Source organism: Anopheles coluzzii, chromosome X (assembly GCF_943734685.1).
Source record: "Anopheles coluzzii chromosome X, AcolN3, whole genome shotgun sequence".
NCBI lineage: Eukaryota > Metazoa > Arthropoda > Insecta > Diptera > Culicidae > Anopheles > Anopheles coluzzii.
Window position 1 is genome coordinate 9,523,261 of NC_064669.1, and position 138,787 is coordinate 9,662,047.

The 138,787-nt window shown below is 48.7% G+C and overlaps 13 protein-coding genes across 20 annotated transcripts; 6 read left to right on the forward strand and 7 right to left on the reverse strand.

The window, feature by feature from the left end:
- Positions 1-1,194: 1,194 nt before the first annotated feature.
- Positions 1,195-8,946, reverse strand: LOC120951065 (uncharacterized). The gene is made up of 2 exons (XM_040369578.2): positions 5,042-8,946; positions 1,195-4,309 (listed from the first exon to the last, which is right to left on the reverse strand). Exons 1-2 carry the CDS (start codon positions 7,997-7,999, stop codon positions 3,215-3,217), a joined length of 4,053 nt encoding a protein of 1,350 aa, XP_040225512.2. The 5' UTR covers positions 8,000-8,946; the 3' UTR covers positions 1,195-3,214.
- A 2,544-nt stretch (positions 8,947-11,490) lies between these two features.
- LOC120950130 (glutathione synthetase-like) lies at positions 11,491-22,220 on the forward strand. 3 transcript variants are annotated; one of them, XM_049608612.1, is made up of 7 exons: positions 11,491-11,509; positions 12,070-12,375; positions 12,478-12,690; positions 16,044-16,216; positions 20,840-20,882; positions 20,954-21,732; positions 21,833-22,220. In XM_049608612.1, the coding sequence occupies exons 2-7, from the start codon at positions 12,223-12,225 to the stop codon at positions 21,957-21,959; spliced, it is 1,488 nt and encodes a 495-aa protein (XP_049464569.1). In that variant the 5' UTR covers positions 11,491-11,509; positions 12,070-12,222; the 3' UTR covers positions 21,960-22,220. The 3 variants fall into 3 exon arrangements, with proteins under 3 accessions (XP_049464569.1, XP_040223849.2, XP_040223858.2); XM_040367915.2 differs by lacking the exon at positions 11,491-11,509 and having other exon boundaries at positions 11,604-12,375; XM_040367924.2 differs by lacking the exons at positions 11,491-11,509; positions 16,044-16,216 and adding an exon at positions 18,286-18,413 and having other exon boundaries at positions 11,624-12,375.
- A 2,350-nt stretch (positions 22,221-24,570) lies between these two features.
- Positions 24,571-47,398, forward strand: LOC120961035 (nuclear factor of activated T-cells 5-like). 6 transcript variants are annotated; one of them, XM_049608594.1, is made up of 9 exons: positions 24,571-25,233; positions 29,008-29,115; positions 30,125-30,372; positions 30,465-30,927; positions 38,071-38,840; positions 38,924-39,147; positions 40,249-40,735; positions 41,926-44,127; positions 44,207-47,398. In XM_049608594.1, the coding sequence occupies exons 3-9, from the start codon at positions 30,162-30,164 to the stop codon at positions 44,209-44,211; spliced, it is 4,362 nt and encodes a 1,453-aa protein (XP_049464551.1). In that variant the 5' UTR covers positions 24,571-25,233; positions 29,008-29,115; positions 30,125-30,161; the 3' UTR covers positions 44,212-47,398. The 6 variants fall into 6 exon arrangements, with proteins under 6 accessions (XP_049464551.1, XP_049464555.1, XP_049464554.1 ...); XM_049608598.1 differs by having other exon boundaries at positions 41,929-44,127; XM_049608597.1 differs by having other exon boundaries at positions 30,129-30,372.
- Positions 47,399-48,596: 1,198 nt separating this feature from the next.
- LOC120961332 (nose resistant to fluoxetine protein 6-like) lies at positions 48,597-52,330 on the reverse strand. The gene is made up of 5 exons (XM_040385044.2): positions 52,007-52,330; positions 50,490-50,871; positions 50,135-50,426; positions 48,957-50,067; positions 48,597-48,883 (listed from the first exon to the last, which is right to left on the reverse strand). Exons 1-5 carry the CDS (start codon positions 52,218-52,220, stop codon positions 48,783-48,785), a joined length of 2,100 nt encoding a protein of 699 aa, XP_040240978.2. The 5' UTR covers positions 52,221-52,330; the 3' UTR covers positions 48,597-48,782.
- Positions 52,331-54,499: 2,169 nt separating this feature from the next.
- Positions 54,500-57,105, forward strand: LOC120961341 (GATA zinc finger domain-containing protein 1-like). Its single transcript, XM_040385053.2, has 3 exons — positions 54,500-54,795; positions 54,893-55,494; positions 55,579-57,105. Exons 2-3 carry the CDS (start codon positions 54,979-54,981, stop codon positions 55,972-55,974), a joined length of 912 nt encoding a protein of 303 aa, XP_040240987.2. The 5' UTR covers positions 54,500-54,795; positions 54,893-54,978; the 3' UTR covers positions 55,975-57,105.
- Positions 56,087-71,634, reverse strand: LOC120958285 (homeotic protein female sterile-like). Its single transcript, XM_049610962.1, has 8 exons — positions 69,159-71,634; positions 68,545-68,552; positions 67,795-68,159; positions 67,624-67,719; positions 59,976-60,147; positions 59,688-59,852; positions 59,266-59,620; positions 56,087-58,769 (listed from the first exon to the last, which is right to left on the reverse strand). Exons 1-8 carry the CDS (start codon positions 70,627-70,629, stop codon positions 58,579-58,581), a joined length of 2,823 nt encoding a protein of 940 aa, XP_049466919.1. The 5' UTR covers positions 70,630-71,634; the 3' UTR covers positions 56,087-58,578.
- A 2,639-nt stretch (positions 71,635-74,273) lies between these two features.
- On the reverse strand, positions 74,274-75,783 carry LOC120956748 (peptidoglycan recognition protein-like). Its single transcript, XM_040378468.2, has 3 exons — positions 75,149-75,783; positions 74,838-75,075; positions 74,274-74,766 (listed from the first exon to the last, which is right to left on the reverse strand). The coding sequence occupies exons 1-3, from the start codon at positions 75,213-75,215 to the stop codon at positions 74,469-74,471; spliced, it is 603 nt and encodes a 200-aa protein (XP_040234402.2). The 5' UTR covers positions 75,216-75,783; the 3' UTR covers positions 74,274-74,468.
- Positions 75,784-79,552: 3,769 nt separating this feature from the next.
- On the forward strand, positions 79,553-83,032 carry LOC120957340 (uncharacterized). The gene is made up of 4 exons (XM_040379495.2): positions 79,553-80,607; positions 81,010-81,260; positions 81,955-82,189; positions 82,282-83,032. The coding sequence occupies exons 1-4, from the start codon at positions 80,569-80,571 to the stop codon at positions 82,414-82,416; spliced, it is 660 nt and encodes a 219-aa protein (XP_040235429.1). The 5' UTR covers positions 79,553-80,568; the 3' UTR covers positions 82,417-83,032.
- A 451-nt stretch (positions 83,033-83,483) lies between these two features.
- LOC120957333 (uncharacterized) lies at positions 83,484-87,347 on the reverse strand. The gene is made up of 4 exons (XM_040379483.2): positions 87,008-87,347; positions 86,188-86,557; positions 85,598-86,083; positions 83,484-83,636 (listed from the first exon to the last, which is right to left on the reverse strand). The coding sequence occupies exons 1-4, from the start codon at positions 87,020-87,022 to the stop codon at positions 83,581-83,583; spliced, it is 927 nt and encodes a 308-aa protein (XP_040235417.1). The 5' UTR covers positions 87,023-87,347; the 3' UTR covers positions 83,484-83,580.
- A 9,636-nt stretch (positions 87,348-96,983) lies between these two features.
- On the reverse strand, positions 96,984-100,012 carry LOC120953299 (uncharacterized). The gene is made up of 3 exons (XM_040373106.2): positions 98,195-100,012; positions 97,764-98,096; positions 96,984-97,685 (listed from the first exon to the last, which is right to left on the reverse strand). The coding sequence occupies exons 1-3, from the start codon at positions 98,303-98,305 to the stop codon at positions 97,296-97,298; spliced, it is 834 nt and encodes a 277-aa protein (XP_040229040.2). The 5' UTR covers positions 98,306-100,012; the 3' UTR covers positions 96,984-97,295.
- Positions 100,013-100,998: 986 nt separating this feature from the next.
- On the reverse strand, positions 100,999-107,377 carry LOC120958156 (uncharacterized). The gene is made up of 2 exons (XM_040380747.2): positions 102,420-107,377; positions 100,999-102,322 (listed from the first exon to the last, which is right to left on the reverse strand). Exons 1-2 carry the CDS (start codon positions 105,653-105,655, stop codon positions 101,764-101,766), a joined length of 3,795 nt encoding a protein of 1,264 aa, XP_040236681.2. The 5' UTR covers positions 105,656-107,377; the 3' UTR covers positions 100,999-101,763.
- Positions 107,378-113,557: 6,180 nt separating this feature from the next.
- Positions 113,558-121,944, forward strand: LOC120955583 (proton-coupled amino acid transporter-like protein CG1139). The gene is made up of 4 exons (XM_040376599.2): positions 113,558-114,094; positions 118,281-119,479; positions 120,896-121,071; positions 121,168-121,944. The coding sequence occupies exons 2-4, from the start codon at positions 118,296-118,298 to the stop codon at positions 121,401-121,403; spliced, it is 1,596 nt and encodes a 531-aa protein (XP_040232533.1). The 5' UTR covers positions 113,558-114,094; positions 118,281-118,295; the 3' UTR covers positions 121,404-121,944.
- Positions 121,945-134,527: 12,583 nt separating this feature from the next.
- Positions 134,528-137,872, forward strand: LOC120954080 (40S ribosomal protein S15Aa). The gene is made up of 3 exons (XM_040374619.2): positions 134,528-134,653; positions 135,291-135,616; positions 137,456-137,872. The coding sequence occupies exons 2-3, from the start codon at positions 135,318-135,320 to the stop codon at positions 137,547-137,549; spliced, it is 393 nt and encodes a 130-aa protein (XP_040230553.1). The 5' UTR covers positions 134,528-134,653; positions 135,291-135,317; the 3' UTR covers positions 137,550-137,872.
- Positions 137,873-138,787: the final 915 nt, after the last annotated feature.

Consider the following 138,787-nt stretch of genomic DNA (forward strand, 5'->3'; position numbering starts at 1 on the left):
ATGTCATCTAGACAATTCTTGATGAGTTCATTGACTTTAAAGTAAGGCATCGAATATGTACGATGCAGTATAATGATTTTCTTTCTGTTTTAAATATTTCTTTCTTGCAGTAATGTTTTCCTCCTCCGCCAAATTAAAACATCACTTTTCCTTGTACTTCCCCGTATGCCTAAAACTGTTTTTGCACCGCCAACCGAAACTACTTCCCCAGGCTCGGCCAGACCCATCAGGACAGATCGGGACTCATCCGAACTGATCCAGACTGATCCAGACTGATCCGGATTGATTCGAAGTCGATGAGTCCGAAGTTTTCGAGCATCCTGGATAATGATCGTTGACCGGGCCATTGCACATCGATGTATCGTGAGCAAACCAACAGGAAAAAGAGAGAGAGAGAAGTGCTTACTTTTACAGATTTTTATTATATACGCATATTACAACAGTACAAAAAGCGAAAGTTTATACATTGATACAAAAATAAAATTTCTTCACACCGTTGTTTTGCTTACCATGTCTGTCGTTTCGGTTTGTTAGTTACATCTATTTGGGAGGGGTTGTTTTTTTTTCTTGTAATTTTTGTTTTGTTTTGTTTCCTTTCGCAGTTTGGATGAGAAAAAGGCTGCCCTCGCGCGCGTGGCTGCCCATACATCTAATACATTACACATTACTAAATTCAACCCCACGGCAACATCCTCGTCGAGACACTGCCCTTCTCACATCACATTTGGGTATGCTCTTTCACGACCCCCTTTTTGTTTTTGCTGTAGTAGCTGTGTTGCTGTTGCTATTATTTTAATTATTATTATGTTCAATTTTAAATCATTTTCTTCTTCTTCTTCAAGCTTTAAATGCAATTTGTGCAAAAATAGCGGGAACCTCTGTACCCGGGATTCGTTCCGGCGCAGTTTTGTGATGTGTGTGTGTTTCATTTGTTGAAATGACGGGGATAGGTGTGGGGTGGTGGGGGGGGGGGGGGGGAATAGTGACGAGCGATGCGCGCACTTTAACGTGCGACTTTGCTTTGCTCCAAAAATCAAATCACACACATTCGCATTAATCTAAACTGCGCTCGTACGGGTATAATACCATATAAATTAATTTTCGCACAGGTTTTTGTTCCTTTTTTGTTGTTGTTGTTGTTTTTTGCAGAACATTCTTTCGCTCGCTCTCTCTCTCTCTCTCTCTCTCTCTCTCTCTCTCTCTCTCTCTCTCTCTCTCTCTCTCTCTCTCTCTCTCTCTCTCTCTCTCTCTCTCTCTCTCTCTCTCTCTCGCTATCCTCAATTAAGTAATGTCCTCGGGTCAAACTTTAGCCGTTAAAAAAAGACTCCCTACAATTTACAATTACATCCCAAGTTATTGGCCCATCGGGCTTGGAATCGATTAATTTATGTTTGTGTTTATCGCTTTGCAACATTTTTGTTTTGTTTTTTTAATTATTCTACCAAACATTCCTTTGCTTGCATTTGTCGCTAGTGTTGTGTTTCTTTTTTTTTCCATTTTTTGTTTCACTCTCCTTCACAGCACGACCTATATCTACTACGAGGGGCAACGATGCTCGACTTCCAGCAAACAGCAACATTCGACAGAGTGTGTGTGTGTTTTTTTTTTTGAATACAAAAAAAAACAATATATTGGAATTGGTTAGTTAGGCTCGGTTAGCGCGCACAAACATTCAAAAGACAAATTGCCTTCGCTCTACAAACTAAACATTCACATGACAAAAAAAAAACAGGCCTACTACTACCTATGAGACAGTCAAGTGGGGTTTAGGCGGGTGTAACCGATGCCATCGCTTACTTCGCAACACTTTGAACAAACGCCGTAAATCAGCACAAAAGGAGAGCAATCGGGAAGTAAGGGGGGGGGGGGGGGGATAGGCGGAAGATTACTTCTGCTTCCTGTGGGTGGGATGGTTGTTGGATGGCAAACAAACAAAAAATTATAAAACACAAGAGGAGCATAAGCACGAATTGTTCAAGTACTTCCTAACGTCTAATGTCACAACGATGATACCACACGTACATAGAGACACACACACACACGTACAGAAACACGCACCGGTAGAGGATCGCTCTGGAAGGTATCCACTTAGCCCTCCCTTCCCGCTCCTCCATTGACTACATGCGCCAATAAGTGTTTTTTTCCAATAAGAACCAATAAGAGAGATTTCCATTTTGGGTAGCAAAAGGTTGGCGTTGGGGGAATATTTGCGACAGCTAAGACACACTCAGACTTCACTACATGCCCGTCATGGGAACAAGCCCCGTATCCCCTTCCCCTCCTTCTCCACAAGCATATGCATGCATTGCTTTAAAATAAAATAATAAAAAAAAAACGTTACCCAAACCAAATCACACGTGTTCGTGGGGCTCGTAGGGACAACTCCTCCATTCAACGCCAAACTTAATTCAATTTAGTGGCCGGACCAACACTCAGATCAATGTCCGTTTGTGTGCATGCGTGTGTGTGTGTTTTGGTAAATTTTGTCCTAATTTAAGTTACTTGTTTTTTTTTTTAAACATAATTTATGTATAATAAAACGAAAACAATAATTTACTTCTTTAGCGGCTAAGCAGTTACTGGGGGCACGAAAAATTAATCAAAAATAAAGGGACCGAAAAAAAGGACCGCTGTTGCTTCCCCCGCTGACTATGCACTTTTTGCTGGGGGGGGGGGGGGGGGGGGAGAAGCGTCGTTTCTGCTATTTCAAATACAAGATATAAGGTTGTATAAAAAATAAAAATAAAAATACACACATTCATTAAAAGCAACGCGAAAATCAAGCGTGAGTACAAATGTTTAACATTTCTACTAGGACTAGGTTTGTAAAGGTTTAACAGTTCAAGCAAAACCATTACAGGAAGCATAGGAAGCACAAAACGGGGGCGATCAAGATGCATCGTAAACGGACAAGCATCAAATCAAGAGAGAGAAGGAAAAAGAGAAAGAGTCTAACAGCCTACAAAAAAAGGTCCCTTTTCCCTAGGGAGAGGGGAGGTAGTGTGTACGAAAAAGATAAAAAAAACAGCCCTGAGCCGGGTTTGCAAAAATTCCCACCCCTACCGGTGTGGTTACGTGTGTGTAAAGCGACAATCGAAATGGTTCGAAATATAAAAAAAAAACAAAAGTCCATCCAAAAGCAAACACTTTTTGCGCCTGAAGCAGCGCGCCTCACCACCATCACCATCATCATCATCATCCACCGGTGTGGTGATCAGTCGATCGAGATGAGGTTGGCCGCGTTCAGGTCGAGATCGTCGCACAGGTCGATCACACCGACACCCTCCGGGTCGAGCATGTGGCCGATGGTGACGAAGCTGTTCATGTCGTACCCGGACAGGCTGGAGAGCTCGGGGGCAGTTGAGCTGCCGGTAGCGCTGCCGCCGCCGCCGACGCCACCGCCGCCACCGACCGGTGAGCTGGTGCCGGTGGAGGCGACGCTGCCCCCGCCGCCGAACAGATTGCTCGGCAGCGACGGCGACCAGACGCCGGTCGGCGTGGAGAAGGAGGCACCGCCGGCGGGCGGCATCGCGACCACCGGCATCATCGCGACCGAGCTCTGGCTGAGCAGGGCGTCCGGTTTGCCGCCCGCGTACGTACCGCCCCCGCCGAACGAGGTGGCGGGCGGCGGGTGGCCGCCGAGCGTGCCGGACGTGACGGTGCTGGTGCGGGACGGGCCCGGCTTGCTGAGGCGCACGGTCGCCGCCGAGCTTGGCAAATACTGCGACCCGTACGCGGACGAGGTGGTGGGGGCGGCACCGCCGGACGTGACGTTTGTGGGCAGGTAGCTGATGGTGGTGGTGGTGGTGCCACTGCCGCTAGCGAAGCTGCCGCCCCCACTGACGAACGGGCGGATCGTAATCGTGCTTCCTCCACCTCCACTGCTGCTGCTGCTGCTGCTGCTCGGTTGTACGGTGGGCGGGTTTTTGCTGGTGGGCAGGAGGCCGACCACCCCGACGCCCCCGCCATTGGTGCGAGTGCGGCCGCCGCCCGCACCAGTCTTCACGACGGAGGGGGCGGGCGGCGCCTTGGCCGTGGTTTGCAGTATCTGGTGGTGCTGGCCCGCACTGATCACCTTCACCTTGGTGGTGCCGGTCGCGACGGCCGTCGCCGAGCTGCCGGGGGTCGCCGCCGATGCCGCCTTGAGCGCGCTGATGCTGTACGTGACGGGCGTTATCGTCGGGCCGAGCGTGAGCGTGGAGGAGGCGGTAGTGCCAGCCGACAGCGTATCCACGGTGGCGGTCGCGGTCGCCGTTGTCGCGGGCGCATTGTACTGCTCAAACAGCAGCTCCGACAGCGATCGACGGATCTAGGGAGGGAAAGGGAGGGAGGAAAGTGATTAGTATTAGTGATGGGAGCTATCGGACCTATCCGAATCCGATTCCGTGTTCGGAATCGATTCCGATGTTGGTACCGATTTCGTTTTCGGAGCCGATTCCAATTCCGAATTCAATTCTGGAGTCGACTCCAGAGCCGATTCCAATGCCGATTTCGGAGCCGATTCCGATTCCGGAGTCGATTCCAGAGTCGATTCCGATGCCGATTTCAGAGCCAGTCCTGGAGCCGAATCCGATGCTGAAATAGGTTTCGATTCCGGAGCCAATTCTGGAATCGACTCCCAATCCGGAATCGATTCCAGCATCGCAATAGGCTCCAGAATCGGAATCAGAATTGACTCCAGAATTGGAATTAGCTCCGGAGTGAGAATCAGTTCTTGCTTTGAAAAAAGAAGTTTCAGAAGCGAAATCAGTCAGGGAAGCTCCATGAGAATGGATCGTTTACAGGAAAATTTGGATTCTTTGCAGCTAACAATACGTAGTATTTAGTGTTGAGTAAATCTGATTCAGATTCGTGAATCTGAGCGAATGTTTGAAATGATGCAGTGAATCTGAATCTCGGTTGGCAAAGATTCAAATATCTCAAAAGATTAAAGAAATCTCTGGGGATTCATGGATCTCAAGGACCTCAAATATCTCCAATGATTCATAGAGCTTGAGCTTCTTATTCTTCTTCTTCTTGGCTTAACAACCTTGCAAATTACCTTTAACCCGTCCGCTCGGTGCGGATTGCGGCAGCCACGGCACTTGCAGTCCACGCAGGACTTGGAGTCGACGTAGCACGGGCAGCGCTGGCCGCAGCAGGTCAGCTTGCCGGGCGTCGGGGTAGCATTGCCACACCGGCAGCCCTTTCGCTTCAGTGCTTGCTGCTGCTGCTGCTGCTGTGATCCCTGGCCCGATGATTGTGCCGACGGTTGTGTCTGTTGTGTCGCCGTTTGTTGTTGCTGCTGCTGCTGCTGCTGCTGCTGGATGATGAGCGAGCGGAAGTTTTGCTGTTGCTGCGGCGCCAACGAAACGACGGTTTGATTCTGCTGCAGCTGATACTGCTGCTGCTGCTGCACCATCTGCACTTGTAGCGGGGAGGAGGACGTTTGCTGCTTCGCCAACACCGTCCCGTGCTGCTGCTGCTGCTGCTGCTGGTTCTGTAGTGGCAGCTGTATCGTGCGGGCTTGCGATGGCCGGAACTGTAGCACGATCGGATTGTTCGGCGCGGCCGTCTGCTTCTGTGCCATTGCCATGCGCGGCTGCTCGAATTCGGTCGCCGCCGCCGCCTTGGCAGGAATGAGGGAGGAGCGTGCCGCACCACCCAGCGGACTCATCGTGGCAAGCTTCGTCGTTGTCGTCGTCTGCTGCTGCTGCTGCTGCGCACCACCGTGCACCGATTTGGCCGCCGTAGCCGCCGCCGACACCGTGTCCGGCTTGCGCTTGATCGTAAACTTGTTGCCACTTTCCGCGTACAGCACCGAGTACATGGTCGAGCCGCTCGACACGGTTTTGATGGTGGGCGCCGCCTCGAACTTGATCTCCTGCGGCGTGGTAATGTTCACGATGCGCGGCGTCGTCGGCACACAGCTGTTCTTCACCACGTGCTGCGGGACGAGCGGGCTGGCGCTGGTGGTGCCGGTCCGGCCCGCAAGCGATTCCGCGTGTATGATGGTGGGACCGATCCGCGCCGGCAGCACGTTGCGTATGATGCTGCTGGTGTTGAGCGGTTTGGCCGCGCTACCGCCGACCCCGGGCGGGAATACTGCCATCCGGGTTTGCTGCTGCTGCTGCTGGCCGACCAACTTGCCGGCTGCAACCGATGGCGACGGTGGCAGCCGCTGATGGGGCAGCAGCGCCTGCAGTCGCTGCCGCTCCTGCGCAATCTGCTGCTGGCGCTGCTGCGCAAGCTCCAGCTGCTTCTGGAAGCTGTCCTGCGCATGCTCGAGCAGCACCTGGGGCGCACTGCTGCCCTGCTCCGCCGTTAAGTACTCGGCCGGCGGGTCCGCCGGCAGCTGCTTGCGCACCACCGGCACCTTCTGCACCGCCAGCGACGCGGGAAAAGCAATCTGCTGCTGCTGCTGCTTGCCTTGCTGCTGCTGCTGATGCTGCTGCTTTTGCTGTAGCTGAAACATTGGCTGCTGCAGCTGGATCGCTTGGTCGACCGAGGAAGACGAGGACGAGGACGATTCGTGCGGCTTGCCCCCGGTTGCAGCACCGTTGCCGGCGGGTGTTTTCTGCACCCGGCCGGCCGCACTGATCGCCTTCTGGGCCGCCAGCAGTGCCGCGCTCGGCGGGGCAGGTTTGGTGGTAGCTTTCGGCAGCAGGCGCACCAGCTGCTTCTGTGCCCCGGGCGGCTGGTGCAGCAATTGCTGCGGGGGCTGCTGGGACGGCACGACCAGCAGCTGGGCCGCCGCCTGCTGTCCCTGCTTCGCCTGCTGCTTGAGCTGTTTCGGGGGCTGCTGTTGTTTTGCCGCTCCCTGCTGCTGCTGCTGCTGCTGCTGGATGGTTTGCTTGATGTGCTGCCGTGGGGTCAAACAGTGGTAGTGCACGAGCTGGGCTTGCGGCTGGACCGGTAGTTTGCGCTGCTGCACCGGTGACGGCCTTTGCTGTAGCGCTACCTGTTGCACGGCCGCTCGCTGTTGCTCCCCTGTTGGTCTGTCCACCACTACCGGTCCCTGTCTCGGCGGCTGCCGCTGTACTTGTGCGCCCGGTTGCAGCGGTTGCTGCTGCTTTTGCTTCCGCTGTTGTTGCTGTTGCTGCTGCTGCTGCTGCTGCTGCTTTACGGTTCGCTGTTCCGATGGCTGCCGCTGCTGGGCTGGCGGTTCCGGCTTTTGCCGCTGCTTCGACTGCGCCCGCTTCTTCCGTGGCGGTTGCTCCTCCCCGTCCGCTTGCTGCTGCTTTGTCGTGCGCGCTTTCGCTTTCCGCCCCTCCTTCCGCTTTCCCTGCTCGTTCGCTGGCGGTGGTGGTGGTGGAGGTGCAACGGGCTGCTGCGACGTTCCCGACTTTTTGCCGGCCACTTCTTTCTTGCCCTTTCCCGGCGGCCCTTTCGAGCAGCAGGGCGGCGGTGCGGCGGGGACCGGTGGCTTCGGTTCGGCGGCGGCGGGCTGCTGCTGGACGGTCACGACCGGCGGCGGAAAGACGCACGGCAGTATCGAGTAGGCCGACTTGGACAGGCCGGAATTGCACTTGAAGTCGTCGACGAAGGCGGCCCCCTCCTCGATCAGCTCCATCAGGCTGTTGGGGGAGGTGGTGGCGGTGTTGTGGGGGGAGGCAGCACTGCTCGGTCCGGGCCCGCCGCCCTCCCGCGGCTGGCCCGCCCCGCCCGCACACTTACAGATGTCGGCGTACACCGGCCGCGTGCGAATGAACGTGCAGATGCTCTTGTAGCACTGCAGCAGCAGCCGGAGCTGCGTGTTTTCCCGGTACTGCAGTAGCCCCTTGCAGAAGCGGCAGGCCGGTTTCAGCTTCTTGTGCTTGCCGACGCACACCCGGCAGATGTGGTGCTGGCAGTCGCCGGTCACCGGGCTGTGCGGCTCGACCAGCAGCTTGCAGCAGACCGCACAGCTGAGGCTCTTGCGCAGGTACGGCAGCAGCCGGTTCAGGTCCTGCAGCCCCGCGACGATGTCCCCCTGGAACACCAGCCGGGACGTGGTGATGTACAGCGAGGTCGGATTCATCGTGCGGCCGCCGGTGGCACACCGAGCGACGACGCATCGACCAGGCTCGGGCGCGCTCAGCTATCAAAACAAAGCACCCCCTACCCGCCCCTCCGCTGTCACACTCTCCTGCACAATGGTCGCTGCTGGTGCTTGTGTTGCTGGTGCTGCTGCTGCTGCTGCGGTGGAATGGGGACCAGGAAGCGCCGCGCTTGGCGATGGATGCTGTGTGTTGGTGCTTTTCTTTTTGGTTGTTGTTTCTGCCACACACAAACGAAGAGAAGAAAAAACAGTCACAGTCGAGCGAGGGAGCAGGGTCCCAGGCGGGGGGAGGCAAGTGCCTCTCGGCTCGTACGCCGCACAGCACAAAGGGATTTGATCGTGGCGGGTGGGAGTACCGGGCCGCGTTCCGGTGACACAGGTGCGGGGCCGGAGCGTTTGCCGCTGGGGCGATGGAAAATTCCGATTTCCGGAGGAACTAGCGCGCGCCCGCGCGCACACACAAAAACACACACAGACACACAGACACACAAAACGTTCCGTATCGAAATCCGAAGCGTAACCAAAACTCTCTCTCTCTCCTCGGTTTGACAGCCCAGCTTGGCCGTCTCGCTGTGGCCTCCGCGCGGAACCGTGTGCTTGGCGTGTGTTGTGTGTGAATGGCGCAGTTGTGTCTGTACGTGCACAACAGGAATGCACGCTGCTCGAAAGCAGGGCCGCGGACCGCTCGATCTCGAGCAGATTCGACCAGTGTGCACGACGCGTACGGGAAGGGCCGTTGGGCTTTATAAATAAAACAAAATACTTGTTAACACTTTTACACATTTTCCATCGTGTTTTTCGTTGTTGCGCAGTATTGTTCAGGGGAAGGAGGTACGAAACAATTGCAATTAAATAGCAAAAAGCAAGTGTTTTGTGTTTGTAGCGCGGTCAAAGTAAGGCCTCAGCCCACTACGTTATGCTAGCGTTACGCGTAACACTGCTTCTAGACGACCCCAAAAATCTTTTCGCGACAATTTTTGACGACACTTTCTATCTGTCAAACCGTCCTTGTTTTAGCACGAATGTATGGCTTACTTTGATCGTAATGTCGCGAAACGCGAGCGTTGCCTTTCTGTGAAAATTTCACAAACCCGCGACAATCACGGTTACCTCTGATTTTGTTCTAAAACTGAGATGTTGTTTTAGAACAAAGAGCTCGCAGAAAATTTGTCGCGGTACAAAAGTTGGTCGTTTAGAAGCAGTGTAACGCTTGCTTATCTCAAACCCAAGCAGCATTTTTTGAACGCCTGTGTTAACCGTCGTGGATGAGCTAATACAGGTGTCCCCCGAGATACGACTGTATTTGGGACCGAAAAAATGTCCCAAAGCAAGGCGTAAGTCGAAATAGTCGTATGTCGAATATATGTGATTATAAAGTTTATAACCGAAATTGAAGAGTCGGAATCTATGAAATCGTGTATTTTATTTAAAATAATGTTCGATAATGTATGTATTTTCACCAAAAGCGATATAGAAATTCAAGACCGGAGAGTTGTGGAATCTATGGAAATGTGTTTGTAATGGTTATAAGCACAGAAATTCAAAAAATATACCAATTTCGTCTCAATGACAACTTTTAACTGTCAAAATCAAAATCGTCGTATCTGCGAATCGTCGTAACTCGAGGGGGTCGTAACTCGGGGGACGCCTGTAGATAGATAGTAATGTCTAATAATATAAACCTTATGAATGTTCAGCAATCATTCATATGGTTTAGGTTCATTGATTATTCATTAGAATGAAAAAAAAAATGTAATTATATGTCTATTACTACCTCACTATTTTTTATATCCATTAGTGTTACAGCAACTTAAAGAACTTTTTTTACAACAAATAACACATTAAAATGCTTATATATTTCTTAGCCCACTATTGGTAAAACTATGATATTAAAATTATAATCAATGTGGGAATGTATTTATTAACCTTATTCATCGCCATAATAATAGCACCTTCAAACTAAATGTAATTATGGTTTCAAATGGCCACAAGCGTAAATTTCATGGATAATAACTATATGTCATATATTTAACTTAACTAAGTATATTTTACATATTTTTACCTTTTTTTAATTTATTATTATTTATTTATTTTATTTTCTAGTAATAGGAAATGTTATTCCAATTTAAAGCTTCAAGGGTTTTTAAGAACTTTGTTTAAATTATTTTTCATAAACCATGTATATTACTTGTGTTTCGTAATTTAATCTCCTTGATATTGGTTAATCTTAAAACATAAAACTTTTATTTTCATCGCAGTTTAAAATATTTTTTATTTACAGAGTACATGGTCGGTCGCGTGGACTAAACTGCTGACAAAACAAAATGCTTTTTATCGCAGCATTTATTACTATTGTAGTATTGTAGAACGGAAAGTCCGGAAAAATTGCAATGAAAAAGCAAAAAAAAAATATTATTTTGTATTTATAGCATATACGTCAAGCGCTCGACGCCCGTTAACATCTCAACCAGCGGAATGTAAACCGCTTTAGCTCGGGATTTTGTTTTTGCTCGAACGCGAAAATACAAATGCGAAACAAAACAACACACTTTTATTTTGCTAATTGCGACTAAAAATGTTTGGTGCAGTATTTAAATGGGTTTTTTTTTGTACCAAAAAGAAGCTATTTTCTTTTTAATAATTTTTAAAAATAAAATTTGACAATTAAATACGAACAGGCCATAAGCAAACAAAAACGTAAACAAAGAGATGCTCGCATTTGATGGAACATTGAAGAAATAGGGGAACAGTAAGGCTGGAAATAGACGAACCGAGATCGTCGCGGTACCGCGAAATTCGCGCCTTGTTTATAACAGTTGTAGAGCAGTTGAGCTGTCAAATCTTCCGCGCCTCCAATCGCGCCTGCTGTTTCGCAGAGATACCCGACTTCGGTATTGCTGAGATTTTCGCGGTAACGCGAACCGATTATTTCTACTTTTTCTGGCGGATTTGTGTGTAAACTCGTGTCGAGAAATGAGTTTTGTATTTTATTTTGCATAAACTATGAGAAATAAATAATTTGATTCGCAAATTGATAGAAAAATATTTCTTCTTGGCACATTCAATTGTCACCAGACCTCGGATGGTTCCATACACGAACCGCGATTATCTCGCCTATCTGTCAGATTTTATAACATAATTGACAGCTCAAGTCATACGCGATTTTCGCGGTACACTGCTTCTAGACGACCAACTTTTGTACCGCGACAAATTTTCTGCGAGCTCTTTGTTCTAAAACAACATCTCAGTTTTAGAACAAAATCAGAGGTAACCGTGATTGTCGCGGGTTTGTGAAATTTTCACAGAAAGGCAACGCTCGCGTTTCGCGACATTACGATCAAAGTAAGCCATACATTCGTGCTAAAACAAAGACGGTTTGACAGATAGAAAGTGTCGCAAAAAATTGTCGCGGAAGATTTTTTGGGTCGTCTAGAAGCAGTGGTACCGCGATGATCTCGGTTCGTCTATTTCCAGCCTAACATTCCTCGGGTAATTTTTGTCGATTTGCAGTACAAAATCATGCTACAAAATGTAGCCCTTTCCATTTCGTTGTTGCTGTATCACAAACCAAAAACGAAAGTGCCGCACACAGCACACTTTTCGCTTTCTTCGCGAAAGCTTTCCCTCGAGCTTACCTGCTTTCTGATATCGTTTTTAGCCGATCTTTCACTCTCTCTAAAGCGTTTGTGCGGCGAAGTTGTGCCGTTTTTTTGCCGGACAAAATAAACATCAAACCCATTCCGAAGCGCAAATGCAGTGCAGGGTGGGGGGAGGGCACGTCGCCGCTGTGTTTGGGTGGCTTTGTTTACATTATGGGTTACGACAGCCGTTTTGACAGCTACCGGCCAAGCAGCGCGCTGCTGTTGTTGATCGTTTCGTTTCGCCTTTCCGCTGTTGCTGCTGCTGCGCCCTCTCGGCCGAAAGACGTACACTCGCACACTCGGGCTGCCGGGCCGCTGGACAACTGTGTGCCGGCCGTGTTTTATCTTATCAGTTTGCCTCGTTTTGTGTTTCACCATTCCGCAGTGTGTGTGTGTTTTTTTTTGCAGCGTGACAATACAGACGGCTGATTTCAGGCCGGCAGAAGCACACAAACGCCGTGTTGGGTCGCAGTAGCGAAATCAGAAGACAATCGTTCTCCAAGTGGAGTTGCAGTTGTGGAATTGGTCGCGCCCGGAAAGTCGCCCAGTAGTATCGCCGCCATGTGTACGCCGTCGAAAACGCTCCAGTCCTGCGTGCCGTTCCCGCTGGACGACGCGCTGCTGCAGGAGGTGGTGGAGAAGGCCAAGGACTGGGCGATCATGCACGGTGCCGCGATGCGGTCCAAGCAGGACTTCAACCCGGATGCGCTGCTGGTAATGGGGCATGGCCGGCCAACCGGCTTACGTCATCATCCGCCATCACCATCAGCGATTGTTTCGCCGCTAATCACACGCTCTCCTTCCCTCTCGTTTTAGTTTGCACCGTTCATACTGACGCCGAGCTCGTTTCCGCGCAAAGAGTTCCAGAAGGCGGTCGAGATGCAGCCGCTGCTGAACGAGCTGATACACGCGGTGGCGCACGACAGCCAGTTTCTGCTCGCCACGCTCAGCTCCACCGAGAAGGTGGACGAGTTTACCCGGGCCCTCATCGCCATCTACCGCACCGTGCTGGACGAGGGCATTGCGCAGGTAAGGGGGTGGGGGGGTGTAAATATGAAAATCATCACCCCGGGGGGACAGATAGCCGTATCAGCGCTCCACTCATCAACCAAACGTTCCACTTTGATAGGATCGCTTTGCAGTAGAAAGAAAGACAAAGCGGTCATTAAAGTAGGAAAGAAAAACAAATCCAACAAAACTGACTCGAATTAGAAGCTAACTATTGTAAACGACCGCTTGCTGCAACCCCGTCCGCTAGACGCGCCCATGGTAGTTTTGCTAGTATGAGGCGTTTGAGGGTGATAAAAACGAACTGCGTGTCATTATTCAATCGTTAGAGTAGAAAATTCAACATAGCAAACAAGTGAGCTTGAGTACCACATTTTAGCTTTAGCTATTTTTCTTATCGATACAAACAGCTCAATGTTTGATTCGATCAATAGTTTTAGTATGCCGCGAGAGAAACCCTGCTATTTTTTTCATTCTTTTATCCATTTTTTTTAAGCAACAGCAATTTCCAGGTGCTTCTTGAATTCACGTGACACATTAAGTGATATTGATTCAGAACTCATACCTTGGAATAGATCTGAAGCCCATGGAGTTCCTGGATCTTTTACTTAACCCGGTACTGGTGCTGTAACTGATTCCAAACCCATACAGGTCTTAGATTGCAGATCATGAACCTATCACTGGAACTGATCTTCACACCATACCGGTCCTGGAATGAGTCATGATATCATACCTATCCTAGAATTGATCCCCAATCCTAACCAGACTAGTAATGGGAAAAATGAAGTTTTAGCTCCGAAGTTTTCACGATTCGATTCCGGATAGTAGGTCCGGAATAAATTCCCGGAATCAATTGGCTCCAGAATCGGAAATGGCCTGGAAAACAGAATCGGCTTCTGAATCGGAATAAGCTCCGAAATTGATTCCGGAATTGGTTCTGGAATAGATTCCGCAATCGGAATCGGTTCCGGAATTGGAATTAGTTCCGGAATCGAAATCGGCTCCAGAAACGAAATTGGCTCCAGAATCGGAAATGACCTGGCAATCAAAATCGGCTTCCGAATCGGAATAGGCTCCGGAATTGGTTTCGGAATCAGAATTGGCTTGGAAATCAGAGTCTGCTTCGAATTTGGAGTCAGATTCTGTATCGTCATAAGAATAGGCGTTTGGGTCCAATGATGCTACGTATTAATAGCCGCAAAGAATCAAAATTTCCCGGATTGATTTCGCTTCTCAAACTTCTTATTTCAATTCAAGAACGGATTCTCATTCCTGAGGTAATTCCATTTCTGGAGTCAATCTTGTTCCCGTTAGCGGGGCAAATTGCGATTCCCAGGTCGATTCCGATTCCGGAATCGGCTCCGGAATCGACTCCGGAAACGGCTCCGGAATCGACTCAGGAATCGACTCCGGATTAGACTCTGGAATCTGGAAATTGCACATCGGTCCTCGATTCGATTCTGAAACCGTGCCGGTTCTGGAATATTGGAAGTATTCTGGACAGTTCCTTGGACTACGTGTTGGAAAACTTTCTTCGCATACCATAGCAGACGCTCTTTACCTATTGTTGCCTACTGCAACGGAGCCCGCAGAAAATTATTATTTAAGCAAAAACAAGCCATTTTAAGCTGTCTTGCTATTTATTGTTTATAAAGAGATTCCACTTGTCGTGGGCTTTGACGAAAGAGTAACCCTGCATCTTTCACTTTGCGGAGACGTGGATCCTTCGGGCATGCTCACCCCAACCAGTGATCAAACACTTTCTGTGTCGCCCTCTACATCTTGAAAAAGGCCACAGAAACCATGCATAAGCGCAATATACAGGCGTGAAGTTTATGAGATCCAATGGAAGTCGGATAATATCCAATCGTTGAAAGGGCCCATATAACTTCCCAATATTAGCCAATATGGTGTTTCAATTCAATACTTATAGTTATTAGTCATTAGTATTAATCAAGCGGCTGCATTCATGCGTCATGTGCGTATAGAATAACTTCAGTTTAGAACAGTAGTTCTGAAATTGTACAAAATGGCTTTGCTCAGTTTTTTTGGATTTGTTTTTGACATATTTTTTAATTCAGCATACTCAAAGAGGATTCTTATCGGTATGTGAAAACGATACGCAATTTAATGAACTGTCCCTGAAGCCTCAAAGTAAGCACACTCCTCTGTACATACTTTCTTAGCAAACAGAACAGAAAGGCATTACAAACAATTCAATACACTGTAAACCCTAGTCGGCATTACGTTCTTCGCATTGCCCCACAACGATAACCAATAAATGAATGTAAACTAAGCAACTACTAGAAAGTAAGGCTGATCAGCCTTTACTAGAATTGTATTATAGAGAAGAGCTTTAACAGCTTACTCATCGATGGTTTGCTGGAACGGGTTCAAATTATCACCCACGTACTAATTGTACAATCTACATGAAACGGAACGCCCGTAGATATCGAACGACACATTTAGGGGCGGGTGTCACACGAAAAAAAAAAAAAGATTTAGCAATCTCCAATCTCCAGGATGTTAACCAGTTCGTGATAGAGCCAACCAGGCAACAGTTCCGACCACTTGGAGCTGAGTGTTGCAAGAGTAGGCGCACACTTTCATGTATCATTTCCCTAGAGAGATGCATCAATCAATAGGGTCTCGGGTCTTACGTTTGCGATCCTACTCGTAGCACCGTTTGCTAATGTTTGTGTACTAATAATACAACTTTCCTTTCGCTTTCTTTCTCCTCTAACGCTGTATTACCTCTGTATCTGTTTTGTGAGGGAATCTTTAATCATGTTTCTTTCGTAGGCTATGTTCCGTTTTGTTAGCAGCTAATGTAGTTATGTTTTCGGCCATGAATTTCTTCTTCGTGTTAGTTTTAGTACTCGAAAGCGTTAGCGTAATTTTTTGGGGAAGATTACTTCAATCTCCTAAATGTTGCATCAGCTACCGCTGAACCTCTATCCTGTACATTAAGTTTGTCATTTATCCATTGGTGCAATTTCTGAAAGTAGGAAAAGGTAAATAATATATAATATTTTTTCCCCCGAATCTAATTAAGATTTTAACACAAGTAGCAAATGCATAACTGGGCGCAAGGTTAAGTCTAGATTTAAATGGGACTCTCTTTAACGCCAACGGCCAATAGTGCCAACAGAGCAAGCGGCTACTTATTAACACGCCTTCGTTTCGTTGACTACTTGTTTCTCGTCCGCACACACCGATTGTCCTTAATGTCACACCCACACACACACACACACACACACACACACACACACACACACACACACACACACACACACACACCTTCTCTTCCGGGGTTCGTCGAATTTATCGTCCGGCTTTCGTCGACCGCGTGTTCGGCGGCCCTCAAACAACAGCCCCTCAGTTTGGGGCTGCTGCGCTCGGACTTGATGCTGGAGACGCGGTGCGACAACGACTGCGGGGAGCGGGCGCGCGCCATCAATGCCTACTGCTGCTGGAAACAGGTGGAAATCAACACGATCGCGTCCGGTTTCGGCCATCTCGGGCCCTCGAGCAAATATCTGCAAAGGTTTTTACAACACCATCCACCATTTATCTTGTTACTGTGTTTTTTTCTTCTTCTTCCTTCTTCTTCTTCCATCCCACCGCTACCTCTTTCTCTCTCTCTCTATCTCTCTCTCTCCCTGTTTTTCTCTCTAACGTCTCCTCTACAGTTATACTTTTGCGTTGAGTCCTTGTCCTTTGCTGTTTTCCCCTCCACTGAATGTACATTGCCCCAAACCCTTCATTGTACTCTGCCCTGGCCCATGTAGTTGTAGTAGTTTTGTTTTGTTATTTGTTTTGGTTTAACTATTTTTATTTTAATATGCTACTATCATATACTTACTATCCTCATGGAGCGAGCAAAAAATCATGTTGTAAACATTTTTAATAATATTTTTACCGGTTAGAACTATTCAGTTTATAATACATGTTGTTGTTTCTCTGTTTTGGCCTGTTCATCCATATAGAACATCTTTAATAATTATTATTTGTTTTAAATTCTGTGGAATTTACTTCTGCTAGTCAGAAATATCGATCCCTTTTTCTCTTTGCGTGCGTTTTTTTGCGTTTGTTGCTGACTCCCATTCAGCTCCAGGTTAGATTCGAACGCACTAGCGGCGTTGCGTAAGACTGCAACGCTTGCTACGGTACTGCGGGACTGCCTTTAACTGTCACCGCTAAGAACGAATAAAAGTGCCAATGCTTAACGGATAATCGTTCGTTCAGTTTTGCCAGATATCCGTTTCGGAAGTAAAACTAGCTCGTATTTCACACCTCTCCGCTTTCCTTCTTCGCAACAATCATCGCTTGTGTGTCGTCTATCTCTTATGTACTATATGGTGTTGGTTAGCTTCTTAAGGTGGCAATTAGTCGTTGGCATTAGCCCCGGGGTGGCTGGCGTTCTGTAAGAGTTTACGATACCAGTGTGAACTAAAATTGTCTACCTTATTGGTTAAACATATTTGTACATAACTTCTCCAAAAATGAATGTTTGCATTTTTCAACTCTTGTTAACTTCCCTTATGTGCATAGCTTTGTCCGTTGTGTTGGTTGATGGTTGTTGTAGATTTGTTGTTCACATTGTGTTGCTTGTTGGGTTTGGTGGGCTTGGTCGTAAAGTCACAACACGCACAGTGGAAAGATGTTCCAACAGTTGACAGAGAGTGCATAATATGCGCAATTGCTTTTATTTACATTTAAATCTCATTCTCGCTGGAACGTAAAACATCAAAGACAAGCAATGCCTCTTGAATTTGTCGGTAGAAGAAGTTCCGTTAAAAGCATACGAAAGCAAACCATCCAGACACATCCTAATTGGGCCGGTTTAAATAGCTTCGCACAGTTGTATCGTTTCATCTGTTTGCTGTTTCTGATTTATCCCGCTGTCACATTTTGTAAATTGATTGATGCGCTTTCAGTATGATGTTGCTGCATGACCACCCTCTCTCTCTCTCCCGTTCTCTGTGCGTAATACATCGTAGATCAATAATCTTACTGGAGTAGTTTTGGTATCGTATCGCCTTGGTTCCTTGTTACACGTTGTTTTTTTTCTGTTAGCCGTAGATAGCTAGTTACATTATAGTTTTGGTCGTTGCTGTTAATAAGAAGTTTTGTTTTGGGGGCTCCTTTACGGCAATCGAAAATCATTGTCCCTGCATCCACATACTGCTCCGAAACACACATTTCCCTAACCTAAACCTAGCTCTAGTGAATGTTTCTAACTGCCCCGGTGCTTAGTAGTTTCGTTCAAAGTTCTGTGCAATAACTTGCGATCCTTCAATGGATGTAACGAGAGTAAGACGCCTTTGTGGGTTTGATTTGTCCGGGAGCGCGGGACCCGAACGTGGACTGGCAGTGTGTTGAAGCACATCGTTTTGGCGTAGGCTAAAGTTCTAGGTATATGCACCCGAAATTGGTTACTAAACTACTCAAACCATCAATTAACTGTTTGGCAGTATCAATTTAGCAGCAAAAAAAAATTCTAGCAGCCGCAGATGTATCGTATTAAATAAAACCCACCCAAAGGCAAAAGCGCTCCACCGGTCGCTGCGGAAAGTAGTCCTCCATTCTTATTGCTGTATACCCCTCTTTCAGACCGTAACGCTCGCACTACTGCGGTCAGACTATTTGCCCAACTTTTCGGACACCATCAAGCAGGTGGAGATAAACACGATCGCCTCCAGCTTCGGCGGTATCTCAACCATTATGACACCGATGCATAGGTACATTTTATCAAAACCATTCCTTTCTGTCGTTGTTGTTATTGTTGCTTTCTTTCATTGTCACTGTTCTGGCCTGGGGGCCTTCCTCTCTTCTGCACATGATTCCCCCATCCTACACCCCTTCCCAAGACCCTGCAATAATCCTGTCGCACATACTTTTCCCAATGTATGTTTTCCAATGTACCTGTTGGTTTTGTTGTTTGTTGTTGCACATTCGGCGATTGGATTTGCCACTGCATGTCTTCATTTCTAATACGCCTTTTCTGTGTGTTTTTGTGTTGTGTATTTTTTTTAATTGGTTGGTGAAGAAATAGTTTTTTTTTTCTATGTTTTGTCTTCCCGAAACAGCAACTTTCTAAAAAGTATTACAGTCTCGTTTCATTTCTTGGACTGATTTCACAATAATGTGTTTTCCTTCATTTTTAACAAACTATAATACCACATACAACCTATAATGTTACATTTTAACATCACCTGAATCCCCCCACATACAGTAGTTAGACAAATATGTAATTGAAAGCACCACAGACACTATTTACGCACCCTTAATCCTTCCTTTGCGTGACGTTAAGATTGCGCTCAAAGCACGCGTAGTGTTCGCCCTTGCTATTCAACGCCTTCTTTTTGTGTGTTTGATCCAATTAAAAAAAGAAAGAAAAAAAAAACAGTTCCCACTCTTTAATCTATTGCTATTTTGTGTAGCTGTGTAACATCATAACGGGAGCGTGTTATGTAATAAAACTTTTTTGTTGTTGTAGAAAATCGGTCAAACAAGCCTGTACAAAAACTAATTTTCGTGATCCGCAAAGCACGTGGATGTGCCTGGATGTGGACGGATTTCAGGGTGGCATTGCTTGAGATGTGAAACGCTGATGCCGGAGAGCAATTTGTGGCGAAAGTGTGGTTTGCTTTTACACGATGATGATGACGAGCAATACTGAAGTTTGCTGTCGTCAATTAGCTAGGGACCTGTTCTGAACTCGTGATCTAGTCGAACTAGTTGATTCCGATCCGACTCCGACAATTTTGTTACCAATTCCGGATTCGCCTAGAGTCGGATTCGTCCGGAGTCATTCTGAGACGACCGGAGTCGTCCGGAGTAGTTTGGAGTCGCCTGGAGTCCGAGTCGTCTGGAGTCGTCCAGAATCATTCGGAGTCGTTTAGAGTCGTCCGGAGACGTCCAGAGCCGTCCGGAGTCATCTGGAATTGGCTGGAGTCGTAGTCTTCCTGAGTCGGCCGGAGTCAGCCTTCAAAACAAAGGCCTGTATGCGAAGTGCACGCGCACAGTAAAAGAAAAAAATAACAACGAAATGAAATGCCTGATCACAAATACAAATACATCCTGACGACTTCGGACGACTCCGAACGATTCTGACCCGGAAAACTCCGACTCCAGATGACTCCGACTCCGAATGACTCCAGTCGACTCCGGCCTACTCCGGATGACTTCAGACGACCCCAGACGACTCCGGATGACTCCAGACGACTCTGGGCGGCTCCGGGCGACTTCGGACGACTCCGAACGACTCTGACCTGGACGACTCCGAACGACTCTGACCCGGAAAACTCCGACTCCAAACGACTCCGACTCCGAATGACTCCAGTCGACTCCGGCCTACTCCGGATGACTTCAGACGACCCCAGACGACTCCGGATGACTCCAGACGACTCTGGCCGGCTCCGGGCGACTTCGGACGACTCCGAACGACTCTGACCTGGACGACTCCGAACGACTCTGACCCGGAAAACTCCGACTCCAAACGACTCCGACTCCGAATGACTCCAGTCGACTCCGGCCTACTCCGGATGACTTCAGACGACTCCAGACGACTTCGTATGACTCCGAACGACTTCGACTCCAAGCAGAACTACTGGTTCCCATTTATTTTTATTCAGGAGGAACATTGGTACCCATTTTGCCGCAATCAGAATCAGACTAACAGTTGTAGGAGTGGGATGGGAGTCGTGGATTCTCTCCAGAGAGCACATCACTAGTCTGCACTATGTAGCTGCAGTGCATTTGTTATCTTCGCTGATACTTTACTCACTTTGCCGCGTTGAACATTGGTGTTGGTTTGCATTTGTATTGCTCTATTTTTAACCGTTTTTGACTCTTTAGTATCCGACCCACCAAAAGCCCACAGTAAGAGTAGCTTTGATCTCACTAAAATATTATTAACCATTGTATTGTTGTTTTCTTTCTATTCGCCCTAAACACTGTATCTAATTGCACTGCACCCCACCATTCCTACCTTTCGTACGCTAACCTGTAGTCATTGTAAATACTTCGTTTGTAGTAACCAATATTTAAACCACTCGTAGTGTGTGTAGTGCTTGACGATCGCCTCTTTCCTGCACACTGGTACTGATTCTGCATATTTCTTTCTTTGCTATTCCCTTCGCTGGTTCGCCGTTTTGCACCGTAGCTACATTCTGTCGGAGCTTGGACATCGGGAAAAGCTGGTCAATGTAAGTACGGTCGGTCGCGAATTGCCCGCAACAGCACCCTGCTCATTTGTCTGTTTTCCTTCGCTTTCCAGCTGCCCGACAACAAGGCCCTGTCCGGGCTGTGCGATGCGATGGTTGAGGCGTGGAAGCTGCAGGCTCGCCCGTCCGCCGCCATCCTGTTTGTGGTGGAGAACGTGACGTACAACATCTGCGACCAGCGCTTTCACGAGTTTTACATCCGCGAAACGTACCCGCACGTGGCCGTCGTGCGCCGCACGCTGACGCAGATCGGCGAGCAGGGCCGGCTCGGCCCGGGCAAGGAGCTGCTGGTGGGCGACGTCGAGGCAAGCGTGGTGTACTTCCGGGCCGGGTACGAGCCGGGCCACTACTTCGGTGCGGGCGAGTGGGACGCCCGGCTGCTGATCGAGCGGTCCGTCGCGATCAAGTGCCCCTCGATCCAGTACCATCTGGCCGGCACGAAGAAGGTGCAGCAGGCGCTGGCCAAGCCGGACGTGCTGCGCCGGTTCGTGGGCGATGACGCGCCCAAGATCGAAGCGATCCGGGACATCTTTACCGGGCTGTACTCGCTCGACCGGGAGGAGGGCGGCGACGAGGCGGTGGCGCTCGCGCTGGCCGACCCGGAGCGGTACGTGCTGAAGCCGCAGCGCGAGGGCGGCGGCAACAACGTGTACGGTGCGGACATCCCGGCCGCCCTGCAGGCGATGAGCAGCGTGGAACGGTCCGCCTGGATACTGATGGAGCGCATCTTTCCGCCCCTGTCCACCGGGTACATGGTACGGCCGAATGGGCCGGTGCCGCCCCCGCTGGTCCAGCTCGTGTCCGAGCTCGGCATCTTCGGTGCCATCATCGGGTGAGTGTGTATGTGTGTGTGTGTGTGGAAGGCGGGAGGCTGTTGTCCCTTTGCGGTGATTGTTAATTAATTATTTTGTTTCCATTTCCGCCAATTGCAGCTCCAAGGACAAGGTGCTGTACAACAAGCAGATCGGGCACATGCTGCGCACCAAGCTGTCCTCGTCCAACGAGGGAGGCGTTGCGGCCGGCTCGGGCGCCCTGGACAGTCCGTATCTGATCGATTGAGGCAGACAACGTCGGCTGAACGCATTTGTTTTTCTTACTTTGTTTGTATTTGTTTGTCCCTTCTCTACCATAATGTTGTGACGTACCTCAGGCTGCTAGTGGGGCTGGAGAAAAGGAGCTTTTACACAGACATATTGTGCGCAGAGCAAACAACCAATATACGTATGCATGCGAATAATCATATTTACAACCGCACAGATTGTTAGGGTAGCGTTTTTTTCTTTGTGGAAGCAATAAATGGGTATACACAAAACAGAAAAAGTCATTGTGTCATGTGAACGGCGAGCAGAAAGAATAGTTTAATGTAATTTTAAATAGTAACCACACAGTTGAACTCTAACGAACGCTCAAATACGCTTTCATTGCGCACGTTGCAGACAGGTATGAGAGAATGAGTGGCTGAATGTCGCAAACCTGTCTCACCTACACAGTCATGCACCGAAGCACACCTTTTACGAGCGAACTTATTAGAAATTAGCGAATTTATGGATGTGTAATTGGATTGGCGGTAGTATCGGTACAGTCGTCCACTCGAGTGATTTACAGTGAGTGCAAAAAGTATTGGTCTAGCTGAATATTTTACAGAAAAAGGCGAATAATGACCCTCAATAGGCATGGGGTGGTAAAAGTAATGTAATTGGTTAGATAAACATACCATCAATTTACACGTTTTGCTTTACAAGAAAAAAAGTTATTGGACCATTAGTGACTACTTGACCAACGCGGTAACACTTTTGAACCTGAAAAAGGGCGTGTTTATGACCCACGCATATTGCAAGATTTGTTGCAATTCATCTCTGGTAGAAATGTTCCATTTGCGAGCCACGTTTTTGTAAAACATTGGTAACTGATATCATATTGAGAGTGTACTAAGCTGTATTCATTAGTTTGGTTTCGGTTGGTTGGGGGTTTGGGGCAAAAGTGGTACATTTTTAAGTATAATTTCCTAGAACTGGGACTTGCAGCACTTAAAACATGCAAGAATGTACATCCGCATCTCTTTTCCTATCAATTGGAATCATTTGCAGCTAGCTCAACTTGCCTCACTGTGCCCGGTACACGAGATGTTGGTGCTGCATCTTAGCATACTGTTCTAGACATACTAAACGACGGCCGTATGACCACGTGAAATGATATGACCACTAAACGACGACCATTAGCATGTCGAAAACTCAATCTATTAACAAAGCTTTATTTCAAATGAATTCTTGATTTAAAGGATGCTCATTACCCGATTTGGCCACTTTCGGCGGATGATATTACTCAAACATAACGTTTTCCTAATAACTCCCTATTTCAAGTCATAAAATTTAAAGATAAAATGAATTGTATCATGACCCATTGACAAAACGTGACGAACCGTTTTTCCTTAACTTACTGGCAATTCCTAAATGCACTGCTTCTTGCGTTATTTTTGATTTTTTTTGGACAATAAACTGCTCCTTCCGTTAGATCAGGGGTCTCCAAACCACGGCCCGCGGGCCGCATGCGGCCCGTGGCAACTTTGTGAAGGTTAAAATAAATAGTTAATTATTGTAACTATGTTTAAAGAAAATGTTATTGTTGCTTTTTAGAGACGTAAACCAAGCTTAAATAATAGAAAGCTGTAGGAGTTTTGTACATTATGCTAGTATTTTCTTATAAAGACGGAATTGAAACGTTCGTATTAGAAACAGACAACGGAAAAATGGCCCTCAACACCATTATATGTAAGGCAATGCGGCCCGCGAACTGAAAAGTTTGGAGACCCCTGCGTTAGATGATTAACGAGCTAGGATGGCTGCTTAGTTGATAGTTCCCCTTCCCTTGAATTTCGATAGCTCCCTGCGTTGGAATTCTTAGTGAAATAACAGAAATGGATTGATTTTGACTGATAATAATACAGGCGTCCCCTCGAGTAACGACGATTCGCAGATACGACGATTTTGGTTTTGACAGTTAAAAATTTTCACTGAGAATAAATTTATGATTTTTTTAAATTTCTTGCTGATAATCGTTGAGAAAGCTTGGGGAAGCTACCCGATTTTGAATATCTATACCGTGTAAACGGCTTTTGGAGTCAAATTAATTCATTATCGAACATGGTTTTAAATGAAAAAATGCGATATCATAGATTTCGACTCTTCAACTTCGCGTGTTCATTTTATATTCACAGATATTCGACTTACGCCTCGCTTTGGGACATTTTGTCTGGCCCAAATACAGTCGTATCTCGGGGGACACCTGTACATTTCATTCTTCATTACTAGTGATGGGTAAAGTTGGCAACAATCCGGAGTCGACTCCAATCCAACTCCGAAAATTTTGGAACCGACTCCGGAAGGTAGGTCCGCCCAGCAATATCCGGGGTCGTTCGGAGTCGTCCAGGATCATTTGGAGTTGTTAGGAATCGTTCGGAGTCCGAGTCGTCTGAAGTCGTCCGGAGTCGTTCGGAGTCGTCCGGGGATGTTTGGAGCCGTGTAGAATGATTGTTGACCGGGCCATGTCACACCGACGTGCTCTATCGTGAGCAGGACAACAAGAGAGAGGTTTTTCGGTGTGTCTGGCTGCGGCCTGAGCGTGCAGGTCGTTACGCCTATTAGAATAAGAAGAAGAGGAATTGAAGACACAAAATATGGACACTCAGACAGAGCACATTCGCCCACTGTGCATTACAGAAGCACACAAAGCGCCGCAGCTGATGGCATGGTGGTGTGGGTGATGAAGCCTGTTAATCGTGTATATGCACACCCACACAGGCACTTCCATACGCCCACCTACACAGTGTGCTAGAAGTGTTGGACGGGTAGAAAGTGTTTCTAAAAAAAACAAAAACAACCTAACATCCACTCCCTTTGCGAAAATTATATGAAAAATTAAAAAAAAGGGATTTCCCCAAACCGCGATTGTCGCACAGGAGATGTCAAAAGTGAGAAGGAGATGGCGATAATAGCTCCATTGCGCTCCAACTCAATTGAAAAATGACGAGCAAATTATCCTCCAAACGCACACCATCACATCACACACACGCATATGCAGTTGTTTTTGTGGGCACATCTTGCCTATTCACACGGTGGGACAACTGTCAAATCGTTTTATCTCTATCATTCGCTCTCCGTCTCGCTCCCAAACTTTCACATGTGCGTACAGCGGGGTGCGTGCGTGCGTGTGTGCGTGAGAGGGATGAGTGCTAAAGGGCGAATGCGGCCGCTGCAACGCGGCTGCTTATCGAAAACAGTAGCAGCAGCAGCAGCAGTCGATCGAGAGCAGCACACAACGCCAGAACGCGGCTGAGGTAAACGGCGCCCTATTTCACGTGATCCGGTGTGTGAGTGGTCGGTCCGGCGGCACGCACAGCAAAACAAACGAAACACGCGAGCGTGCACAACAAAAGCAAGTGAAACACACACGCGTAAATATTGTGCGCAGGGTGTAACAGTGCTCGTGAGGGATGGGGGGATTGTGGCAAAGGGGGTGGGTGCTTGTGTTGAACAGTGAACCCCATTTCACACACACACACACACACACACACACACACACACACACACACACACATCCACATAAGCCACAGAGCGAATGAGATGTGTTACAGTGGCTCCGTCACTACACAACCACAGAAAAGTGTGATTTGTTAGTTTATTAGTGTCAATGTTGCTTACCAAAACAAAAGCATCCTACCGTTCGGTTTGTTTGTTTATCAAATTTGCGTGTGGATGTGTAGGTGTGTGGGTGTGTGGGTGTGTCTGCAATAGTGGAAATCGGTACAACAACAAAAAAAAAAACAAAAATCAACCTCAAAATCCTTCTTCCCGGCACTTTTCCGGCGATCCGTGGGCTCCCCCTTGCGGGGGACAATCAGATGCTTTGACAGCTGCCCACAAGCCAGTAGTAGGGGTAGGGGGAAGAGGCAAACATACATTTAGCCATTAGAAAGCAATTTCGCTCACAGCAGGTAAAAGTGAAACCGTTGTTCTTCTAACGGGTGTGTGGAAGTACACACCGAATTTGGTCGCAGCACAAGTGCAAATGCGATTTCCGGTTTATCGCTCGCGCGCGCTCCCGTGTGTGTGTAGGTTGGTTTCCCTGTTTTGTTTACCTGTTGCTTCTGTTGTAGCATGTTGCCCGTCCCGGCGTGTTCTTGGCGAAACCAGCCGCCCATTCGGTGCGGTTGGCCAGGGATCGTCAGACCCTTTGGCTACGAAAGCGCGTTTGAAGAAATTGTGTAAATTTGTTGTGCTGAAGCTAGGGTTTGTCATTACTGGGAAAATTGCATTCCAAAGTGAATTTCGAATATACAAAAGAACGTCATGACAAAGAGAGCGATAGAACGAGAGCAATAGGGAGAGAGAGAGATAGAGATAGAGAGAGATAGAGAGAGATAGAGAGAGATAGAGATAGAGAGAGATAGAGAGAGATAGAGAGATATAAAGAGATATAGAGAGATATAGAGAGATATAGAGAGATATAGAGAGAGATAGAGAGAGATAGAGAGAGAGAGATAGAAATAGAGAGATATAGCTAGTGAGAAAGAGATAAACAGAGAGAATTTAGATAAAATGAGAAAGAGAGAGAACGAGAAACATAGAGAGATAAAGAGAACGAGAGAGATAGAGATAGAAAAAGAAAGATAGAGATAGAGAGAGAGAGAAAGATAGAGAAAGAAATAGAGATAGAGATAGAGATAGAGAGAAAGAGAGACATAGAGATAGAGATAGAGATAGAGAATGAAAGAGAGAGATAGAGAAAAAGATCGAAAGAGAGAGATAGAGATAGAGAGCTGTATAGAGAGATAGAGAGAGATATAGAGAGATATAGAGAGATAAAGATAGAGATAGAGAGATATAGAGAGGTAGAGAGATAGAGAAAAATAGAGAGAGATAGAGAGAGACAGAGAGAGACAGAAAGAGTCAGAAAGAGTCAGAAGGAGTCAGAAAGAGAGACAGAGAGAGACAGAGAGAGATAGAAGGAGACAGAGGGAGACAGAGAGAGACAGAGAGAGACAGAGAGAGACAGAGAGAGACAGAGAGGGACAGAGAGAGACAGAGAGAGACAGAGAGAGAGACAGATAGAGACAGAGAGAGACAGAGAGAGAGAGAGAGAGAGAGAGAGAAAGAGAGAAATCGAAAGTTTTTTTTCATTGTTTCGAATCCTTCATTTCTACTTAATTTTTTACACATTTTCGCGAAAAGTGCCTAAGGGCTGAGGATCTGCAAGCAGTTGAGCGGTGGCTGATTTTGGTATTTCAATCAAATAATAAAGGTTTGCTCTGTTTTTTTTAAAGACAATTTCATACATACTCTAATTTGTACAAGCTGCAACTGCTTGTTGTAAAGTCCAATAAGTGCAATTTGACGTCGGCCGATTTTATTGCGAACTATTTATTAGTCGAGCGCCATGAGGCTCCTGTCTGTACTTTGGTTTTGTGCTAGATTTATAATATTCATATTTTGAAATTTATTTCATACACACAACATACATAACATATCATGCTTTAAGGTTTTAAAACTTCTGTTGAAATATTTTAATCCACGCTCACTCTTACCGCCTTTACTGTTTTGCTATATCCTGTTATTTTCAACACCATCGGTTGCAGTTAGTATCCGTTACTTGCCGACCCCTGGCGAGGGATAAAAAATATGCTGCGTGTTGCTAAATTTTATCTGCAATTTGCTGCTGTGCAGTTGTGCCTTTTGCCTTTCGCCTGTCTTCCCCTCTCTCTCTCTCTCTTTCTCTCTCTTTTGCATTTCGTTGTTCTTCAAGAATGTTCTCCGAGGCGAGAACCGATCGCATCATCGCATCGAAATTCAGCAACACCCTAGCGTCTTACAAACATAATTTAATGCATGCACAAACGACCTGGTTCCTACCTCATCCCGGGTGAATCTAGCGTATAGGTGAAACTATTCGCGGAATGCAATGCTGGCCATTAAAAATGTGCCCGGGCGGCGTGGCCGATGTCGTTATTTACACGATTTTATCCCCCTGGTGCACTAATGGAGTCGTGTTTGCGTAATGTTAATTACCCTGTTTTCGACCGTTACTGTTGTGCCCATTGCAATGTAATGCCCTGCAGCTGGGCGCATTTTAGGCGCTACATTTCATTAATATATTATTTGTGGGTGTGTGTTTGTCGTCGAATCTTTTCAAGCCCATCGGGCACAAGAGAGAGAGAGAGAGAGAGAGAGAGAGAGTGCGTTTTGTTCAAATTGCTTCTAATGGATGTAACATGCAAGAAATGAAATGAAATTAACAAATATCCAACCTCGTCCGGGGTTTTGGTTGGAAATCTAACGATACCAATCAGCACACGATCGACCAAAAAAGCACCATCTAAAAATAAGAAATTAGTATAATCAATCACAGGAGCCAATAATTCACACGTTTATTATTAGACGTCGCTCGTCCCAGAGCTCGCGACACCCAATTTAATCGATTATCTTTGATAATCTTTCAACACACACACGGGCATACACACTGTTTGCTGTCGAGGCCTTGGGGTGTGTTAATTTGATTTGCCATGCCATTTCCATGTGCGTAAGATTTTTCGTGGATCGCTGGTATGGTGTGGCTCCTCTGCAACGGCCCTTGCCCGAGCTCCTGTGTGTGTGTGTGTGTGTGTGTATGCATGTGTTTTGCTTGCTTTTTTCCTTCCTTTTCTGTACATCCGCCCATCGGAAGGTTCGTTTGCTCTTGTTTCCATGCGCCTTCTTGTGCGGGGACCCGGCACGTGTGGGGAAGGCAGTGGCAAGGTTAAGCCCGAGGGGGGGGGGGGGGGGGGATCTATTTACGGGGCGAGAGACGCAACCCAACCAACCCACCGGCACACGGGGACTATCGGGCCAGGATATTCGCGTCGCTTCGACACCAGACTAGACCATACCTGTTGCTTTCGGGCGCACGAGAAAGCGAGAAAGAAAGCGAGGTTTGTGGGGGGGGGACAAAATGTTGATGTGCCTGCTCTGTGTACCGACCGTTTCGCATTTTTCCTGCTCTCTGTACAGCACAACTTAGACTCAATAGATTGTTTGTTTTGTTCCAATTTCATGCCCACCACTACTCATCGGTGCAGAAAGTGAGAAAGAAAGCAGCCGAACAGAATCTCATTGACTGCCGTGAGCTGCGGGAACCGCTGGAACCACCGGAGAATGAGCTGCCCGCTGCAACAGTAACGCATTGGGTAAGTTTCTTTTGAAGCTAGCCTCTAGCAGCACTGTGGGTGTGTGGCCCCTTTGCCGGTAGGGCGCTCTCAACTCTCAAACAGTACGTCTGGGAACCCGCCCAACAATCAACTCCTCAATCGCGCTCGCGCTCTCTGCGTCAATCTCCTATCAACCGAACGGCAATGTCAAGACTTGTGCTAAAAAAAAAAAACGAGCAGCAAAATGAAAGTAAAACCCCAGCCGAATTAAGTGTCGGTACATGTGGGGCTAAACAAAACATTCCCACTCCCCTGGAGTGCATTCGTCGGCTAAGGGCTGATGTCGGCTTTCCGCTAGAGTGTTTCGTTCGATTTGTGTATGAGCAACAGCAACATCTCATGCGTTAAATTCTTTGATGGTAACGCTTACTGGAGCAAGAGAGTTTTCTCTATAGCATGCACATCTGTGAATACATCTTAAATATGATTATTTTTGATCCGGAATAAATTTTATCGATTTTTTTTCTTTCAATTTTAAGTATCACTGTAGATAAAATATGTAATTTTGAATTTAATGTTTCAACGGACTCTTCAAAAAGAAACACCTGTTGCTACTGTACGCTTGTAAGCAGCATACGATTCGCATGGCTGAGTAGTGCTGTGGTTAAGCCGGCGGTTGTAATACACCACAGATCCATTGGTTCAAATCCACCTGCTGCTTGGGAGGGAAGTCTTTTTAATCCGTACAATTTAAAGTCACTAATGTGTTTCGACATCCTCTTCCTACACAACGTGTTTCTGTGCTATCAAGAAAGAAAAGTAGAATATATATGTGAGTGTGTTTTTTAAACCTCTCTGCAATCAAAAAACCCCACCAAAAAAACCTGCAACTACAACCAACCGCGCGCGGGCGCCCCATATCCTCCCAAAAACAAACCCACAACTTTCACCATAATCAGAACAATATTAGCTGGAAGTGTGTGTCCTTCCGTCGTGTGGTTGTTAATAAGTTCCAAAATATTAATTCACCTTCCAAAACACAACACAGACAGACAGAGGACGACGAAAGATTGACAAACACACATATGGATGCGGCGGCAAACAAACGTGGCCGGGGCAAGGGCACGCGCTCGACGGGGCGAACAGTGGCCGCTGCCGTTGTCGTTGGTGGTGGTGCTGCTGCTAACTCCGGGACAAACTCACCCATCGTCGTCTCCCCGTCGGTGGTAACGCTGGAGCGACGTTCGACCTTACCAATACCGAGTATTACTGGCAACAGCAGCAGCACGGTCCTCGGTAAGTTAACCTTTTTTTTTTACACCAAGTCCTCTTCTCGTAGCAAAATGTAGGGTAGCTATAATCCTAGTCCTGTGTCTTTCCCGCCCCAGGAGTGGCAGCCAACAACGCGACCGCCACCGCTTCTACCACCACCACCACCGCCAGCGCGCCTAGCATACAGCGCAAGCTGCTGCGGCTGGCCGGCAAACGGCACACGGGCAAAGGGGTCAGTCTCGGTGCGACGACCAGCAAGCTGGCCTGCAGCAGCCGCACGCATCTCGTGCGGAAGGCGCTGCCCGTGTCGGGCGCGGTGGTCGGCAGCGTGGCCGACCGGTTGCATCACCGGCACGGCGGTGTCGTACCGCCCATCATCAGCACGGCGACGGCGAACCGGAGCAGTGCGAACGAGGCCAAGCTCGGCAAGCACCACCATCCGCTGCCGCACCAGCAGAACGGGTACGTGGCGGCGGCGGGCAGCAGCTACGCCCCGATCGTGCCGTACGGGCCGCCCGGTTTGCTGGACGGAGCGGAGACCCATCAAGCTGGTGTTGCGGCTGTCGCCGCCAGTACAAGGTAGGTGCGGTATTGCTAGGTCGTACTTACTTCCCCTAATGATAACACGACCCCATGCGGGAAGAAGCGTCCATTGACGTGTTTGAGCATGTGCATGTGGAAGGCGGAAGACGACACCTGTGCTGCGTGAATCAGATCACCAGATGGGTGGATGATTTCAGCTCGACGAAGATTGACGCACTCTCGGGCTCGGGCCCTGCAGTTCCATTCCTGCACGAGCAGTGCGAGCAGGCCTGGTCAGCGACGTCCTCCGTCACTTTTCGGACGAGCATTTTCGGTGGGTAGTTGTCTAAACAGACGCGCGCGATCTTATCGGTGCGGTCTCTTGGTGTACCTCCCTGGCGATAAGGCGGGTTGTGCGCTCGGAACAGATGTCTTTAGCAATCTTCAGCGCACCAGATATACATTCCTTTCGTTTTCGCTCTCTCTCTCTCTCTCGCTCTATCTCGCGGATGTCATAAGCGAAGACACATATGGCGTAAGCGCCCTGGCGGGTTCCACAATTGAGTTGGGCGATAAGAAAAAAAAAGATGCGATACCCGGGACGGGAATGAAACTCGGTGGTGTGGAGGGACACCACACACACACACACACACACACACACACACACACACACACACACACACACACACACACACACACACACACACACACACACACACACACACACACACACACACACACACACACACACACACACACACACACACACACACACACACACACACACACACACACACACACACACACACACACACACACACACACACACACACACATATGTAGCGGGCTGCTGGAAGAAAACATTTGTGATAGCTTCGAACGCACAGAAGGGAAGAGGCCTATTTGGACATCTCTTGGTGTCTTGTTTAGTGATGGGCCATACGACTACACACTCTACGGGGTCGATTCAGACCCGTTGGGTGTATGTGTGTGTGTGTGTGTGTGTGTGTGTGTGTGCAACTTAAAGTCCTCTAAAGTAGTTAAACATTTGCGTATTGGAATCGTACATGATTTGCAGGTGACTGACTACAGAGAGCCTACCGAACTCGTATGAACCCGTTCAAGGTTGAGATAAGAGGTAGAGAGAATACGTCACGCTTTGCAGTGAGTTGAATCAAAGCATTCGAGTGGCTAATAGAGAACCAGACATCAAGAGCATGTGGGAGTTAAAGAAGAGTCTAAAGAACCGTAAAGCCAAAACTCTTCGTGCTAAGTTGAAGCTTCTTTTTCGATTTTAGTGATCTTGTTCGGACTAACCTACTCCTATTATACATTAAATCCTACAAAAACTTTTGAACTCATAATAACCTGCTCTAACTCCAATTTGAAAAGAGCGTTTACACAACTATCAGTGAGTTGAAATATGAAACGTAAACGTGCCAGGACTATGAATCATAAACTCACTCTTTTTCGGTTCAGTTCGCTCTGAGTGAGGTCGGAGGTTTGTCAAGAGTTTTGGGAGTGAGTTTTAATTACATACGAATGAGTCACTAGCAGAGCGGGAGTGGATGAGGTCCGTAGAAACAAAAACAATCCAAAGAGTCATTTTAAACTCTCGACGACTCCGATTCGATAGGTTTCGCCCATCACTTCGCTCACGTTCCCAGTTCCAATAGTGGTTGGAATAGTGTGTCCCCCTCCCCCAGGCAGCCAGATGACGACAGCAATGTGTGTACTATTTATTCATACATGATTTAGTGTCTTATCGACCCCGGGCAGTGAGTTGATGATGAATCAATAATTTATTCACTCTGCCGAAGGTGCGATAGACACCGATGCCGGAGACAAGCTTCGTCAGGAATTCCCTCGTGACGAAGCTTGCGCACACACACACACACGCGCTTGGTCTAGAATGGCGGTAACCCCTTGTTACCTGCGCACCTGCACTGGTTGCAGTCGGTGACGTCGCCAGACAGGCGCCTACTTCAATGCTATTTCCTGCTGCCGCTTGGGTGACTCGGTTAGTAGTGGGCGCGCAGAAGCCGGCTGACATGCAGTACCTACCCTGGTACCGTGTACAAGAAGCTGTGCGGATTTCCCGTGCTTGCCTGCGGGGTTTTTTCCTTCTTCGTCCGATTCGCCGAACTGCTCGCTTGCAACCCGGGAAGGGAATCTCGGATATCCAAAACCAAATCCCAACGGACGGGATGGAAGGCAAGAGAAGGCCCGATGATAATGAAGCGCTGCAGTTCCAGCTAATGTCAGACTCGGCGTGCTATCCTATCATTGAGAGTGGGCGGTGTGTACATCCGCGAAAGCATAAGTGCACCTGTTCGCGTGCAAAAAAAAAACGGGCGGAGAAGTCAGTCCGTACGTGATTTATAGGGCACTCGTTGGGTCCGTTGTTTCCAGGGTGGTGCTCGACAGTCCCAGACAGTACCCGGGCAATCAGTCCTCCCAACCGCCGAGCCGAGATGATTCACCCGGTTCGGGGCCCGTATCTTGCGGTGTTTGCGCCCAGATTAGGGAAGTAATTTATCAGCACCGAGGCTCAGAACAAATCCGAGGTGTTGGGCATTTTGTTCGAGCATCGGAGCGACTCTTCTGCGAAAATCTAGTAGCAACCCGCGGTGTTCCTTTGACCCCACGGTTTCCCTGGTGGAGTAGGGCGGAGCATCCTCCACTTCGGTCGGTCGTGCGCTTTGCAGTGCACTTCCGTCCTCGCGTCTCTCACCCTTCGTCCAATCGGCTGCCCGGTCCAGATGGGTGATCTCGGACATTCGTCGTCACCAGCCGAGACATCGGCACAATCGTGACTCGACAAAACAACACCCCCGGCAAACAGGGAGGAACGATAGAACGTGAGCAGTGCTGTAGATGCCTTCCGCCACAGAGAATTAGCGAGTGAGAGAGAGAGAGAGCACGAGACGCCGTAGTTTGAAGGTGTAGTTCGTGGTCGTCGGTCCCACGATGTGCGAGTGATAGTGGAGCGTTGCTGCCGGGACAAGATCGATTAGTACATCTTGGAGGGGATAGCTTCTCGTCTTTTTGATCTCCGGCCCGGGCGCTCGGACCTGTCAGTCTTGTTTACGCCGCCCGACCGTCAACAGCGCGGCACTACACTTCCGCGCGATCGGCGATCTCCGGTAGTACGCAGCGACGTCAAGATCGTTGCATTTGAGAGGGCGCACGCGCCCGCCTTCAACACGAATGCACAAGTGGACAAGCAGGAACAGGAATTGGATTGCCTGAGGGCCTCTTTCTGCTGGTACATTTCGGGTTTGTAGTAAAAATCAAAGTCCTCCCGTTTGGAGTGTAGACAACAAAGATGCCTCGGGCGTTACGGTGTGCAAACCTGTGCAAACTCCAGCTCTATACTGAAACGAAGCGTGTGTAGTGTAACACCGTTATTGTAGCCTCTTTTTGCATTTGGTAAGAAGTCAGTGTTTTGGAGTGTTTGAAACAAGTGCGTTTTGGAAGTTGGCCGGTGCCAGAAGTTGCTTGCTACAGGCGACGAGCGAGTCCGCGAGGCACCAATCAACCGCTTTGTTTCCCGACTGGAGGTGGAAGACGGGCGACGAAGAAGCAAAGGTAAATATACTCATCAGCCGTGTCAGGTTTTTGCCTTCTGATCGTGTAGAAACGCGCCCACCCGGGCGCACTTGCGCGATGCGCCCGAGCAAGGTCACTCTCGGTACCACATGTTGCAGCAGGGGCAGGGGGGGGTGGGGGAGTGAATACATTTTTGGCAACGTCCACCAACGCTACACGGGGCGTCTCTTACGACGACGGTTGATGCAATGCAATATCTATTTCCAGTCCGCAAGCGCGCCCTTGGGATCACTGCAGTGTAGTCCTCCCAGCGCGTTAGCACTTTCGGCCCAAGTTTAGGCCCTTCCAAGTATTACGACTCCGAGTTGGGAGAGTTTTATGGCAGGGCATCGGTCGCTATTGTTGCGTTTGCCAAATCGGCCCAACAGCACCGTTCGGGCGTGCGACACGCTCTGCGTTACTTGTTTTGTGCACACAACGCGCACCACACTGTTGTTCCCCTCGCCGGAGTGAGGTCTTGCTGACACTGTCCGCGTTTACGCGGCTCGGTGCAGGAATCCGGTACCGCTCACCGGCGCGCGATGTGTTGATCGAGTTTCTAGAGCATGTCTAGAAGTTCGATACATACCACAACCTCCCGTACCCCCCCCCCCTCCCCTCCGCGGGTGCGTTTTGCACGAAGATATCGCGCGGCCGGGCGCACGAGCGCATCGCATCGGTCCCCTTGGCGCGGTGTTGAATATTTATTTACGATTTCAAAACGCTCTCCACCATAAAGCGTACGGTTTGAGGAAGTGGTACATGGCCCCCAAGGCACCACATTGCCGCCACCACAACGGGTTTTGCAAAATTCTGAATGAGATAGATCTTGGCTGATTTTCTCAGAATGATTAACGGCGACTTAATTGCGGTCGCGACCGAGACACGCACAGCAAAAACCCGGTTTCTCCCACATCGGTATGTCTGTGTGTATGTGTTGGGATTTGTATAACGCGTCTGGCGTACATGAGGCGCACCGAGTCATTACATGAGATGTAACTATCACTCGACCTTCCCGCCCGCCCAGCACCAGGCTGTGGATGATCCATCCCTTCTTCCCTGCTAAACAATTTCATGGGGTGGTGGTGGTGGATGGCGACGACTGGACACGCGTCCATTCAATGTAATAAGCATTGGAGCACGGGCGGGGTTTGGTTTGTCGCGCACGGGCTTTGCATGTTGGATGCGTTTTCGGATTCGGCAGCAACATATGCAAACCGCCGTCCTCTAGGGCTTTCCAATTTCTCCTTTTCTTTTCGGTTTACCTTCACCTTTACCACAGTTCGTCTGCAGGTGCGTGTGTCGCCTAGGGCGCTTTCGTTTTTGCTTGCTTTGGCGCAGCGGTACGCAGCGACGGTACTGCACTGGCCTTATTGTGTGTGTTTATTATTTTTTTTAATGTACGCTGTACTGCAACAATTTGGTAGGGCCGTAAATTGATGCTATCATATAAAGACGCAATCATATCGCAGCGGCAGCGCACTAATCTGGCCTGCGTGCTCGATCGTTTACGGAACCGGAGGAGCTAAAAATAACGCCTGTACAGTGGTGCACAAAACGTTCGCAATTGGAAATCACAAACGTTTCAAACGATAATTAAATAAATAACATTAAGGTTGTTTTACCCATCTAATTAATCATCAGTCAAATCAAATCAATATTAATTTTTATATTCTCATAACGAGTTTAATCCGTTCCAATGACCCATTCGTTATGCAAAAAGCTCGTTATGCGGGAGGCTCTCTTTCATAAAATTTGTATTAAAAGTGAAATTATTGGTTCCAGGCCAAGAATAGTGTAGGTATATGGGGATTATATTCATCACAACCATACGGAACACCTCCAAGGGGCAACAGTATTCTCGGTACAGTATTCTTCAATTCTCAGTACCGAAATTCTCGTCTTCAAGAGCAAGTAAATCTAGAATGCATGCAAGAACATATCTATCAATATACCTCACAGTTGTGAAACAAACGATTCCTAGGGAGGTACACTACACACTAAAATCCACATTCTGTCCACTTCCACTTCCACTATCTGATCTGAAAAGACTTATCTGGACCTAGAGTGATTGCGTCCATGGCCCAACCCAGCAATTTTCAGCATTTTTGTATGTTTTCGTGAATTTGGACTGACAGCAGGTGTGAATATGTCACCTCTCTTACACTTTACCTCCACACTCTTATACTTGCCTCTTTTGAGAAAAGGTTGATATTTAACGATTCTTAGCATTGAAACACTCGGAATGATCACGATTTCTTATCGGAAACAAAAATGAAATTGCTCGTTATGCGAGATTTTACTCGTTAAGAGGGGTATTCGTAGAGCATTTAGATTTGCTCGTTATGCGAAAAATTCATTATAAGGGGTACGCGATATGATTGGGTTCCACTGTACATAGATTTATCTTTTTTTTTATTCAGGAGGAATGGTCCGAAAAGGACGTATTTATTTTTACCTTATTTCACTTTAAATTGTGCATTCTGACGACACAACTATTGGTACCAAGTTTCTGTACTTAATCGGTAATGACGGTAATGAACGGTGGTAATCGGTAGTCACGGATAATTATTTTTACGTGATCTTTTCAACCGTATGCTTCAATCCTATCCGGCCACTAGTTACGTGTAGCTGCTTGTTGCACAGTATCTTGCCACATTCTGGAACTATTTATTTTGAACATTCTCGTTGCTATTTGGCATCTTGATCCTTAAAAACACAAGCACAAGGGCTTGCTTTCAACCCTTTCAAAACTTCCACAAACCATCAAAGATTCTAAATGGTAAACCGACCAGCCCGAAACATTCGTTCCAGGCTTTTTTAAAATAGATTTTACCCAAGCATTTACTATTATTGTTTGAGCCGCAGTTGAAAACGCTTGCAGATGGTTTTCCAATCGTATTTTAAGTTTTCTCGTTCTAACGGCGTATAACCCCGTGTGTGTCCAAGTGCACGATGGACGATATTTTTGTGTGCATTGATTGTTTCCCATCTGTGCACGATAGGGTACACGCTCATGGTCAGGACAAGCTGCCAAAAATGTACTAGCATGTGGTGTTTGTTTTATTATTAAGAGAAGAGTTTCTGAGACTCGACTGTGGATGCACTTGGACGCTGTTGAATGTTACAATACTTTCATATGTCGTTTGTTTTTGTTGGCCAATGTTGTTTCTCGAGGAATCGTGAGCAGTTTATTCACTTTGAAGGATTTTGAAGGTATTATTGTCTCTTCACATTTCTCATTCCAAACACGTTACAGGCTTGCCATGAATAGTTATGAGGTGATTTTGATTGGTTCATCCATGTAAATTACTATAAAAGCACAAGATCTTTCTTCGGTTCATTGTAGATTTGAACGCATAACGGGCGTCTCGTTAAGCCATGCATTTAATGGCTGCACCACGCGGCTAGTCTCGAAGCAGATATGTTAATTGAGCATATACATGATAACGAAGGAGAAAGTATTGAAATATTTGAAATCTTTGGCTAAATGTACTAAAATATGTCACAATAAATCATACTGTTACATAAGACTTATTGTATGTATTTGCAATTGTTTTGTTCCACACCGTACCTAATATATCTATCGACTCCCTCGGTTCTCCACAGAATGGTTGCCACGTCCGTGTCTCCGCTGTCGCCGCAGACCCTATCGCCCTCGACCGGATCCTCCTCGCCGTCCACGATCTCGCCGGGCGTGTCGCTTGCCGCCTCCCCGCTGGCCAGCTGCACCGGCCGGCAGAATGCACCGGCCGGGGGAGGTGCGCGCACGGCCAACAGCAACAGGGGGGCAACCGCATCGTCCGTACCGTTCCGGATGGCGCCCGGCACCGACGGTAGCTTCTCGGTCGCGGGCGTCCCGCCCGCCCTCATCAGCTCGCGCGACGGCAAGATACAGCTGCAGATAGTGACGCAGCCGGAGCAGCAGCACCGGGCTCGCTACCAGACGGAGGGGTCGCGCGGCGCGGTGAAGGACCGCAGCGGCAACGGCTTTCCAGTGGTGCGGCTGGTCGGCTACAACAAACCGGCCGCGCTGCTGGTGTACATCGGGTCGGACGTGGGCCGGCCAACGCCGCACATCTTCTACCAGGCGTGCAAGGTGTCGGGCAAAAACTCGACCCCGTGCGTGGAGCGCATCCTGGAGGGCACCAAGTACATCGAGGTGCAGCTGAAGCCGGAAAACAACATGACCGTCACGTGCGACTGCGTGGGCATACTGAAGGAGCGGAACGTCGACGTGGAGTACCGGTTTCCCGACCAGACGGCGTCCCGCACGAAGAAAAAGTCCACCCGCTGCCGGATGGTGTTCCGCACCACCATTACCGGGGAGGACGGGGCGACCGAGACGCTGCAGGTGTCGTCGCATCAAATCATCTGCAGTGAGTATAGGCGGGCGAGCCGTGTAACTTGGGGCGATAGAATCACTACTGTAACATTTTCAATTCCCATCTGCCCTAAACAGCGCAACCACCGGGCGTGCCGGAAATACTGAAAAAATCCCTCATCTCCTGCCCGGTCGAGGGCGGTCTGGAGCTGTTCATCATAGGCAAAAACTTCCTCAAGGATACGCGCGTCGTCTTCCATCGGCCGAAGGCGGTGCCCGCACACTCGGCATTTACGCGCACGGCAGCTGCCGGTGCGGCCTGGGAGCATGCGGTCGCTCCCGACAAGGAGCATCTGAATCAGGTAGGTCGGGACGGGCCTGAACAGTTTGATTCAGCTTCAACTCTTTCATCTTTCGTGCCGGGGGAATTGCTTCACAAACGGATGGGTCCCAAGTTGGCACGAGCGAAGAGTGGAAATTAGCTGAATGGGGAGGAAAGTCCAGTGGTTGAATTCAGTGCTGCAAAATGTCACTGTCATTGTCATAAACAATTCTGTCTGAAACAAAATCCATGGCAGCGTCATTGTGAAAATCAAAGGTGATGATCAGTTGGTGTAACAATACATGCTTGGTGACATTTTAGCAACCAACGCTTGGTTAGTCACTATGTCATGCCTTTTTTTTACTGTCATCAGTTCTGCAAACTGTCACTGACATAGTCATGACAAATTCTGGCTGAAACAAAATCATGTATCTACGGTTATGATCACGGGTGAGACTCAAACAGTTGGTGCGATCATCACAGGCTTGGTAACATCTTGTGGAACTCTTGGTCAGTCACTTGGTCGCGACATTTTCAGTCGGTGATCATCACGATAATCATGGGAGATATGTGTGGCGTATCGAAAATGTCACGACCAAGTGAGTGACCAAGAGCTGGGTGTTACAAAAAATGTCATCAAGCATGTGATTGGTCCACCAACTGTTTGAGTGTCATCTCTGATCATCTCAGTTGTGTACGTGAGCTGATTTGAGCTTCGTTTCAGTCATGAGTGTTGGTGACTGAAACAGTGACAGTTGGCAGCACTGTTCACAGCGAGAAATAGTCATGATTATGCTGGCAACGGCATTAAGCTCAGCTTGTCAGTCAGAGACTCAAGCACTCGGTTCTCGCGCTCGGCACATCATGACGCACTTTCATTGAGTGTCAGCAATGAACATGTTCATTGTTTTCGGTGGTGATCGTCACGTGATGCTCATGACATTTTCCCTGCACTGGTTCTCGAAGAGTGCTTTAACTCTTCGCGTCGGCAAGCAGCAGCACACTCACCGTGGATTAATCATCCCTCTTAGAGAGTGTGCTCAAACCAAATCATTGTAACTCACACTCACTCTCAATTAACTCACGCAAGTTCTAATATTTTGTTGTTTTCCGTTTCGGCCACCTCTCGCCAATCTGCCAGGTTCATCTCATCTGCAAGGTGCCACCGTACGAGCGGCAGGACATAACCGAGCCGGTCACGATCAAGCTGTACATCCTGTCCAGTGGCAAGAAGAGCGAAACGCATGACTTTATCTACACGCCGAAAGGTGAGCATACGGCGCTCAGTGCCGCGACCACGGTGGCTACCATCCCGGGGCGCCGCAACCGTTTAGGTACGGCCGTTGGCCAGCAGCAGCAGCAGCAGCAGCAGCCGCCGCCGCCGCAACACCAGCAACAGCAGCCGCCACCAACGTCGCACAACTATTTTAGCGAGCTGGCCGGCCTCGGCAACAATGGGGCCGGGGTGCAGAACGGTGGCAACGTTACCGCCGTGCCGAACGTTGACGGTGCTGCGCTGGCCAATGCGATCAATGCGATCGCGGCCACGGCCGCCGGCATGGGCGAGCTGCCCGGCCCGAACGGAGCTGCTGGCGGTCGCTTTATCTGCAACGGCAACCGGACGGAAGGTATACTACTACTACTACTGCTACTACTGGGTTGCCTGTCGGCGGCACCGCGTCGGTTGGTGGTGGTGGGATGAAGTGGTAGTGCTACGGGTATGGGAGGCAGGGAGGGACATTAGCTGTGTGCTGGATTGTTTGGCAGGGGCAGCTCTGCATCGTTCGCCGAACAATCCCGGCAGAATATTTTAACAACAACATTTTAAAACGCATCCTAACCCTAATGCTAAGCGCACGCGGAAGCGATTTGTGAGCCTTGAATGGGGGTGGTAGGAACTGTTCAAGCCCATTGGTGCAAACTACGCCTCGGTGAAGGTAAAAAGAGGATGCAATCACTACGTTTTGACAACCCTGTTTAGTTTTTGTTTACCTTCCTTACCTTGTTCTGTTCGTTTTGATCGTCTTAGATGCTCTCTTTCTTACTCTCTGTAAACAAAACTAGACGGAATGTTCGGATTTAGTAGTCGTGGATGTAGGCCTTTATGCTAAGCTTTGCATCTTTGGTTGGTTTTCCGTGTACAAATGGGCCACGACTCGCCCTTGCTCCAGTAGTAGTTGTTGGTCATATATTTCTACAGGGTGTGTCCGTTTATGAGTATTGTTAGCTTGATTTTTGGCGATGTTATTAGTTTACGGATCACTCCCTTAGCGCGCAGTAGCACTGCTGCGAGTAGCTTTAGTAGTACGTTGCCATTTAGCCAAAATCGTCTGTTTTATCGTTCGCTTAGTAGGATTTTAGAAACATCAGCCTAGACTGATTTACCTTTTGTTTTGCTTACAAACCATACGATATGATTTAGTCATCTAAAAATACGACAAAACAACTAGAAAACACACACACACACACGCATACACAAACATATCGTGTTGACTGTGGAGGGTTGGACGCTGGATCGTGTGTTAGTATGTGTGTGTATCGGTGTAGTTCGTCATTATAATTTGCCATGTGTTTCGTAGTAGTGTTGTTAGTGTCGTTGTCGTAGCGCCAATAATGTACGGCTCTCTCGCGGTTTGCGATTGCTTGCTAGCTTCTTTGCAAGAATGCGTTTTGGATGAAGCATATTTCATTAGTCTCGTATCGCTATTAAGTATCTAGAGACACGGTTTAAGCGTTTAGTTTCCTACATCTCGATAAAGACTTTTCATTGTACTTGTCCTGCTCTCTTCTGTGTCCTTTTCGGGCGTTCCCTTTCCAGCAGCCGTGTCGCCGTTCGACGAGCCAGCGAACGTGCACGCCAGCCGGCCAATGTTTCTGCGCACCTCGACGCCGCTCGAGATCGAGGCGAAGGGCATGATGCCGCCGCCGATCAACGTGCTGCCGACCGGAAGTATTATCCCGCCCCAGTGCCACCCGGGCGTGCTGTCGCTGCCCTCGCCCAACCAGCCGATCCAGCCGGCGGTGGACGTGTTCAAGCCGGAGCTGGTCGAGCCGGAGTGCAGCCGCAGCCACATGGCGGACGAGGAGTCGCTCGACCAGTTCGCGGTGAAGGCTTCGCTGGCCCGGTTCGGTGCGTCGGTCGAGAACTCGCTGGACGGCATCCTGTTCGCACCGGTCCCGGCCGAGCCGAGCATACTGTACCGGCGGCGCAGCGTCCGGCAGCCGAGCATGGAGATGGAAGACAGCTGCTCGAACATGTCGCTGCTGGCGAACGACAGCCGCATGATAGACCTACCGAGCGCTGGCGGTGCAGCGGCAGCAGCAGCAGCCGGCGGTGGTGGTAGTAGCGGGGGCGGGTCGCTGTCGATCGGGTCGCACTTCGACACGGTGATGAACATTGCCACGCTGACGTCCTTCTGCGGCAGCCTGCCGGTGGCACCGATGGAAACGAACTACATGGGCGGGGAGCCGCTGGGCACGGCCAAGCCGCCGCCCCTGCCGGTCGACTGCGACATCAAGAGCATCATCAAAACGGAGCCGCAGACGCCGCACGCCTCGACGACGCCGGTCAACATGCAGCTGGACCAGTTGCTGGCAGCTTCCGGCGTGTGCAGCGACGCGATTGCCACGCAGATCGAGGCGGAATGTTTGCTGCAGCAGCAACAGCAGCAGCAGCAACAACAACAACAACAACAACAACAACAACAACAACAGCAGCAGCAGCAACAACAGCAGCAGCAGGAACAGCAACAACAGCAGCAACAACAACAACAGCAACAACAACAGCAACAACAGCAGCAGCAACAACAGCAGCAGCAACAACAGCAGCAGCAACAGCAGCAACAACAACAGCAGCAGCAACAACAACAACAACAACAACAGCAGCAACAGCAGCAGGAACAACACCAGCAACAACAGCAACAGCAGCAGCAGCAGCAACAACAACAACAACTCCATCAACAAACTCAACAACAGCAACAACAACAATTGCAGCAGCAACAACAACAACTGCATCAACAAACTCAACAACAACAGCAACAACAACAACAACAACAACAGCTGCAGCAACAGCATCAACAAACTCAACAACAACAGCAGCAACAACTGCAGCAGCAAACACTGTTAGAGCTGTCGAGTATGGCCACTGTTAGCGATGCTGCAGCCGTACAGAGCATGCTGCAGCAGCAGGATGTGCTACTTCCGCCAACCACCGTCACCGGCAGCCCAACAACATCGATAATGCAGCAACAGCAACAACAGCAAGAGCAACATCAACAACAACTGCAACAGCAGCAGCAACAATTGCAACAACATCAGCAGCATCAGTTGCAACAACAACAACAGCAACAACAACAGCATCAATTGCAACAACTACAACAACAGCAACTCCAACAACAACAACTGCAGCAACAACAATTGCAACAGCAACAACAACTACAGCAACAGCAGCAACAGCAGCAGCAGCAACAACAACAACTGCATCAACAGCAGCAACAACAACAACGGTTGCAGCAGCAAGAACAGCAACTACACCATCACTTGCAACAGCTGCAACAGCAGCATGAACAGCAGCAGCAACAACAACAACAACAGGTGTTGGCGGAAAAAATGGACGTCGGTATGGTCGGCGGACCGGTGGCCGTGTGCGACGCCCTGCTCATGGACACCCAGCTCCCAACCCAGCAGCCGATGGACACCTCGGCACCGCTGCCGATCGCCTCCCCACCCACGGTGGTCGGCACGCTGGGCGTGGTGCAGCTGGGCGGGCGCGGTGTCGTCGGCAACGGGGTGCCGCCGGAGGTACCGGTACCGGTGGTGCAGCCGGTCAGCGCCGTGCCGGCGGTCGGTGTGGCCCGCCCGCTCGAGGTGGTCGTCGAACCGGCCATACCGATGGACTCGATCGGGCTCCATCCGTCCCAGGAGTCGCTGGCGGAGGAGTCGCGCGCCCTCGCGTCGGAGCTGACCGCCATGACCGAGACCGAGCTGATGAACTACATCTGCCCGAGCGCGTTCGATGCCGGTAGGTAGCTGGCGAGGCTTGTCCGCCCACTGTTTTGTGCGGTTTTGCTAACTTTCCCTTTGCTTCTTTTGTTTTGTAGTGTAACGCCCAACTATCATGCACCGGCAGCAGTGGCCACCAAGGAGTTAGGAATAAAAAAAATCAAAAGTAGGACAACAGCCGCGCATCTAGAGCTCTAGCGGCGGGAGTGTAGATGTCAAGCAGCGCGTATTGCATATACCAAACCGTTTACGTTTAAGAGTGTAGTTTGTACAATCCATGCTTCATGGAGAGAGAGAGAGAGAGAGAGAGAAATGTTTTACTCGCGAGACAAACCTACCGCTCCAGCAGCAGTTACAGTTAAAGTTATTCTAGTAGTAGTTACTCTCCAACGCCAAAACACGGGCACAGCGCAATTCTCCTGCGCGAAATCCAATGCGGACGCTACAAGCGCTCCGAGGCACGCCTTGACCGGGGCTTTTCGGTTCGGTTTCGGCCGCAGCCGCAGCCGGTTACGGTCGCAACCTAGTTGCGCAGTTCCTAGCGGCGGCCGATGAGGGCTGAGGGAAGGTGGCCACACGTGTACGCGTACCAATCTTATGTTTTTTTTTGCCATATTTAGTTCTCTCTGGACGCGATGCGGGAAGAGCGCGCGGAATACAACAGTATATTAGCACACACCTACTACATGCCATAACTGAGGATTGTTTGCGGAAAGCAGGTGGTAGAATGGGACAGTGGGACACGTAGTACGTGCAATGCGCAATGCATGGAAATAACAAAAAACGCACAAGTATTTTTCACCATTCTAGTGAAACCACGCACATTGTAGGCTCACATTCATTTTCAAACTAGTTGTACTCAATTTTATTCCTAATAACTAAACTCGTACACACACACACACACACAGCACCGTTTCACTAACGTGCACATAAAACAGCCCTACGCATTTGCTTCAAACGTAAACATACACACTAGCACTCACTTAGCGGTAAAGAGAGAGAGAGAGAGCCACAAAGAGGAGAACCGAGCAAAAGCAGCACGGGCCACTACAAAATTCGCCCGCAAAGCTAGGAAAGATGACAGAGGGACTAGGGCTTAAGGAGCATAATAAAAGTAACGAAACTCACCAGCCCCCAACAAGGGCCGGGTAAAGCAAAACCAAAGGTACACAAAACCACTTCACTGTGGACCGATAGGGCAGAGGGTAGAGCGGGCGCACAGAATGGTAATGAACAACACTTAACTGTTGCAACAATATGGCTGTTAATAGTTATGCTTAGTTTTTACAACGCTGGTTTAAGACACCCGCCGCATCGAATAGGGTACGCGTGCGGCCGTCCCGCGGCCGGGGTACGGGCAGCGTTCAGTAGCCAAAAAACGGGCGAGTGTTTTTCGCTTCGCGTGGCGCCTGTCACACTTCCGTTGCTCGTACAGTTACGTTAACTTTGACGTTTAAATTCGACCGTTAGTAGGATGCAATAGAAGAAGAAAGGGCAAGGGGCGCAGGGGGAGGGGAGGGGAATTATATTGTTAAACATTTAACATTAATACGCTAAGGGACCGTTGCTTTAGGGGCGGACCTTTCGTTTTCTGCTCTAGTGATGATTTGTGTTTCCAAAACAAAACAAAAAAACCCAAATCTGCCATATTCAGCTCAGTGAAATGGAATGTTAGCGTAGGCGAAGGAGAGTTGTGCAATTTGGGATAGACGTACCGAAACATACAGGAGGCTTTTACGTGTTCGGGAGCGCGAAACAAAAAAAAACCCCTTTAATACAGGACAGCAACAGGCGAACAACGAACATGAATCAGGCGCGGAAAACCGGAATGCGAATGAGATAGATTAGACAAAACCTGCAGACTGCCATGAGCCACTTTTTTGTTGTGTCGCGTAAGATTGTAGAGTAATAGCCGTGGCAGCCAAGGGGCAAGCCAGTTTGCCCCGCATTAAGTCAAACCGTCAAGTTAGTAAGCAGCAACAGTAGCACGTGCGCTAGCAGCGTCTGTAGGGTAAAAGATTTTATTTTCCAGTTGTTCTGTGTTTGCTATTATTGGGAGGAAAAGTGCACTGGTCCCGTAATTGTAATTGTAAGCATTTGAAAAAAAAAACGGATCGCAAGCTAACAAAGCATCGATCGTATAGCAGGAAAGCAACTATTGCCCGATTAACACCGGGCCGACTGGGTGCCAAGGTTTACTACACACTACACAACTGAAATGACTGACTCGAGGCACACGCGCAGCATGCAATCAATGGGTGCGGTAGGGGCACAGACACAGATCAAAGAAATCGAACCTTAGTGATGCAACACACCTCAACTAGTAACACACAAAATAGCATACAAAGCAGTGTAACAGTTTAGCTTCTTTGTGCTGCTTTAGTTCTCTTGGTTAAGTTAGAAAGGTTTAATCGTTAGTTTGATTAGGTTTAAAGTCAAGACAACAAAATCAAACAAAACTCTCAAACATTGTTTTTAGCAAGTATCCAAAGTGTGCTATTTGTTATGTTTTTTTTGTGTATTTTTTTTTAATAAGGATAGATTAGGAAGCACCGAAACGAGTTTAATGTCTCTGTCTCGAACACAAAGGCCGTTGCCGTGGCGTTGATTAGCTGGAAACACCTAATGGCAGATAGGTGCCAATCGAGTTTCCGGTCAGGCTATTTCATCACAACAGTCGTTAGCTATGTATGTTACAGGTTATGCAGGGAGGTTGTGGGAGAACATGAGGACTGGTGTTGGCTGGAATTAGAAGAAGAAAAAAAACTACCAGAAATGTAGAGCACAAGTTTAAGAAAAAAACTAAAACGATACATAACAAACAATCAAACAAACAAACAGGAACACAGCAACAGAGGAACTGACTTTACAAATCAAATCTAAAGAATAACCGTTTTTGTCGCGCTGTCTAAAAAAAGAAACAGAAAAGTTTACTCTACGAACACGAACCTTTTACAATCTTCCCCATGTCTTTTGCGATCTAGACGTGTTTTACGATGTTTCGGTCAGGTCTGCGAATCGGGCCGTACTCCTTTTCGATGCTTCTCCCCAAACATCTCGGAACATCCTGTTCTGCTGCATGTATTAGACGGTAAAATAGTTAAACTAAGTGTACGAACCGGGGAGCTTCAGCACTTCCCGGGGGGGAAACAACTGTGCGGAACGGAGCGCAAAGCGCAGCGGACGCTTTGGGAGCAGCCATCGGGCCCGGTCCAGTCCATACGTATCAAACAAACAATTCTTACTGTTACTGTTTACAATAAAGATTTATTTTGTTATCTTTTTTTCAACTATCTATTATATCCAACGAAACATACGGTGTTGTTCTAAATGTTCTAATAATTAGCAGTAGACGAAACGAGTCTTGGCGGCGCAGGCGCGTCCCCAAGTCAACTAACCAACGAACCATCTAAAAAACTAGATATGAATAGTGTGATGATGATTGTCTTAAGCTACGTGATATTTAAACTCTCAGTGAGACACGACAAATATTTCACCTGAACGAATCTTTGACAATCGAATCTATGATGGCAAATGTAGGGGAAGATTTTTGATTCCCAAGAATGTAAGAATCTCAGCAGAGTTGCTGTTCACGTTTGTGACATCAGCGACATGTCACAGGAAATCTATTCGGTATTAGTGTTGGGTAAATTTGATTCAGATTAATGAATCTGAATGAATTTTTGAAATGATCCAATGAGTCTGGAGCTAGGTTAGAATGATTCACGAATCTCAATGATTCAAGAACATCGAAATATTAATGAATTTAGAATTATTAATGAATCTCGAAAGATTCACGAATCTTTAAGGATTTATGAATCTCAAGGGCCTCAAATATCTCCCAAGATTCATAGAGCTTGAACTTCTTCTTATTGTTCTTCTTGACGTAACAACCTACGTGGTCATGCCAGCCTATACAGGCTTCTAAGACTTCTTGGCAAGAAACACACACCCGGATAGTTTGTTTTGCTACGGGTAAACGTCCCATGCGAAGCTTTAACGCACGACGAGCATGGTATTAAGTGCGAGTTTACCAATGGGATGGCGTAAATTCAATGTTTAGAAGAAAACAAATGAATAAATCCATCAATCTTTGAAGGCTCATGAAACGTTGTACATTACATGAATCTTTGAATAATAATGAGTCTTTATAGATCCTTGGAGATTCACGGATCTTTAGGAAATTCGATTCGAGTTTCGAATAACTCATCACTGAAGATTCACATGAATAAATCTTAAAGAAAGATTCATAAAACCCAGCATGCCAATTGAATCAGACGAGTTGAGCAGTTTCTTGAAGATCAGATGCTTGAAGAATCATCAACCATCTGACATCCTTTGGAAGTTCATTAATTGTTAAAGATAGCTCTGCCAGATGAGGTTGTAGCTGTTCTTGATGCTTCAAGGATCTATGGGATTATTTTTCTGATGTTCTTGAATCGTTTTAAGATTCATAACTCTTTCACAACGCAATGAAATCTTCTAGACTTGTGGAATCGCTTATCGGAGAACCGAATTCTTTAATTCATTTCAAAGATTCATTCTGCTCTTTGAATCTGAAGCAGTTTGTACCCAACAAAGAGTTTGGAGAGATAGAGAGTGTGAGAAAATGGGAGATTAAACTACAAAACTGGTTGCGATGACAGGAGCGTATGGGGACGGGAACGGGCGATACTACAGCCGAGCGGTTTGTAACGTTAGTGAGAGAGATTTCGGTATCACCCTTGCCTCGTTGCCATTTTCCACGCTAGCTGGCCCCTTCTCCTGCTGCGTGCCTGTGGGAAGAATCAAAAGCGAAATAAGAAATCCATGCAAATGCCACGCACTGTGCGCGCGAACAACACGTACGTTTCGATGGGTCGCGGCGGCGCCCGAACAGCATCCGCTCCAGGCCAATGATTGGCGACTCGAACAGCAGCGTCCAGAGCAGGGCAAGCGTGAGCGTGAACCCGATGTCGCCCCAGAACTGGTACACGGCGAGCAGGTCGGTGAAGTAGTACGGTAGCCGCGCCGTGCCCGCCATCATCAGCTGGATTGGGAGGTGGAGCAGATAGATCGCGTACGAGAGGCGCCCGAGCGGCTGCCAGACGGTGGCCCCGAGCAGCCGATCGACCGGACCACCGTACCCGTTGACGCACGCGAACACCACCCACCCGACGGCGGTCGCCCAGCACACCCGGCTGAGCGACTCGTAGATGGCGTCGACGGCCTGCGGCAGCCGCTCGTAGTCCGGCTGCTGGATCGGGTGGTCGGCGAACAGGACGGCGAGCATGGCGGTGGCGGCCAGGGCCCATCCGAGCCCGACCGACCACCGGGGCAGCGGGACGTAGTGTTTGCGGGTGCGCTGAAGCACGTAGCCGAAGCAGACGCCCACCAGCCAGGCGCCGGCGCGCGTATGCGTCGGGTAGTAGGTGTAGACGTGCCGCAGCCGCTCCTCGTCCACCGCCAGAAAGGACAGGCGCAGATGGTGCACGAAGAACAGCACCAGCACGGCCACCATGGAGGCGACGGTGAGGGCGACGATCGCGGCAAGGACGCGGCGGCCCCAGCGCCACAGCGGGTACACGATGAAGGGTGACACTAGGTACAGCTGCATGTCCACCGACAGGTACCAGGTGTGGCCGAGGCACACCTCCTGCGGGTTGACGTAGTTCTGCACGTACAGCAGGGCCGACCACCAGTAGCGGCGGCACGGGTCCTCCGACATGGTCATCGCACCGTCCCAGAACGGGCCAGAGCCGGCGTGCCGCATCAGGGTGGCGGCGAACAGTACGATCGCGGCCAGCGCCGGCGTTAGCCGCAGATAGCGGTGCAGATACATGACGGGCAGGTTGAGCCGACCGTGCCGGTCCAGTGCGTTCAGTATGCTCCAGCAGGTGAGCAGCCCGCTCAGCAGGAAGAAGGTATCGACCGACACAGTGGACGCTACGACCAGCACGCTATGGTACGACTCGAGCCACTGCAAGAATAACGCAACGATGAGATGAGTGGTGGGCAGGTCAAGACAGACAGGTCAACCGACTTACCGACAGGATAACGTGCGAGTTGTAGAGCGGCTGCATGCCGATGCGCACGTAGTTGTGGCTGAACACGACCCACACCATCGAGATGACGCGTATGCCGTGGATGCAGTCGATCGTGCTGGACTTGACCGTCGTGTCCGTCGGGTTGCGCCGGCTCGTCGCTAGCAGCTTCCGGCCATTTCGGTACAGGGAAAACATGGCCAGATTGGGGTGCGGCGTATGGCGCCGGCAGAGCGTCACCGCTTCGTACAGTGTGCTCGCTGCCGCCAGTAGCAGTACTGTGCCGAATACTCCACTGTGTGTCGAAGTGTTAGTTCTCAGTTGTTGAAGAGGAGCCAGGCTTGAGGACGATACTTACATTGCAGCCCACTGGGCGGGTCCGAGTGCCGGAGCTACCTCGTTGCAGGTCAGCTGCACCGGTGGAAGGTTAGGTACGATACGCGTGAGAAACTGCTGGAACTGTTCGGCGGAGCAGGCGGCTGGGATGCATACGCCGAGGTGGGCGGCCAACGGGCCACCTGAAGTGCCTGGCATGATGCGCTGGGTCGGTGGTGATGGACGTTGGGAAGGAACCAGACCGGTGAGTGGTACGGTCAGGAAGCAGTAGCGGCCTCTTAGAGTGTCCGTCGCAGGCGATCCGCCATAGTCGTGCCGCAGGTCGATGCATTCATCGTAGTGTCCCAGCTCGTACAGGTTTCCCGCGAAGATACCGGCCGGCCATTTGCCCCATGAGTCCAGCACTGGGGTGGGATAGGATTGTCACAGTGATTTGATTAGGTTTACATTGAAAGTGCTAGGCGGTGAAAGAATACCAAAAATCCCCAAAGTCCCCAAAGTCTTCCAAAATCCATGTTAGATGATCCCAAAAGCTGCAGATGACTGAGATATTGGTCCTAGAGGCCTGACAATATAATTCTAATCAATAGTAACTAGGGAAATTAGTCAACTGTGACTCAATGTGTCCACACATCGAAGATGCATCGCTTTTCGGTGCGTTCGATCAGGTAATCTGCTAATAACGCCAATGTTCTTGAAAATTGTAGATAAAAACCATCCCTAAAAACTTGTACACATCCTGCAGAGCTAGCTAGAAATATGAGACCTAAGCCTCTGATATAGTGATCATCCTGTGCCTGTGGACATCTTACAAACTCAGCCGCGGTGTTGTGTTCTACATCCCCTTAAGAACTGTACATTTCTGTGGAGATACTGTGGACATAATCTTGAGAAAATGGGTCTATAGGATCCCAACTTAACATCCATCTAAATGGCATTCATTGAAGTAGATAATGGGAAACTACACACTGAGAAGATGTTTCTAGAAGCAATAGAGCCTTTGCCTTTGATCTACCGAGCAAATCTGATGTCAACTGCGAATACTTCGTAAAACGTGCGGCCACGTTTAGTGCCTCGAACCAATCGAAGTTGGTAGTAGCAATCCAGTAGAGATTAGCAGTGCTTAAGGCTGCAATAAAAGGAATACTTTCCCCCTCTCTCCCAGTAGCACCTAATGCAGCCCGGTCAGGCACTTGTTGTGCGATAAACCGCCCGCGCACACTTTATTTCGATGATAGTTTCTTTAATCAAAGCAATGACGCATTACTAGACCACTTTCGCTTCCACTTAGGTGCTGTGCATTGATCCCGCACAGTGTGTAGACACACATTCGATCCTTAAACCAACGTTCCTCGGCCTAATCCCGTTCGTCTTCGCGCCGATAAGAACCTCAAGCAGCACTTAATACCATCTTTTTTTTTTAATAACACCTTCGTCACCCACTATTGGACACACCTGACACACCCCAACCCCCTACACTAATGGTGCACTTTGTAAGTATGTATCTTAAAGCTCTGCGACACGACACGATTTGCTTACATTTCACTGCCCAAAACTCTTTCGCCTGCACGCCGGCAACCAGCGCCAGCAGCTCGCGGTCACACGGCGTCCCCGTGGGCAGCTGGCGCGTCACGTTCGCTGATTGTAGTGCGTTTACGATGCCGCCGAAATCGATTGATGGATGTGGATTGGCAAGCGCGAGCACGTATGGTAGCACACCACCGAACAACAGCCAAACCAACCGGCGCAACATGGCTTGACGGGTTTGAAGCGTGCGCGCGACACGGATCGGAATGAGGGGACAGTGCGATTAGTCCGCTGGTTTTATACTTGGCCGTCCCTGTGTGGTCGCAGATGTGATGGTGATGTTTTGCTGGCCGCATTGCAATGGGTACTTGATCCGCGTTCTGGTTTTTAAAGTACAGACAGACGCACAGACACACACACACACACATATATATACGGTCGAAGATACCTCTGGTTTGTGTTTCGAGAGGTTTTCGAACCGAAGATAACCATCCCCTCCCTTTTCCCACTAGCTGTAGCAGGATGACTGTGTGCATCTTCCACGGTTCCGTAAATAGTGGACACTTTGACTCACAGGATAACAAACACGTTGAAATAGATTCGTACGCAAGCAGCTTCGTACTGCTAGAGGACAAGGGATACCAGCGAGTTGTTGCGCAACTGATCAGGCTCTTATCAGACATATTGGAAGCTCCTGAGGTAGTTCGTTGCTGGATTGCGGAAAGTAATCTCGGTAGGAACAGTGTCACTCAGAATTCTAGAAAGCTAGAATCTATAGGCTACAATTACCATGGTCGCATATATATGATGAAGATGCTCTAGCAGAAAGGTTTACCACCATTTCCAAGGACTTAGACATGTTTTTCAGCAATGTCAAGGGAGATGCATTAAGCTCCACAGAGCTTGATAACGTGCATAGTCATAGGATGACAATCGGCGCTAAGTTGTGAGCATTTTCGCACCTCTCCTGCAAACGCAATTAAGTCGTTGAAGTGGACATAGTGCACGACAAGTGTATGACTGTAATTAGCAATGGTACAGTTCACTTGATGCCTTAATCAAAACAAGTTGTGAGTCCAAAGGTATGGGTTACAACCACCAAAGAGGAATTTAAAAAAAATGTAAAAAATGGGTAAAATCTTTTTCGTCCACGACGTTTACTTGGGCTAGCTCTGAAGTAGTGTAGAGTGAGAAATCTCTGGGTTGAGTTGTGGGGCAGATGACTCTCGTGAGATCTTTAAACTCGTGTCGTGGATGACACGATACCACTTCTAGGACCAAGTTAAATTGGAGGCATAGCCCTGATGGGTCTTTCACAGTTGTGAATCATCGTCTTTATTTCTCACGTGACGTTAATCGTTCTAACAAGCCTGTCCAGGATGATCAGTATTTCTCTCTCTCTCTCTCTCTCTCTCTCTCTCTCTCGTGGTGACATGGCCTGGTCAACAAAAATTCTCCAAGAAATCTACCGATCTGATCCTGTTGGTTGTTGGCCACGGAGAGTTTCTTGTCTAGCTTCATCATTATCAGGAAATGGTCCACCTCGACAGTTGCACCTCTGTAAGTTTAATGTCGATAGTACTAGTGCAGTGCCATCCGTTGGCTTGTACGTGATTAATTTAGGAATATGTCCGCTGTGGTGATCTTGAGGTGTAGCTGAAGATGCTTCGCACGTTCTAATACTTGATGCAGGTAAAGTTGATGAATCGAAGCCGTTGTCGTGTGTCAGCTGGTAGGCGCTGAAGCATCCATTCGTTGGTTTGTATGCCTCCACCCGTGCGACCTTTTCGTCATCGATACTCGCAAAGTGCGGACTAATGATGTGCTCTTTGGACCGCACCCACGACTCCGACCCGACTCCGACTCCGGCAAAACCCGAACGACTAGCTCCACCCGGAGTCTGAGTCATCCGGAGTCGTCCGGAGTCGCCAGGAGAACTTGTCGGAGAACAGTGTCGGTCGGAGTTAACAGGAGCCAGCCGGTGCAATGTTCTTGTGATCAGGCATTTAATTTCGTTGTGTTTCTTTTGCCTGTTACTTTGTGCGTCAACTCTGATTCCAAACGACACCGAACGACTCCGTGCGATTCCAGACGGATTCAGACGATTCCGAACGACTCTGGATAATGCTGAGCGGACCTACCTTCCGAAGCCGGTTCCGAAATTGTCGGAGACGGTTCGGAGTCGACTCCGCATTTTTGCCAACTTTACCCATCACTAATGTGGACTGTGTCAACCGGAATTCCTAAACATGCCGAACGGCATTCGCATCGAAGAAGATAAAAATTGGGCCTTTAATCTTTGGGGTCTTTTAGCATAACAAAAAATCATATCTGCCAGTTTTATCGGAGCAAAAATTATAATTGTGGAAAAAACAACGGTTAATTTGAATAAAAATTTCAAACAGAGATGTACTGTGGCATGCTTATACTGTGGAGTTTATATATTTTTTTTAAATTAATTTTGATTTCAAGGTCGTCTGGACGGAATAGAATAAGGCACACATCTGAGGGAAAAACCTTATAATAAGCAAAAACAAGTTATTCCATCGCCCGAGCAGCAACACATGCAAACTAAATGTTTTAATTTAATGTTTTCGAACCATCATGAGCGGTTCCCACTGTGCGCCCGCTGTCAATTGTGCGTCGTTGACAGGCCGCTTGTTTGTGTGTAAACAGAGCAACCGATGCCGTGCTACCGAACATTCGCAGTTTACTGGAAATCGGCCTATACTGTTGAAGCGCGGCAGGCCAAAAGGCACGAACCTTCCAGAGTGTGAGATGGAAGCACGCCTAGCTCGTCGGTAAGTTAAGCAGGCCGGCTAAAAAAAAGGGCGAAACGGCGAGAAACAGCTAACAAGGGCTGGTTTTTTTATTATTCTTTCCTATGCTTTATTTCAGTTGATAGCTTGCCCTTCACCCACTGATACCTTCCGTGTTTGATTGCAAGAAGAAAGGAAAAGAAAAAACAAGCACAGAAAAGCAGCATGCCGCCCAAGAACAAAAAGTGCTCCATTTGCGGCACGAACAGCACCGTCCGCTGGATCATACTGAGCCGGAAGACGCTCTGTGACGGGTGCTATGACGTGCAGTGCAATCCGCCGCTGGAACCGCGGCAGGAGGACGGGCCCGACGAGCCGGTGGCCGGACCGAGCGGACTGGGCCGGAAGAGCGAAACGATCCTCGCGACCGGCCCGGTCCAGAGCAATCCGGCCGACGATGGGATCTTTCTGAAGCCAACGTTCATCCCGCCGCGCCCGGCCAAGATTGCGCGGGTCAACAGCGCAACCCTCGATGGCGCCACCACTACCAGCTCAGGCAGTAGTAGCAGCAGCACCACTACCACCAGTACCACCGCCACCAGTGCCACACACAGCAGCTCGCGTTCGACAACGCCGTCGAAGCCGGCCAGTCGAAATAAGGCGCGCAAATCGTTCCCGTCGAAGCCGAAGCTGACGGACGAAACGAAGCGCCCGAAATCGGTGCCGAAAGTGTTTCACAATGTACGTGTTTCCTTTCCCGCTTGCCCTTCGGCTCAACGTGTCTTGCTAATGTGTGTCTTCTTTTTTCCCCCCTCTCCTGCGCAGGATTACTGGTACGAGGTGGGCGACATTGTTTCGCTGGTCGACACGAAGGACAAAACGTACTACGCCCAGATACGGGGGCTCGTGGTCGACGTGTTCAACGAGAAGAACGCGATCCTGACCTGGCTGGTGCCGACGACGGCCAGCCCGAACCCGAACGAGGGTTTCGATCCGGCCACCTACCACATCGGGCCGGACGAGGACAAGATGCGCAACCTGAGCGAGATGCAGTTCGTGATGCACGCGCCGAGCGGCTACTACCTCAACCGGAGCGATCCGTACCCGCGCCAGAACGTGGCCGGGCCGGTCGAGCGGGACGGCCGGTCGACCGAGCCGCCGCTGTACGATTGGGCCAACATCTGCCAGCTGCACCTGGGCGAACGGCCGGTCAGCAAGTAGCGAGCAGTGCGCGGTAAGGTATTTTGGGGTTGCGGTTTGTGGTAACGGTGGGGCAAATGGTAACTGTTTTCGTGCCGTCCTTGGTCTAACCAAAATGAGACGAAGCAAGCAAGGGGGGGGGGGGTGAAGGTAGAACTAGATGGTTGAAGTAGTGTGAAGTAACGTAGCAGGCCGTATATTTTTTTAGATGAATGCATTTAGGAGAACTTTGCTGATCGTTGCGGTTTTCAATCGGCGCATCGGTGAGAGGAATTATTTGCTTCGATTATCGAAGCCACACTTGACGAACAGCTTTTTTTTTATTTTGCTAATTCATTATAATTCATTCATTATAATTCATTTAGAGGGTTTGTTACATCTTTATCGATTTTGTTTAGCATTGTGAAACAATCAAAAACCAATTGTGTCGGCTGCAGTAACACACAGACAGGCCCGATGAGCAGATAGTAACGCTGAGCTATAACGGCTTTTTTATAGGATTGCGTTTGGTTTTGTAGCGCCACAGGTCGCTGCGGACAGCCTTTGACAGCTCACAGCGTAGGGAAGCGATGACGTTTATACCTCGTGTGCGGTTTACATTGAACTGCAGCGGCGGTTTTTTTCCATTTTGCATCTGCACCGCACTGCCAGTAGGGAAGTATTATTTAAGAACGTTTCGTCAAAACGTTGATAGCGTGGAGGCAAACGCCGCGGCTGTTGAACTTTACTATACGGTACGAAAATCGAACGATCCTGTTGCTTACTAAGGAGAAATAACGTATATAGAATTCGTCGCTCACACTCTAGTGGATAGGAAAATAGGTTCGAATTAATTAGGGACTACGGAGCAACGGAGCTAAAATCCAACCAAGCGACAGGGCGTAGAACACGAATTTATTCTTTTACCGATCATAATTAACCTTTGTTAAACTATTACGCCCATCGTGACAGAGTTATTATTCAAGCTGTAACGCAGGAAACATTTCACGAAGCGTTATGAAATGTTTCAATATTTAGAATTTTGTCGACTATTGAGAAAACGGTGAAAAGGAATGCGCGCGCCTTTGTCGAATCATATTTTGTTGTCCAGTGTTTTCTTTCTTTGTGAAGTATAAAAGAATTGAGAGTAAAGCATTATAAGTCGTATTATAAGTCTCTATATGTTTACATATATTCTTCCTCGCATGGGGGTTTGTTTGTTTGTTGTTTTGTTTTGTTGTGTGTGTTAAGAACGAACTTTAGGTATGTGCCAGAGGGAATGCGATTTACAATTTGTTGGGCGCCAAATCCTCCGAACCCTGCGCCACGTGCTTCACCACGTGCTGCCGGGAGGCATCGGTTGACTGCCGGAGGAGTAGCGTTTGGTTTTTCTTTTCTCTTTTCTTGCCATTGTTTGCAAAAAAACAACAACAATTTGCATTCGATTCGGTTGAATTCATTAGAGCTAGAGAAGTACGAAATAGCTAAATCCAATGGGAAATACGCTCCGGCGAGCGGTCGATTTTGTGTGAACCATTTTTGGTGTGCACGTGTGTGTGAGAGTTCTTTCTTTAATTACGATTAATGTCTAAACGAGAAAGAGAGAGAGATAGAGAGAGCAGGATGTGTACGAATGGCACTGGGATGGGTTGTTTGCCCTAATCACTTCTGCTCCCGATGCTTATGTTAAAAAATTTCCTCTTTTTGGAAAGTGCGTGTGTGTGAGTGCGCTGCTCCAGGTGCTAAGGTAAGGAGTGATCGTAGGGATAACGCTACTAAAATATTGATTGTTCCTTGTGTATGTGTGGATGTGATTTTTAAACGCACAGACACGTGCACAACACACACACACACACACACACACACACACACACGCACACACTTTGCTCGAAAGAGAAAGAGAGACAGTGAGCGAGGCGCTTCGTTTTTTGTTTATTTGTTATTTTTTGGTAAATTGTTACTTTTGACTAGAACAATGAGTAGATTAAACGAAAAGCTTCCGCGGACCAGCTGCGTGCACCACCAGAAGGGAAGGTGCTGCAGCTTCGTTGTTGTTTTTTTTGTTATTTTAAACTGTATTAAGTATATGAAACTTTTGCTGCTGCAGTCCCTGTCGGGGGATTTGCGATAATTCAAACATACATTTCAAATTGCACACACACACACGCACACGTACGCACATACACACAACACACACACACACAAAGGGCACAACACGTTCAACTAACGGGCGTAATATACGTATGGCACAAACTAATAACGAGTAATCGCGTTAACCTTTCCTGCATTGCTGCTGCATTGCTAAACCTGTGGAGCGAACGGAAACGGGGAACGTTAGACTCTAGGATCCATCGGAGCAGGTGCCTGTCTGAGGGGGTTATGTGTATGCATCTCGTCTCCTGGTCGCTTCGTCTCTCCCAGCACTCACTAGGCCGGCGAAGGTTCGTCGCCTTGCGCGCTGGTGGAGACTGCCGTAGCGACGACGGTCGTCGGTAGCATGGCAACGATCTGCTGCACCGTACCGTCGATCGGTACGGACTGGTGGCCCATGGCAAAGACTGGCTCGAGCAGGGGAGCGAGCAGTATTGTGGAAGGCTGCTGCTGCTGCTGCTGCTGCTCCTGCTCCTCCTGCAGTGCGGCACGTCGTCAGGTCATGATGTTGTTGCCGAAGTAGTTGAGATTGAAGTCGTCGAACAGAATGTCGTCGTCCTGGCCGCTCGCCGACGGGATGTTAATACCGAGCTCGGCTGGATCGAGTGCGACCGAGCGCAGCCCACACTCCTGCACGATCTCCTCCTTCGGCACCGGGTTCAGGTAGTCGGCAATGTTGTACTCCGCTGCGGTGGTTAAGGGGAGATACGGAGAGGATAGCGTTAGTGGGGGTAAATATGTGTTTTTGAAGTCTTCAAAGATTCATGAACCGGGAGTTCAATGCCTGAATTTTGGGCTACTCAGACTTGTCAGAAATCTTGATGACATCAGAAGTTCATATATTGCATGTGTGATATGCTTCAGAGTTGAGAAAAGACGAACAGTGCTATGTATCCCTGATATCCATGGATCTCGAGTGTCTGATATCTTCAAATATCCAAGAACATAAGGAACATTGAAGAAGTCCGCATTCTCGAACTTCAATATTGATTCTTCAAGAATCTTCTGAATCTATCGTCAATTATTCGGTTAGAAGCTCAAGATCTATTCTTCAAAGTTTTTCGAATTTCAAGATGCAAAGATCTTCAAAGTAGAATGAAACTCACAAGATTCTGATACATAGTACATAGGAGACACATCAACCCAGAGATAGAGAGATAGAGGATGACCAAGAATACCTACCAGAATCGAGCATCTCGTACGTTTGGATCGTTTGCGTGGGGCGTTCGATCTGTATCTCAGCACCGCGCCGTATTCCATTGAATGCGTCCTCGTCCGGATGCTTTAGCTCCTGCTCCGTCCTGGCCGTCACCTTAAACTGCGCGCCGGTGATGAGGTCCGCGTACAGCGTCTGCGCCTCATGGTACGTCGTCGTTATCTGCTGCTGCTGCTGCTGCTGCGGATGGTGATGATGGTGATGATGGTGATGATGCTGCTGATGTTGCTGCTGTTGCTGATGTTGGGCCGGCTGCTGCATCGTGTGAGACAGATGCTGTCGATGCGGTTCCTGTGCAGCGGCGTTGATCGTTTCCAGACACTGGTGGACGGGAGAATGTTGGTCAATATTGCCGTTCGATATTGATTCCTTACGACGGAACAGTTACCTGACTTACCGGCGAACCGGTGGTGGCCGGCGATTTCGGCACGTACTGTGCGAGGCTGGCCGTTGCAGCGGCGACCTCCGCATCTGTCATCGTGTCACTCGTGCCGACCTCCCGCAGGCGTGCGTTCGCCTCCATCTTGAAGAACCACTCGAAGCGTTGCTTTTTCTGCCGGCAAAAGGGAGAGAGAAAGAGAGAGAGAGAGAGAGAGAGAGAGAAAGAGAGAGAGAGAGAAAGAGACAGGGTTAAGCAGTGGCGTGTGAAGTGCGCCTAGGTGCCAAGTACACTTACATGCTCCCAGGCGAGAAAGTTGTCCTCCGAGTTGCGGCTCGAGATTGTCCAGAGGTGGCCGGAACCGTGCGACGATTTGCGACCCTTGCGGAAGTGCGGATTGATCGAGAGGTTGTGGCGGACCGAGTTCTTCCAGCGATCGTCGTGCGATTTGTAGTACGGGAAGTGGTCCCTGGAACGGCCCGGTGCAACACACGTCCAGCGGGCGGGAAGGATACGAAAGGGATGAGAAGGGGACCACAGTCGTGAGGCAAAAGAGGGGGAGGTGGCGCAATGATACTATAAAACGGGGGCATTTCAGTGACCGGAAGCAGTCACCCTCGCCCCCGGGACATTACACGCTCTGATCAGCTGTCAACTGTCGTCGTCCGTCGGAGAATGTGATGGAGGTCCCTCCGAGGAGTTCCTGGCATAAGTGTATGTCCTCTAGAGCAACACAGACACACAGACACACACACACATGGTTGTAAATTAAACTTCCAACCAGGGAGACAGCCAGTGAACCGTGACGGACGGTTGAAGGTGTGGCCCTTTACCCGAGGTGAGCTCGATTACACGGTTCAATGGGTTTTCATCGAAAGTGATACAGGCGGTCGTTTCTCAACTTAGCGAGCAGAGTTTAATTACCTGCTTGCACTCACACACACACAGAAACTCCCTGTGCAATATGCACCTGCACACACACACACGGGAGAGAGAGAATAAAAAAAACCGGTAGCCCCCACGGGTACGCGGGGGCATATTTTCGGGATTGACACGGGCCACACTTGGTTCACTGCAGGACAGGACAGGGTTGCAGAAGCGCGCGGTGAATTAATCACTGAGAAAGAAGGTGTTGCGTGCAACTGTCACTGACGAGCTGTGGGAGTGTGCATGTGAATATGGGCAATGAAGCGAAAAAGGATACATCCGGGCGAAGGGGGGGTTTGCAGCAAGAATTGATTGCCCGCTAGCGCTGTAATGCCCGTGGTGGTGTTGGAATAAGATTCTAACAAGATGCACAGATCCCAGGTTTTGAGTTGAGGTGATACGGTGCTGTCGTATAATCTGGATGAACCGTCTCTATAAGATGTCCCGACACACACACACACATACAAACAGTCGCATATTTGATTTGTTGAGAAATTCGGGACATACAACAAGATCTTTGAGTAGCTACAGTAGCATGCACATTCTTCCGTTTGTGTAGAAGAACAACCCTTGGAAGAAGTCCCTTTTCCCGTGCAGACAAGAGAGAACCTTTTCATAGGACCTTTTCATAGGAGAGACGCACCAGCACCCACATGTGCACCTTGATTTTAATCAGATACAACTCTGTTGTTCCTCAAGGAATACTGGTTGGTTCCCCCGCTAAAGCATTACTTCCACCAGTGGAAGAAGCCCCATAGAACGTTAGAGATGTACTGTAGAGCTAGAGATATATCCAGGGGTTTTTTTTTGTTATGTAAATGACATCGCTACTCACAGAACTTATCGCTTGATTTGATAGAAGTTGACCTACTATCTGTGGTTTTGAGTAGTTCATGAAGTCTTTGTTATTGTCTTTGACAGATCGGGACATAACGAGCTCTGAAAGTGTGTCAAAGAAACCGGTGAGAATCCTGGAAAGACATGACGGAAGTATTCCGTTTTTTTAAATCTCTGTACCGAAGTAAGTAACGGATATAAATATCCGTTTTGTCGAGATTTTTCATACACCAACATACAGTACATACAGGCTACAGACTTCCTTAAGCATCTGAAAGCACTCGCTGCTGTGTTTGTCTCCATTCCCCAAAATTCCCAAAGATATCGTAGTTGCTACAAGATTCTGGAGCAGGACGTACTTCCGTAACATCTCCAAAGAACGTACGAAACCATTTCTTCTAAAAGAAATGCACTGGACTAGAACTGCGTAGAATTTCTTTGAATTATGCTTTTACGAGCTAAAACCCAGTGTCTTGAGGTAAAACCTAACCGAAAGCATCGAATCACCACCATTACGACTGCGGGACCGATGCGCCACCAATACTACCATCGCCAGCGAAAAACTTTACTTTCCCACTACTTTCTTCGCCTTGTTCGCATTTCGCGTGCGGCGCTGTGATGTGATGGTTTCGATGTTGCGTCGTTCTGTCCCAAACTTCGGAGCGGAGCGTCAATGGGAAGGGTCTTAGGCGAGGGGCGTGCTATCAGTTTGAACTTTCTTATGCCGAGCGTTTGTCGTTTCGCCAACTCGCCGCCGCTGCCCTCCCTTCTTTCAGGTGTGTGTGTGTGTGTGTGTGTGTGTGTGTTCTTCGATAAGGCGATTGGCATCCTTTTCGGCAACCTTGCCCGGGCTCCCCCGCCCGTTTTGACATTTGCACTCAGCCAGGCAGTTGTTGCTTTGTTTTGCTTCTTTTTGCTTGCTCCTTCGCAGCACAGCCTTTCGGATCTTGGGGCCTTTTGGTCGGGGAAGGAGCCGTTGCTGCACTGTGTTCTATTATTGGAGGTTATTTGGAGGCGGTTTGTTTTTTTTTTTTTTGCTCCAGACATGGACATCAACGGTAATGGACACGTGCGTCCCCCGATGTTTCTCCGCTCTTCGGCGTCCCCAGCTCCGATGTCCGCTGTGTGGAAAATCTCAACCCCAAGCCCTTCTCTCTCTACAAGAACCTTCCTGCAGCAAAAAGCGTAGTGCACGGGGATAGAGGGGGGCAGTGAGAAAAGAAGCAACACCAAAAAAAAAAAAGAAGGACCCGATAGGTCTTTCGTGCCCTCTCCACCACCACCAGTCGTCGGTGCTGTCCATCTGACCGGGCCAGGCTGGCGGCGAACTTCGGCAAAAAGCGGAGCGACAATTTTGCTCCAAATGTTAGGACCTGCCCCGAGCGCCATTTTGCTGCCAAAATCGATTGCAATCGATTTTTTGTTTTTGGACCAGCCAGAACCAGAATCTCGGTTGGACGCGACCCGAGCAGTGCTGTGGAGGAGCTGTCACCACCAATAACCCCCTGCGCCCCCTTCGCTACTAATTACGATATCGCGTTGTCGTTCGCTGTTGTGTATCGTATTCCGTTGGTCCGACTGGGAGGTTTGAGTGCCGCCCAGCAGAGTCGGTAGCATCGATTTTTTGCTCGGGACATTGCAGGCTTCCCTTGAGCTCCGGTCGCCAAGAAAGTCTAACGAGATCCTAATACGAAGATAAGCGAGATGTTGTACATTGTACGATGACTCAAATCCTGAAGAACTTCAATGTGCTTCAACAATGTCTTGGGCCAATTTCACAATGCTCCCCATGTCTTGTACAGGTTCTCTGTGTGTGTGTGTGTGTATGTTGGCCGACATTTTGTGTCTAGCATTATTCTTCCTTTCAAAAATGCTGCCCGGAACCTCCCGCTCACTGTCTATTCCGGTCCATAAATCTTCCCTTCTGGCCCGGAACCACCGCGGTAGGTCCTTGCGCTCGCGCGCCCCGGCGTGTCATAAATATCCGAATAAATCAAAGCGCATTACAAAGGGAAAACGCTGCACCACCACACGTTACATGGCCACGGCAGGTTGAGCTTTCCCACATGAAAACCAAACCACACACACACACTGTAATGAAGTCTTTAGGCAGGAAGGAGCCAGCGGTTCGTCGGGAGGGGTGCAAAAGCGAAAATGAAAAATGGAATGACAGCGTTATAAATCAGGCACGCGGATTGACGTTGATGGCTTTCACGTTTTCCGCGTCAGGTGGGAAGACGCATGCGGAAGAACCGGGGTAGGGGCATTACAGCGCAAAACTGTTGGGGGGGGGGGGGGAGATGGGTGGAGTTGTGCCGGCAGCTTTTGATGCAGCAGAGAGCGGTGGTGTGCAGTCCACAACGGCTTTCAGAATCTTTTCCAACAAAAAAAATTGAAAGAAAGAGGCGCAGGACAGGATAATCTTGCCCGCAAGGTACCGGGGATGGACAGGGAAGGAGCCGGGGGGGGGGGGCTATTATGCAGAGCAGAGCAGAGACAGGACCCCTTCGGCCAGGAACAAAGCCCTTCTGCAGCAATAAGCGCATACTGCAAGGCTGCAGTTTAGTGTTCGGAGCGCCGGGACCAAGAAATTCGGAAGCCAATCAAACCCTGAAACCGACATCAACTGTGTGTGTGTGTGTAAGCAGCAGCTGGCAGTGGGTTTTGGGTGAATAATGTGCACCGCGCCTCAATCCCCCTTTTTTTTTGCTTCGCCTTCCATCTTTGCTGTATATCTGCCACACGCATTCGAATCAGGCGAAGGTCCGTGAACGAACAGGTGACATGCGAGATCGGCGACGCGGAGAGGAGAGTCCACTTGCCATTGTTGGCACCCTGGAGGGGGGGGGGGGGGATACAAGGGAGGGTTGGGGAGTAGCGATATTATTTTTTTCCTTCGACAGCGAACACACCGACAGCAAGGAAGGGCCACTCCTAGACTTTTCCCCCGTCTGGGCTACACAGGTTGTTCCACGCATGCAGCAGGACCCCACCGGGAACAAGTCCTGCCCGAAGCAGGGAAGATATAAGAGACTCAGCTCGGGCTCAATCAGGCGGAACGGACCATTGCTTCTGGCGCGGGGTGTCGTGTGCAAAGTAGCGATAAAATGGAAATTGACCCGGTCGAGGGCTACCTGCCCGTGTGTGTGTGTGTGCGCGCGCGCGTTCGCGCTTACGTTTCGCTCGCCCACCTGCTACCCTACTGCCCGGCTGCGGTTGTCACTCCGGCATCCCCCTGGGATTCTACACCAACAGAAGAGGGTCTGTTTTTTTTTGGGTAGTTGGACTCAGCAAATGACAGTTTTTGTTGTTGTTATTGTTGCTTCTGACGATAAGTAATGCGATTGCGAGCGACCGGGGATCGATTCGTTCGATTTATGGTCGATCGAACCTGGTGCAGGATTTTGGTGTCGGAAACTCGCTCGCCTGGAATCGTTCGATTTGGTTCTATAATATTTTGCTAGAAACATCCACTAGTTAAGGCACAGTAGCGTAGTAGTAGTAGTAGATTCAAATTTAATGAAAAAAGCTATCCACCGAGTAGGCCTGAGAACGAGCAATTGGGTGAAAGAACTCTGGCTCATCTCAAGGTGAATTTAATCAATCCTGAGTTGTGTAACTCTTTCGAGATTAAACTCTCAATAAGACCTACTGAGACCTAAAATCACTATTAAATTGAGACCTACGAGGATTGAATCGTATTAAATTGTATTTTGTGACTCAAATTTCCATCGCTCGCGGTAGCTCTTTTGATAACTCTTTTGCTCTTTTGCGTGAGAGTCATGGCGGCCCTTTAGCGCTCATTTGCCTCCTGCCTGAAGCGGAATATACACACAAATAAGGCGATCAATGCGTCTGAAAATCCAGATGCGACGTGCACTACATTGTTGTCGCATGGACGCTACAAAAAAAAAATGGCGACCGACAGCCGTCATTCGCTCTTGGGTAGTTGCGTGCTGCCGTCGTTAAAACTGTCATAATATGATAGCGCGTTTTATGCATTCAGTGTGTGCCTTTCGTGGTGGTGGTGGTGACAAAAAAAATAGGCAAGGCACGAACCCTGATTGTCCAGCAGGCATGAGTCGATGTGTCGCTTTGTGAGATGCCACGCTAATGGCGGATGCAACGGACATTTCTTAATTTTAGAACATTCAGATTTTTTTCATCTGTCTCTCTCTCTCTTTCCTTGACACTCTATTACGCATCGTAGTATAGCCGCACAACATGTTATTAACGGGCAATTGTTTTTTTTTTTCATTTTCTCTACATAAAAATGTGTGGACACAGTAGCAGCACAAGCAATCCTGCCAGCACCAACAAAAGCGATAGAAGAAGCCAACCAAAAAAAAGAAAAACACAGAAAGGAAAAGTAAAAAAAGAAAAATGGGGTGCGCAATGTACAATGTCACACAGAACCCACAAAAAACAGTAAGAAGGGATGGTGGTGGTGGTGGTGACGGGTAAGAAGAAAATGAAAAATTGCGTTCTCGCGTGTGTCTGTGTGCGTTGTATGAAATGGGGGAAAAACAAGGGGGCGAACAAAATGGATTTTTACCGACGAGGGGTCGGCACACACGGCGGCCTGCCTTTTACAACGCGCTTTTCCCCCTTTCGGAAGGAAGGAGCTACACACACACACATGCTCCTTGGGTCGACACAGTAGAAGGGCGGCGTATGGCGTTACACCCAATTCCCTGCTTGTTGTGCTTCGATAGCGAGTTTATGTTCCGCTGGAAGGACGTTGCACGGACCTGCGCACAACGCGCTGCGTCCACCGTGGAGGAAGGAAGCTCCCCTTGGTTTGTGCGGGGGGAGGGGATGGAGAGGGCACGCCGAGGGCGCCAGCAAAGCTGAAAGAAACCGCAATTGGAAGGACAACAACAGGACAGCGAACAGGTCGCTGCTGACCAATCAGAGAGCTACTGGAAGTGTGCTGACCACTGGGGAATACTGATAGTCCTCGTACACCAGTGTGTGTGTGTGTGTGTGTGTGTGTGAGTGTGTGTCCACAATGGTGGCAAAATAACAACAACAAACCACGCACAGGGAAGGTCATTGGATAAAGGGCGTTTACTTCGTCGCGGGCTGGGTAATGCTGCTTGAGCTTGTTTTTGTTTGCGTGTGCGATGGAGCGCACACCGATCCCGCCATTTTTAAACCGTGCCCTGATAAGCAGAAAAGCAATCATTGGAACTGTCGTACATTCGAAATGTTGGGTTTGGAGATGCCTCTTCGAAGATACTAAAGACAAGTTTTGAGTTTTGAGCATTTAATGAACACAATTTTCAAGCCTAATTAAACTCTTTTAAAGTAAGAATTTAAAAATAAATCCACATTCTATCGCTCGAAGACGCCAAATCCAAACAAATTTGGGTAAGATGGCTTCTAAAGCATTTCATGTGACCTCAAAACCGCATTCCATTGAAGATCATTCCATTTTTATCATTCCATTGCTGCTCATTGTGGAAAGAATGATATTAAAGATGATAATGATGATGATAAGTCCCACCTCCTACCCCAACACAGGTTTGAAAAGATCATTAACATAGTGTAATCTAGCTGGCAATAGAATTTATCCATTGAGAATTTCAATTACCTTACGTGTAAAGATTGAAATTTGAAGTTTATGGACGTATTTGACTAAATAGAACCCAAAAAAAATACCTCACCTTCCCACCAAGCATTCCGATTCACTTTGCACGCCACCTCTAATGTTGAGTGACTCTGATTCAGATTCATGAATCGGAATGAATCGTTGAAATGATTAGAATTATCTGAATACCCGGTTGAAAAGATTTACGAAACTCGAAAGATTCAAGATTCTTCTCGGCGTGTGATCAAGCCAGCCTATGCAGGCTTTCGAGTCTTCTTGGCAAGTACCAAGCAGCCAGATAGTCTGTCCTTGCTGCGGGAAGGCAAAATCGAGCAAATTCAATATTTTGAATGTCACACATCTCGGAAGACTCATGAGTTTTTGGGTAGATTCGATGCGGATCAACTATCGCTGAAGTTTCATACGAATGAATCCCAACGAAAGATTCATGAAATACAACATGAACGTGCCCTTGTTTGCGCTGCGGTGGCGTGTGTTTGGCCTGGTGACCATTAAGACCAAGCAAACAGTGGCCGGGTCGGGTGAGGTTTGTAAACAACTTCCCATGCCAGCGCCAACGATACTTACGAGATCCACTGGTAGATTGCTGCCACCGTCAGGTCGCCCTGCTCCTCCAGCGCGTACTCTATCAGCTCGGTGTAGGTGAAGGGCGGCTTCTTCGGTCTGTGTAAAATCAGGCATTAAATCACAGCATTAGTGACCGACCAGTGTGGAACATGTCGCACCGAAACTACTTACGACTTTCCGTTGCTGCTCTCGATCGTCACATTCTCGCCGACGTTCAGATCGCCCTCCTCAATCGCCACCGTGCCAGAATCGGGACCCAGGCCGCCACTGCCGCCGCCACCGCCCGCTCCAGCACTACCACCGGTGGCACCGGCGGCACCACTGCCAACGAGGGCACCGCCGTCCTGGTTCGCCCCACCCGGTCCCGACCCGAACGCTCCCTTCGAGCGCTGCTTCCGGTTGGAGCGGGGCGACAGGTTCGGGATGTCGTCGAGCTTGAAGTTGAGCAGCCATGACAGATTCTTGCAGTCTTCTGGTGTGTCGGGGGTTTGTGATGCTGCAAAAGGGGAGGAATGAGAGAAAGAGAGAGAGGGGAACTATTGATGAAAGCTGGCAATCAACTACAAGTACAGCTAGCGGTGGCAGGCAGGTGATGATGGGGTCTCCATGACCGGGTAGTGTTTGTGTTCAATTTCATCGCCATCCATCCACATCAATCGCGTTAAATGGTAGGCAATTTTATGCACCGGTGCGTTTCGATGAAGTACTCGCCGGAGCGTGAAACCGTTGGGTCGTTTGATCGGTTTTTTTTTACAAATATAAACACACACACGTGCGCGTGCAGCGGAAGGACACGTGACGATCACGCATCATTACTGCTGCCCGGGTGTTTGGTTCAATATTGGTAGCAATTTCAATTTCCGGCAGAGAGAGCTCTCTCTCTCTCTCTCTCTCTCTCTATTTGTGAGTATTGCTCCCTACACTAGGAGCTTGGAGGTATCCGAGGTCCGAGGAATTAAACAAAAATAGAACCTGGAGTAGCTTTTTATTTACGGAAAGTTTTGTTAGAATTCCCAAAATTCTTCAAAATACTTGGAATTAGGCTTTGGAGCTTCAAAGCACTACCATCAAACTGGAATGGCTTGTTGCATAATGTGGACAATGATTTTAGACTCCCCAATGTTCCCCAATTCAGTTAGAAACGGAATTTCGAGCTCCAAAGGAATTACCAACAATAAGAAAATTGAGGGGCACTCATTACACATTCTTATTTAAGAGTCCAAATGTTCCCCAAACTGCTTGGAACTAGGCTTGGGGTATCCCCAAAACCATTGGCATGTTTGGAGCTCCAAAGTTTCTCTAAAAGTCTTTAAATCGATCATTGATGCTCCAATTATTGACCAACAACAACGATAACTTATTTCACAATGACACATTTGAGTACTCAATGTTCTCCAAATCGCTTCCGAGATTAGGCATTGGAGCTCCAAAGAAGTTACCAACAACTTGGCCATTCCGAGACAATTCTTTGAGAGCTTGTTGGAATCTCCCTTTATTCGCCAAACATCTCGGAATTAGAGCATTCGAGCTTCAACGATGCAATTTCTTCCCGTGGATTAATAGTCCAGTGTCCTTACCTAATCGCTCGGGCGTCTTCATGCCGTTCGTGAGCGTCAGCCCGGCAGTGGCCGGTGTCGTCGAGTCGGCACGCCGCGGGCTCCCCCCGTCCGTGGACCTTGGGCCGGGCTCGCCGGCATTCGGCCAGCTCTGATTGTTGATGCCATTGTTGTACGGGCTGGTGTTGCCACCGCTGCCTCCAGCACCACCACCACCACCGCCGCCGCCGCCAAACTGCTGATTCACTGATTCTTGATTGTTGCGATGGGTGTGCACGTGGGTGTCGGCGGAGGATGTGGGCGTCGCGGGAGCTGATGGCGGTGGCGGTGGTGGCGGAGGAGGAGGAGGTGGAGGCGGAGGGAGAGTGGGTGGCGGTCGGGGAGAGGACGGCGAGGATGTCGATTGTTGCTGAGGTTGATGGTGTGTATGCAACGGCTGGTAGGGCTGGTGATGATGGTGCTGCTGCTGCTGCTGCTGATGATGATGGTGTGAGGTAAGATGCGCATGTTGCTGATGATGGTGATGCTGCTGCTGCTGTTGTTGTTGTTGATGGGTGGTTTGTTGATGTTGGGGCGGTAGCTGCTGATGGTGCTGATGCTCGGTGCTGACGATGGAGTAGCGATGGTGGTGCACGTTCGTCGGCACGGTCGCGGCCACACCGGCCGCCTTCCGGTCGAGATCGAGCAGCTCGGCCGTGCTGGTCCACGTGGAGGAGCTGATGTCGGTCAGCACGATGCCTCCGTTCGTGTGGTGTACCACGTCGCTGCCGACCGGGGCCAGCACGGTCGAGGTCAGGTGGTGCTCGCTGATCGGGATGACCTCCGTCGCTTCCGTCTCGATCGTGCCCGGCACGTCGTAGATGTACGTCGCCAGCTGGTGATGGTGATGATGGTGATGATTCTGCTGCTGCTGATGATGATGGTGTTGGTGGTGTTGGTGGTGGTGGTGGTGGTGATGTGGATCGCCTTCCGCATCGCTGAGCGGGTTTGCCGAGCTGTTGTTGTTCGTGTCGTTCGGTCCAATCACGTAGAACTGCCCAATGCCCGATACGCCCTGGAACGCTTGCCCGAACGCGGGGAACTCGTGCAGCTCGACGCCAATGCCACCGCCCTGCTCCACATCCTTGCGCTGCTTCGTCCCGAGCGGGCCGGTTCCGTCGGCCAGGGTGGAGGAGTACGGTGCCGCCACCGTCACCGACACCGGGTAGTGGTCCTCCAGCTCGGAGATGGGCAGCTTGCGCTTGAGCGCACTACGCCCCGTCGGACTGCCGAGATTTGCCTCCAGCGTGATCGTATCGATTGGCGTGACGACACTGTAATGTTGCTGGTGCTGCTGTAGCTGCTGCTGCTGCTGCTGCTGGTCGGTGTGACTGCTCAGTGTGGTCAGCAGGGAAGGTATCGTAACGGACGAACCACCGCAGCTCGGCGTCACGTACAGCGAACGCTGCATCACGCTGCCGAGGATTTTTTTAAAATGGATACAGAAGAGGCACACACACACACACACACTTTAGTTCACTCCACTAGGACAAAATTCACAACAATACCGTCGGACGCTCTTCTGGAGCAGAGATACCATTACCACTGCGTGCTGGGAATTTCGGGAGGGGACCCAACAAAACAACGCGACAATTAAAAAAAAACGAATATTGGCTCACACTGGCACTGACATCGATTTCAAGATGGCGTCCTAGTGTCAGAATTTGATTGGATCGGGATTTGTAGTCCTTCCGGGCGTTCCAGGCAATTCGCGTCCTCTTCGCGGTTAGGTTCCTTCAGAAGCACTCCAAAGTCCGAACTAAGGACACAGTTGCAACTTGCGACGCAATTCGGGATTGCGACACTCCCACACACACACAGCACTACTGCTGCTGCTCCAACATGATTATGAGATCAGTTTTCTTACACAACACACATACTCACACTCGCACACATACACTGTGTATTTGTATAAAGGGCTCTTCTGAGTTAGGGCCTAGTACATTTGCGACGACCCTGTCCACCGACGTCCAGCAATCAGCGGCTCCAAAGGCTGCCCCCCCATGCCCCAAGACAGTCCCGAGAACTTCGTCCACTTCTTTCCCCCCCTCCCACTCCTCACCCGTTGCCAGATAGGTAGATGAGGTAGGAGTCGTCGTGTAGGCTCGCAGGCGCTCGCTCGCCTCTGCGACACTTTTTCGTCCGTAGTACCGATACGGTGCGCTCTGTACCATCCGCTACCTTCGTGCGGTCGACAAACACTGCCGGAAACGCAAGCGCATGCCGCTCGGTGAAGCTGTGGGCAAACACAAGGGACCCCATAGGACCCGTCCGTCCTTGTCGTTCGGCCGCTGGCGCTGCTGGTTCCTTCGCTGTCGGTGTGCCTCCGCTGCCGTCTCGCTTGCACGCGGGCTCGGACCGCGGACATTTTGTGCTGTTTTTGTTTTATTTTTTGTTGTTGCTTCCTCTTTCACGTCCTGATTGCCCTCCCAACCCTCCCCCCCCCCGGTTCCGGTGGTCTGAGTTATTTCAGCTCTCGCCCCCCTCCACACTCCACCGAAGGATGTACTGGGCATGGGCAAACGGTACGATACGCCGCCCGAGCGTGGGCGAGAGCGAGCCAGATTGAGACTCCTGTGCTGTCCATCCCCCCTTCATCTCCTCTGCCGCCCCCTCCCCCGTCGATAAAGGATCCTTCGCGCAGTGCGCACCCTTCGTGCACCGTTCGGCCGGATGTCGATGTCCTCCGGGTGCATGGGTTTGTCCGTTGCCGGTGAACCGTGACGAGAGGTGCCGCGCGAGGGACGCACTGTCGCACTCGCCGTATCGATAATCGGTTGCGCATGAAAGAAGACGACGATGGGGGCAATGCGAGGGGGAAAGGGTAGGACCTGTTCCGTATGCAAAAAAAAAAAAAACAATCCAGCGGTGAAATTTATTTCGGGAAGGAAAAACGAACACGCGGTGCGTTGGAGTTTTTCCCTTTTGCTTGCCGTTTGCTATCCTACAACATCGCTTTCGAACAACTACGCTGTCCGCTGTACTACACTGCGTGCCAAACGGAGTGCCTCACCTAAAGTGTCCACCTTTGTGGTGAATGGGTGAAAACAATTAAATTAAACAAAAACCAACCCACTAATGCTTTGGATTGGCAGTGTCAACAATAAACAAATCTACACATGAAATAGATTTATTACAAATTAGTGTTCCATGAAGTAAGCCTCACCTGTTGTAATAGTACTTGCGGGGAGTGCAGTCGGCTCTCGAGTTACACAGCTCTTTTCAATTTTGAATTTTGGAGGTATGAGATTTTATAGTTTTTACATTATTTGGAGCAAATTGTACTGATTGTTTACACGAAATGTGACAGATGTGTTTCTTTTTACGTTTTCAAATCGTATTAAAGCAATAATTTATCGTCAAAAACCACATAAGGGGAAATTGGGGTAGTTTCGACACTGGGGAGTTAAATCGTTTCCTCTGCAGCTTTAGTATTTATTGGTTCTTTTGAAAGAAAAAAAGTTAGTACACCTTATTCATACTAATTCTTTCGCATATGTTGTGTCACTCGGCACTTAGCATAAACCTTGTCGATTGTCAAAATAAACAAAAAAAAAAAATCCTTGGTGCTTCTGACTAACAGTGCTTCGGTGTGAAGTTACACCCTCTGAGATTTAAGTAAATGTGGCGTATTTTCCACTAAATTGCAGTTGCCCTGTTAATTATATATTGTTTTATATACATTATTTATTACTTCTGTATGAAGGTACGTAGTTTTTATATTATACTAGATAGTGGACAATGTCACCAAAACGTGTGTGGCCAGCGGGGGTAAAATCAATACCTCACTAGGTAGTAGTTCGATGTCTATTAGTAGTATTCCAACAGTATAATTGTAACGTAATTTGAAGGTGCCTACATTTTTATGCTCATTTAAAAAATGGCCTAGTAGTTGTACAACCATACGCGATGTCAACAAAACATGCAGTTAATACATTTTGAATTCCGAGAGCAACACTTATTGGATACGTAGCTGATGGACTGAACAGGAGAAAGAATTAGTCGAACGAATGGAAAGAATCTACACGACCTGGAGAGCCAATTTGATCTCATCAACTTCCAATTTTATGGCTTTCGAGTTAGCAGAGAGAAAACAAATTTAAAGCCCCATTCAACGATAAAAAGGGTTTTGTTATGGCGATTTTTTTAGGTTGATCCGTATGGTGTCGATTTTATCCCATCCCACCCTTGGAGCAAAAAAAAGCTCAATTTTTATTTTTAATAAAATATTATGAAAATCAATTCAGGAACCGTCATGTCTCGTGAATGGGCCAAAATGGTGATTAGTAAGTTTTCCGATGTTTATTAGTAAGTTTCTTCTCTGCAGGAGCGCAGCAGAATGCAACGTAAAAGTATTGCAATCTGGATAGAATCTTAACGTTTCGAAACTACACCCACTTCCCTTAAAATAGTCTGCACAGTCTAGAGACACACGCGCGGTACATGAACACAGGATGTGACGGATGCGTAGGGATTGGAAAGAGTTTATCTCCTGCCTGAGGCACTAGTCAGAATTATGTCCCCAGGCATTCATTCAGTTTGTTTTGCTTTTTGTTTCAAATTGATACATTTAATGATACTACTCCAAATATTTTTAAGATTATTTCGTCCATCGCGATTCTATGCAGGGGAAAGGGCGGGACATCATCATTATCATCATAAAAAGAAAAGGTGACAGTCGAGTTATAGCTGATGTGTGTAACCTGTATCTGTGACTATGAGTTGTCATTTAAACTTGAAACTAATTGCACAATGTTGAAGTATACTTAAATAAAAGTAGATGAGTGCTTTAGTTTTGGAACGTATTGTAGGAGCTGTCCTGAAACAGTATTGAAGCAGGAAGTAGAAAAAATGAGCCTAGAGCGATAGAAATCTTGTTCGAATGTTTTGGAGACACAAATTCTGTCCCAGTGCTTCCTCCACGGAGGGGACTTACACCTGTGGGGAGGGAAAAATAGTTCTACGGGCACCGGAATGCTGCACGCTCCTATCAGTAACTTCCCATCGGTACGCCAAATGAACAAGTGACGCGAACGAACGGGACAGGACAAGGACTTGTGAATAGCTCAAATTGTTTTCCGCACAGCGAACGGCAAAGAAACGGCCACAACGCACGCAACCACGGGGTTGGCGAAGATCGGGACCGCATCCTAACCGAGCCATGTACGTGAAAACCTCTTTATTGATATTGGGTATTTCCGGGTTTTTTGTCTTTTGCAAATAGAGAGCAGAGTCGTTCTTTTACTTCTACTATTGCGCCTGCCAGTGGTCAAACTCTTGCAGCTTCGCGTACAGATACCGGCCCGGGCTGTTGGTGCTCTGGAGCTGGCGGGCACCGTACAGCCGGTAGTCGTCGGCTAGCTCGCCCAGCTCGACACCGCACTGCAGTAGCCGGGCAAGCAGGTTGAGGCTGCGGGGGGTCGGCCGCTCTTGGTCAAAGTTGCCCAGGAAGGCGACGCCGATCGATTTGTCGTTGTAGCCGCGCAGATGCGCCCCCATCCGGTGCCAGCCGATGCCCTCGTACACATTCTGCCCGCTGATTAGGAAGCTGAAGATAGAGAGAGGGAGAAGAATATATGAGGATTCCACATAAACATTAGTGCTTAAACGTAAGCTCACTTGTAGCCGATGTCACTCCACCGGTTGTCGGTCTGGTGGTAGGTCTGTATGTTTGCCACCATCTCCTTGCAGGTGGCCACTGTCGCGCACCGCTCCCCGGTCGTATGGTGCACGATCACGTTCGCGACCGGTTTCAGCTGGTAGGTGACGTTCTTCGACTTGACTGCACCCCAGGCCGCCCGCTTCACGATGGCTGGGCAGGCGGATTCCTGGGCCGGCTCGTCCTGGGCCCAGGCGACTAGAATATGCAACAAATCTGGTTATTACTACCATAAGAGACGACGGGAGTTTTCGAACAACGGTCTACCCACCATCGACCGAAGCCAGTAGCTGCCATAGCACAAGCAGATACGGTAAAATGCCTCCGAACAGCATCATTGTCTTGATTTGTGCTCAGAGTGACTCTCAGAATGACGTTTGCTTATCTGTTTGTGTTTGTTTGTGAGTTATAGTAGTTTACAGGTAGGTTGTTGCAGCTCACATTTCACAAGGCCACCTGTGCAGAACAGAGCTGACGCTTCCAGGGTCGAGGCTGTCACAAACACTACGTCACATCATCTGTGCGCGACAATCGGCGGCGAATGTGTTATTGCTGCCTCTTGACATCCAAATCCGTTCACGACTGTAGTGTAGATGACCGGTCCGTAACTCACACTATGAGAACGATCGTATCTTCAAGCGCAAAGCCACTGTTTCAATTGTTCTACTGTCTGTGACCGTCAAACTGTTCCGGCTAAGCCTCCACCTGCACGTCAGACTGGTTTAAACCCGAGAGCCAGGCGACGTTCTTATCAGCTGTCAGACCGCACGCTTACTAAGCTGCCTAATCGCATTGGAGGTATTTTTCAAGCGCACCAACACAGAGAGATTCGGTCCACGGACGGCTAGAACACACGCGCGCGCTCTTCACTGCGTGGAGCAAGGCACACTGCATCGACCGGGACCGGAATTTCTCTACCACGGTCGCATGCTGTCTGCGTTTGTGTAGGTGCGAAATGGAACCTGGAACGCATCTTCTCTCTTTGCTCTGCGCTGTGGTACGCTCGTTCTTATGGTCACCCCACTACCAATCGCGTGTGTAAAGCAACGGGCAAAGGCAAACGAAACGAACACGTTATGCGGGGAGTCCCACCATGCGCTGGGATTTTTCTGATTCCGCTTTTACAGCACTTCCTAGGGGTTTCATTTTTTATCGTAGCTGGTGGACGAGGTACACCAGGTTTATGAGGCGTTTCCATGCGGTCGCTGCAAGGGTAGGCACCTACACCACATTGCGCATGTGCCGTAAAAAAGGAATTTAACAGTGAAGCGTTGCTTTTTAGGGTGGCTGTCAGCATTCAATTGGATAACAACCCGCTTGGAGCGGGGAGCCATTACATTTTAAAAACCCTTTGATGATGATGATAATCTCTTACCCTAATGCGTGTTTATATTACAAGAAGTGCTTTTGAGATATTATTCTGAAGCTTGGAGTAAAACATTTAATTCCATCAACTTGTGGTGGGGTCTTCTGAGTGTTATCTAATATCGAGTCATACACACCTCCAAGATGACCAACCTAGTTTCATCATGGAAAAACGGGTCTTAGTCCATCGAATACAATGAAATTTCCTATAATCCTTTACATAGCTAGCCAAGAACCAACAAATGGATCTCTGGCGCATTACATTATCTGGACAACATTGCAACAAACATACGGCCAGTTGCAGTGGTTCGAAGACATTACCTTCCAAAGCAGATGAACCTAATGTAACTGGAATTAGCCACTTACAACCATGAATGAGTGAATCTCGATAATCTTTAGATCTTAAGTTCAGCATTTTCCTTTGTTTTGCAAGACTAATTACACCTTATTGCGCATTCTTAACATTTAAAACCGCAGTTTTGGCATCACTGATAATTATCTGTTGTAAGGATTGTAGTTGCAAGAACGAAACGATCGAAAGTTAAGTTCAGACTAGGGGTGTCAATATTAATTCTTTTTAGTGCGTTTGAGTCTCTGCAGAAGAGACTTGAGTGGTTAAAGAGATTTTAATCTTGAACTGAGTATTTAAAGGTAAAAAATGAGTGCACTACACAAACTCCTTTAATTGCTCCTGGAACTCTTACGAGCTTCTAATGCTTCTTTTCGGGATAAAATGACCAACTCTCTAGACGGGCTGCAGATAGGGATCTACAAACATTTAAAGTAAAGGGCCGGATTGAAGATGTCCATGCACACTGTGGGCCGGATATCATACATAAAAAAAATACTACTTTTTCGTATAGTTGTTTATACACACTGTGGATATTTCCCTAAGTACTAAAGTGGCTAGCAAACAAAATTATCCTCACGGTTTGATTATTTAATTTTGTTTTATGTATGACACAAGAAAAACCTAAAGGTCTAATCACTAATCACCCGGAATACATCTCAGTCAACTAGAGCATTCACAATTTTATTATGGTTTCATAAAATATCTGTTGAATAAGACAACAGGTTGTTGTGCAAAAAAAGAAGAAGAAGAAGATGTAAGCAAACAATGTGGAATATGTGTAAAAAAAATAAATAAAAAAATAGAGGAATGCTTTCGTTAGGTTCTTTGAGAGCTCAATTATACTATTTTCGTCAGATCTAGTCAAGTGAGGATTTGTCAAAACGCTACAGCATCAAAAATGTTCACGGAAATCAGTAATTGGTAAAAAAGCGAGAGATACATTCACCGGACCTTTTAGCCAGAGTTAATTTCCTACACCAAACTAAACGTGCATATATCGATAATTAACCTATGACTGCGATGGCTATTAGATTCAATGCACACTATGACTCTTTTGACTAGAATTCCTAATGTTAACCTGTATGTCTTGCTGTGATGCTCTTTGTTATGTATTTTGTGCTGATGTTATAATGTACCGTGATACTTTATGTTCTTTATAGCTACACTGGTGGACGTAAAAATAGGAACTTTTTTCTGTGACCGAAAGACATAGTTCTTGTCAGAAATATTTGGTAGCCCTGAAAAGGACTGTTTAAGTGGATGTTGGGAGGAGGTGTTGCGGTGTTCCACAGAGCGAAAACACATTCTAACGGTCAATGTGGTGACCGTTAATCGCTATCACTTCCTGACAGCGTTTGGCCATATCGCCGATGAGCTTACGGCATTCGCTTCTGGGTATGCGTTTCCACATAACCTTGCAGCGTGTCCATAGATCATCGGCTGAACGTGCAGGCTGGTTCTTTAGCTGATGCTTGCGAGTTGACCACAGATTTTCAATCGGGTTGAGGTCAGGACTCAACGCAGGCCACGGTAGAACTTGCACATCCTTTATTCCACATCCAAAATTTTTTTCCTATTTTTATGTCCACCAGTGTACCCTAGACAACTAATAAGATAGTTTATAAGATCAGTGATAAGGCCGAAATGATGACCAATCACTTAACAAATATAAATAAACAAATAACCAAATAAATAAATCACAATTTTGCAGGATTTGTATGTCTGATTGGACCACTTTCAAGAAATTGGTTTGTTCGTTGAACATTGGATAACTTAACCTATTGACTGATTGGATAACTTAACCTATTAACCAGAACAATAAAAAATGAATTCAGAGAAATTGTACACTCATCAACACGATGCAGTATGCAAAAGTACATTATTTGACTCATTATGATTGAAATTAATCATTATGCGAAGGCTTTTTTAATGTGACTTTTATCAATTCGCAGTCATCTACGCAGGATTAGTGAAAGTGATCGCCACTCACCATGCTTCGCACCCGCGAGTTGCGCGCAATAATGAGAGATCTAGAAGTTTTTCCAACACCAGTTCGGTTGCATAAGACTCCGCATTAGGGGAGGGGAATTTCGATATCAAAAATAAGCAAAACAACAACTCGAGCAAAAGGGGGAGTTTTGAGGGAACGACCGGGTTCGCACGCTCCCGATTAGCATACGCGAGCATGCAAACGGTTTACAGAGCGGCGCCCCGGATTGTTTGCTCCCCCCCGGTGGAGGTTAAAAGCGTGACTTAACGCATCATAAAACCTTGCAAGGGGTGTGTGTGTGTGTGTGTGTCGGTTGAGCATGTGTCTTCTGATCTGATCTTCTCTTCGACACTCGCAAACGGGCTGGTACGGAGGCATCAAGTCACGCCACAAGAGTCGTGCCCGCGATCCAGGAAGATGGGTCGAGTTTGGTACATCGCCCCCATTAGGTGTGAAGCAATGCAATGGTTTCGATTAACAACTCTTTAGCTCTCTCTCTCTCTCTCTCTCTCTCTCTCTCTCTCTCTCTCTCTCGCTCTCTCTGACAATAAGTACGGGATGCTGTGGCACTGGGTCACTGGCTCGTTGCACTTTCGCCGAGATTTGCATTGTTTTCGGCCGGGTGCCGTTGAGAGGTATCCGCCCAGTGTCTTCTTCGCCAAAACGCCCCAGGCATGCAAACGTTCCATCTTCACACCATAACGATCATACCGGCAGCTGACACCTGGCTGGGCCCAAGACGAGTCATTAGCGCCTGCTGCAACGCCCATTGTCTTTCCACTATCGACTATCATCGCCGTCTGGCCCACCGTTTGCACTGCAACACAAACACACCCACACGTACATGCAACACGTGTGCATCACAATTTCGGAAGACTGGTGCACGTGAATGTGCATACGATTGAGCAACGAATGGGCAGAAACGAATGGGGAGAGGTGGCAAATTGTAGCGCTGAGAAGAGCTTTGCCGCGTTCGAGTGACCCCAGCAAATTGCAGCAAGGTGTCGCTAAGGGTGTCTGATGCAACACTTCAGGGCAGTGTAGAGTTCAGGAAAACCTATTCCGCATCTATCCTATTTGGTTTGGATTCGCAATCGAACCCTTTCGGCCACTTGGTAGATTCTTGGTAGGCGACATTTTTCCACTTCAGGCTACTTGCAAACCTCCCTACCTCATCGCCACAAATGGCACCCCCAATCTAGCAGCAGTAATTGAGGCAATGCTTTTTATTTGTTTTACAGTCCCTTTTTCCTGCCACCCTTCCTGCCCCCCTTTGAAGCTGCATATAATCAAAGCTACTACCTTCTTCTCCCCGCATGAGCCATTGTCGGTCGGACCGATTTGCACATTCGTGAAAGGGACACCGAAAAGGGAAAACGGGTTGCGGAAAATTGGTAGTTTTAACAGTTTGACGTCCCACCTCCTCGCGCATCTTCAGCAATGGGCGGTGGGGTATTGTTTCGAGAGGATCGGGGTGTGTGTGTGTGTGTGTTTGTGGGATTTGTGGGTGCATTATCCGGAGCATCTACGATCGCAAAACAAACGCGAGCGTACGGTTTGCCTACCGAAGCGATGTGTCGAACGGTGCAATTGCATCTACTACTACTATTTGCCTCTTAGACCCTAGTAGGGAGGGGCGGTCTTGGTGTTTGCTTGCAGTTGCAACACTTTACGTACCATTGTTTTTGTTTGATATAAAACGAATCCTATGCGCTTCATGCTTGCTTAGTGAATTGTAGCCCTTCTGCCAGCGCACATCGGAGGGATGTTTTGGGAGTGCCCGTGATTTGCACGGATCGTAGCTGAGTGCAAACAACTACTGATGCGGTACTAGGGTGTACTAGTGCGAGTGAATCTGTGCTGTGAAGAAATTGGACTCCTTTTTGGAGGAGCAAGAAACAAACAAAACAATAAGAACTGGAAAGACCTAGCGAGGTGGTCCTGTTATTCTCTGAAGATTGCTTGCTAGTGCAGTTGCCACAATATGGCGCACGTAGTGACAGTGGTGTGTTTAATGTTTATGGTGAGCACTATCAAACATCATCATGCCATCAACGCCGCAATCAATCAATTACTTCTTCAAGCTGTGGCTGGAAGATCTTGAAATGGAAAACCTCTGAACTTTTGTTGAATTCCACCAAATCCCATTTCCACATTGGCAATAAGTTGTCATGCGTTTCTCAAGTTTTATGTCTACTCTAGTAGATCAATTGTGATATCATTGAGTTTGCGACATTGAGACGTTGACTTCTTCAATTACAATTCAAGCATCAATAATTCTACTTCATACCCCAAAGTCTGAAGAATTCTGCAAGAGAGTTCTGTTCCAATTCAAAGTCTACGCCACAGCTTGATCCCTATCTTCCAGACCCTTTGCAGTGACCACAGTGTCCGTCTCCACTCATCCCTATCCTTATCCTTCCAGCAACTGGGCAATCTTGCCGCCCGTCCCGAACCGCCCGTGCTCGGTCCGTCGCCCGGTTCGCACGACACGGGTCCGGGAGGGAGCTCCCTCGGCTACAGCTACGGGCCGCCGGCGCCGCCCTCCCCATCCATCACGATCAACAGCTACGGGTCGGCCACGTCCGAGTACGGACCGCCGACGCAGGCACCCATCATACACAAGCACGTGTACGTGCACGTACCACCGCCGGAGCCGGAATACGTAACGACCAGGTAAGCTGCCGTTGCGCAACGGATTTCCAAGATGCGCCAAAAAAAACCGGAACGCAAGGATTTTGGCTGAGCCCCGTGGACGTGGAAAAGGTCACAAAGGGGGTGAAGCGATGGGTGCCACCCGGATCGCAAGCGAAAGCAGATCTTGAAGTACACACGCGAGGCATCCCGAAGTGATAGAGTGCGGCTTGTCTCCGCCGTGTCTCAGCATATTGAAGTAGGTCCTCGAGGTCCACCCATCTTCAACCATCATCCGTTTCGATCTTTTCTCTGCTTCTTCGTGCCGTGTGTATGTGTGTGTGCCCACATGATGGATGATGATAGGGCGTGGGATTGGGAAGATCCATAAGGTGGCAATTAAAACGAAGCAAAAAGAAAAAAAGAAGCACGTTCACGGCTGGTTGCGTCGGGGTGTTGCCGGGCGACTGATTTCACTTTCAGCTCCGAGTGTCATCCCTTGCACAGTGTCAGCGGTTTCGGTTGCGCAACTGGAGAGGAGAACCGCCGCCGCCGCAAGCACGATGACCTTTTCGGGAAGTCGCAGACGGGCCAGGATTGATTGAGTTCCTCCCGCCGCTTTCCAAATCGAAACGATCCGTAACTGCTAGAAGATATGGCCAACCACACACACACACACACACACCGTCTTTAACAATTTCGACAACAACTTCTTCTTCCTCTTTCGGTTCTGCAGGAAACCGATCGTTGTGCCGCCGCCCCAGAAGCACTATAAAATCGTCTTCATCAAGGCGCCGTCGCCCCCGACCCAGGCCCCACCGGTGCTGCCCCCGATCCAGCAGAACGAGGAGAAAACGCTCGTGTACGTGCTGGTGAAGAAGCAGGACGAGCCGGAAGAGATCGTCATACCGACGGTTGCGCCAACGCCCCCCTCCAAGCCGGAAGTGTACTTCATCCGTTACAAAACCCAGGTACGTGTGCGCGAGTGTGCGCGAGTGTGTGTGTGCCCAGTGTACCAAAACCAACCGTCTCTCTTTTTGCCTCCCCTTTCCCCATCGATCAGAGATCATCGGCCGAGCACGGGAGTAATGGCGGTGGACCATATCCGGAGAGCGGCGCGCCAACGCCTCCGACCGAGTACGGGCCACCGCCAGTGCCGAGCCAAAGCCCCAGCAACAGCTACGGTGTACCGCTATAGGTACATCCTGGGCGAGTACCTCTACCACAAGTATCTCAAGCTGTACGGTTTGCCGCCGGAAGCGGCGGACGACCCCTGTTTGGGCTTGTTTTCGGACTGAAATCGGACTGATTGAAGCGCAAACACGTGCGACGGCGCAGCTGAATTTATGTTATGTTCAATATCTCTATATTTCTTCATTCACTCTATCTCTGCCCCGCGTTCGCTTCCCACCAAACGATTCCCTCTCGCTCTGCTACGTCGTCGTCGTCGTCGTCACAGGTGTACTTAAATAGTGGTATAACGCAACGAAAGAGAAAACAAAATGAAACGTAAAAACAAAACAAAACAAAAAACAAGTACACTATAACATGTGCTCTGCCACCTGGGTTCAAAGCATTCGGCTTGTGTGTCGCACACCATCGGTCTGCTGGAGAGCTTGAGGTCAACCAAAGCGCCGGCAGCATCCCGCAAGCCGTAACGCAAGCGCGCACGAGATAGAGAGAGAGAGAGAGAGCGCGAGCGAGCGAGCGAGAAATCGTCAGGGAAGCGATCGAGTGCGGCGCGTGCACGATCGTGCAGGAAAAGAGATGGAAACGTTTGAACCTGTCGTTTGCATAGAGAGGGGGGGGGGGGGGGACGAAGGTGGAGATAATAATAAAAAAAGATGGCTGGCAGTAGCAATAGAGCGATAAATAATTTAACCGAGTATTAATTTGCTACGTGCTGCGGGTGTGTTCGGCGCACGCGCGTCCGCTTGGTGTGCGCGTGTACGCCATTTCGCTTGCCTCTTCTTGGGGAGTTTTGTCTTTGCTTACATGCTAGAGAAAATTTGTCACCGCTTTTTTGTTTTTGTGTCCTAACTTTTAAACATTGTGTGTTTTTTTTTGTATGTGCTATTATTCACATCTTTTTTCACCTTACTTTGCGAAAGTGGTTCGCATTTTTTTGGGGCGTTTGTTTACAAAAATTGTACTAACTAAGTTGTTTGTTTTTTTTTTGTTTTGGAGCAAAAGAAAGACAAGATTTGAAACCGTTAAGGCAAGGTAAGTTTGAAAGAGGAAGAACAAAACAAAAATGGCGAATACCAGAAGTATGAAGGAGTTGAGTCGTGCCCGAAACTCCACTGCGTCGCTAACGGGTGAGCGGGGCGCAGAGGACTACTACCAGGCGGGGGCTCAGGGCTTAGTGGTAGCCACCATGGTGGTGCGCCGGGGTACCGTACTGCTGGGCGGGAACGTCTGCAATGGAACGGAAGGGAAGAGCGAGATGGTTTAGAGTTATATTGGCACTACGAAAAATGGTGCGAACGGCGAAGATCTTCACGGGCAGGTTTGTTTGCAGATTAGCGCAGTCGTGCGAATTCTTCCTTACTAATTGTCTCCAATGTTGAGGTAGGGCGAGGGTGACGTTCGAAATTGAAAGTTTCGAGTTATTGTGTGTAAGAACTACGAAGAAGTGGTCTGGTCGTATAGTGTCAAAATCCTGAACTCCTGATAAGAGTATGAGAAACGGACACAAAAAACAAAACCAAAACCGTGGGGACCCAAAGAGATGCATGTGAAAGCCGGAAGTGTAAACATTCCACCCCTAAGTGGACAGCGATAATGCGGGGAAGGAAGGGGAGCTTGTTGTCTCATTAATAATTCATGCGAACTTGGAGACCCCCCGCCCCCCTCCCCAAAATCGATGATCGAAACCATCAAAATTAATGAGAGAAATGAATCGCCACCAGCCATTGACATGGCAATGAAGGAAACGGAACTGTGGGGGATGAGGGGATGCAATAAAAACAAATCTTGTCCGCCCCGATGATGCCGGGAGGGGAGATGCTGCACACACTGCTAAACACAAGGAGGGGAGGGCGAGAGCGCAGTAGAAACGGGACGAAAGGGAAAGCAGAACAGCGCAAACAATGGTGAAGGAAAGTGCAAACCTTGCGCTGGATGCCTTGAGGATGCTTCCACTTCTACTCCTGCTCCTCCCGCAGCAAACCTACCACATCGAACGCCACACGCCAGACATTATCGATTGTCTAAGGGGATGTGGGTGTGTTTGTGCGTGTGTGTGTGTCATCCGGAGGGAGAAAAAGAAACTCTCTCGGCCAGCGCAAAGCCTGGCCGATATGCAAACGAACGCACACGCACGACCCCTTTATAGGGCGGAGGTGCGTCGTCCAGTCCTCGCCTGGGCAGCCGCACCAGACAGTGTGTCACCGACCCGGGGGCATGCGAGCAGTGCGGGAAAGCAGACAGCAAAAACAAATCCCACTGAAATGACACTTTGACAACGGTCATCTGCCGCCGTAAAACGCCGCACCACCCGAACCGATCGAACCTGCCGAGATCGAAACCGCTCATCGGCAAGTGAAAGTTCCTTCCACTTCCCCTCCGGGTTGTCCTTCGATCAATGGGGACGTTTGTTGTTTAGTTTTTTTTTTTCGGGGCATTCGTTGGTGTTGATTCCCTCAAAAGCGGCAATCTTAAAAATGGGAAGAAATCGAGCTCCAAAGACTCTTCTCTGCTCTCGGATATAGACCCGGAGATGGAGGGCGGGGGCAGATGTGGAGAACGAGTTTCGTTTCCGAGGTTAGGGGTTAATGGCTTTTGGTGGAGGAATTTTGGGGTGACTTCCAAAACCGATGCAACTCCTACAGGCACTGGGCGGATGACTTGCAGGCGCTGGTTGTTCAAGATCTGCCAGAACAAGACACTGAACTGACCACCTCATGGGGATACTTTCGGCTCGAGAATTCGTTAACGGTTTGCAGCACTTAACGGCAATCTAAGGGGGCGTCTGAATCACTCTCCGTTGGGAACATTTATAGGGGGCTCGCGGGCTCCGTTAGGGAAGACATAAAATCGTTTATGTTCTCCCGGGCTCAAAGCGTGCCCGAGCGAGTTCTTGGAAGACTTGATGGAAGGTATGGCAGCAGTGTCTGCTGTGCTGCTCTGCCCACCGCGTACAATCGTGCGGTCGTGCTTCTCCTTTTAGCGGCTGTCTAGAACCCTGAAGTGCATCACCCGTCAGAACCACCAACTTTCACCACTTTTGGGGATTTTGGTTTCTTAGGGGGCTCGAGCTTCGACCTGAATTGAAACTGAAAGCCTTCTCCCTGTCAACCACCCTCGCTCCCCCTACCCCCCCATCAACAGACAGGAATAGAATTTTTCGGGTTCGTTAAACCCTCCCGTATACTTACTCGAGTGCGAATGGGCTCCGGCGACGGCAGAACTCTGGGCGACGGCTGCGCTCTGGGCGACGGCTGAGCTTTGGGCCGCCCCGCTGGACGAGAGGAAGCCGAGACCGCCGGCATCGGCCTGGGCAGTGGCGGACGAGCCGACGTTGAGGCCGACCGGCGCCTGCACCTCCTCCGTGTTGGTGCGGTACTTGATGAAGTACACCTCCGGCTTGCTGGGCTTGGTGACGGCCGGCAGCGGCAGGCTGATGTCGCCGACCGCCTCCGGCTTCTTCACCAGCACGTACACGATCGTCTTCTCCTCGGTCTGGGACTGCTGCAGGGCGAGCTGGGCGGCGGACGGCTGCTGGTGCGGCGTCTTGATGAAGATGATCTTGTAGTGCTTCTGGCGCAGGCCGGGCGCGACGATCTGCTGCTGGAACGACTGCTGCGGCTCTGGCGGCGGCACGTGCACGTAGATGTGCTTCTGGACGATCTGCTGCTGGGGAGCTGTAGTGGTTGTAGGATTAGGAAGAAAAAGAAAAAAATTAAGGGTTCAAGCTGCGAACTAGGACATTGGACAGGTTGCGGGCTCGCACTTGCGCCTCACGTACCGACAAACGATCCGGCGTTGCTGAAGGCGTTAGCGTTGGACTGGGTGAAGGCGTTCGCGTTGGACTGGGTGAAGGCGTTCGCGTTGCTGAAGCTGTTGGCGTTGGTGAAGGCGTTCCCGGCGCTCAACGTGTTGGCGATGCCCGAGAACGAGCCGGTCACGGCGCCCGACAGCGTATCGGAGAACGAGCCACCGGCCGACTGGGCTACGCCCGAGAACTGGGCCTGGTGTCCGAAGGGCTGCGTGTGCGCCGGGACAGGCGCGTTGTAGTTGTACCCGCTGTGTCCTCCGTGGCCTCCGTGGTGATGGTGGCTGTAGCCGCCGACCGGCGGTTCCGGGCGGGCCACAACGATGGCCACACAGGCTAATACCTACGCGGTACGGGGATTTCGGGGTTTGACAGTTGACACGGGCAGGCGGCAGCATTTGATAGCAGGGAGCGTGGAAAGAGAACAGAACAGAAACAGAAGAACAATTACTACGTGACTTGTCGATTGACGATTCTTTCTCTATCTCTTTTTGCAAGCCCATTAAGCCCTCCCGGATGCGTGGGAGCTTCCTTGTGGGAATGCATCGCTGGCCCCAAGGTGTTGGGAAGTTGGGGAGTTTTGGTGAGTATTGATTGAAGAAGTTGTGGACATCCTGGACAAACCAGGCATTGGCTGTTTGCACACTGTTTGCACTAGCCCGTGGGGGGACAGACGCACTGAGAACAGTGTTCGCCGGGCTCTAGGATATTATGGGCAACACACACCGTTTTCTGGTTCTCTTTTTTTGCAAAAAAACACAATTCTTGAGGAAACATCACTTGTACCACTTACCACTAAAACTTTCATGGTTGCTCTGATGCGAACAGACGACAACGCACACACACAAAAGCACAACACGTACACTCAGGCACAAGCACACACACCAGCACACACTTGAGGCACTAGAAAAAGGATATGCGAGCCACCGGGCAGGATACTGTGGTTTGACCGCGAGGAGCAGGTGCCGCTTTGTTGGTGATTTTCGTTGCTTTGGGGCTGGGAGCTCCTATTGAGCTGTCTCGACTGCTCGGCTGTCTGTGATGATTGGATATTGTGGACGGACCGCTTAAATATAGTCATCTTCCCCCACCGCACCACGGTAGCGGGCGGGGTCCTCCAGCCCGGCAAACGGCCCTCGCTCGGCGCCCGTGTCGCCAAACACAAAAGGTTTCGGCAACAAAACCTAGCCGGGATCCACGAGCGGGGCCCAGGGATTTCGATGCTATGCCCCTACCCCGGCACTTTTGGATGCTGCTGGCATACTCCTGGCGAAGGAGAGCGAACGAGATAGCGAGTGTGCGCATGGTGCTTGAAGATGCCAGCAGGTGAAGCGAAGAGAGGGAGAGTCCCCGAGGGTCTCCGACGCAATCTCAGGTAACCGAAAATGCTTCGCTGAGGAGGAGATGCAGAACAGGGACCGGAGGAGATGGACCGGGCCCGGGAGACGCGCAGGAGCTGCGAAGACGATATTGGGAGAAACTGTGTGCGCGCGACAGGGAGAAAGTACCAGCTGGTGAAGAAGGAGGAGTGGAGAGGGGAGGGGGGGTAGGGGCAGGAGAGATTGGAGTATGGAGCGGGGGAAGGGGGGAGTTTTTTTCGTCGCCCAAGCACGGCTAAGACAGGTTGGTTCACGCGGCACGTTGGGGTTGGTGGAGACATGCGTGTGGGCAGAGGCTTTTGATGCGCGGGAGAGAGTGAAAGAGAGTGAGAGTTTAAGTTTTTTTTTTACTTCTGCTGATCCCGGGGCGGGAATGTGCGAGATAATGCGAGCCCACAATAAAACCATAATATCATCATTCACACACAGACACACGCACCGTAGGCTTCGATCGTTTCATCATGCCATGGGACACACGGCGAGGTGGAGACCTTTAGGTGGAGATGGCATCTTAACAACCAACAACCAACAACAACCACAACAACAGGTAGAGATGCGCATCTCCTCTTCCACCGCTTTGCGTTCGTTCTTCTTTCGCCCTCTTCTCATCGTGCAGTGTGTGTGTGTGTGTACGCTCTGTTCCATCGGCTCTTGCAGTACATCTTGTACAATTTTGGGTGAATGCACGAGCCCACGGGTGGTGCGTCAAGAACGTTTTATTTTTTGTCGAGATGGTGACGTAGCAAAACAAAGTCTGGCGCGCGTTGTCGAACAGATGGAAAGCGGTTTTGCAGGTTGGAAAATAGGTAACTGGATGGCGTAAAGTCTTGGCTTCAATTTCCAAGTTCAAAAGATACTTAAGCCATGACAATAGGAATTCCCAATGTATCTGACCTGCTTCTGATATAAATGAGAGTAGATCCTAGAAGCTCCTTTACCAGTAGAAGTAGACAAATTCCACAACCCATCACCAAACACCTAAACGTTAAAGTTTCTCCGATATATTGACACCAACGTCGTCCATCATCCAACATACAGTTGTCCAGACATCTTCTCGTAAGTGCACCCAGAGCTATTGTCCATTGTCGGCATTGGCCTTCCCTACTTTCCTTTGATGCACTCTCGCACAGCTCTCCATTAAGAACGACCTGGCTAACGATCACTATCTTAGAGATTTATCGCAGTGCAGCAAATGTTGGGATAAGAACACAACTCATCGAACCGATTCTAAAAAGAACGTTCAGAGGAGTCCCTCTAGTATGAGCCTCATAAGGTCTTATAGGCGTGGAGGGGAGTCTTTCATCTTAGGGTAGCTCTAGCTAAACCTGTTGGAGCATTCAGGAAAAATCGAGCGTAACAATATGGTCTCCGTTGACCGCACCATAAAGTATGAGCTGTAAACTGTCACTCAACGATACATCTTTGCAGGAAGTCAAATCGCAAAGGCAGCTTGGAGAAATTTGCCAACGGGGGAGAGCTTCAGCTAAGCGAGACAAAACCTGCTCCGTAAGTGAGTCATATGTAAGTAACAATTGCTGGTTGGAACAATATAGCTTTTCGTGACTTGTTGTTTGTTTTCTTTCATTTCCAGTGATATATCAGATTGTTGTGGTATTATTGTTATGTATTATTGTTATTGTTAAGCGATATGAAGCATTACAATATATTTGGATACCATATTATTCAGCAGATGCTGTAGCCTACGGTACTCTTTTAAGAAGAGCCAGTCATTCTCAATTGCACTATTGTGGGAAACCTCTTCGAAAGGTTATTGCTCGAAGAACGCGTTCAGAAATAAATGCTTCCCATCATCTCGATCGCCCAAACGAACCACTCTTCCGGCTTCGGCCGGACATCTTCGGAGCAACAAAATGGCCATGATTACAACGATGATGATGACACTCGGATCCTTGGCAGATCGTCTCCGTCTCGCGAGTTCACTTTCGCTTTTCTGGCCTACCCGGACGCGTTCCATCCTGGAGTTCCATCTGCTCCTAATCACACTCTTCACACGGGGACCGAAACAGAAGAAGAGGAGGAGGAACACGAGAGAAACAACAAACCCCAAAACCGGACCGGAGTGGTGACATTTTTGCTTCCGACCGACGCCTCCTTACATCGGAAAATTACCGTTTCACCGTTCGAACGATCATCGAGCACACGCATTCCTTCGCCCGTCGCCCACCTTCCAATTTGAAGCACTAACTCTTGGGAGAGAGAAAGAGAGGTAGGTAGTCCAGGAAACAAAACTAAGCCAAGGCAGCAAACTCTCCACACTTCACGCTGGAGTGTGTTTTAATTGTTTGATAAATTTACATTTCTGAAGCAGGGCTCGTTGGCACAGGTTTGTTTTTTGTCCTTGTTTTGGAGAGCAGACACCAGTGTAGGGGAGTGGGGTGCAGCAAACCATAGCAACCGTTTTTGTTTTCTTCTCCGGCACAAACACGCGCGAGGCACCCTGCATCATCTGTTTCGGGGCCAGTTTGTCCTTTGTGTTGCGGTTATTGCGCGATGGTTGCTGGCGGTTTTCGGCCTTTCAGGTGCGTCGGGCCGGTTGGCTGCGCTGTTTAGTGATACTCGGCATTATGCTTTGTTGCTTTCTTCTCTCCCCCCGCCCCGCGTCCCCTGTCATCTCGGCGTCGTCTCCTTCAACGATTGGTGGAGTTCGATGTTGCCGGACTCTTCTCGAATGTCTCCCCAGGCCGTCCTGCTAAGCGGGCCTGCGATTGAATAATGGAGCCCCGGAACCCCGCTAATGTCCCATGATACTATCCGGTCCCGTGTCCGGCTGGAACTACTTCAGGCGAGGCCCTGTTATGCGTTTTGTTTGCTCCAAATCCTCCCGACAATGATAGCCCCCTAAATACTGGCATCCGATAATTGTCCTGACTTTCGTTTCCGAGACTTCCGACTCCGAGCGAGTTCCGGGACGGCTGCTGCATGGTTTAGAATTCATTTCCGTCCCCTTTGTTACCGTTTCGTTCCCCGTCGCGGTACACATCGCAAGAATATACGGGCCGTTTCTTCGATTGGGTCGCGAGAAGCGCTCGTTGTGTAATAGGACCTTCCCCTCTGCCAGCCCCTTGCAGCCACGAAAAGGCATTTGGAAATGCTGGGGGATCTTGCGCACATTATACGCTAAAAATCGAAACCTCCGAAAACAACAGTTTGCGAAATGAAAGCCCGCCTTTGGAGTATCGGACGTTGCAGTCGGTCAAATTTCTAATCATATTGGTGGTTTTTTTGCTGCTGTTTGTTTGTTTTTTTTGTTGCAAAAATAACGCACACAAAATCCAATCGCCCATATGGACTAATTTCAACGCAGCAACCTCTACCATCCTTGGTGGCCGCGGGGATGCTCCGCTGGAGGTTTATAACCGCTCGTCTAAATCTGGTCGCGTCACTTCACTATCGCGGGACAGATTTCTTTTTCCAGCAGGAGAGGGTTTTTGCCGTCATGGTTGTAGTTATCTTGTCTCTTTATTTAAATGTCACGCGATTGGGCAAAACTGGTGGAACTCGATTTCGGATGCGTTTGTTTATTTAAGGCAGAGCCATTTTTGTTGCTGTTGTTGTTGTTGTGCTGTGTGTGTTTGCACGGGTCGCTTCTATTTGTAACGTTTATTCGCTTTCATTCGCCTCACACTGTTTGCCTATTGTCTTGTGAGTGTGTGTGTGTGTGTGGGGGAGCGAAAGATTTCCTTTTTTAAACTCAAACATGCGTGGTTTTTTACGTAAGCGCACGTACGTACATTGTTGGAGTTTAGTTTTATTAAAAAACGCTTATTCCACCCCTGTCGCAGCTAGGTTTTCATCAAGTTCGTACCCCTCACCTCGTCAGTCTCGGTGATGGACAGTTGCTGTACAAACATAAACCAAAAATCGTTAAAAAAAAATCGTGCCCCGGCCATCGTCTTACCTTCGGAGTCTGGTGAACTTTAGCGCCCGATTCGTAACCGATGCGTAACCTAACCCTCAAAGTTGAGGGTGAAAGGTCAAGATGCTCTCCGGCACCTCATCGCAGCCCGGGGGATAATTTGTGCAAACTACCTTTGCAGTTTTTTTTTTTTCGTTCAGTTTGTTGTACAACATCAGTTGGTTTGCACCTTTCCTCCTCGCTCTTCTCCCGGTGGGATCCCAAACGGACGATGGCGATTGCCGGTAAGGATCGCACACAAGATGATATCTCAGCTTTGTTGATGCCCTGTTTGGAATCTAATGCCCCGCTCGCTAATGAACCCAATCGTTCGGAGCCTGTGAACATAGCTGTTGATTCGTCACGGTCCCTTGCCGTCGTTAAGCCGCCAATAGCCCCATTATAAGACGTTGTCCTTTCCGTTGAAAGGACAGCAAAGGAAAGCGAATGAAGAGAGGGAGCGTGAGAGAGAGAGAGAGAGAGAGAGAGAGAGAGAGAGAGAGAGAGCGAGATAAAGACTGTATGACAAGAGGTGTTGAGTTAAGGGTTCGAATTGTGTATGGAAGGTAACAAAAAAGATATGGAGATGAATCAAAACGGGTGTGCGTGATGTATCTGAAGAAAGACGGCTTCACGCAATGGAGAAATTGGCCTCATCCCCTCGAACAAGAGAGGGAGAGAGAGAGAGATCAAAAGGGCGGCTGAAGATGAAACGTCCGAAAATATGTGTCAGCAAGTTACCGCGCGAGACCTGGTGCTGGACTGGTATCTGGCGTTACCTAAGCACTTGGGCCGGCGAATGGGCAGGCGAAGGGAGACGCGATCGGGGCGCAATTATGTCAATGGACATGCTTTCCGACCGGGCCGGGGTACACGCGGGACAGAACAATTACGCTATCTCACGGTGTGACTTCGCTGCGCGAGACCTCACCGCGTTGGCGAGAAGGTTGTCAAGTATCCCCGGTGCGGGAGATGAGCGTTTGATGCTGCGCTTATCTAATAGGTTAAGGTGAAATTGCCCAACCCGTCCCAGCCCGCCCTTTCTCCATTCCTTTCCGCGTGGGCAAAGCAAGCGTTTGGTTTTGGCAGCAGCGCAGCGCGCAATCTGACCGGCCCGCGTCCCACAAAAGGTCACGCGGCGCCCGAAGGTCATCTCCCAAAGAAGGGGCGGTGAATCTGGGGAGCCTACGAGCCCGATGTACCAAAACAACTTCAACGGCACCAGCATCGCTAGCTCCTCTTCCGGACTGGCACATCATATCGCGCTGGAAGAAATCGTCGACGCCCAGGAAGCGTCCGGGATGTCAGGAAGAAGCAAACAAAGCGAAACCAACAACAACACCAAGATACCCTCCACCCTGTACGAGACACTACTGGGTTGACCGCTCGGTGACGACACTTTCGCTTTTTGCGCTCGATTTCACCCCCCATTCGTTGTGTGATTGCGTCTCCCGAGGGTGGGTTTGGGAGCGTTGAGGCATCTTCGATTTTATCGACACACGAACCCATTGGCTTTCCAAATAAAAATAGGCAGCGGCTTTCTCGTGCCAGATATCTCCGAGTCGGTGGTGGAATCAAATACTAGACCAAGTTGTGGCGATGGCGAATTGCCGTCAGTTACTTCCGTCCTCGAAAAAAAAACCCCTTGGAAAGACGAAATGCCCAGCAGCTCGGTGGAATGTTGGGATGTTCCAAACAAAATAAAAACGTCGCGCGCATTACTCCAGATCACAATCGGGCGCGTGGTGAGGTAAGCACACTGCTCCTAGCAGCAGCCAGCACTCCAAGGCAGTAAACGGGGAGGTGACGACGTAATGGCAGGCGACGGCGAACGTATCATCTCCGCAGCGCGATTGATTGGATACGCGGGCCTTCGGAAAAATGGTAAAAGTCCCCGAGGGGCTGCGCGTTTCTAATGCGATATTTACGAGCCCGTTCGACGCCGTACGCCGTCACGCTAGCGTCGCCTGGAAAGCCGCAGAGCGGCAAGGCAGTAAAACCGACCCGGAAAGCTGGCAAATATTATGTGATATGCTAATAGCGGTGCTCTTTTTGTTGTTGTTGTTGTTGGGCGACCCCATGCATTGGCCATTGCGTTCCAGAGATTCGCCGGAGCCTGCCACTTGCCCCGTTCAGCTTTCACAGTGGACAGGGTCCAGGGATGAGTTTTGGTTTTCCAGATTCGCGCTTCCAATTTCACGCGCGACCTTGCAGACCCCACACATTCTTCGGGCTGGATGTCACTTTCATATCGCAAATTGCCGGCCATGCGTCGAACGCGGGAGCATTATGCTTTCCACGCTAAAACCACACACACACACACACACATTGTGCACTAATTAATCCGCGTTTGACACTTCCGCGGCGAGTGCACACGTGCTAATTGGATGTTGCTGCTTTCGCCCCGCTGGCACGTTGCATCATACCACGATAACCACGTGGTGATGGCGACATAATCGGCCATCTTTCCAAAGTGCCAAAATCCTTTCCTTCCTTACTATTCGTCAGTATGAGTATTTGTGTGTGATCTCTCTCTCTCTCTTATGAGCAAAGATCTCTTTTCTGCAAGCGTGTGTCTCAAGTGCGTGCACTACTACTAAGTGTGCAATCGTCCCGCCATTAGTGTACTCATCGTGCACTCGAAAGCTTGCACAGGGTGGTCACAATCGTTGCACAATAATCATCAGTATCACGAGAAAGATAGAGAGTCAGAGAGAGAGCGAGCGATGGCGGCTATTTGAATCGGAGCGCTGACACCCAAGTTCTCATCTCGAGTAGTATTTCCCTTCCCTCCGCGTCTCTTCTTCATCCCTCGAGAGCTGTCAAAAGCACACCGACCGCAGCCTGTTGGGTTTCGAACGGTGCTCTTTAACCATCGAGGCGTGTGTGTGTGTGTGTGTGTGTGTGCATTGGGTAATGGCGGGTGCCTGGTGTGATGATACCGTTTTGGATGGCATCGGTTTTGCGGTGGACACGATCGATTGGGTAATGTGGTAAACGGGTCGAGGCTTCCAGGCCCGGCCGTAGTCATAAAAGCCGCGCCGCGAGAGCGCACAGAAGCATCACTTCTCCACAGCGCACATAAGAAGCGGAGGAAGAAGAAACAAAGACGACAAACGGCAGCAAACACAAAAAAAACAACAAACGCGAAGAGTTATGGATGCACCAACCCGGCTGATGCCATCTTTCTTTTTCGCTGCATGTGGATCAAATTGCGTAAGGGGCCCGGTTTGGATGAAACACGCTGGTGGATGAATGCGGCCCCAGCAGGATGTGATGCGGGCATACCCCCCCCCCCCCTATTGTGTGAGAGATAGTGTGTGGGAAGGTGGGTGTGATGGTGCAGGTGAATAACACACACACATTCACACACACATTAATTAGTCAAATCCAGGCGCTCAGGTCCTGTTTTGCGAGGCAATATTTGGTTGACATTCACTCCTCGTACGTACGCGCTGAAGTGCACTCGACTCCGATTTCAGGAGGAGCACGTCCAACAACCAAAAAATAAAGGTCATGGCTTTGCAAACACAATCAACGACGAGTGATGACTTTAAAACAATTAACCGCACGGCAAACACGTACCGAGTTGGTGGCCACCAGCGTCCATAAAATCCTTGAGAATCTTGGACTCCGAATTGTTGTTAAATTCAAGTGTTTAGAGTGTGAAATTACAAAGCCATCGCAGTTATTGGATCATTTTCACGATAAGCTCGTCTAGCTAGTTCAGTTCTCAGAAGTAGTGTTGGGTGTGTCTGATTGAGATTTATGAATCTGAATAAATGTTTGAAATGATTCAATGAATCTGAATTTCATAATATACATGAATCTCGAAAGAATCACGATTGTCTAGGGATTCGGGAATTTCAAAAGAATCATAGAACCTGAGCTTCAGCCAAAGTAATTATTCTTTTTCTATTCTTAACGATCTACATGTTAATGCAAATCTATAAAGGCATTGGAGACTACTTAACATATAACATGACTTCTTAAGCGGATCGTTAGTCCTTGCTTCGGGGAAACGGACCATGCCAGGCTTATACCCACCAGCATGAACCCAGGATTGCATGTTGTTAATTGCAGATTGCATTGAATATTTTGAACATCATAAATCTCTAACCCTTCATGGATCTTCAGAGATTTATGAATATTTGGAGATCAGATTCGAGATTCGATTCTCTCGTCTCTCAAGGTTCATATTAATGCATTTCAGCGGTAGGTTCATGAAACAAACCACTACCCAGAAGTCTGTATTTGAGAAAAGCTCTACGGAAGTTCTATTACGACGGCAAACAAATTTGCGAGTCCTGCGAACAATGCGGCCTTGTAAATCAAACCCGTTCGAGTAACAGCGATCTTCTCAACTGTTCGACACCAATAATTAACCTACTCGCTTGTAGCTCTCCCAAGAAATTAGAGGAACGCATGTCACAGAAGGAGGTGAAGAGCTAAGAGAGATTTTCTTTCTTGATCCCAATATGCTCCATGAAAAAAGTAAAGTTTCTCTTAATGTTTGCAAATTCCGAATGGTTCGTTCCCGAATTTACATTTATGTCAATTCTTGCTAGTAATTTGGGCACGCCAATCGTACCCGTCAGTAACTTACATTTGTGTATACCCGTGGGTTATACATTTGTGCTACGTCACGTCTCCTTCGAAGCGACTCATAGCCAAACAATTCAGTGAGTTTCATACGAAGGACGATGGTGTTACATGCAGAACAAAACATGTGAACTTTCTCTGCGCTGACTCCAACTTGTTTGACCACAAGCTGCAGGAAAGCAGACCAGACTACCGAAACAGGATTGAAGCAAATGGACTAACAAAACGATTTATACAACATTAAGAGGCAGTTTGGATCGGTATATTCCCTTGATTGCTTACGACTGAAGCCAACGTTGCAGTATTGTTCCAGATGTGTTATAATCATCAATTCAGGGACAGGCTGATCGGTGGAACAACATATACGACGCATTAGTTGGTCGTAAGGTAGGATCTAAACCATTTCACCAGGGTGGTAGCGTACGTAAGATGTTCTAGTTTAGCTAGCAGTAAGCGCAATGGTTTACACGATCGTCTGGAGCTCTCAGCACCGTATAAACAACTTCCATTGGAGCTCCCGTGGTAAACGCAGCATGACACTTCGATTCAAACTTCGACGAGATTAGTCTAGAGACACTGCCGCTCGAGGGATCAAGCCATGTTGGTTTGTACGCAATCGAGTTTTGCATGCCGATCTCGAAGACTTACACCAAACTTCCTAATGTTTGGGTCATCCCGGAGCTGTCCGGCCAAAGTTATCGTAAAAGAAGCTGCATTTACCTGTAGCTTTATTTGATTTGGACAGGTTTCAATTTTCTAAAAATACGCACCGCGAAAAAGTTAACGCGCGGCAAGAGCGAGCGAGATGAAACAAGTGGAAAGAAGCGAGAAACGAAAAAAGACACACAGCGGGCGAAATCATGCCCTGCCCGTAAAGTGTGGACACAATTTATGCATAATTTATTGTTACGCTCATCCCCACAAAACTCCGCAACAGCAAACTTTCGCGACAACCCGACAAACGGGCCTGCGAAACTTTGAGTTGCTTCTCCCTTTTTTTGCTGCTGCTGCTGCTGCTGTTGCTGAGGCCTGCGGCAGACAGGATCGCTGGCGCGGGTGCAAAACTTTAGCCACTTTCTGCTGGGCGTGTAAAGGGTGAAATCTGTGCACGCGGAGCAAGTAACATGAGCTCGCGGTCGTCGGTTTCGGTGTCCTGGTTTTTTATTCCGTTCCCAAAAAACTGCTTAGTATCGTTTCCCTTTGCAGACTGGCTCCAGCATTCGGCACATCATCGGTACGTCCGCCGGCGTCGTGCCGGTGCACCGTTTGGCCGTGCCGCCGGCGAGCAGCCGCCGCCGATAGTCGAGCCAGGCCTGGTCGCGCAGGTACCGCCGGTACAGCTCGTCCCGCCCCGGTATCGCGCCGTCGAGGTAGAGGCGCAACCGCTGCCACGTGTTGCCCACGTTCTGGCGCTTCAGGAAGAGCCAGCAGCGGGGCAGCAGCAGACACTGGGTGCGGGTGCGGGCCACGATCGTGCGTTGCTGGTGCCGCTCGCCCAGCCCAAACACGGCCCCGCACCGCAGCGTCCCGACGTCCACAAACTGATGCACGATCGGTGCGTCCTGGGTAGGTGTCTGGGTGGAGGGAGAGAACGAAAGCGTTAGATTGCTGCCCGAAACGAGTTGACCTCGTGTTGGAGCCCCCCTGCATACCGTAAGAAAGCAGGTCGCATTGGCTGGATCGTGGCGAAGCGTTCCGGCCGGTGGGCTGGTGGCCGCACCCGCCGTAAACGTTTCGTGCAGATGGCGCACCGTCTCGAGCTGCTCGTCTGGTGCCGGAGGGCCTATGGCGGGTGGCGGTGTGAGTTGGTCCCGGTCGCCCGCCGGACTGGCCAGACGAAGCGTACCGCGCACCAGCGGCAAACACTGGAGCATCATGCACTGGCCGCTCAGCACGAGGTAGGCGAACGGGAGCGGCAGCTCGAGCGGTATCGTCTGCTGCGGTGCGTACTGTACCACCCGGGCGAGGACGCTGCACTCACGGATCTGCAAAAAAAAAAAAAAGAAAATAAATTAAAACAAAAGCAAGAGTTGGGAGAAAAACGCAAGAGAGATAGAACCGCTTCTCCGCACAAAACACAAACCTGATCTTCGGTCCAGTGCCGGAAGTAGGCGAAGCGGCCGAGCGTATCCCGCAGCTGCTCGTAGCTCAGCCGGACCGTCGATTGACCGGTGTTGCCCAACGGGTCGCTCATGCCGTACTGTTCGCAAGGCCGACGAACCAGGCGCACTCACTCGAACTCGTCCCGCCAAGAACTGAGCCGGCGGCCGCGTTACTTACAGCCCCAGGGAGGGTTGCCTGCTCGGCCTGACTTGTTCTAGCGAAGGATGGGAAGAAGGATGTAGGTAGTGGGTGGGTGACGTGATGCAAGTTTTGCCAAAGTTTGTTCCTGCATGTTTCCGCAAACATTGGCAGGGTTTGCCAGTAATGGTTTCGTCCTTTCGGGTTGCGATAGTTCTTATGTTGCATTCTGAAAATAACACAACAAATCGGAAGAGAGAGAGAAAGAGAGAGAGAGAGAGAGAGAGAGAGAGAGAGAGAGAGAGAAGCAACAAAGCTCTGGCAATATCCTTGATGTAACGGTCTGTAAAGGTATGGTTAGGCATTAACTCCACTAACTGAGGAAGGAACCACTGCTCCACAATTCTTCTCCAGGGGTAAATCCTTTCGCACTTCAAACAATTCCCATACACACACGCACACACACACACACACACACACACACACACACACACACACGTAGAGGGTAAATCTAGATGTATTGCCCTTATTACCACCAACGAGCTGACAGGGGACGAGCGGGAGCGATGAGGACGGGGTTTTTTTTGAAATGTTGCAGAAGTGCGAAAATTGGGTCGATGATTGGATTGAGCCCTGAGGGATTGGAGCGAGCGAACTTGACGATATAATGCGGCTTACTGGGCGTACCGCAGCAACATTAGTGTAAGCACATATAACACGGCAACAACAACAACAGCCGAAAGCCTCCACCAATAACCTTGGGGTGGAATCGCTTAATAGATGGGAAGTAATGAAAGTGTGCGGGAGGTTTTTGTTGATGTATTTTGTTGTGTTTCTTTCATTCGCGCTCCAGGAAAAAAGAAACGAAAGAATGTCTGCAAATACTAAACCCCTCCTGGGGCCTCCCATGTCCAATATTCTGTCGCAGGCAGGTTATTAGTTGTCATACTCAGTGCCTAACCACAGATACACAGACACACACTGGCGCGCATGTGGTTGACTTTGAACTTACAATCAATCATTCGGCAGCGCAACCGACCGGGCCGGGGGCAGAACGTACGTGGCACGTGGCTTAAAATTTGGTTCCAACAAACGAGAGAGAGAGAGAGAGAGAGAGAGAGAGAGAAGGAGAGAGTCCACGCTGTAGGAGGGCAGACAGCTCACTACTAATGGTATTAATAACTATAATGGAAGTTTGTATGGAAGGCAGAACGCGCATTAAGGTCTACATCTAGGAAGTCGTCCACCCGCACCACCCAGTCAATCCGTTTTTTTTTTTTGCAACGTGGAACGTGGTAGCGCAGGAAGGGGCGATGGTTCAACTATTTCATTCCCATTTTTGGCCACAAATTGAATGGACCCGCGGCACGCGACTTTCGGTGGAAAAAGTTGTACCTTCGGGCACACGAACGAACCCCTAGGCAAAGCGCCCATTCCTTACATCAGCAGCGTACACCCACTGCACAGTGGAGGCAGCCCATACAAGCACCGAGGTTAAACCAATATTTTGTAAATAGATCTTAATATTTGCCATTGAAGAAGGGGTTTATATTCTAGTTCGGCTTTAAAATTCCTTAGCTCCTTGGTACACTGAATTCGCTTTCCTTTTCGTACAGTACGGTAGAAGTGTAGAGTTTCATTCGTTTTAAAATATTATGGCTTATCTATCGTCAAACTAGCGAATGCAATGAGCTTTTTTGCCCAAAACCACTTTTTGTTTATTGAAATCGTTCATGTGTTGAGTACTACACTGTTTTTTTGGCTCGAAGTGCTGTTTGGGCAAAAGTTAGAATCCGTGTAACGTAGGTTTACTACACTAGCTATGAATTGTCCACCTTTGAAAGGAGTTAGTGGTATACCAAGCTATCGGGACCATTCCTTTCTGGTAACCAAAGTTCCTAGTTTTCCAGACGCTTGAGCATCGGCACAAAGTTAATCCAATTGGATCGCACCTGCCCATCGATCGCGCAGCTAACTGAAAACTGCACCAAGACGCACACTATGAGGAACAAACGATCCTCTATTATCAAGGACACTATATTGACAAGTTAATTTTGACGAGTGGACTGATCATTTTGATTTTAACCTCTCGACTGCTTCTTACAAGACGAGCCTTTTATTACTTTTCGGTGAATTTCGGCGATAATAATAGTTGATTTTGAGATTAGTTCGAATTTTAAAGATAGAAAGATAGTTCAATAAGTGGTCGTAGCACAATTACACGAATAAAAAAAGTAAATAATTTTAAAAAATTATAAAATAATTTAAAAAAGTAAGGGAAACCGTGAATTTTACAAGATGAAAATCAACTGTTTTATTAAGGACCTGGCAGTTGATTTTAAAAAGATTCAGTAATTTGTTTTTAGTATATTTAAAAAAAGAGATGGTAAATAACTCCCTTGATTATCAAACAATTTTCTAAGTATAGTATTTATTTTAAAGGTTATTTAATGACATTTCTAGACCCCTTTTTCTGTTTATCTTGAAAATAAAAACAGTATTTTTTTAAGTTATTGTCGTTGAAACATGTTGCTTTCATTTACCTAAACATGAAGAATTTGAACTATTTTTCATGATTGAATTTTCATTTTCATTCCTCGCTTTTTACAGGGTTTAGAAGCGTAATTTGTTTTGCCTTTTTTGAATGTAATAGTATATTTTTTAAAGAAAAAAAAAATAACGGCAACGAAATTTAAAAATAAAATAAAATTTCTTTTCATTCCGGTCTACTTCCACTGTGCACTGCTCAGGTAGGGAGAGCGTGAGGATGAGTCAGGTGTTTTCCATTTTCGGATGTGGTTGTGTATGTATGTGTGTGTGTGTGTGTTCTTGTTTATAGAAAATCGTAAACATCATGTGGGTGGGAAAACGTTTTAATTAGTGCTAAACGGTTTCCATTAAAATAATATGCCCTATTTTTAAACAGAGAGAGAGAGATAGAGAGAGAGAGAGAGAGAGAGAGAGAGAGAGAGAGAGAGAAAAACATTTCTTTGAAATGTGAATAAATAAAATCTACCAATGTACCAATTGTCCGTTCCCGTGTTATGCGGTGTTTAATGTACCTATTTACTTAAATAGCTAAAGTTTTACTTAAATAGCCGAGGTTTCACGACGCTGATCTCTGAGCAGCTCAGCAACTACTTAATTCGGCAGAGGCAATCGTAGGCCAATTGCTAACACTAAGCAAAAATATCGAAAAAGAGAATTTCTCATTGCTCACTATTCAACCAATATGATTTGTGTGAGGTGCGTCCACCTGTTTAACGTTCGTTTTGAATTTCTCGCACGCGCTGCAAGCGCCATCTGTACGTCAAGCTACAGAACGATCGGAGCGGAAAGCGGACAGAAGCTCAAAGTAAAACTATTAAAAAAAAAGAAATAAATTAACTCCCTTTTTTCCCCTTTCGCCAGCTAATTGTAGTCGAGCATGCCGCGCAGCAGCTCGAGGGTGTCCCGCCCGATCGGCACGATGTTGGACGGGGGCAGCAAGAACCCGTGCGTCCCCCGGTCCGGTAGCCGCAGCGTGTAGCTGTACCGGATGCCGGCCCCGTACCGCGCATAGCCCGTCGCCGTGCCGTACGTGGCCGGCCCGGTCACCGGCTCGAGCGCGTACAGGAACTCGCCCGGCTCGGCACGCAGCGCGTCCAGCCCGGCCTGGCCCATCTCGTGCACGTCGCCGGGCGGGTCCGGCCCGTACGGTGGATCGTCGGCCCGCTCCAGCTCGGGGTAGGCGAGCAGCTGGCCGTACGCCTGCAGCGACAGGTAGAGGCGGACGTGGCGCCGGCGCGCCAGCAGGAAGTCGCGCACCGCCCGTGTCTCCGGCTCGGAGAAGGGCTCGGCGCCGGCGTGGTTGTCGCTGCACTGGCCGGGATGCACGGCCTGCGGCCAACGGTACGCCCAGTTGCGGTTCAGGTCGACGCCGTAGCATCCCTCGCCGGTCGGGTCCTTGTCGGCGTTCCACCAGCTGATCCTACGAGAAGGGTGAAATGGCAAGAGAAAGAGGGAGAGAGAAAAAAAGATTCGTTCAATCGGTTTGGCTAGGACAACGACAAGCGGGAAACACGTACGCGCTGGAGAGTAGGACCTGCCCAACGCCGGCCGGGTGCGCCTGGGTGTGGTTGGAGCGGTTCTTCGACCACAGCCGATCGTACCGGTGGCTGTACTCGTACCCGTCCGGATTGAGCACCGGCAGGACGTACCAATCGTACGACTGGATGGTGCGCGCCTCCCCGGGCGACGTCCCATTGCTCGGCTCGGCTTGGGGCAGCTCCAGCAAACGGTGCAGCAGCCAGGTCGCCACCGACGGGCCGATCCATTCGTGGCCGTGCGCACCCGCCTCCACAAACACGGCCGGTCGCTTTTTGGCCCGCTTCGGACGCTTCGGGCCGCTATGGAACGAAACGCGCGCCACCGTAATCGGCCGTCCCTCGTACGAGCGACCGATGTGGAGGAGCTGCACCTGCTCCGGGTGGCGCCGCTGCAGGTGGTACAGGAACTTGACGATGTCGGCGTACCGATGGTACCGGTACCAGGTCAGTGGATGGCCCTGGTGCAGCTCCAGCTCGAGCTGTTCGCGCCGCGTCATGGCCGGGTTTTCGTACGCGATCGCCTGCCCGACGTCACGGATGGTCGGTTCGTGGCGCAGACCCTCCTCGTCGAGATATTCGCGCAGCGAGTCGGCCAGGGCGCCCGGCGGCACTAGCACATCGGTGGGCCGGTGCAGGGAGGGATGGGTCCACCACTGGAGGCGTAAGCCGTCGGGCGATTGTCGATAGTCTTCCAGGCGCTGCAGCTGTTCCGCGGTTTGTGCGAAGATGCGCCACAGCTGGTAGTTGGCGTAGGATACCGTGCGCGAGGGTCGCTTCGAGGGGGCTGCTGCTAGTGGACGCTTGGTGGTGGCAGACTGGGCGACGTACTGCGCCAACACCGACAGTATCTGCTCCGGCTTGGGCAGAGTGGTCGTGGAAGGAGGCGGCGTGGTCGTGCTTGCCGTACCGAAGAACTGTGACAACCAGCCCGACATTGGGGCGGAAGGTGATGGAGTCACTACCACCTGTGGAGGAGTCACCGCTGGCACAGTTTGCGCTTCAGGGATCACTTCCTGGTCTGTTGACTCATCAGACGTCCAGGGATTGAAAAAGTCCCAAGGCATCATAAGATCAAACCACCCGGAGCTGGTGGGCGAAGGTTCTACGGGCAACTCCAGCGTTGGCGCAAGTTCCTCCTCCTCCAGCTCATTTGTCAGATAAGCTCCAGGTAAACCCAACCAACCCACTGGACTCCTCTCAGGTGTTTGGACCACCGCCCCAGGATAGTCTGGAACGTCCGCGGTACTGCGTGTGGGGCGCCGACGCACCCCCTGCACCCGCGGTGTCGTACTGCGCGCTCCCCCGTACTCCTCATAGTCGTCGGGAGATCCTCGAGCAGCCCCGCCCAACCCGAGCGACCTCACGAACCGCCCGAACGTGGAGAACATCCGGCTGAAGAAACCTTCCGCTCCGTCCGGTGACTCACCTGACTCGTAGTCCTCCTCATCGTCGTCATCCTCCCCAACCGATTCGTCCCGCTCCTCGTACTCATCGTCCGCCTCATCCGACGAGTCCTCGTCGCTGTACTCCGCCGTATCCTCGTAGCTCGTGACAGCTGGACGCTTCTTGCGCCGCCGCTTCTTCACCCGCTTAATGCGCACCGGGCGCTCCACGTGTGTGCCTGCTTCCTCGTAGTCCTTATCGTTGGACAGGGCTGTCTGACGGTTCGGGCGTACCGACTCACTGCTACCACCCCCGTACTGCTCTCCATTCTCGTCATCCTCTTCGTCCTCCTCCTCATCATCCTCATCGTCCGTCTCTTCGAACGCTCCAAAGTCTTCAAAGTACTCCTCCTCCGACTCGCTGCTGTCGTCGTCGTACTCCGCACTGCTCGCGTCCGGCGTCGGCCTCCCGAGCGTCACGGTCGGTGGAGTCGCCGCCGTGTACTCGCTCGTCACCTGTATGTTGGTCGTCATCTTGTTCTTGTTGCCGTCCGTGCTGATCGTCGACGGCAGCCCGGAAATGGTGACCAGCTTCGGCGTAAAGTGCTTCGTAACGGGGGGCGCCGCACCCTCGGAGGACGCCAACGGGAGCCACGTCTGATCGGCCCCGGGCGCGGTGGAGCGGGATGCACTATCGCCCTCGCCCGAGTTGCTGGCCACAAAGTCGGGCTCACTTGCCGACACCTTCGTGTAGGTGTTGCGCTTCACCTTGGGGCTCGCGGAGGCGTCGCGCAAGGGGCGAACCTTCGCTGCCCGCGTCTCCTCCGAGTCCTCCACGTACTCCGTGCTGGTGAGCGCGTTCTCCATGAACGTGTACACCGACTCGAGCACACCGCCGATGCGCTTTATCACCGGCGGTTCGACGTAGACGACGGGCTTCCGCTGTTTCACGTTGGTTGGAACTGTGGTTGTCTGGGGACGCTTGGTTGTAGTCTTGGCCGTGGGTTTGGTCGTTAGGTAGCGTGTTTTAGTGCGGCGCGTTGTACTTTGGACCGGCGGCAGAGGAGTTGGCGTAGCTGTGGAGGGCATCGGTTGCACAGGAGTTAGCGTGCAGCTGAAGGAGTAGTAGCGGCTTAACAGGGACAGCGTTTCTGGCGTTAGTTGGGCTTTGGTTAGGTCGGCGGTGGTCGGTCCACTCACACCGAGTGCTGCTGCGGGTGGCACGGGAGCCGGAGTTGGTTTCTTCTTTCTACGCCTTCTGCTAGGACCTGTTGGTGTGCGGGTAGTGGAAAATGATTGCAGCTGTGGCACTGTCGCGCCTACACCGGTTGATGGAGGAGTCGCCGGAGGTAGCTGGTAGTCACCAAAGTATGCCAGGTTCGTGTTATTGAGTGTGTTTTTGATTGTAGATTGATCGTCGAAGTACTGAACGGTATTCTTCGTTACGTTGCTGGCCGAAGTTGCCGGTGCCCGGGTCGTTGCAAACGGTACAGACGCTGAGCCTGCGCCACTACCGATGCGAAAGATGGAGGGAAGCTGGGTCTTGTTTTTACCCCACAGCAGATCAATATACTTCACCGGGTCCTCGCCCACCAGATACTGGTAGTACTGCTGCACGCTGGTAAAGTTATCTTTCGTGAGCAGCTCGCTCTTGCTCACGTAGCCCGGGGACGAGTGGCCGTCGGAGGCTGGACGCAGCAGCTTCACACGGTCCGCCTCAAACTTGTCAATTTTGTGATTGTTCACGTATATTCCACTGACGCCATGCGCGCCCCGTACGAGCACCACTACCGTCAGCACCAGCGCCACACTGAACCTTGCCAGCGAGGCCATCTTTTCCACCGCACGTGGCTGAGGACACTTACACCGGAAAGGACACTTTACGCGCACACGGCAGACTTCATTGGGCGACAGATAGCGCGCGACTGATCGTGGCCCAAGCGCGAGGCTCCAAAAACGCTCTAGGGCTCGCTAGCAGGATTAGGCCCTGCGCCCCGCTCGGGTGCACTGAACCAAGACGCTCCAGTAGCCTAGAAGCGTCGCCGCCCTGCCGGATTGACTTCCGGTCATGCTCCAGTTGTGGCCGGCGTAATGTCGCGCGATCGAGACATCGCTTTGCTGCCGACGACCCAATAGCCGAGACGAGGCGAAAAGCATTAGTTGTAAGTTCTTCGTGTGCCTCCGCAATTACTACCTCCAGCCGCTGCCCCATTCTCAAAGGGAATCCCGGGGATCGTCATGCCGGGGAGCACGGAGCTCCCCCGGAGGTCTTTAGTTCTGCTAGCGTCGGCTGGCGGACGAGATGAAAGATGCGACCGGCGGCGCAATTACTTCTGCCTTGGCTTGGCTTTGGGTCGTCATAAAACTAACATAGAATGGAAAGTGTGTGTGTGTGAGTCTTTTTCTTTTTAGGCGAAAGTTCAGTCGAGCAACGCAAGCGCATGTAAATGATATGCAAATAATAATCTGTGTTTGTGGGTCCGCTTCTTTTGAAAGCGCCGATACTTAAGCCCAGTTGACATTCAGGGGGGCCATCATTGTGATGACGATCATTTGCTTTCGGGTAGCCCGTGTTTGCGGTGTATTGATTTTGTTTTAATCAAATAGTTGTTGTTGTTATTGTAGTTACTATGAGATTTAAAGAGGCTTTGGAGCCTATTATTGCTAGTTGAAGAGGGAGCTTGCTATAACAATTGAAGAAACTAGTTAGCGAGGCCTACGACAACACATCCGATACGATTACACTCGGGCGGAACTTGAATGGCACGTGGTGCGGGTCTTATTTGCATTGTGCTTCCCAAACAATCCGCGTCCCACGTGCTCATCGGACCGTCATCTTTTGCACTTTGAATCACGTGCATCTACGAGTCTCTACGGTCTTTACGTGGTGACTGCAAAATCATACCCTCTATCAAGAGTACAGCTCATTAGCGAGCGAAGAGTACAAGTGAGGGATTATGATATCAAGAGAGAAAGAGCGAGAGAAAGAGTTGAGAGCACTAGTAGACGGTGGTAGACATAGGTCTAAGCGGGCCATTGTTACTATCGAGCAGGACAAAAAGAGTTCGCATTTGAAGTTGCGATGAAACACTTTCTTGTTCTTTAGTTCTTTGTTCAATCCGATACGACACAGCATTAATGATTCCGCTCGGGTGGTGTAGAAGTTAACTTCAACACATTTTGAGCAATATACAAACTAATAACTCGGCAGTGTAAAGCAATGTCTTTATTACTTCTTTACAGGCAGTAATATCAGTTTAGCCGAATACTGAGCTTCAAACCGTAAAAAAGGGGCTAGCCTTACTATGGGGCCAGCTCGTCAACTTGAACATGAATTAACAACATGTGCCCTATGCCTATCCGTGGCTCTAGATCAGTGATGTCAAACTTATTTGACCACGAGGGCCTAAAAATTACTTAAAATAGTTGGACGAGCCACAACCTAGTTTTTTACGCATTAGTACACAAAACTAATGACAATAACTGGCTATGACTTGATATTATCCCCCTTGACTTGATACTAGCTCCCTTCCTGCTAGTCTCCATAGAAATCCCCATTGGCTCAACAACCGATGTCGGTCAAGGCCTGCCTGTACCCACTTGTGGGCTTGGCTTTCAGTGACTAATTGATCCCCCCCCCCCCCCCCCCCCCTAGCAGGATAGTCAGTCCTACGTATGGCGGCGCGGTCTATTTGAGGATTGAACCCATGACGGGCATGTTGTTAAGTCGTACGAGTTGACGACTGTACTACGAGACCGGCCCCATTGGTCATGGCTATCAAAATCAAAAGCATAGTCCCACTTGTAGTATAGTATAGTCACCTTGGTAATGGCTCATGGAAAGCTTGAAATTGTTTATACCATCCTATCAAAACAAACACATGTTTGTGTTGACAGCTCTGATTTTGCAGAAGTATAAAGTTCTAAGCCGGTCTGGTGGTACAGACGTCAACTCGTACGACTTAACAGCATGCCCGTTATGGGTTCAAGTCCCGAATAGACCGTGCGTTATAATTATATTAATTTATTAATTTATTATTAGTTATTAATTATACGTAGGACTGACTATCCTGCTATGGTAACAATAAGTCACTGAAAGCCAAGCTCACTTCACTTGTGAGTACAGGCAGGCCTTGGCCGACAGCGGTTGTTGTGCCAAAGAAGAAGAAGAAGAAGATAAAGTTCTAAGTTGCAACAGTGCCTGAAGAGGAGCTGGTCCTAATACTTTCCCAAAACAAGCTTGCGTTTTTTTATTCCTATTAGTTGAATGATCTTGTTAATTTTTCGAGGTTTTTTTTTCTTACAGAAATCGGAAACACTGATGTACTGAATAATTGCTTGAAAATTAAATTTAAATAAATTCCAAAACCACACACACACTAAGCGTCAATTAAATCCTGATATTTACAATTTTGTATGAGTTTTAAGTTACTACACTAGTAAGTAGAAGCAACATAGCAAAGCAGGTAGGGGAAAACTCCGAAAAGGTTTTATGACGATAACAAAGGTCTGACAATTAGTAGATTAATTTGTTAAATTGAAAATATCTTCATACATCAGGTGTTAGTAATGGACTGTAGAAGCAGAAAGGCAAAATAAATCCCAAGCTCAAGCGGCTACGGGCCACCGGAATGACATCCCTGCTCCAGATAAAAAAAATCATCCTTCAAAAAAAAAAAACTCACAAAATAACAACTTATTACAGTTGTCATCTCACAAAATAGCAGCTAAGTTGGTATCCAAGATGTACTCATATAATTTGCGCACACTGATGCGTATGTCCACCACTGTAGCTGAGTCTCCTATGGAATTGAACGGTCCCACACTGACGGCTTAATGGCCGGGAGGAATCAGACGCCGGCCGATAACAGTTGCTAACCGAACCTCGTGGAAAGGGGTAAGTACGGCCAGCAATTACTTCATTCTAATTGCACCCGGCTTCGATGTCAAGTGGCAGAACTCCCCCCCCCCCCCCCCCACAACCCCACATACACCGGTACAAGTGGCTAGTAAGAACGTGCGTTCGCACACCCGACCTTCCAATATTAGCACACTTCCACCACCACCAAAGCAATCGCAAGCAGGGAAACCCGGTTTCCAGGTCAGCCATACACACACACACACCGGAGTCGATGGTGGCTGGACAACTTTCCCTAGCCGCACACAAACAAATGGGCGCCCCGTTCCGCGCGGATTGTCACCCGTTGCGTTCCGCTCCCCTCCCCGCACGCTCAGCACTGCTCCACTCATCTCTCACCTGTTTTGTTTTGATCAGGTTATTCGGTGCCGGTGCACCCGTGTCCGCGAGTTGCGACGGATCGCACACAACCAGAACGTCGGCTAATCCGCGGATGGCCAGCTGTTAAAACACGGCGCGCAAGGGCGAGCAGAACGTACAGGGGAGGGGAAGACACGATCGGATGGGTTTACAGCTGGTTTCAAGTGGGGTATTTTGCCAATCCACTTCGTACTAGTATTGGCATATGTGCTAGTTTGTGTGTGTGTGTGTGTGTGTGTGTGTGTGTGTGTGTGTGTGTGTGTGTGTGTGTAAAATCAGTAATTATTGCTACAATCGCGGGATTATCCCAGTGCGCGCGCAGCAACTTCGACATTTGAGCCAGCGTCGGGCGAGTATCTATTAGCGCAAGGCAGGCGAAGACGGACACTACTCATAAATACATGATAAAAGCAATAGCTTCAACTATTTTGAGCGCATTTTAGAACATTGTTGGTATAATATCAGTAAAATTGGGTAAATTCTTCAACAAAACATATTTTCAATGCCCACTTTTTTTATCTAATTTGACTACTATGGATCTTACTACGGAGCTCTATAGCTTGCCTTATTTTTATGTTCAGTGGCTCTATTAAATGAATGAGCTGTCGTGATTACTAAGCAGAAAACTGGTGAAAGAACGGCAACGAAAACAATACAGAATCTTATTATATGGAGGTTTAAGCAGCCTGAAGCTGGTAGGAGGAGTACGAAAGATGGACACCAAAAGATTTTTTTCTAATATATCATGGGATATGGTGATGAACAGATGTCATAACATACCTTAAGTAAGCGTAATCGGAAAATCGGAAGAAAATTGCGAGAGGCTCCAGTCGAAATAGCAGCCGCTATGCTAAGCTACTACTCGATCGAAGCTGATGAGTCCTCTCACGAGACCCAAAATCTTGCCACGACTCGGAGCATTTGAAATTGGGTTAATTCTACAAGAAGAAGATGCATTGACATGACATCATGCAGGCATAGATGACAGATTCTATGTGATTTTGAAGATCATTAAGTTGAGGCCTACTCAATAACAAGTCCCCCAAACTAGCTGGGATCACAGACTTGAACAATTTCCCCCTTGAATAATCTGGAGCATCGATAGTTGCTATTGCCTGATGTTTCAATTGTGCCTTACATTCTGCATTCTACGATGTGTTGGAAGCGGCGCTTACAATTCCTTAATTCACGGCTGAACAAACCGTGGTCGTGGCAAATGATACAATATTTGGTTCATGCACTTAACTGGTAGTGGAAAGCAATAGGTAGGGTAAATGTACCAATAGTGGTGCAATTTGTAGTGGTACCGATGTGTTTTAATGGATTTAAAGTGTCAGGAAGGACATTTTCTGAATATTTTAACACATAGCAATTGGAATATGTTTTATCTTCGCAATCACAACCATGAAATACATCAAATTTACGAAAAAATACATATTTTTGTGACTGCTTCGTTGTACCTATAATGGTGGTATGGTTCCTATAGTCGTCGTATTGTGTTCCTATAGTGGTGGTAAACAAAGATGCATCAAAAACGGTGTATAATATCAATGAAACTTAGTTTTGAAGCTGTTTTCGTATGAATAGCAAGGATTACTGCCATAATATTGGTTTCTTGCTTAATTTGATCGTAAAAAAGTGTATAAATTTGATCAATTAAACTATTGACAAAAGTACTGCATCACACCTGTCGTCAACCTACACCCGGAAGAGTGTGCTTGATTTGAAGTCAATTTTTCTTTCAACCATATAAGCGAATTTTGGCCTGTTTTTGGTAAATTACCTACATAAAACTCATTTCTGTTGCTTATTTTTAGTGAAAACAGTACGACATGTCAAAAATATCCTCGAAAAAATCTAAAACGACCTGTTTTTATTGATTTTATAACTATAACCACTATAGGAACATGCCTGTTTTGTGTACCTATAATGGCACTATGGTAAAAAACACTTAAAAATGCATAAATATAGTCAAAAGGCAAATAATTTTAGTAAAACAATAACATTTCACAACAGTCATGTTCAAAAACTAGTAATTGCGGGGGTATGTGATCATTTAGAACGTTAACAGAAATATGAGTTTCGTTATGAAATCCTAAGGATTTTGGAAAAATGCTGACAAATTGCACAAAATAATGGATTTTTCGGTCACTAAGTAACGGAATGGCGCCATTTAACTTTTAAACCCTTTGTAAAAGGCTAAAGAACATTTTACACTAACGTAAATGACTTAATTAATTTTAATTTGCCCTATGAACCGCATTTTAGTGCAATACCACCACTATTGGTACTACCACCACTATAGGTATATTTACCCTAATGGTGAATGATAGTACACTTCTTCAATTTTCACCATTTTTTACAGGTGTCTTTCCTATCTTCCCCATATGATGTGTCCGTCCTACCCGAACATTCCAAAATTGCTAAAAAAAGGGATTTTAATTGAAAACAAAAACATGAAATTGGACAGGAACTTGAAAGTTTCAACACTTTTTCTGCTAAAAGATGAGTGCAAACTTAAGGATGGTAAATCTTCATGGTCGCTGTATCTATATATCGTAAGATTTGTTTAAATTTTCCGTGAATGGGTCCGTTTTTACCTACCTTCCCCTAATAATCTCCCATCACACTGCTTGTCTACCAACGTATTGATAACGCTACCATTAAGAACAGAATAATAATAAGAAGAAGAAGAAGAAAAAGAAGAAGAAGAAGAAGAAAGAACAACAAGAAGAAGACAAGCAAAAGGAAGAAGATGTGTACAAACTACAAAACAAGCAAAACAACAGGCATGGCGTCAAACGGCGAGTTTGTGCTAAAAATACAAGCAACAATTCTAACGACTGATTTATGTTCGTTTGACACTGTCCGTTCGGTTCGCCCTGATACGTCAGCATGAGCGGGAGGGGGAGGGGGAGGGGAAAGAGGGAGGCAAATGTGAGCAAAGTAAGAGCTCAAGAAAACCACCGATTGAATTTCATCAAATAGCCGTTTTTTTTGTAGTAGCAGAACACAAGTAAACAAACCCTGCGGTGAATGCAGGGAAAGATGCAGGTGGCAACATAATCCAATCCAAATTTTGCCGTATTTTGGTGTGTATAACGACCCCGTTTCAGGTCGAAAATGACCAAATTTAGATAGTTAGTACCGAGTTTGTAGCGTTTGAAGACATTCAATTCGATAGCATAGCAAAGGACCTAGTCTAGATGCATGAGTATCCACAAAGTTTGGGGTTTGGAAACTGAGGAAACAATTGATCGGCGTAGTTCTTTACATTGAACTGATTCAAATTTGATAAAAAGGAACCATTTAAGCAGTGGGGTCTACAACTAAAGCACAGGAGTTTAGCAAAATAAAACGAAGGTTAACTGATGGCATTTTCATTCGCTTAGAAGTACGATAAAAAAAATGGTTCTGAACCAAATGGGTAACATGGACAATTATTTTCTTCAGAAATTCTGAATCATTCATCAGTGAGGTCACGCTGAAATACGGTAAGGTAAAATAATCGTAAAAGGCAATGACCTTGAAGCAACTAGCTTTGTGGCCAAAACGTAACAGCCAAAATTTCACTTTCATGTGCTCGAAATTTTCCCATTTTCGATCGTTCCCCATGCATTGGCACCCTGCTCGGGTGGAAGGGGGGGAAAGTACCCCCACCCACCAGGCCAAAACGTTCTAACTTGCAATCATTTAAAATCTTAAACGACAAAAAAATGCCACAGTTTGTGTGTGTGTGTGTGAGAGAGAGAGAAAGGAAAGGAATGTTGTGTGTCACATCATAATCTATACACGCACACGCGCACTTAAATTACGGTTTCGAAAGAAAGAAAAAAAACACGACCAAACCAACGGTGAAAATGTGTACTAAAAATAATATCAAAACCAAACCGGCCCACACCAGACTGGCCTACCACGACCCGCTCCATCCTCCCAACCCTACAAGTGGCCACTCCCGTTGGGGTGTATGGAGCGCGGTTGCAAGTGCCAAATAGTACGCTGGCACACGTGTTCGACGCGGTTTTTGTTTTTGTTTTTGCGACTCCGGCCGGTCACGTCCACACACACACACACGGGGACGACGCTCCAAACAGGTAGCCCTGCCAGCAGTACCGTTCGGCCAGTACTAGCCCAGGCTCGGCCGCAGCTTCTTGCCACGAACAGTGGCCGGCAGTGTAAGTTCTCGAGCGCCCACCCACCCCCCCCCCTCCGGGCGCCAAACATTGTTGTCAAGCCCCCGCATCCCCGTCTCGCCGGTTCAAGATCAATACACACACACACACACGCACACACGTTTCACCTTCGATCGTGACGGGTTTTGTGTGTTGGTGGGGGAACGTGTGTGCATGTGTTGGCGCTCGATAGGTGGGAAAGTATTATCTTTGAAAGGGGTGGTGGGGGGGGTGGATTGTGGGTTTACTGTTGTTTGATTACTCTTTTTTTTCATACTTCACCCCGTCCCCTCGGCAGTGAGAAGAGAGCGAGAGAGAGAGACAGAGAGAGAGAGAGAAAACGATTTTTTCTTTGACCGTTTGTGAATGAATGGCGGCGGTGTACGCGGTGTGCGGGACTGGTTAAACCAAAAAAAAAAAAGGCAAAAAACAACACGCCGTTGGCCACGACACAGCCAAGACCGGGGTCCCCCGAAACGGTCACTAGCTGTGTAGCCACTGGTCGAAGTAGGTCGTGGTGCTGTTTTGTTTTCCCGCTATTTTTTTTTGTTTTCGCGCGTCCGTCCCCGTGCTGCATTTTAAGGTGTGCGTGCGTGCGTGCGTGCGTGTGCCAGCGGAGCGTGTGACAAAACCCCAAAACTCCGAAAAGTATCCCGATATCAAACGCGTTTGTCCGCTGCAATCAATTCGCAGGGTTTTTTTGTTGTTTTGTTTTTGCTTGGCCAACATCTCCACTCTCCATCCCCTTGGTCGATGCTTGGACCTGCAACGGCTTCGGTGCCGGTCGACACGATCAACAGCCTGCAGCAGCAACTGCAATAGGTAAGTAGGAATTCGCTAGTGAGTGACACGAATGTGTGCCTGTGTGTGAGTTTCGGCCGCCCAAAAAGGAGTTCAAGGTTGCAGCACTGCGTGGCCGTGGCACGAAAAAGGCGCAAAGGCTTCCCCGCGGTTTGGGGCGCCGATGAGATGAGCCCCCCCCCCCCCCCCCCCGTTCCCCAACCCAAGATACCCTTTTTTTCTTCTTCTTCTTCCTCTTCTTTCTCGTTGTTGCATTTCTATCTCGCTCGATCCGGCGGACTACTTTAGCGCGAAGTACGAACTTCGCGCGAACTCTCCGAGCGCATGCAGCCGACGCGGGTCGGGCGAGACCCGCACAGCTTTTTTTATTTTTGGCGTCCCAATCCTGGTGGCCGTACGGGTCCTAACACCCCTTGTCCCCCCCCCCCCCCCCCTTGTCCCCCCCTGTCCCCCTAATATCCCCAATCCGTCACCGCCGTCTAATTTGTCCGCGAATCGCTTCTGCCGACGAGCGCGGGGCGTTTTTATTTTGTTTCGTTTCTTCGCTGGTGTTTCGCCCTCACGCGGGCATTGTAAAGGTTGTTTTCCTTTCGCCTGCTTCGAGCCAAACCGCGACCCATCCACCCACCCGCTACCTTCTACCTTCTTTCGATACGCACGATAAAGCTAGCGCTAAGTGCGAGCAGCAACAGCGGCACAAATAACAAAAAAAAAACAACAAATAACAATAATGCAGCCACATTAAGAAAAGCAAATTAATAGCATTTGCTTGGCTAATATATGTGAACGTTTGGGGCCGGGAGGGTGGTGGGCACAGTGTGATAATAAAAAGAACAAACCAAACCCACTCCCCCTCAGCCTCCTGCGTCCTTTCTCAGCCGGCCACTTTCTGTTTGTTGTTAGGAGCCGCAGATTTTTGTTGTTGTTGTTGGGAGGGGAACCGCGAAAGCTGCCGCGCTCGATTGATGCTGTGGAAGGTTTTGCCGGCCAGTGGTTCTTAGGCATTCCACGGGGGGGGGGGGGGGGGGGGGGTAGAAGTATTTTTTGGGTCATCATGAGGCGGGTCCTATCTCCAGTGCATCAATGCCAGACACGCTACGGGCTCAATTGCTGTTGTATTTCGTAGTTTTGTCATGCAAGTGCCAAAACTCGGGTCGAAATTTCGAACACTTTGACTTGGACTATCACTATGGGGTTTATGAGGATTCGATTTAAAATTTTACTGGAATGCTCTTGGAACTGTTTTTTTAAGAGCTCTGGTAGGGAAAATCTATCGAGACGGGTAGGTGACATCGAAGTAGGCGACAAACAGACAGACCAACTCTCGGAGAAGTCTGTAAAATACGTCTGCAAAATTAGGATGTTCGAAAAATAAGAATTTCCTTATAGATAATCGAACGAAATCATTGATTCTGATCCCATTTAATTTAATTATGGGTTGTTTACAAGTTGGTGCACCAGATTTGGTTGTACTGGCGTTTAAATCATATTACAGGGTTTTCCAACAGTTCTCATAGCTGTGGGACACTTTATTAACTCTTTCTGTCGTGAAATGAACTTAATGTAATGGGACTCTATAGCACCCTTGTTGGACAAATCCAATAGGAATTTCCAACGAGCCTGTCCAAAAAGGGTGCCATCGATTCCATTTTCCAACAAATGAAGTTCACTTCCTATAGGAAAGAGTCAAGGAATTGTCTCACAACTATGAGAATCCCTGGAAAACCCTGTATCTAATTAATTTTAACATCAGTACCCAATGGTTTGTAGCAGAAAATTGAAATATTTTACCGCAAACCCAAATAACCAAGATACCGAAAACGCCACCAATTTCCTGTACTAAAAATCCAGTTGCATCGAACAAAGCTAAAAAACTGTCAGTGTGGTGGGTTAAACCACACATCTACAGAAGCGGCCACTTCAATGTTTGTTAAAGTCAGTTTTTTTATGCACGGGTAATTTATTAGCTCAACATGTATCTCCCAAAAATGTGTTTAATTCTGCAAAGAAAGCAATACACCTTGAGTGTTTAAGTTCATTTGTTGTGAAACATATTTGTGTAAGATGTGGATGCGTGTGTTTGTTTACTTGCAAATGGACTCTTTCATTTCGATGGTCAGTGCACAGTTTACTTATTGATAATATTTCGGAAGTTATTCTGTGGTGTAAGTGAATGAGTTAAAGTAATCGATGTGTTAAAATCATGTTCAGCATATTGACCTTAGCCCGCACTTGATCCATCTTTTTCTCGTCAACATGTTTGGAAATGGTGGGCCAAGCATGGGCAAGGTCAATACATCTTATTAGAACTGACAGCTCCAATTGTTCTAAACATTTGGTGGGTTAACGACTGAATCGACCACCACTAAGCCATGTGGGTTTGAAGTGGCTTTACAGTGGGTTAAGGCCGATTAGGTTATTTGGGAATCTACCAAAACATTGATTTCGATTCATTTCCCGCTAGGATTTTGGTGTCGAGAAGAACAGGCTTAAATCGACTCTGTAATCGAGAGAACACGTAGACGTTTTCATGGATAAACACGCGTATTTGGAAACCTCGAAGCCGCATTTAGAACCGGTTCTTGTCCTTCTGTTCGGAGTGGTCTAAAGATGTGTTTGGTCGCTATCCGGTGGAAGGAAATTTTCCACAGATCTTAGGTTTAGTTGCCGGGGTCTAACTCGAATCCATATTCCAAGGGCTATTTTGGGGGCTCTTTTGGTCGTTTGCATCCTTCTGCAATCTTGTCTCTGGTAGTGGAGGTAGTTTGGTCGGCAGACCTGTTTTCAGAGAGCTTACAAACCCCCCAAGTCATTTACCAATGTATACTGCATTTTGTTGTTCTCGTTTGCCTGTAGATTCACATTTGGTAAACGATGTCATGCACAAAATCGGGCAAGGAGATGACTTAAGCTTTACATTGGTGTGTTGTTTGACCCATAACTCGTTTTATTCATTTAATAATAAGTATTTGAAAATTCACCCCAAGATTGTTTGTTGGCCTTTAGTTTGTCTTGGATTGGATAGATCGCACTGTGGTATAGCAAATGTAAACAATTTTGAAATGAATTTTTAAATGCTAATTGTTTAGCGGATTAAACGAGTTATGGGTTAAACAGGCGGGTGAAAGTTATCATTGAACCAGACCAAATATGTCGCAGGTTTTGTAAAATTTCCCCAAAATCGAGAATTTAGCCTCAGGTTAAGAACCATTGGTGTAGAGTGAAAATGGTTTTGCGCATCCGAATGTTGGAGCTGGAATCATTCCTTCTTGTTATGTGCTTTCTGCTGGCAAACGCTGACTATATACTACCTGGAGATATATCGCTTCTTACAATTCCGAGCAGTTAGTATATGTTGTAGTCTCCCCACACAATATCCAAGATATTCAACCTCCATTATTTTGTTTGCATCTCCAATCATGTCAGCACATCCACACAACAGAAGTCATCCGTTGATGTTGGAGATGCAGGAAATTGAGCACTTTTTGAAAAGATCATTACCGGTGGGTCGGATGTGTCACCCCACGCGGACCCCACGTGGAAAATTAAATCGGAGGCGCATCACAATATGCGTGTGTGTGTTTTTTTCGCAGGCTGGACAATGATGTCATTTCCGGAAAAAAGAAACAATTCGTATTGGAGGTATCTCCACAGCTGTGGCATATTGAGGCATCGCATATGTTGGAAATGGCTCCCCCAGTCTCGACGTATGTCGTCGAACGGAACGGTTGGCGTCACATCTACGCCGGCAGTTGTGCATAAAAACTTTTTGTGATGATGCATCTTATTGCATCCAAAATTCATGTAAATGACTCATGCGAACAGGACCAATCATGTCCAGATTATGTTATTTTACACGTACGTTGGTGCGTTTGTTGGAAGCAGCTTTGCAACCAAAAGGTGCGTCAGTCGCTTGCAGGCCGTAGTATCAGTCTCATCAGCGTTTGATAGCTCGCTACTGAAAGTGATACTTTTGTTGTTGGAGTACGCGCCCCCCTCGGGGTTCTCAAATCCACCATCAAGAATTTCAGTAAAAACGTATCGTTCGTTCGTAGGGCTACTTGAAAGTGAAAGTTTGAAGTATTTTTGTTTTGTTTTCTCGAGAGATCCAGCATGTCTCTAGCAGTTGAGGTGATCTTCAAGCGTGCCTACCCACGGTAACTTCAAAGTTTCTAACGTTCTGTTGCTTCGATGACTTTGCTTGCAGACGCAGCTGGGCAAGATGCCGGTGGCAATCTCCGTGGAGGATTGTTACGCTCCGCCGGGTGTCTATCGGGCGGTGGAGCCGGACCAGCTCGCCCACCGGGATGCGGAGGCAGCGAACGGTGGGGAGAAGCCACCGCTCGACAGTGCGAACGGTGGCGGGCCGCTCGAGCTCCAGCACGTGCCGGCGGGCGGTGACATGCGGTACCACACCCGGCACCATCATCATCGCGAGCGGCCCGGGCACGATTACGCCGAGGACGTCATTACGCCGCAGGGCGTCCAGCCGCACCACAAGACGAGCTACGCGGAGACGATGATGCACCTGTTCAAGGGCAACATCGGCACGGGCTGCTACGCGATGGGCGACGCGTTCAAGAACGGGGGCCTGCTGCTGGCGACCGTGCTGACCCTGTTCATCGGGTTCGTGTGCGTGCACTGCCAGCACGTGCTGCTCAACTGTGCCGCGCTGATGCAGGCCCGCAAGCTCGAGCAGGAGGCGGCGGAACGGGCGAGCGCCACCAACGGCAAGCCAGCGGCGGCGGGCGAGAAGAAGCTGTCGGACCCGGTTCCGCCCGTCACGGAACCGCTCGACTTTGCCGACACGGTAGCGCTCTGCTTCGCGTACGGGCCGCCGTCGGTGCGGCCGTGGGCCCCCACGATGAAGCGCGCGGTCAACATCTTCATCTGCGTGACGCAGCTCGGCTTCTGCTGCATCTACTTCGTGTTCATCAGCTCCAACTTCAAGCAGATCGCGGACCGGTACGGGCTCGTGCTGGACGTGCACCTGCACATGGCGCTGCTGGTCGTGCCGATCGTGCTGACGTCCATCATCACCAAGCTGAAGTTCCTGTCCTACTGCTCGCTCGCCGCCAACGTGTTCATGACGCTCGGCATCGGCATCACGTTCTACTACGCGTTCCAGGAGCTGCCCCCGATCGGCGAGCGGCACCTGGTCGGCCGGCTCGAGCAGCTGCCCCTGTTCTACGGTACCGCGATCTTCGCGTTCGAGGGCATCGCGCTGGTGCTGCCGCTGCAGAACGAGATGAAGCATCCGGCCGACTTTGGCAAACCGTTCGGCGTGCTCAACATCGGCAGCACCTTCATCATCCTGCTGTTCACCGCGTTCGGCTTCACCGGCTACTGGCGCTGGGGCGAGTCGGTCCAGGGTAGCCTCACGCTCAACCTGCCGGACAACGAGATGTGAGTATCCAGGATGTGGTCTCCAGGATCGTAGTGATGGGTTGCACCCGGAATTGCACCCAGGGCACTCGAACCGCTTCCGCACATTGCTACTCCGGCTCCGATCCCGGCTATATCAAACTGACGGTTCCGGCCGGAGGCGTCTAGAGCCGCTAGTCGACCAAGGTCTGTGAACGAACTCGAATGTTAGCGAAAATCGTTTTGGCCATCTTGGACGCCATTTGACAGTAGAAATCTCTTGAAAATTCGTCAATCCCTCAAACACATCCTATTACTAGGGGCATATATACTAAAACGAAGTCGGAATTAAATCCGGCTAGTTCCAAAGTTTTCTAGAATCGATTCCGGATAGTAGGTTCTGGAAACAATTTCCGGAATCGGAATCGATTCAGTAATTGGAATCGGTTCCAGAATCGGTTCCGGAATCGAAATCGGATCCAGAATCGAAATTGGCTCCAAATGGCCTGGAAATCAGAATCGGCTTCCGAATCGGAATCGGCTTCGAAATTGATTTCGGAACTGGTCCTGAAATAGGTTCCGGAATCAGAATCGACTCTGGAATTGAAATCGGCTCCAGAATCGAAATTGGCTCCAGAATAGGGAATGGCCTCGAAATCAAAATCGGCTTCCGAATTGGAATCGGTTCCGGAATTGGTTCCGGAATTAGAATCGATACCGGATTCCAAATTGGCTTGGAAATCAGAATCTGCTTCGAATTAGGAGTCGGTTTCTGTACCTCCATAAGAATAGGCGTTTGGGTCCAGTGATGTTACGTAATGATAGCCGCAAAATATCAAAATTTACTTGTAAACGATCCATTATCATGGAGATTCCCGGACTGATTCCGCTTCTGAAACTTCCGATTGCCATTCAAGAACTGATTCTTAATAAAAATTCCATTTCTGGAGTCAATTCTGATTCCGATTCCAGAATTGATTCCGGCTCCGGAATCGGCTCCGGAATCGGCTCCAGAATCGGCTCCTGAGTCATCTCCGGATTTGAATCCAGAATCGCAATCGATCCCAGCATCGGAATCGGTTCCAGAATTGATTCCGAACACGGAATCGGATTCGGGTAGGTCCAATTCAGAGAATCTTCAAATTTGAATCGGAAAGGGCTTTCAGATGTCAAACTGTCTCTAACGAACTTTTGACTACTTCTCAAATCGCTCTACGGGACCTCGTTTCTACACAGTCCTTGCTGCGGACTACTCCGACGGTTCCGAACGGCTCCGGACGGCTGCGGACGATTCCGAGTTTGGTGTTTTGCCCCTACCTTCCGGAACCGCTTCCGATTTTGGCGGAGTCATTCGGTAGCGATTTTTGTTGAATTTACCCATCACTACTCCAGAGGATAGGAGTCATTGGGAGAGCGTTTCAGCTGACAGAGTGCTGGTTTGCAAATCTTCCGTTTCAGACTGGCGGAAAGCGTGAAGCTGATGATCGCCACCGGCGTACTGCTCGGGTACGCGCTGCAGTTCTTCGTCGCCATCATGATCATGTGGCCGATGGTGGAGAGCCGGCTGCCGCTCGCCCGCCGCCATCCCGTCCGCTGCGAGATGGTGTTCCGCATCATAATGGTGCTGGTGACGTGTAGGTAGCGACGAACCCCTCCAAACCGGCATCGCTTAACTAACTCGATGTTTTTTTCTCTCCCTCTCTCTCTCTCTCTCTTTTCCTTCCGCACAGTCCTGATCGCGGAGTGTGTCCCGAACCTGGGCGCCTTCATCTCGCTCATCGGCGCCTTCTGCTCCTCCTCGCTGGCCCTCATGTTTCCGCCGCTGATCGAGCTGATCGTGGCCTGGACGAACGGTACGCTCGGCGTGTGGCTGGTGGCCAAGAACGTCGTCATACTGCTGCTGGCCTTCCTCGGGTTTGCCACCGGCACGTACGAGAGTGTGTCCGCGCTTGCCAAAGATTTTTGAGCCGCCCGCTCCCGGAATGCGGAACAGATGTGTGTTAGGGAGGCATTACGTGTTATTTTATTTTTTTTTTATTTGTGTGTAAATGTATAATATTTTAATAATGCGTGTTACTGTACTTGCCATACCCTGATTTCTTCGTCCTTAGCTGACAGTTTATTTGGTAGCAGACCACAACAAACACTAAAGCGCTTATATGATTGTTTAAAGACAAAGGACAGGACGGTCCGCACTCACCAACGGCTAAAAGCCAACAGGCACAGGAAGGTTAGCAGGTTAGCGTCGTACAGCAAGAGTGAGGTACGTGGCATGAAGGGCGCGTTAGGCGGTAGTAAAATTACGCGGGCCAGCACAACTGAGTAGCCAGTAAGGATGTGAAAAGTAAGTTTTGTAAAAAAAAAAAAACGAAGTAAGCAGAAGAAAAAAACACGAACCGGTGGAGGTTGAATATGGCGACAATTGTTACTCGCCGGTTCGAAGTATTTTGCGTGAACGATATCTGTAACGTCGCAATAAAAAAAAAAAGATATTCCATTCACAGTAAGTGAACCACGGTTTGGAGTGTTAAAAAAGGATCTTTTTTGAAGATAGGCTCAGTTCCGGTTCATTCATAAAGGAGATCCGGGACATTTGATCGGACCAATCATTCAATTGTTCGTTCTCTGCTAAAGCTATCAGTACATGCCGATTCTGCAGTAAAAGAGAGAGAGAGAGAGCATCTTTTACAGAGTTTTTACAAGGTTTTTTGGTTGTTTTCTGAAATGTTTTTGGTATGATGAGCCCGGATAGACGGCGCTCCAGTGTTATTGGTGTACACACTAGTGATGGGTTATCGGAATCGCACCCACGGCTCGGAATCGCTTATCGAGTATTGCTACTCCGGCTCCGATTTTGCATAAATACAGGGTTTTCGAGGATTATATAGACATGTTCAGCGAGTTGTAGCTTCGTTCAGGCATATAATAGACTCTTTCAGCGAGATATAGAATTGTTTGGAAGTAGGCGATGATCATTCGCCCCTGTTTCTCTCATAGAAGCAATGATCCGGATCTTCCAAAAACGGATGCATGTTTCAGTCAGCAATCGAACACGACATCGAATAAGAAAAAATGTATGGAATTTGACAAATGTATGGATGTCAAATTTAATTTGCCAAATCCCATACATTGTTCGTATTTAAACGCATCTCTAGTTTGGAGCGTTTCGAACAAGGTCTGTGTATGAACGAGGTTAAATATTAGCTAAAATCGTTTTGGCCATCTTGGATACCATTGGACAGCAGAAACCCCTGGTAAACTCATCAAACCCTCAAACTATTATTATTACAAGAAATGCAAAAAGTTTGGTGTAAAATTCAACCAATAATAATCTTCTTGTGATGACCAGACCGATTCCTTTCTATAATCTCACTTAAAATTTGAATCTAAAAGCGTTCAGGTGTCAAACGGCATGTAACGAATTATTGGCTACTTGTCAAGTCGTTCTACACTACGGGGCCTCGTTCCTACACAGTTCTGCGTTTCGAATCTTCGAATCCTTTCGAGTTTTAAATCTGCTAACGCGTTAGAAACGTTACGGCTCGTTACGGCCCCGCTGGATAGGCCCATCACTAGCAAAATTTGAACGATGCTGAAACGTTTCAAACCTCCAGGTGAAACATTTCGGTGCGAAACATTTCAACAGCTAATTCCCAACCCGCAAAATCCGGCAATGCTATAAAATTTTCGACGTCGTGCATAAGTCGTGTGAACGTCCACCCGTCGTCGGGGCTACGTCGCTTCCCCCTGTGCAAAGCGACGGAAGAAATCATTCCCTTTCGCGCATTTTCTCATGCTTTCTTTTTCCCTCCTACGGCAAATTTGTCGAGCAGCGTTTCGAGCTACCCGTCCCTGGCACCGCCTCATACCCCTCGCCTGAGCGCGCTGTCGAAGGTTTGGATGTGTTGGTGCGTCAGACGGCCAATCGCTGTCAGTCGTCGTCCGTGCTTTTTCCCTCCATAGCGCTATCTCTTTCACGCGTGTTGTCAATGGTCGCGAGCTGTTGTGGCGCTTAAAAAACCGTTAACAAACATTGCGGCGCTGCATTTGATTTTTCACAAATCAAACCAAAAAAGCGCAATGAGTTCAATCGCTGCAATGTACAAATGACTAAGGAATCGCTAGTTCACGTTGGAGGGTTTGCTGTGCAACGCGCAGAACCCTAATTCCAAGTAGCGCACGCAAGACAGGTGGCCATGGCCGTGCATAGGAAAGCTTAAACCTAATTGCATAAAGCATAACTTTATGTGACACTATGCTTTTCCTTTCGTATGTCGTAGATTACATAGATAGGCTGAGCCGTCTGCGCAAGGGTGTGAGGGTGCGTGTGTGTGCAACACTGTCGCCAAATGTGTATTCTTCCGGAATGTTATGATCCATCGGTCAAAGAAAGGAAGGTGTTCATGACGGTGTTTTTTTTTATTGTGGAGCTGCATCCTTCCCCCTGCCTGCAGCGTATGCATCGGGCAGGATACAGTGTGGCAGTATGCAAGTTGCCCGCTGGATAGGAGCGGGCCCGCGGCACCGCCATCATTCCGCACATCTTAAAAGCATGCCCGTCGTGGGTTCTAACCGCGTATGAACCGTCGGCCGTAGCAAGGGGTGACTATCCGGCTACGTGGTACTCAAGTCGTGAAAAGGCCGGCATGATCGCGTAGACCATTATGCCAATAATAATAATAATAATAATAATAATAATAATAATAATAAGAGGAAGAACTTAGCATAGCAGTCCACCCTCGGGGAAGGTTTTTGTTTTGACTTTGGTGCTGCCGGGTCTACGGCTGTGACGCGACAAATGCACGGAATGCACTCGACCAAAACATGAACCTACCGATCCGAACCCATTCCAAGGCAGTGCCGGTCGCACGGCGTCATGATACCGACTCAAAACCAACAAGCCACCAGATTCTGGACGGACAGGTGCAGTATCATACGCGCACCGTAATAAACCAAACCAGAATTCTCTTTTGTATGAATTCAATTCAAGTTTTGTTTCCATTTGCGTCCGCTAGCGGAATTGGAAAGAAATGTGCAACATATCACATGCACGTTTGCCTCGCTCGTTTGTCTTTTTAATACCCCCAACAGCAGAACCGGTCGCAAAGATGGTGGTGCCAATTAAATGGTTGTATTGTGTCGTAGGTAGCGGTAATCGATCGGGCGGCGTGCAGTGCGTTTTCTAAGAATGCATGGAGTGTGTAGACGCAGCCGGTGACAATGCACGCATTAGAATGAAACAGTTTTGGGGTTCCCGCACGCACACACACACACACACACACGCACGCACGAACGCATACACGCATGCACGAATGCACGAATGCACGTACGCGCGCACGCGAGCACGCACCCACGAAAGCGCGCAGGCGAGCAAACACCCCCCATCAACCCCCACCTCCCCTTCCGCATGATCGATTACGGCTACCTTATCGGAAGAAAGGCTGGTTCCTCACTCAAAGCACCGGGAGGGGAGGGGGATCGCCGCATGATAGAGTGGACGATCACTTTCCCCGCGCTGTGTGTGTGTGTCGTGGCCAGAAAACTCGAGACAAATTCCGGCACATTGAAAAAAAAAATTTATTGCCACTATACACCGTGCTACATGATGCTTAGAAGGTCGTTGAAGCATCAAACATGTTCAAATTAAAAAAAATATTAGATTAGTGTTAGACGTTCTCGTACGCTTGTTTTAAATAGGCTTCTTCACCCTCAATTGGCAGGGGCATCGTATGGTCTCATCAGCAGCGGCACGAAATAAAATAAACCATCAATACACCGATAACACTTTAAATCCCAAAATGAACCAGCTTCCCCCGTATCGTCAAGGTCACACACAATAAATAAATGCTAACACTCACCAATAACAATACACAACCGCAATGTACATATATACCAACGCATACACACAATCAGCTGACGGCGAAAGGCACGGGCTGAAGCGCAAGTAAGGCAAGGCAGGGAGGGGAAAGGGAGTGAGAGGAAGAGGAGGAAGGAATGGGCCTCAATATTTTTTTAATTTTTCGGCCGTTTTTTTTTGCTCCGCCGTCTGAAATAGTTCATCCATTCCTTCAGCAGATGGCGCTCGTTCCGCACCTAAAAACTGCAAGAAATACGCCGGCTATCGTAGTTTCGGCTGAAGTCCAGCGCTGTTTTTTGCGTATTTTTTGACGCAAAACGACGCAAAAAACTACGCAGAAAACTGCTCGAATCTGCGCAGCGGGGTAGTTTCGGCTGAAGTCCAGCGCTGTTTTTTGCGTATTTTTTGACGCAAAACGACGCAAAAAACTACGCAGAAAACTGCTCGAATCTGCGCAGCGGGTACGCAGAAAACTGCTCGAATCTGCGCAGCGGGTTATAAGAGGTTACTCGACGAAGCGAATTTTTTGAAATAGATTTCACGGCGAAAAACAGCAAAATTATGGGTGGTTTTGCTGATTTTGGGTTGTTGTATCGAATAGCAGCCACAAAAAATAAATTTTATGGATGGCTACAAAAAACGAATCTTGCCCTCCCCCCTTACTCCTTGCTTGTCGGTAGTGGCGATCACACCAGCTGTTCATAGGCTGCTAGTGGTGGGAGTGATAACACGCTTGTCTGCTGTCCTCTTTATCCGTTCTTCCAGATCACAGTCGCTTTGTGTGACGTCGCTTCCCACCACCTCCTTCGTACCCCTCTTTCTCGCAGCGGCTATTGGCGAATGCTTGACCTTGTGTGAGCGCGCTTGACTTGGGGTTATTGTTTTTTTTCCTTCCCGTTTTTTTTGGCTGCTGATGCATTGCGCGTTGGCTCGCGCCGTCGTTCGAATCTGGATTTGATCACCGCGCAAAGTTGTCGTGTGGATGTATAAATCGATCTACCGTTGGAGCTATTTGCTGGTTCGATTGAATAAATGCTTCGTACGGGGTTTAAATTGTTTGTTAGTGTAGTTAGTTGCGCTTGTGCAAAAAAAGAAGAAGCAATCAAAGGACAATTATCAATGCACTAGTACGCACATGTGAAGCCAACCAATGCTTAGATAAACTTAACGGAAAGTCAAATGTTCAAATGACGAATGTTATCATTGAACACATGTTGTCTTTCCATTTATTACTTTTTTATCAATAATGCTCAAACCCATCCAATCCTCCCCTACCCCTCTCCCTCCCTCCTTCCCTCCTAACGGGGATTACAAGTAAGGATGCATTTTGTACTGTATTCTTGTATATTACCGTCTACTCTTCGGAAGAGAGAAAGGAACGTCTCCCCCGCCTCTCGCTCGATGCTGTAAGCAAGGAAGACCCCGCCTCGACATGGCTGGCGCACGCATCGCTCGCTCGCGTTGCCTGGCTTGCTCCTTCTCTCGCCTTTTTTGGAGACGCATCATCGTTGCGGATGGTGCGGCGCGGCCATGTCGCTGCCTGGCGGGTGGCATAGAGAGTTGTGTTCTAGCCCGTCGCTGAACTCGCCATTGACGCAACATGCGTAAGTGACGTTTATGCTGCATGCATTGTCGATAGCGCTGCGGCTGCACTCGGGGATTGGCTGTGGCGACCGGCCCCCGGGAGCCTCAAATGCCGGCAATGCAGCCGGACCTTTCACGCGCCAAGGTGCTCCACGCGTCCCCGCATTCTATGGATTGCTTGGTTGGTTTCGGCGGTCCCTCGTTGTCGTGATACCCGAACACAATACCACAACATACCAGTCCTAGGTTCAAGCCCCGTATGGTGCTAGTAGCTCAGGACTGGCTATCCCGCTATGGGTAAATCAATTAGTAACGTCAACTCGTACAACTTAACAACATACTCGTCTTCGGTTCAATCCTCGTATGGGCTGACTATCCGGCTGCCGGCATGATCGCGCAGGGCGTTACGCCAAGATGAAGAAAAACAGGAGATCCGCTCTCAAGAGTGGTTGAGGCAGGTAAAAAAACATTGGTTGTTGTGTAAAATAAGAAAAAGATAAATAAACCTTCTACGATCCTCCGCTCATAAGATTGATGTAGACAATACTTTTGATTTAATTTTTGACAGAAATTTCTTTTCAAAGTGTGGCTGGAAGGAAAAACATTTACTTACAAAAAATGCATGTTGCTCCCTTCCTGTATGTCCTTTCCGTCCCCCCTCTAGCTCGCTTTGCTCTCGTCCCCCATTGTTTAGAACCCATCGTCGCTCCGGAACAATGTGCGCTGCTGCACGCAATCCACGCATTCTTCTTCTCATCTCACCTCTTCGGTGATAGTCGAACCGCTCCTTCCCGCCCCTCCTTCCGCTCTTGTTTGCCCACCATTTCCATACTCCCTTCCCTTTTCTTTCCTTTTTGATTCGTGTTGCTGTTTAATAAGGCTAGCATAGTTTAGTATACAAGGTACGGGCAGGGCGGATTAACCAGTACGCAGTGGCTGATAAAGGGTATTGGGGGCTCTAGGCGATTAGACGAGTTGAGGCCCCCTGTAAATGGTGTTCTAGGGGGGGGGGGGGGGGGGGGGGGTGGTTTCCGGCACTGCTTGCTGTAGGGATATTTAACAGTAAACCTGAAAAAAATTGCTGGGGGGGGGGGAAGGGAGTTGTGCAAATGATTAGCCAGCCTCGGGGCCCCAACGTCCATCCTTCCGGGTGCCCTTGTCGCTAGTACTCTGTCCATAGGCATACTATAGACTAGCGAACTACGGAGCCCCTAAACCGGCGGAGCCCCAGGCGACCGCGTAGTCCGCCTACCGTAAGATTCGCCACTGCCAGTACGCAAATAAAGCGGCCGTGTGGGGCCCCCGCTCAAAAGTAAAATCGACTCGCTCGACACATTCGTGTGACCGCTTAGGGCCTGTACACCTGTTAATCCGCCACTGGGTGGGGGTCGACCTACCGGGTGGGAACCATCCGTAAACGATCCGGATCATTTGAGCCGACTCGAACTCGTTGCTCCCACGGGACGGGATGGTGGCTGGCGAACTACATACTGCACTTGCTGACCACATACCAGCGCTCCGTGGAGCCACGTGATCGATTGCAGTCCGTGGCCGATAAGACCCCACAGCTCCCTGCCATCTTCCTGATCTCTTTGTTGTACAGGTGATCTTGCATCCCTTACGAGCCGAGGCTTAGCGCAGCAATTCAAGCCACATCCTCCCGTACAAAGTTTCTTCTTCTTTGAAGTAACGACCAATACTGTGGACCGGGCTGTAACAGCTTCTTCTTTACCTTACTAAAACCACGTTATCGGATAGTCAGTTCTTCATACCTGAGGAATGGTCCGGATGAGAATCGAACGCGTATAGCCTCGTAGGAAACGGTATAATCACATCATGCGTTCAATGAGTCTGTGTGCATGCCAAATAGAGCAGCAGAATGACGTTTAAATCGCATTCTGCCGCTTAGTTTAAAGGGTATACAATATGCGGCATTTTATTGTTGCCCGTCCGTGTAAAATGTACCAAATCTACACACAACATCATACCTGTGCTTTAGGTTCTTTTTAATTCAGGACTAAAGCCAGGGCTGTGTTGCTAAATTGTGTTGTTGTGCTAGTCACAAAACGTTGTCCGTACAGTGTGGCACATAAACGTGCACGAATTTGTGCAGCATTGGGTGTGCCAGAGCCATTGCTTCTAACAATTTACATTTAACTAACTAACGGATCAGGAGGATGACGATCGTTCCCAGCCGATGCCACACATGGGAATAACAAGGAGAAAGAAAACTCCCTCACGTGCGAGAAAGAGCAGCAACAACCACAGCTTTGCGCCTATAACATGGTGAGAATGCGACGGGACACCATCGTTTGTGAGCGTGAGCGAAACAGAAGTCAGAACCATAATCTTCCCATCCATAATCAGCCACCATAATTTGTGTGTGTGTGTTCGCCCCATACAAATACCCGCTGCGCAGATTCGAGCAGTTTTCTGCGTAGTTTTTTGCGTCGTTTTGCGTCAAAAAATACGCAAAAAACAGCGCTGGACTTCAGCCGAAACTACGATAGCCGGCGTATTTCTTGCAGTTTTTAGGTGCGGAACGAGCGCCATCTGCTGAAGGAATGGATGAACTATTTCAGACGGCGGAGCAAAAAAAAACGGCCGAAAAATTAAAAAAATATTGAGGCCCATTCCTTCCTCCTCTTCCTCTCACTCCCTTTCCCCTCCCTGCCTTGCCTTACTTGCGCTTCAGCCCGTGCCTTTCGCCGTCAGCTGATTGTGTGTATGCGTTGGTATATATGTACATTGCGGTTGTGTATTGTTATTGGTGAGTGTTAGCATTTATTTATTGTGTGTGACCTTGACGATACGGGGGAAGCTGGTTCATTTTGGGATTTAAAGTGTTATCGGTGTATTGATGGTTTATTTTATTTCGTGCCGCTGCTGATGAGACCATACGATGCCCCTGCCAATTGAGGGTGAAGAAGCCTATTTAAAACAAGCGTACGAGAACGTCTAACACTAATCTAATATTTTTTTTAATTTGAACATGTTTGATGCTTCAACGACCTTCTAAGCATCATGTAGCACGGTGTATAGTGGCAATAAATTTTTTTTTTCAATGTGCCGGAATTTGTCTCGAGTTTTCTGGCCACGACACACACACACAGCGCGGGGAAAGTGATCGTCCACTCTATCATGCGGCGATCCCCCTCCCCTCCCGGTGCTTTGAGTGAGGAACCAGCCTTTCTTCCGATAAGGTAGCCGTAATCGATCATGCGGAAGGGGAGGTGGGGGTTGATGGGGGGTGTTTGCTCGCCTGCGCGCTTTCGTGGGTGCGTGCTCGCGTGCGCGCGTACGTGCATTCGTGCATTCGTGCATGCGTGTATGCGTTCGTGCGTGCGTGTGTGTGTGTGTGTGTGTGCGTGCGGGAACCCCAAAACTGTTTCATTCTAATGCGTGCATTGTCACCGGCTGCGTCTACACACTCCATGCATTCTTAGAAAACGCACTGCACGCCGCCCGATCGATTACCGCTACCTACGACACAATACAACCATTTAATTGGCACCACCATCTTTGCGACCGGTTCTGCTGTTGGGGGTATTAAAAAGACAAACGAGCGAGGCAAACGTGCATGTGATATGTTGCACATTTCTTTCCAATTCCGCTAGCGGACGCAAATGGAAACAAAACTTGAATTGAATTCATACAAAAGAGAATTCTGGTTTGGTTTATTACGGTGCGCGTATGATACTGCACCTGTCCGTCCAGAATCTGGTGGCTTGTTGGTTTTGAGTCGGTATCATGACGCCGTGCGACCGGCACTGCCTTGGAATGGGTTCGGATCGGTAGGTTCATGTTTTGGTCGAGTGCATTCCGTGCATTTGTCGCGTCACAGCCGTAGACCCGGCAGCACCAAAGTCAAAACAAAAACCTTCCCCGAGGGTGGACTGCTATGCTAAGTTCTTCCTCTTATTATTATTATTATTATTATTATTATTATTATTATTATTGGCATAATGGTCTACGCGATCATGCCGGCCTTTTCACGACTTGAGTACCACGTAGCCGGATAGTCACCCCTTGCTACGGCCGACGGTTCATACGCGGTTAGAACCCACGACGGGCATGCTTTTAAGATGTGCGGAATGATGGCGGTGCCGCGGGCCCGCTCCTATCCAGCGGGCAACTTGCATACTGCCACACTGTATCCTGCCCGATGCATACGCTGCAGGCAGGGGGAAGGATGCAGCTCCACAATAAAAAAAAACACCGTCATGAACACCTTCCTTTCTTTGACCGATGGATCATAACATTCCGGAAGAATACACATTTGGCGACAGTGTTGCACACACACGCACCCTCACACCCTTGCGCAGACGGCTCAGCCTATCTATGTAATCTACGACATACGAAAGGAAAAGCATAGTGTCACATAAAGTTATGCTTTATGCAATTAGGTTTAAGCTTTCCTATGCACGGCCATGGCCACCTGTCTTGCGTGCGCTACTTGGAATTAGGGTTCTGCGCGTTGCACAGCAAACCCTCCAACGTGAACTAGCGATTCCTTAGTCATTTGTACATTGCAGCGATTGAACTCATTGCGCTTTTTTGGTTTGATTTGTGAAAAATCAAATGCAGCGCCGCAATGTTTGTTAACGGTTTTTTAAGCGCCACAACAGCTCGCGACCATTGACAACACGCGTGAAAGAGATAGCGCTATGGAGGGAAAAAGCACGGACGACGACTGACAGCGATTGGCCGTCTGACGCACCAACACATCCAAACCTTCGACAGCGCGCTCAGGCGAGGGGTATGAGGCGGTGCCAGGGACGGGTAGCTCGAAACGCTGCTCGACAAATTTGCCGTAGGAGGGAAAAAGAAAGCATGAGAAAATGCGCGAAAGGGAATGATTTCTTCCGTCGCTTTGCACAGGGGGTAGTTTTTTGCGTCGTTTTGCGTCAAAAAATACGCAAAAAACAGCGCTGGACTTCAGCCGAAACTACGATAGCCGGCGTATTTCTTGCAGTTTTTAGGTGCGGAACGAGCGCCATCTGCTGAAGGAATGGATGAACTATTTCAGACGGCGGAGCAAAAAAAAACGGCCGAAAAATTAAAAAAATATTGAGGCCCATTCCTTCCTCCTCTTCCTCTCACTCCCTTTCCCCTCCCTGCCTTGCCTTACTTGCGCTTCAGCCCGTGCCTTTCGCCGTCAGCTGATTGTGTGTATGCGTTGGTATATATGTACATTGCGGTTGTGTATTGTTATTGGTGAGTGTTAGCATTTATTTATTGTGTGTGACCTTGACGATACGGGGGAAGCTGGTTCATTTTGGGATTTAAAGTGTTATCGGTGTATTGATGGTTTATTTTATTTCGTGCCGCTGCTGATGAGACCATACGATGCCCCTGCCAATTGAGGGTGAAGAAGCCTATTTAAAACAAGCGTACGAGAACGTCTAACACTAATCTAATATTTTTTTTAATTTGAACATGTTTGATGCTTCAACGACCTTCTAAGCATCATGTAGCACGGTGTATAGTGGCAATAAATTTTTTTTTTCAATGTGCCGGAATTTGTCTCGAGTTTTCTGGCCACGACACACACACACAGCGCGGGGAAAGTGATCGTCCACTCTATCATGCGGCGATCCCCCTCCCCTCCCGGTGCTTTGAGTGAGGAACCAGCCTTTCTTCCGATAAGGTAGCCGTAATCGATCATGCGGAAGGGGAGGTGGGGGTTGATGGGGGGTGTTTGCTCGCCTGCGCGCTTTCGTGGGTGCGTGCTCGCGTGCGCGCGTACGTGCATTCGTGCATTCGTGCATGCGTGTATGCGTTCGTGCGTGCGTGTGTGTGTGTGTGTGTGTGCGTGCGGGAACCCCAAAACTGTTTCATTCTAATGCGTGCATTGTCACCGGCTGCGTCTACACACTCCATGCATTCTTAGAAAACGCACTGCACGCCGCCCGATCGATTACCGCTACCTACGACACAATACAACCATTTAATTGGCACCACCATCTTTGCGACCGGTTCTGCTGTTGGGGGTATTAAAAAGACAAACGAGCGAGGCAAACGTGCATGTGATATGTTGCACATTTCTTTCCAATTCCGCTAGCGGACGCAAATGGAAACAAAACTTGAATTGAATTCATACAAAAGAGAATTCTGGTTTGGTTTATTACGGTGCGCGTATGATACTGCACCTGTCCGTCCAGAATCTGGTGGCTTGTTGGTTTTGAGTCGGTATCATGACGCCGTGCGACCGGCACTGCCTTGGAATGGGTTCGGATCGGTAGGTTCATGTTTTGGTCGAGTGCATTCCGTGCATTTGTCGCGTCACAGCCGTAGACCCGGCAGCACCAAAGTCAAAACAAAAACCTTCCCCGAGGGTGGACTGCTATGCTAAGTTCTTCCTCTTATTATTATTATTATTATTATTATTATTATTATTATTATTGGCATAATGGTCTACGCGATCATGCCGGCCTTTTCACGACTTGAGTACCACGTAGCCGGATAGTCACCCCTTGCTACGGCCGACGGTTCATACGCGGTTAGAACCCACGACGGGCATGCTTTTAAGATGTGCGGAATGATGGCGGTGCCGCGGGCCCGCTCCTATCCAGCGGGCAACTTGCATACTGCCACACTGTATCCTGCCCGATGCATACGCTGCAGGCAGGGGGAAGGATGCAGCTCCACAATAAAAAAAAACACCGTCATGAACACCTTCCTTTCTTTGACCGATGGATCATAACATTCCGGAAGAATACACATTTGGCGACAGTGTTGCACACACACGCACCCTCACACCCTTGCGCAGACGGCTCAGCCTATCTATGTAATCTACGACATACGAAAGGAAAAGCATAGTGTCACATAAAGTTATGCTTTATGCAATTAGGTTTAAGCTTTCCTATGCACGGCCATGGCCACCTGTCTTGCGTGCGCTACTTGGAATTAGGGTTCTGCGCGTTGCACAGCAAACCCTCCAACGTGAACTAGCGATTCCTTAGTCATTTGTACATTGCAGCGATTGAACTCATTGCGCTTTTTTGGTTTGATTTGTGAAAAATCAAATGCAGCGCCGCAATGTTTGTTAACGGTTTTTTAAGCGCCACAACAGCTCGCGACCATTGACAACACGCGTGAAAGAGATAGCGCTATGGAGGGAAAAAGCACGGACGACGACTGACAGCGATTGGCCGTCTGACGCACCAACACATCCAAACCTTCGACAGCGCGCTCAGGCGAGGGGTATGAGGCGGTGCCAGGGACGGGTAGCTCGAAACGCTGCTCGACAAATTTGCCGTAGGAGGGAAAAAGAAAGCATGAGAAAATGCGCGAAAGGGAATGATTTCTTCCGTCGCTTTGCACAGGGGGAAGCGACGTAGCCCCGACGACGGGTGGACGTTCACACGACTTATGCACGACGTCGAAAATTTTATAGCATTGCCGGATTTTGCGGGTTGGGCTTTGGTCGTGTGAAAATTAAAGCATAAATTTTTGAAATTTTATTTCTTACAAAATGTGCTCACTTTTGTACGAATTAAAAAAATAAATTTAAAAAAATCAATCACAACCAGCGCGCCATCTATTGCAATGCTCGTGGTCTGTTCCGACTGGAGCTGTTTCCGCTTTCGGCTGTCAAGCGCGGCTCAGAGTGACAGCGCCGATGACAGTTCCCGCTGTCACGTCAACAGCGGTCGGGCCGGGGCCGTGACAGCCGCTGTCATCGGGCCCAGCCGCCTCGCGTGGCAACCGTTTCCTGTTCTTTTACGAGAAATCGTCGTCGACGCACGTCGTGTTCGCGGTTGTTCAGTGAGGTAAATAGCGGTTTTGTCGTTGGTTTAAGGGGCTACGGCCGTGGCGTTCGACCGCTAGGCCGCTTCCGTTGAGGTCCCTTCTGTTAGAACAGTGCGGTGTGGTGGATTTTGTGGAGAATTAGCGAAATTTCCACCCGAATTCGCAGGGTGTGTGTGTGTGTGTGTGTGAGCGTGTGCGTGCGTGGTTCGGATGCCGGGTGCTTCCTTGGAGTGTGTGAACCGGACGGAAATGGGATCTTCGGTGACCACACGGAATTTTGGCCAGAACACGACAACAACAATCAATTAACAGGCCACATTAAGGTCGTGCGACGGACGATAGCTCACGCCATGCGACATACTGAGGCTACAGTGTGTGTGTGTGTGTGTACAGCTTGCATGTTTACAGTTGGAAGCTGGGACATGTGTTGAGAAATGTGTGTTGCCCCTATCAAAAAAGACCGTTCCCCCTGCCCGCCCCTAAAGAGCATCGATCAACGCCCGGGTCCAAGCAGCAGCACACGCGACACGCACACGCACCTGTTTTGTCGCCCGCACCCACCCCCTCGGAACACCCGAACGGACCTTCTTCCCACACCACACACACGCACACTACATCACTAATGTTGTACCTGTCCGCTTCCGTCTCTCTTTCCAGTGAGCTGCCAAAGTTCGAGTTCCAACCATGGTCCGTATCAGCGTGCTGGCCGATGCCCTCAAGTGCATCAACAACGCGGAGAAGCGCGGCAAGCGCCAGGTCCTCATCCGGCCGAACTCGAAGGTCGTGATCAAGTTCCTGACCGTCATGATGAAGCACGGCTACATCGGCGAGTTCGAGATCGTGGACGATCATCGCAGCGGCAAGGTGGTGGTCAATCTGACCGGTCGCCTCAACAAGGCCGGCATCATCTCGCCCCGGTTCGACGTCGCCCTCAACGATATCGAGCGGTGGACCAACAACCTGCTGCCCTCCCGTCAGTTTGGGTAGGTTTCTGTTTCTTCACACAGCAAGTAGATCGATTTTAGCCCTCTTCAATCATACTTATGCCGCCGGTTTTGCTCCAATAGGCCGGCGGTGGTATAAGCTAGGGGGCGAGAGCAAACTCTCCACCGTTAATCCCGTACCGGCGAAACACTGCGCCAGCACGATTCAACGGAATGGAAACAGTTTTTTTTTCGGTACAGACATCAAAGGCGTTTCCTAAGCGTCTCTAAATCCAAAAATAACGACCAGAATCTCAAAAGACCAACGGACATTTCAAACGAAATATGAATTTAGAAATCGCTTTCCCGGGGGCCTTTTCATGTTAGGCTCTCAACACTCATTTCCATTGTCATTGCCTCTCATTGCCGGCTTCGGGTGACCCTTTTTTATTCGAAAGAGCCCTACATTTGCATTTCATCTAATGTTAGGGTGATAATCAACAAGTTGTTGTGCTCTCATTTTTGGTTATTTTTTATATCTTGTTGTTTAAGGTTTAAGGTTGTTAATAAGGCAAGACGTTTATCACGAAGCTTAGGTTGACTTATCACAAGGTTTCACCTCAAAATCTATTTTTAATCAGTTAATTTCGACTATTTTGTTGTCGTTACATTGTTTTTTTTTTAATATATTTATTCTTCATTAAAGAAAACTGATCGCACTTTCAATGATGCTCATTTAACATAGTAGTTGTTAGAGTCTGAAGTAGATTGCTTACAGAAGATAACACTTTTTCGTGGGAAATAAGAGTCTCCGATATTTAATAGAAATTTACACGTTAATGGGGATTAATTTCTTTAGTTGTAAATTTATGAATAAATGCGAGACGTTTGGATTAATTTTCAAATAGCAAAGCAATTTGAAAAGATTTGCGTTTGCATACTTGCGAAGGCAGTAGAAACACATGAAAAGCCATACATTTTGTTTTCATACATTTTCCAACTGATGTGGAAGGAATCCAAAAATAACATAACAAATAATCAACTGCAATACGGTAGAATATATAACATACAGTTTGTGCAAATGCCACTGTTTTAGACACCAATGTGGAACAATCACATGTTTGGTGAGATTTTTTATAGCACCCGGCTCTTGGTCACCCATTTGATCATGACATTTTCGATCGGTGTTTGGGACTCTCATTGTGTGGCCCGACAGAAAATGTCGCGACCAAGTGACTGGCCAAAAGTGGAGTGTTACAAAAATTGTCACCAAGCATATGATGGTTGTACGAACTGTTCGAGTCTCATGTCTGATCATCTCAGTAGAGCTCGTGACGCTGACATAATTTTGTTTCAGCCGGAATTTGTCATGACTTGTCAGTGCAGAACTGATCACAGTAAAAAAAAGTCATGGCATGATCACCAGACAGAAAATGTCGCCAAGCGTTGGTCGCAAACATGCCACGAAGCATGCATTTATCACACCAACCGTTTTGAGTATCATGATCATCACAATTGAGTACGTGACGCTGACATGAATTTTGATTCAGTCAGATTTGTTTTTACGACATTGACAGTGACATTTTGCAGCACTAGTTGTTGTTATTCGATGTATCATTGGCCGGGAGTAACATTATGTACGCCTTCATTCCAACCCTTAAATGTCGCTGCACGCGTACCCAGTGGTGCAGTGATGGTGTCAAGCATTGGAGGCAATAGCAGTGCAATAAATCCACCTTTAATCACCATTCAACACCTCACCAACTGTGCTGTTTGGTTTCAGCGGATTGGATACACTCAGTTTGACACATTTGAAAAAAATAAAATAAAAGAAGAACATTAAATACATTGTCTTAATCATTATCGATCTCTCTCTTCTTCCCTTCTCCCCACGAACAGCTACGTCGTCCTGACTACCAGCGGTGGCATCATGGATCACGAGGAGGCCAGGAGGAAGCATCTGGGAGGAAAGATTCTGGGCTACTTCTTCTAGAGTAGACCAGCAACAGCAACTCCCCCTTACCCAGAAACAGCGCTTCATATGCAAAAAAAAGAACACATACACACACACACAACAGAGACAGAGACATGAGAAACTGTGCGGTGGGTGGAGAGAGCTTGCGTTGCGCGTGCCTAAAACCCGCTGGCTTCCACTTTACACTCCGGGTGTCGAGGAACTTATTTTAAGAAGTGCAAAAGTGGCTGAACGGCGCGCTGTGACTACTGACGTTGCGCGTCAACAGCGGTGAGAAAGGTGGAGCGTTTGTTAACACAAAAGCTGGCAAATATAGAGAAAAGCGCATGTACCTACCACAATGACTTGCGTTGCGTTTTGTAGTTCCAGGGCGTATATTCAGGGTTCTCCGATACGATCCGATCCGATCCCGGCGGGTCACACGTCTTTGAGTACGTAGAAAGCGTGAATATCACAAACCAGAAAGCAGTATTTAAGCATAACACAATCCGTTCGTGCACTCTTGCGCCCGCTAGAAGCATAAGTCTTTCAGTGTTATAGGCCGTTGTTTTGAAGAATCGGAATCAGCTCAGACATCGGAATCGACCTGAGAATTACAATTTGCTCCGGTAACGGAATCAGAATTGACTCCAGAATTCTAAGTAGCTCCGGAATGAGAATCAGTTAATGAATTGCAATAAGAAGTTTCAGAAGCGAAATCCGTCCGGGAATCCGATTCCGGAATCGTTTCCAGAAAACTTCATTTTTCCCAACACTCTTGTGGACGGCCTAAAAATACTTGGGCTGGGTCGTCCGTTTTCATGCGTACAACATGGCCAGCCCACCCAGGAGCTTGTTGAGCTTGATACGCTGCACGACAGTGAGGTCGCCGTACATCTCGTATAGCTTGTCGTTATGACGGCACCTCCATTGTCCTTCCACACACATACGGGACCAAGGATCCTTCTGAGCATCAGATTTGGACAGTGTCCCTGACTCAGAGGCGTATGTGAGTACCGGTACTATATAGGTGCTGTATAGTCCCAGCTTCGTCCGTTGCGACAGATTCTTTGAGGTGAACTGATTTCTCATGCTGTAGAATGACCGGTTGGCAGCTCTCCATGCTAGTGTCGTTGCTGACCTCAGGCCCTCGGGCCGGTGAATTCTCAGACGACTTCAAAAGTGCGTTCACATGTTCTGTGCGTCACGGCCTACGTAAGATATGATTATTCATTGGTAGAGCCGCTGATATTGCCACCATCAGTTTGGTCTTTGCC

Bases quoted from the DNA above. Each gene is read 5' to 3' on its own strand.
- LOC120951065 (XM_040369578.2), bottom strand. From the start codon at position 7,999: ATGAATCCGACCTCGCTGTACATCACCACGTCCCGGCTGGTGTTCCAG. The intron at 4,310-5,041 runs GTAATTTGCAAG...TTCCCTCCCTAG, and splicing joins ACCGAGCGGACGGGTTAAAG to ATCCGTCGATCGCTGTCGGA.
- LOC120950130 (XM_049608612.1), top strand. From the start codon at position 12,223: ATGTGTACGCCGTCGAAAACGCTCCAGTCCTGCGTGCCGTTCCCGCTG. The intron at 12,691-16,043 runs GTAAGGGGGTGG...CTCAAACAACAG, and splicing joins TGGACGAGGGCATTGCGCAG to CCCCTCAGTTTGGGGCTGCT. The intron at 21,733-21,832 runs GTGAGTGTGTAT...CGCCAATTGCAG, and splicing joins ATCTTCGGTGCCATCATCGG to CTCCAAGGACAAGGTGCTGT.
- LOC120961035 (XM_049608594.1), top strand. From the start codon at position 30,162: ATGGATGCGGCGGCAAACAAACGTGGCCGGGGCAAGGGCACGCGCTCG. The intron at 38,841-38,923 runs GTGAGTATAGGC...TGCCCTAAACAG, and splicing joins GTCGCATCAAATCATCTGCA to CGCAACCACCGGGCGTGCCG. The intron at 39,148-40,248 runs GTAGGTCGGGAC...CCAATCTGCCAG, and splicing joins ACAAGGAGCATCTGAATCAG to GTTCATCTCATCTGCAAGGT.
- LOC120961332 (XM_040385044.2), bottom strand. From the start codon at position 52,220: ATGTTGCGCCGGTTGGTTTGGCTGTTGTTCGGTGGTGTGCTACCATAC. The intron at 50,872-52,006 runs GTAAGCAAATCG...ATCCCACCCCAG, and splicing joins AGAGTTTTGGGCAGTGAAAT to TGCTGGACTCATGGGGCAAA. The intron at 50,427-50,489 runs GTAAGTATCGTC...TTCGACACACAG, and splicing joins CCCGCCCAGTGGGCTGCAAT to TGGAGTATTCGGCACAGTAC.
- LOC120961341 (XM_040385053.2), top strand. From the start codon at position 54,979: ATGCCGCCCAAGAACAAAAAGTGCTCCATTTGCGGCACGAACAGCACC. The intron at 55,495-55,578 runs GTACGTGTTTCC...TCTCCTGCGCAG, and splicing joins TGCCGAAAGTGTTTCACAAT to GATTACTGGTACGAGGTGGG.
- LOC120958285 (XM_049610962.1), bottom strand. From the start codon at position 70,629: ATGCAGCGTTCGCTGTACGTGACGCCGAGCTGCGGTGGTTCGTCCGTT. The intron at 67,720-67,794 runs GTAAGTAGTTTC...GATTTTACACAG, and splicing joins GAGAGCAGCAACGGAAAGTC to ACCGAAGAAGCCGCCCTTCA. The intron at 58,770-59,265 runs GTAGGTATTCTT...TAACCACCGCAG, and splicing joins GTACGAGATGCTCGATTCTG to CGGAGTACAACATTGCCGAC.
- LOC120956748 (XM_040378468.2), bottom strand. From the start codon at position 75,215: ATGATGCTGTTCGGAGGCATTTTACCGTATCTGCTTGTGCTATGGCAG. The intron at 75,076-75,148 runs GTGGGTAGACCG...TGCATATTCTAG, and splicing joins GCTACTGGCTTCGGTCGATG to TCGCCTGGGCCCAGGACGAG. The intron at 74,767-74,837 runs GTGAGCTTACGT...CTCTATCTTCAG, and splicing joins TGGAGTGACATCGGCTACAA to CTTCCTAATCAGCGGGCAGA.
- LOC120957340 (XM_040379495.2), top strand. From the start codon at position 80,569: ATGGCGCACGTAGTGACAGTGGTGTGTTTAATGTTTATG. The intron at 81,261-81,954 runs GTAAGCTGCCGT...TCGGTTCTGCAG, and splicing joins CCGGAATACGTAACGACCAG to GAAACCGATCGTTGTGCCGC. The intron at 82,190-82,281 runs GTACGTGTGCGC...CCCATCGATCAG, and splicing joins TCATCCGTTACAAAACCCAG to AGATCATCGGCCGAGCACGG.
- LOC120957333 (XM_040379483.2), bottom strand. The intron at 86,084-86,187 runs GTACGTGAGGCG...CAACCACTACAG, and splicing joins CAACGCCGGATCGTTTGTCG to CTCCCCAGCAGCAGATCGTC. The intron at 83,637-85,597 runs GTAAGTATACGG...GTTCCATTGCAG, and splicing joins CGGAGCCCATTCGCACTCGA to ACGTTCCCGCCCAGCAGTAC.
- LOC120953299 (XM_040373106.2), bottom strand. From the start codon at position 98,305: ATGAGCGACCCGTTGGGCAACACCGGTCAATCGACGGTCCGGCTGAGC. The intron at 98,097-98,194 runs GTTTGTGTTTTG...TTTTTTTTGCAG, and splicing joins GGCACTGGACCGAAGATCAG to ATCCGTGAGTGCAGCGTCCT. The intron at 97,686-97,763 runs GTATGCAGGGGG...CCCTCCACCCAG, and splicing joins ATGCGACCTGCTTTCTTACG to ACACCTACCCAGGACGCACC.
- LOC120958156 (XM_040380747.2), bottom strand. From the start codon at position 105,655: ATGGCCTCGCTGGCAAGGTTCAGTGTGGCGCTGGTGCTGACGGTAGTG. The intron at 102,323-102,419 runs GTACGTGTTTCC...CCCTTCTCGTAG, and splicing joins CAGGTCCTACTCTCCAGCGC to GATCAGCTGGTGGAACGCCG.
- LOC120955583 (XM_040376599.2), top strand. From the start codon at position 118,296: ATGCCGGTGGCAATCTCCGTGGAGGATTGTTACGCTCCGCCGGGTGTC. The intron at 119,480-120,895 runs GTGAGTATCCAG...CTTCCGTTTCAG, and splicing joins AACCTGCCGGACAACGAGAT to ACTGGCGGAAAGCGTGAAGC. The intron at 121,072-121,167 runs GTAGGTAGCGAC...CCTTCCGCACAG, and splicing joins CATAATGGTGCTGGTGACGT to TCCTGATCGCGGAGTGTGTC.
- LOC120954080 (XM_040374619.2), top strand. From the start codon at position 135,318: ATGGTCCGTATCAGCGTGCTGGCCGATGCCCTCAAGTGCATCAACAAC. The intron at 135,617-137,455 runs GTAGGTTTCTGT...CCCCACGAACAG, and splicing joins CTGCCCTCCCGTCAGTTTGG to CTACGTCGTCCTGACTACCA.